Consider the following 121,350-nt stretch of genomic DNA (forward strand, 5'->3'; position numbering starts at 1 on the left):
TATGAACTTCTCCGCACTTTTGGGTGGCTCATGTGTCAAAGCCAAGTGAGTTCTCTGTCACCCATACCACAATGACAGGAGGCACACACTGTCAGATTGCATTTGCGTGACACTAGTCAAGGCCTGTGCAAAATGGGTTACTGCAGCAGTGCATGGAACCAGAGGTGAAGCTGAGGGGATCTAAAGCAGCCCATACAGACAGAGATAATTATAGAGCTCTCCTCATAGGATTGCTGGTCCTTAGCAAATGATCATTTACATGGTGGTGACTCTGACCCTGATGTCTTCCCTGCCTAGAGGGCATCTCAGAGACCTATCATGTCCAAAATAGAGCGCTGATTTCCTGCCCCTCCCCCAAACCAATTCTCCCTCCAGTCTTCTCCACTGGTTTTGAACAGCCTGGATTCATCTCTCTCCCCCACTCTTCACATCCAGTCCATTATCAGACTCAAAATACAACCCAGTCTGACCTCATTAACTTCCATCACAAAGCAGCCAGCCCGGGCCAAGTCACATCCCCCTTCCCTGGCCCACTACAGAAGCCCCACAACTGTCTCCAGCCTCTGCTCTTGCCTCCCTACAGTTTATTCTCCCACAGCAGTCTGAGTAATAATGTTACTCCCCTGATTAAAGCAGCTTCTTGTTATCACTTTTTAATAACAGCTTTATTGAGATATTGTTCACATAGCATGTAATTCACTCATTCAAAGTGTACAATTCAATGGATTTTTTGTATATTCACAGGATTATATGACCATTACCATGATCAATTTTGGAACATTTTCATCACCCCTATTGGTATTCATTGTCCATGTCCTCTCAAACCTCCCAGCCCTGGGCTAACCTACTTGAGAGATGAATCTACTTTCTGTCTTTATGGATTTGCCTATTTGAGACATTCACATAAATAGAATCATGCGATAGGTGTCTTTGTGACCAGTTTCTTTTTCCTGTTATTCTTAAAATGAGAACCGAACTCCTTGCTATGGTCCGGAGCCCACCTGAGGTTCCCCAGCTTGCTGCCTGCCTCTCCCAGTCTATCTCCTTTGTCCTGCTTTGAGCAGGTCCCACTCCTTCACTCTCCTGCAATCCTTGCCTGTCCCTCTGCCTGGGACTCCCTTTCTCAGATCCGTGTACGGGCCACTCCTCAGGATTTAGGTGTCTGCTCAAATATTACCTTCTCAGAGAGGACTTCTCTTTTTTCTACACCCCCCTCAATCCCTACCCTTTCCCCTTACTATCTGAAAGATTTATGTGTTTGTTTATTTATTTGCGTACTAGCTCTCTCCCCCTTTAGGCCTTCATAGAGTGGGGATTTTGTGCCGTTCACACTTGTATTCTCAGCACTTGGAACGGGGCTGGACATCAGCGGGGTTGATGTTTGGCATTTGCTGCACAAATGCGTGGGTAAAGCTTCTGGAAATCCCACTAGGGAGTTTCCATGATTCCTTCCACCCCCCTATAAAACAGCGTGAGACACCTTCAAATTTACAAGTTCCTCCCTAGGTTTACTGAAATCTCACTATGTTACAATCATTTTCTTTTCCTGCTAGGTATTATGGTCCTTACTCGTATATAACTCCCACCTCCATGCACCACCTAAGCTCTCTTCTCTCAGGCTCTCCTCCTGGGGTCTCTTCCTGGGGTCCCTTGCTCCCCCATTTAACAGTTGTGAGGGTTAATGTTCCAACACAAATAAAACACCATGGCCTGAAGACACCCAGTCCTCAGTTATCTGTGCACCATCATCTGTCAGGTTCTAGGCTTCTGCTCTGTACTTGGCCTTCTTCTTATCTTGCCTCTTTGGAACCTTGATATTGCCTAGTGGGAAAACAGGCCTTTTCATACATCGTTGATGGGAATGAAAATGGGACAACCTCTATGGTAGACAGTGCAATATCTCTCTAAATTACAAACACGTGAACCCTTGAACTCTGCATACATCTGAAAGGACACATCTGGCACTGTTCAACAAAGGATTGGAGACTGACCATCTACTGCCATCAGTAGAGAACTGGTTTAGAATAGGGAACATTTTGCAGCTATGAGAAGAAATAGAGAACCCTCTACGTGCAGATATAGAAAAATCCCCAGGACATACTGTCAAGAAAAACCATGATCATAGTAAACTACCTATTGAATAACAAAGATGAAAACTAAGAAGATATATTTACATAAAGAAATACTGGAAGGGTATGAAAATTTTTATATATCAGGGGATGGGAACTGTTAGGGGAAAATTAGGAGGAAATCTCGTTGAGATTTTATGTCATTTTTGTATTTGAATCATGTGACTGTATAACATACTTAAAAATAAAATAAATAAGTAAAAACATATTTAAGAAAAATCACGGTTCTAGTTGAGGGGGTGCTCATCATCTTAGGGGTCTAATATCTTTCAAGAAATTGGAAGTGCTCAGTAGTCATGGTTGTGTGCAGATAGTAACCACTATGATGTCTGTGATGTCTGGGGTGTGGCCTGTCAGCTCACCAAGGATGGGCCTTGTTTTATTCAACAATGTGTTCCCAACACCAGCACAATGGACGACACACAGTAGGCACTCACTAAATATTTGTTGAATAAAATACGAAATAAACACATGAATAGAAAGATTCCTAACTCAGTAATGGAACTTTTGTCTTGACAAAAAGTCCATACTGATATAAAATTGTCAAAATGAATGGATCTGAGCAAGGAGGAAAATAGCAATGCTGTTTAAGTCAGAAATCAGAAGGTGGCACTCTAGATGTGTGCTGTAGCTCTCCCAACAATGGATTTCCTGGAATTTTCTTGACACATGGGGTCTGGATAACCATAATGAGCAAATGCTGAATATAGTGTTAAAACAGCAATAAAGCAAAAACAAAAACAAGAACAGAAACCCTAGGCAGGATCACCTTGTCACGGGCCTCTTTGTGTAGTCCCATTTTCAGGAGCTTAGAGTTCTTGCATAAGGCTTTGTCTCCATGTACCTGAAGGGAAACCGTAATCAGCAGGCGATTCCCAGCCGCACTCTGTGCTTGCAGCCACGTGGTGCTGCTGAGAACGGGCCAAGCACAAGTCTGGAGTCCACAGTGGACTCCTGGCACTGGTGGGGTGGGGTGGGGTAGGGTGGGGTGGGGTTGGCATCAGTTATACCACTTTAGGAATGTCAGGTTACACGAGAGCCAAAATCGAAGCTTGTCCATTGCCCACCCAGCACACGCCTTCACCTCCTCCAGGCCTGGCTGCCACCTTGCAGCTGGCCTCTGCCTGAGACAAGTGAGTGAGGACCAAATTGTGGCTTCTGCTGGGCCCTCTCTCTCCCTCCTCCCCACATCTGACTCAGGGGTTTCTGCAGATGGGTAGCTCTGTTTCCTTTCAAGCCTTCTTTGCCAAATTGCCCTCCCTCTTCCTATCCTGGTGGGGGAGTTGTCTCCGACAAGGAGCTGGGCTTTTTCTGCAGACTAGAAGCCACCGAAGCCCTGAGCCGAGGCCACAGGGCCTCACAAGGAAAGTGTTGAATTGAAGCAATTTGCCTGGAGCTGGATGTGAGATAAGCCAGAGGCCTGGGCCCTGTCACCGCCTGTGCCTGTCAGATTCCTGCCTTCCTATCCCTCCATCTCCCAAGCCTTGTCTCTGGTCCCAAGTGAACACCCTTTGGCTGTGACCTGGGGCAGAGCACCCCATGTGGCATCAACCAGATGTTCCCCTGGGATCTGAGCACATGCCCAGTAGCCAAGTGTGGGGCAGGGAGTAGGCTGTTATCAAGGGGCTGAGCCTGGGGACCCCCGCTAACTCATCCTGGGGAAATGACCCAGCAGGGAAGCTCCCGCACTTTTCCTTCAGTGCCTCAGAATGAATACTGTTCAGAAGTGTCTCTTGATCACATCTGTCTGGCCTAGAGGGCAACTGGGTATCTGCCCAGGCTCTGTGGCAACCTGCCCTGTTCTAGGCTAGACAGAGTACAGAGCCTGCCAGAGTCCTAGCATCATTGGTTCAAGGTTGTCTTGACCAACAGAGAGGCCTGACCCTGCCAAATCTCACTTCCTCCTGTTTCTTCCTGTCCTTCCCACTCACCTCTCACACTCAACTCGCCCTCTCCTTCAGGAGCTCCACCTCTACCGCTCCCCCAGGGGGAATGCCAAGCCCACACTACCGAGGCCCTCCGCTTTTTCCAGAAGTAAGTTGAAGTTGAAGCAGGGGAGGGGCTGAGAGGCCTTGTGAAGAGGGTCTGTGGCACCTCCCAAACTGGAATCTCTACCTTCGGCTTTGGTGGGAAGCCCAGCAGACCCCTTCCACGACTGGTCACTCAACCAGAGCATTCCTTGTGGCAGGTTCAGGTCAAAGGACAGCAAGCTGGACCATGCTACCCCCCAGCTGGACCCAGGGTGAGGAGCCCCTCCCGGGCGCCTCAGGCCATGGGGCCTCTCAGGTTCCCTAAGAGGGAGGGGGCTGCTGCAGAGCCAGCTGCAGCTGTGGGAAACCACACACCGCAGCCTGCAGGTGCAAGGGGCCTGGGGGAAGGGGAGAGGATTAACTATTTCTTAGGAGCAATTCTTCTCTATTCCTTCTATTCCCAAACCCTGGCTTCCCCGAGATGCCAGGCACCACTCTCAGGAGTGTGAGGTGGGTACACAGCCACAGAAAAGTCAAAGAACTTGTGATCTAGGGATTGGAGAGAAAATCCCCTGCCTGAGAGGCCCTGAAACCTGCATGAAGAGGCCAAGGCACTGTCATTGATTCTGGGCCAGCTTCGGAGGCCACTGAGAAACCTTGGGTATCATGTCCCTTTTCATGTCTGGCTTCCCCTTCCCCTGAGCGATTCCATGTCATGTGACCCTGCCTGGGGGGAGGTGGAAGGGAGCCTCATCCTTAGTTGCGGCACTCACCCCTACCCCAGGACACCTCGGAGGGTTGGCATGGGAAACATTAGGCCCAACCTCAGAGGAGGGGCTGGTGGCTGAGCAGACCTGCTCCCACTCAGCCCGGGGCCTCTGAATGGTAACCATTAGTGGCAAGTAAACCACAGCTTGGACACTGCTTTGGGGTTGTCAAAGGGGCTGGAAGCCATTCAAGGGGAAAGCTTTCACACGGTTCTCTGAAAGAAGGGTTCCTTTCAACTATGCCTGTCCCCAGAGCTTACCGTGGTGCTTAATGCTGCCCATCTGCCTGCCTGCCTGGCCTGGTTGGTTTGACTTTTCACCCTGCTGGTCCATCTGCCCGCTTGGTGGAGCACCCGCCAAGAGCAGTCTCTGGCAAGAGGCCCAGAGAGAGGCCCAGGAGCTTGTGGGAAAGGCCAGACTTGCTTTTGTTTTAGCCCTGTCCCCTTCTCAGTCTTCCCGGTATGTCATCCCCTACTCTCTTGATCGTTCCTAAATATGAGAAAGGTGACATTTTCTAGGAGGAACTGAATTTACTCTGTATACATGTCTGAGCACTCACTGCTTGTCAAGCTGTGCTAAAGCTTGAGATGCAGAGAAAAGTCCTTGCCCTGGAGGAACAGTCTGGTGGGGTAGACATTCACACTCTATTCAGAAAGATAGATAGTCATACTCTATTCAAAGAGAGAGACATTCACACTTTATTCAGAGAGACAGGGCTCTGCCGGAGGGAAGGCATCAAGCTCTTCAGGGACAGAGGAGAGGCCAAAGATAACAATGAATGTCTGCAGAGAGCTCACAAATGTTATATGAAACACACAGTGCTGGTTGTTTTGAATGAAGCAGAACAGGTAAGGTAAAGCTTTGGATCAGATTGGGAAGATATAAATATGAGTCACAACACAGGGCAGTAGAGGATTGACTGACCCAAAGGGCTTTTGGAATTCAGAGCAGGGTTACTTTTCACTCGGGTAATCAGGAAAGGCTTCTAGAAGGACATGGTATTTGAACTGGAGGGAATGTCAATAGGCTGAGTTGGGGGAAGGCAGACTTAAGTACTGGGGACCTTGGTGCCAAAGCAGAGACTGAGGGAGGCCTCTTTCTTCTGGATGAAACACTTGGGAGGAAATTAAACATATAAAAAGGGTGAAAGATTCTACCAAGATACTAAAGTGAAGGAGTTGTCTCTACTGCTTTTCCTCTGGTTCCACTTTCTTAGGAAGGAGGGTGTGATTCCTTCTCCTCTTACCCATCAATTTCTGACCTTATAAATTTGCCCTATCCTACCTTTCTATCCTCAGCTTTCCCTCCTTTGCCCTACAGGAACTGTCTATTACATTACCCCATAATAATAAAAAAATATATTTGGTCTTTGCCTCCTTTCCCCAGCACAGAGCTTCAAAATCCCTTGTTATTTCCTGAATAATAGAAGTTTCTTTTGTTATTCGTAATGAGCCCATTTCCACCATACCTGAATTTATGCTAATGAGATGATTTACCTGGGCCCAAAGATAGTTTCAAGGGAGGGGCTGGCCACACCAGAAAGACTGTAGGAAAGTATGATTAGAGGGTTGGAAATTTCATCCCCACCCCACTCCCAACCTCTGGGGAGAGGAGGGGGACTGAAGACTGAGTTCAATCATGTGGCCAATGATTTAATAAACCATGCCTATGGGATGACACTCCAAACAACAATTCTGGACACTGAAACTCACAGAGCTTCCTGGTTTGTGAATATATTGATGTGCTAGGAAGATGACACACCCAATTCCATGAGGAGAGGGCACAGAAGCTCTGCACCCCCTTCCCCCAGGCCTTCCTTATATGTCTCTTCCCGCTGGCTGTTCCAGAGTTGTATTTAATAATAAAACTCTAAGTATAGCACTTTTAGTGAGTTTTGTGAGTCATTCTAGCAAATTGTGGAACCCGAAGGGAGGTAGTGGGAGCCAAGTCAGATAGAAATGTGGGTGGCCTGGGGACCCCGTTTTCATCTGGCATCTGACGTAAGGGCAGTCTTCTTGGGATCTTTGCCCTTTAACTTGTGGGATCTGACACCTAACTCTGGGTAGTTAGTGTCAGAATTGACGCTGAATTGAATCGCAATACACCTAGTTGGTGTCAGAGATATTTCAGTAAAAAAAAGCGGGCTCCTTATAATCTTCCCTATAAATTACATGCCTAACCCCTTCTCCTGCTTGAAATGTCTCCTCACCTTTCACATCCACTGTCTCAGTTTTTCCAAATCCTTTCTTCCCTTCAAAGTCTACCTTCTTCACAGCTTGGTACTAGAGGTGCTGCTCTGAAGCTCTTCCTTGTATGCATGAATTTACCCTCCTGCCAGATAGCATATGTTTTTGGAAGGGCCTGCTGGTTGGAGAGTGCCCTGGGCAGAGAAGTTGCTTATTCAACGCTCCTTAGATAATAGGAGGGGAAGGCCACACTGGAGTGAGGGAGGCCGGTGGCCTGGCTGAGCAGTTCTTGAAGATTGAATCCTCTACAGCAGGCTTCTCTACCTCTCTCCTTCCTCCATGGACTGTGAGAAGCAGTATCTCGCCATAGCAAGGGTGGGAGGTGGGCTTTTGCTCTGCATCTCCCACCACCAATGGCCTTGATGGTCAATACAGAGTTTTAGCATCTTCTCTATTGTGATTGCCAGTGCTTACTTAAGTTAACAAACACATACCCTCTTGTGCATGTACGCCTGTGTACACACACACACACACACACACACACACACACGTGGGAGCATGCCAAGCCCATGTCTGCATGCTCTGGGCTGCAGTTGAGAAGTGGTACACATAGGCTTGGTCTGGCCTGTTCCTCCTCTCTCCCTAAGCTTTTTGCCAACATTGCTCTTGGCAGTGTGCAGCCCTGCAGACTAAAAGCCAATGGAAATCGGCGTGTTTCTCTCTCCTACACCCTCTTACCCTCCCTTCCACCTCACATGCTTCACCCTGCGCTGAAGCTGCCTCAGAGAGCCAAAGGTTGTGGCTTCTTTTTAAATAGCTGAGATAGAGTCTATTCACCTGAGACACAGGTAATCAGGTGGGAGGCCCTGCCTCTTTCCCACCACACCGGAAGATGAGCAGGTACTAGAAGTGTTGGAGCTAACCTAGGCTCCCCTTCTCAGGCTGCTGGGGCCTGGAAGGCATATGTGGAAGGTTTCAGAAAGTTAACCAGAAGGCATTTAGGAGGTCCCCAGCCTTCTTCCACATTATTGCCCATGGGGAACTGGTCTGAGTTGCCAGGCCTACGTTTGGCCTAAGAAAAAGTCTGGCTTCTATGATGTTCAGAACTCCACCTTCTCTCTGTCTTCCAGTCCCATCACTCTTAAAGCCTCTCCCAGCATACCCTGGGTCCTAGAAAGGTAGAGTCTTAGCCATTTAGACCATCCCGGGAATATACATGATTGTGTCCAGTTTTAGCTATAACTGAGGTATGAAAGGCTTGGTCTCCAGCTGAAGGAATGTTAAGGAGCAGCTTAAGTGACAGAGAGCTGGGACCTTTCCTGCCTGGCATTACCACACCCTGTTCTCTGCTCTCAAGTGTATCCATTTTCCCAGCTCATTCCAAACTGAGGGTGAGGGGCTATAACTGAGGAATGACCTTAAAATATCTGGAAGGATTTTAGCTCTTCGCCTAGTGTTGGGGAATCTTATTCCTTAAAATTAGCTCTTTTTGAGGTATTCTCAGCTCAACAGACCCACATCTCTTTATCATGGGGATCTGGGGAGACAAAACCCATCTCAGGTCCTAAATTGAATCCATTTCCAGTTTATCTAGCCCTCAATCAGATTCTCCTTCTAATTTTCCTCCCAGCTACCTCAGCTCCAGACAATCACTACAGCAACCCCAAAGCTACCTCAGAGCATCAAAGTCTCACATTTTTAAACTGGAAGGTACCCTCCGGCTCATCAATTCCAGTTCCCCATATTTGAGGGGAGGAAACTGAAGTCCACTGATGTGAAGTGACTTCTCCAACATCACACAGCTTTTTAGAGGCAGAACTAAGATTAGAACTTAGGGCTTTGACTTCCAGTCCAGTGCCATTTCTTCAAAGCCACACCACTTAGCATTCCCACTCAGTTCACTTTTTATGAAGAGTGAGTTCATAAAATTCCCCTCCCCCGCCTCTTGTTTTGTGTTTCATTGCCTCAGTAAACTGCAGCAGGGCTCTGGGGTGGGAGGAGGCAGTAGGTGAGGGGGGCTGCTGAGCCGTGTCATGGCTCTCCTGGGCTCCTTGCCTGGGCCGATGGGAGCTTGTCCAAACCGACCTGGGGAGCAGGTGTGGGCCCTCTGTCCCCAGAGCTTCTCTAAGAACAGTTTGTTCTGCAGGGGCTGAAGCTTGGGTGGAAGGAGAGTGACAGATACCAGCACAGCCCTGGAGTCTGCTGCAGCTGCTTCCTGTTGTCAGAGGGTTCCTCCACGGAGGGGCTAAGCTCCCTGGCACCCCCCAACCCCTGCCTAACTCTCCACATGGTCACCTGCTCAGGAGGCCAGCAACTCCTTATGGACACAGAGGAAGACTGTTAAGGAGCGAGAGCTGAGGAAGGTCGTGTCAGCCAGGCACATTCCCAGCCTCGTTGCTGTGCAAACAGGGTCCTGTCCTCTGAATGTGCTTGTTTATTCCTGCTTCGTCTTCCCTTCCCTGTCTGGAAGACCTTCCCCACCATCTCTGAAGAGCCGAATTCTCCCCAGTCTCAGGGCCTCCTCAGCCTTGTCCAAAGTAACTCCCTTAGCCCACATGGGACTGTCCAGCGTGAGAATGAGGGCCCCAATGTCATACTGCCTTATTTTGTGGTTTGACATTTCACCTGAGTTTGTTTTGTCTCCTCTTGAAGACTTAAAGACAGGAAAATTTGGGTCCCTAACCACTGCCTCCTACTTCAAACAAGATCTCCGACAGAGCTGAGCTCAGAGCTGACCCTATTGTAAGGGCACAATAAATCCTCACTGAATATTCCAATGTCTCTATCTTGGTTCCTGACTGAATTTCAGTCATGCTAGGCTAGGGCATGTTGGGAGGAGAAGGACAACTTGCCCCTCCCTTGCCTGGTAGTCATGTTGCCACATTTCAGGAAGCTGATCAATCCCTCGTCCCTCTCCAAGCTTGCTCCCAGGCTTCCTCTGTCTGACTAATAATGAGAGTGTTATGGGGCTGGCCTGAATGTACCCCCTCCTGCCCTGCAAAGGAATGCTTGCAGGTGGATGACAAAGGAAAAGGAAGAGTGGTGGGCACTTGCAAGGCTGCCCTCATGCCCACCTCTAGGGCATCACTCATAGAACACTCACAATGGGGGCTCTCCAATCTTGCTCTTCCTTCTATACCCCAAATGTCAGGTAGGGCCCAGCTCATTCCCTCCAGGGGGTCTGAGGGGCTGGGGTAGGGTGGCGTGAGCAGTAACCCAGGACTCTCGGCCCAACGCTCTTCCCCCCATTGTGAAATGGCCTTGGATAAGGGCCAAGCAGGAAGCAGCCTCCTAGAGCCTCTAATCTGAGTCCTGGCGCCTGGGGTGTGAGGATGGGTCCTGGGTTCTCCCCTTCCCAGGGAGGGCTGAGGTTAGCATGGAAGCCCACCTGCTAGGAGACTGCCTTAGCTACCCTTGGCTAATTATGAGGGGCTTATGCTTTTTCCCCTGTTGCCCTCTGCCCTCGTCCCATGGAGCTTTCAGAGGGGTGTGAAGGGCAGTGGAAAGTGCATGGGCCTATGGCTCGGGTCTTCCAGCTTCTACTCTGCCATTACCAAGCTTCGTGACCTTGGGCAAGTCACTCTCTCTCTTAGGCCTCACTCAGTTTTCTTTCTTGTCAGCAACCAGGTGATAAAGGGTTGGTCTAGAAAGATCTCAGAGGCTCTTGCAGTTTGATATTGTAACTCACTGAAGTCAGTGATTCATGAATGTTATTACCAGGACTTGGCTCTGATATAATGGGGAGCCTATTCATTGCATCCATCTAGGTTCCCTACATAACTCTGCATCTGCTGGTCTCTAAGAGGTGTGGGTGTGGAGTGGGCTTCCCTGGATAACTGAGGATGAATGATGACAGAGGCCAAGAGATGAACAGCATCTGTTACTTTTGGGAGTTAGGACACCTGGATAATTTGTGCAGAAATTCTGGCTATCTAATTTCCTGTCTTTGACTTCCAGCCAGGAAATTGAAATTTTTGGGACCCCTAATCATCATGAATAAAGGGGCCCCTTCTCCAGCTCATTACACCCATGGAAGTGGGGGCAGGAGGAGGAAGACAAGAAGAGAGAGCTCTTTATGCCCCAGACCTCCAACTTGGCAGGGACTGTTTGAGCAACAAAACACACCTACTTTTCTTAGTCTCAGTTTCCCCTCATACAGAATGGGTGGGGTGTGGCGATCCTCCCCTTCCTGAGGTTTAGCAAGGAAAGAAATCATCTAAGGAGAGAACCTGTTAAAGCTCACACATGCTACATGAGTGCCACCACCTGATTCTGTAAATGGTTGACCTTCCAGACATGTGGGGCCAGGGCTGTCCATGGGGTGCAGTCTGTGGGGTACATGGAATTCCTTTGTATCTCCCAAAACACCTGAAATCCCACCTTGAGAGTCTTTTCTTTGTTTCATATTGCCTAAGTTGCCTCTAAAAATGGAGTGTGTGTGACATATGTAACCATTTGTGATGAACATGTGAGCATGGTTTAGCTCTCAGATGGGTTGGTTGCCATTGAGCAGCTAGTTGAGGTTTGCAAGAGACTGGGGTTTTGGTGGGGATAGAGGGGAGAGGTTTTGGAGGACGGAATCTTTGTATGCAGGGCACTGCTTGAGTAGGAGGGGAAAATAACATTGAAACCTGGCCTTCCTGCCATGCTTCCTCACTTATAACTCTACCACAGCAGTGTGAGGAAGATACTCCCGTTTTACAGCTAAATAAATGAAGGCTCATTGAGATTAAAGAAGTGACCTTCCTTCAGAGACACAGCCAGAAAGTGCTGAGTTGGGCCTAGAACCTAAGGATTGAGGACCTAGAGTAAGGATTTTGCCTGTGTGGTGGTGGCGGTGCGGCCAGGATGGCAGTGGACAGAGGCTTGGGATGTGGATCCATATGGAGAGGGAGGGAGGGAAAATGAAGGGTGGAGAGTAGACTCCCAGGTTTTTCTACTCTGCCCAGATCTGTACTCTTTTTCCGATTTCCCTCCCTTCCTACCATCGCCTCCCCGCCTTCCCACCTCCTCTTTGGACATCTGAAAGGGCCTGTCTCCAGCCTGGGTTTCCCTCAGGCTGTGTTCATTTGCTCTTCCTCTCCTGCACAGAGACAGTGCAGTATGGTGGTTGGCATTGGACCCCGGCTCAAATCTCTACTCCACCTCTTACTAGTTGTGTGACCTGAGGCGCGTTTTCATTTCACCTCTGGTGCCTCAGTGTCTGTGGCCAAAAAATGGACCTAAAACAACTCTCATCTCACTTAGAAGTGAGCTTGGCATTTAGTAAATTCTCAATAAATATAAGCGAGCTATCACTGCCAGAGGGAAAAATGAGTCCCTCCTCTAATGCAGAACTCGATCAGCTTCTCATGACCCCAGCACCTAGAGCAGTGCCCGGCACGAGTGGGCGCTCATTCAGTTCTCGTTCAATGATGAATAAATGGTAATATCCGTTACACAGAAGCCTCTAGCTTCAGCAGAAATGACTTTGAAAAATAATGACCACAATCTTGGCTATTATTATAGTCTAAGGTGGTGGGACAAGAAGATTTGGGAAGGCTGCGGCTACTGTGGCTGTGCTTTTGCGGTGAGGTCAGGGCGTCCCCTGCCGGCCCCAAAGGAGTGCTGCAGGCAAAGCCCCTCGGGGCGCTTCGGCCCCTGAGATGCTGGCTTAGAGGGAGGAAGGGCATGGTGGCATTGCCTACTTCCCCTACCTTGCCATGAGCAAAGGGAAGATCATTGCTAACCACTGACACTCATGTGCTCCTGAAACTTCCCGAGGGCCCCCAGGAGGGGCCGGGGAAGAGAAGCAGTAGCTCTGAGAATTTTGGAAGTGGAAGTAATCTTAGCAATCCAGTCGAAGCCCTTAATATAATGGTGAAAAAGGAAAAAAAAAAAATCTATTTTGTGCTTACTTTGAGCCCTTTACATTATCTCACTGAAATCTGAAAAAAAAAAAAACCCTTTGGGGTAGGTCCTATGAAGAGGAAACTGCAAATAAGTATCGAGGTCAAGGTCCCACACAAAGTAAGGGATCAGGGACAAAACCAGGCCCCCTGACTCCCAGTTCAGTGCTCTTATGCTGTCTCTCCAGGGCACTGTGGCTGGGATATAATTCTAGGAGTTCATCCCTGGCTGAGGGGCAAGGGAAGTTCCTGGAGCCCTGAATCTTCCAAAAAGACACAGTGAACACTTGTTGATTGACTGACTGAAAGAAAGAATAAAGGAATTAGTGACTCCAAGTCTCTGGGTGGGTTCAGTTTAAGGAGTGTGTTGTCATGGCTACAGGGAGGCTGTTCTCTCACTCTAGGACAGAGACATCTAGGACAAGCCCTTGGTTTCCTATGGCCACCCCTCTGGCCTTCTCCAGGATGCCTCTACTAGAGCTAACTACTTCCCAAAGGCTCGGGATATCTCCAGGCCTTGGAACCTCACTCCTGTAACCCCGAACCCAAACCTGCTAATGCCATTTCCTGCTTACATTCTGGTGACACTCTGTTTCCTTCATACTGAGCTGACCCTAAAGTCAGCATACTGGGGCTACAGTGAGGCAGTTCAAAACCTGTGGTGCTCCTCAGAGTAAAATTGGAAACCAGCACAGGATCTGACAAGGTGAGCACTAACCCGTGCTTAGTGTCATTGTGAACTGCTTCTGTTGAACGAGTCCACCTTGACAAATAGCAAAGGGGAATAGCCAACTCCAATCTAAGGGCCGAGGTGTAACAATGCATATCTTAGTTCATTTACCCCTCCCCACGACACAGTGAGGTGGGCTCTTGAGAGACAGAAAAATTTAAGTAAATTTGGAATAAGCAAAAAGATTAGCAGGTGTTTCCAATAGAAAATAATGCACTGTTTATAACACACGCTTCTGTGCCATCTGATTAGAGCCTTTCATTGCCTTTGAGCTAGTTTGCAACCCTGTAGATTGCAGAGAACTGATGGCAATGCAAACGAGATCCTTGTCTATGGATATGCAAATGAGTTCTGTTCATCCCTCCTCTCTTGTTGAAATTTCAATTTTGCTTCCGTTTACAAAGTCACTTCTATATTCCTAATCTATAAATGGTCTGTTCTTTGCATTCACCTTGAATAGGTTGTAACATCTCCTTAGTTCCCTCATTAATAATAAGGTAAATAGATCTTGAATATGTGTGTGAGTGAGTCATTTCACCTTTTTAAGAAAATGACCTTTTAATAAGGGTCAGGTGATTTACCTCTAGACAAGGAGAGGTAGAGCTGGGATTCACCCAGGAAGCCAGGGTGCAGTATCTGTGTTTACAACCATCACTCTGCCAAGCTTAATTGCATTTGAGTAACTGCAGTTGTAAATTAATCAATCTTAACCTAAACAAGACCCTTGAACCTAATTAAAACCTAATAAATTCAATTGTTCTGTTTGAGGAAAGAACACATATGACCACAGCATTCGGGAGAGATAATCCTAGGTGGTACAAGCAGGACATTCCTCCAGGCCCATAGGCCCCAGGCCACTAAGGAACATGAGTGTTCTCTTCCAGGTCTTCCTACAGCAGCCCTGCACTTGGGGAAGGTAAGGCTAGTCGAGCAGATGCTGGTGTTCTGGTTTGAGGGGCTCCATATTGCTCCTGGTGCTGCCTAGGCCTTTACCGAAGGCCCCAGGACGTGGGAGCCATTTTCATTACCCAGTTCTCCTAGGGTGAATGAGGGAGAAGGAGTGAGGAGGGGGAAGGTGTCTAGCCAGCATGACTTGGAGATGATGACCCAGCTTCCTGTCTCATATATTCCTCTGCTCCAAGAGCTAAAAGCCACCAATCTAATTGCAAGGTAGGATTTTGGGGTTTTGGCAATATTAAAATTTAACCATGTTTCATTGACAGACACTCAATTTCATTGTTCACTGAGCTGTCATCATTCCTGACTGATCAACAATTTCATTTTTTTCTCAAGGGGAATTTATTTTCAGGTATTTATTTTTCTAAATTGATTTGCTTCATTATTGCATTATTTATTGTTTTGAATTTTTTAAATATAAAAAAATTTAATTTAACTACATTGTTTTGTTTTGTAGTACTTTTTTATGATTTATTTTTGGCAAATGATACTGGTTTTTCATTTATGATGATTATATTAAAGAAACTTGTTTAAGTGTAAATGAGTCAACATAAAAGAAAGAATTAACTAAGAGTACAAATGGTATTATGATAATGGCAAAAATCAAGATGGTGGTGTCCAAATGACAGAAGGTGGTTGGTCCATAAATAATAACACCGTTTATTACTGTTTATTGAGCATTAATTATGTGCCAGCCCTAGTGCTATCCACAGCAGTGTCCAACAGAATCTGTGATGACAGAAATGCTCTATCTCTGCACTGTCCAAGACACATGTGATTATTGAATCCTTGAAATGTGTTCAGTGTAACTAAATAATTGAATTTTTCTTTTATTTAATTTAAATTATTTACACTTAAGTATCCATACTTACCATAATAGAGCAATCATAATGGTCTTAAAATATAGTATATTATAAAATCTTTATGACATCTACGAAGTAGTATTATTATAATTTTTATGATAGAGCTTTTGACCTTTAGAGGTTGCCTGAGGTCACATAATAAGTAGCAGAAGTACAATTTGAACCCATATCATTTGACTTCAGAACAGATACTTTTAATCACTTCCCACAGAAAGAGCCTGAAGAAGACTCTCTCTGTAGTTGAATTGTACTGGGCCAAGAGTGATGCTAAAACTGGCAGACTTGGATATTTCTATTACTAGAGTGGTTTATTCTGTCATGGATGGCCTTGAGAGTTAACCAGGGGCCAACATGACTGTTGACTCTTGAGTGGAATTGAGGTATGACTGAGCCCAGGGGAAGCAGTGAGGTGTGTCCCATTGAGGGCTAATCCCAGTGAAGGCCCAGATGAATCATGGGTTCCAGGCTCTGTTCTCTTCTAGGGCAGGGCCACTTCCTTCACCTTGCTGTCCCCAGCACCAACCCCATGACTCCAAAGAACATTCAGGATCTGAACCTTTTTGTAATCTCCCATTGTGTGGGTCTTGGTGAAATGCAAAGGAAATAAAAAGGTCAGAGGGTAACCCTCTCACCCATCCCTAGGACTTAGGCTCAAGCATATGACCTAGGATTGGCCAACCTGGAGCTCTCAAGCTCTCTGATTTGGAGGCTACTGATACCGAGGCCCAGGCTCTTTAGAGGCTTTTCATAGTGGTGGTCATCACAGAGTGAGCCTGTGCTGGCAGCCCCATAGGAGGGGTCTCACTGTGCTAGTCCATAGGCATTTGCAGATGACTCTCCAATTTTTATTTATAATGTTGACCTTGCCACTGAGGAACAAACTTCTATATTCAACTGCTTTCTTGATAGTACCTGGAGGTGTAATAGGCATCTCAGATATCATATGACCAAAACAAACCTTTTCATCTTTTTAGAAAACTTTTTACATCTCAAGTCTTTCCTATCTTAGTAACTGGCACCAGCATCCACCTAGTTGCTCAAATCAAAAAACTTAGTCATCCCTGATTTCTCTTTTTCTCTTAATGTTCACGTCCAATTGAAAATGAGTCCTATTGACTCTACCTTCAAAGTTCAGTGAGACCTGACTTAACATTGTCTATAGGATCTGTGACTTTAAGCAAAATGATGTATAACAAAATCAACTTTACCATAGGGTAATTGATATAAACAACGTTATAATGAAAATCTTTATGACATCTATGAATGTTATAATGAAACGACATTGAACGAAATGACATTAATTGAAGACCTGGTGTATACCCTAATCTGATTGTAGATGTGCTAGCACCTGGACTTCTGCAATAACTTCTGTGGTAGAGCCCCTCAAAGATGTCTGTGTCCTAATACCCGGAACCTGTGAATAAGTTACTTTACATGTTTAAAGCAGGGATCCCCAATCCCCGGGCCATGGACTGGTACCAGTCCGTGGCCTGTTAGGAACTAGGTCACACAGCAGGAAGGGAACGGCGGGGGAGCAAGCAAAGCATTTATCTGCATTTCCAGCCGCTCCCCAGCGCTAGCATCACTGCTTCAGCTCCACCTCAGATCATCAGGCATTAGATTCTAATAGGAGTGCCAGTCCTTGGTGCCAAAAAGGTTGGGGACCACTGGTTTAAAGGACTTTGCAGATGTGATTAAATTAAGGATTTTTAGATGGGGAGGTTATTTTGGATTATCCAGGTGGGCCCAATATAACCATAAAGTCCTTATAAGAGAGAGGCAGGAGGATCAGAGTCAGCAGCGGATGTGACAATGGAACCAAGAGGTTGTAATGATGTGAGGAAGGAGTCACAAGCTAAGGAAGGCAGGTGGCTTCTAGAAGGGCAAGTAAACAGATTTTCCTATGAAGTTTCCAGATGGAATGCAGCCCTGCAGACACAGTGATTTTAGATATCTGGCTTCCAGCTCTGTTAAAGAGTAAATTCATGCTGTTTTAAGTAACTAAGTTTGTGATAATTTGTTTTGACAGCAATAAGAATCTATAGTCCTCTAATTGGTCTCCCCATCTCCTACCTTGTCTCTCTACAGTGCATTCTCCATACCACAGACAGGGAGATCTTTCAAAAATGAAAATTAGATAGTCACTGTCCTGTTTAAAGAAGAAGTTTCCCTTTTCATCTGGAACAAAATCCAAGTTTACCAGGCCATAGGCCCTAAATGAGCTGATTACCAACTACCTCTCCAAGCTCCCCTATTCCTTCACTCCTCCTTCCACATGCCTTCTCCACTCCCCCACCACCTCCAGCCTTGTTGAAACAGGACAACTTGTTTTTCTTTTGGGGCCTTTTTTTTCTAGCCATTCTTTGTTGTCTGAAAGAGTTTTGTCCCCAGATCTCTGAATGGCTGGCTATTCCCATTAGCTTTCAGCTCTGTCCTTCTCCTCAGAGATTTCTCTGACCTCAACCTAAAGTAGTTCCCTTGTTGCTCATTTGTATCGTTCTGTTTAGTTGTCCTCACAGCACTCATTGTCTGAAGCTACACTTCTTACTAGTTTTATTGTTTATTCCCTCCCTACTCCTTTAAGGCAAGTTCTAGGAAACCAGGAACATGTCTTGTCTTGTCTTGTCTTGTCTTGTGCTGATCTCCAACTTCCACTACAGCAGTGCCTGGCACAGGCTAAGACCCTCTCAGTAAAAAGCCATTGCATGACGAATGCTTGATTTTACAGACGGCCTAGGGTTCAAGTTGGCTACTGGCATAGCATGGCCTCCAACACAGATATGACTGAATCCAGAGGTAAAACTAAGACCGGGTTCCTGTCCCTCTTGCTAGAGGCCCTTAAGGGTCACCCAGCTTGGTCAGAGAAGAGGGAGAGTTCAGAAGACTGTCATAGGAATTTATAGTAATAATGACAATAATAATGAAAACAACAGCTAATGCTTATCGATAACTTTCTATGTGCCAGGCACTGTTCTTGGTATTTAAGAGAAATTCATTTACTCTTCACAACCACATTGTGAAGTGGATACCATTATGCTCCTCACTTTAATGATGAGGAAACTGAGGTACCTTACTGTTAGATAACTTGCCCAACATACAGCTGAATATACACAACTCTAGGTATTTATCAAATCTTTCTTTCGCGCTCCCTCGTCCCCTCACTGGGGGGACAGGATTTCTCCTCGGTGAAATCTCTGACAGCCCCAAAATCCACGGGGTCGTTCCTCCCCCGGGACAGGAGGGGGCGTCCCAGAGACGGGGCGGAGAGAGGGTAGAGGCAGGGATTGGTGGAATAGAGTTGAAACCTGATAGCGGAAGTCCCGCCCAGCTTGGGCGGAACTTCCGGCTCCAATTGCTTGGATCTTATGCTGACCGAGCGGATCGAGCGGATCGAGCGGATCGAGCGGATCCAGCGGAACCGGGATGGTGCTGCTCGAGAGCGAGCAGGTATAGTCAGAGTTGGTCGGCCAAGGGACAGATGCGGTTTGGGGTTTAGCTCGGGACCTCTCTGTCCTTCTGCGGGCGGAACTGGGACTTGACGCGGCGCGGCCTTGGGGCTGCTTAATGGGGCTGGATTTTTTTGTGTGTTCCAGTTCCTGACGGAGCTGACTAGGCTCTTTCAGAAGTGCCGGTTGTCGGGCAGCGTCTTCATCACCTTGAAGAAGTGTAAGCAGCTGTCTATACGGCAAGGCCGGAAGGAAGCTGGGAGACTGAGCTATACCCCGGCCTGGGTGTCCAGTGTCTAGGAGCCATGAACCGAGTCTGCGGCGCATCCTCGCCCTTCCTTACTTTACTCCACCTTTGTACTAGGCACATTCAGGGCTGAGAGACTGGAGGATATTAGAGGTTGTTGCTGGTGCAGCTCCCAACACTTAGCTACTTAAGCCGTTTCCATTTACAGTGGGTCCCAGCATGTCAGGGCTGTCTCTCCCTTTTTTTTTTTGGTCACGGATCTCACATCCCACTATTAGTGGGATTTAATCTGTTCAGATATTACAGTATTCTCGTCGTGGAAGTAGCAGGTAGTTTCCCAAGGTTTGGCCAAACCGTCGATTATGGCAGAGGCAGTTAACGGAAGTAGAGCAGTGCTAGTGGAGTAGAGCTTCATAGCCCTTCCCTACTTAACTTTTTAACTTATAACTGCTTGTTAACGTCTGTGGCTGTGTTCACCAAGATGTATTTTTCATGCAGATGATGGTAGAACTAAACCTGTCCCTAGGAAAGGTTCCGTGGAGGGCTTTGAGCCCTCAGACAACAAGTGTCTGTTAAGAGCTACTGATGGGAAAAAGAAGATCAGCACTGTGGTGAGTTGAATTCCTAGCACTACAATTTTGGAGTTTAAAGACTTAAAACATAACTGAGGATGGGGCATATTTGAACCAGGTTTTAAGTAAAGGCTAGTAATTTTGTAGCTCCCTAGTTGTTTTGGGATCAGGGCCTTCTATTATCACCTTAGTAGTAGAAAACTCAGGGGCACAATTGAAATGAAAGTAGAAGTCAAACATTTGTTCTGAGATTTTTGTGGAAATGAGCAAATTGGTCCTTACTCATAATAACCCTGTAAGGAGCAGTTGGCATAAGTATGTGATTACTTAATCCTTTTACTTACTGCGCTGTACCTTCAGTGAACAGTTTCTGGTCCCAGATGATGCTTTTAAGGTGATTATTCCTTTATCTTTGAGGTTCATGTAGCAAGAATGTTGCTATGTTATGCCTGGTACTAGAGAGAGTATAAATTTAGTCAGAAGCCTTAGTGTTCCCTCTCAAGGTGGAGAGTGGCAAAACAAGAAGACTCCCTGGATTCCAAATGAATACAGGCATACCTTGTTTTATTGAGCTTTACTTTATTGCAGATGTTGTTTTTTACAAATTGAAGGCAAGACCCTCCACCAGCAAAAAGATTATGACTTGTTTTATACTCATTTTACTGCGGTGGTCCTAAACAGTACCTGCAGTATCTCTGAGGTATGCCTGTACTTTATTCTGCTGGGGCAGGACCAGATTGTCCCCCAGTATCAGCTTAGGATATTCACCAGAGTATAGATACTAATGAGTTGATGTCTCCCATTACCAGTTATCTTGAGAGTACTTTAACAGTAATGTTTATGTGGTTTTAAAAAATAAAATTGGGTATCATGAAATACAAAAACCTAAGGAATTTTCAGAGGTGGAATTTCTCGTTGTGGTAGCTTGCATCTTGCTTAAATAGACCTGAATTGATGGAAGGTAGGTTTAAAAAGTAAGATGAGGAGGAAATCGTTTAAATGTATCTTGCACAAAAAATTAATACTTAGTCCTTTGACATCTCTCAGAACTAATGGGGGAAAAGTCAGTGCCATTCGTGTAAGAGATTTCAACAGAGGTGAGAAGCATAGTTTCTTTAGGAGGTCACCTCTGCCTCTTTCCCATCTTGGTACAGTGGAAAAAAGTCCAGAGCTACTTTGCTTGTTCCTCAGGCAGAGGAGGGTGAAGTAGAAAAATAGCCTTTAGTGTATCATGACCCGGAAGTTGGAAAGAAATATTTTAAAAATTAGGATGTTGTCTTCTGAAGGCTTTTATCATCTGGGGTGAGGCAGGGGATTCCTATATGGATAATAGGGGTGACCTTTTTTCTTTTCTAGGTGAGCTCCAAAGAAGTGAATAAGTTTCAGATGGTGAGTTTTTACTGTTCTCTATATTCCCTTTCAGAACAAGAGTCAGCATAATGTTGAACACTGGGTTAACATTGAAATTTAGATTCACTTCTCTCCTGTTTTACCAATGGTTTATGAGTAAAAACTACCAGGCTATACGTTTTATTTTCAACACTGATACTGCATTCCTTTTTAGTTTTTTTTAAAGCTAGATTTTGTCTTAGGTCTCAGATATGCTCTACTTATAGTATAGTTGAGCAAGAAGTTGCCTGCAGTTTTCCCTTTTTGCTTAAAATAAAGTGCAGTTTACTGTGGATGTTGCAGAAGCTGTTAGAATATGAGAGTGTTTTCCTCTCACACCATTTCCTTAAAATACAAGTATCCCACTGTATTATATGCTTTATCAGATAGGCTTTCTGATTTTGGCTACATTAAATCCATTATGGAAATGGGGCAGCTGCTCCACCAATTCACATCCCTTCCCTCTAAGGTCATGCTCTGTCTTTTAGGCTTATTCAAACCTATTGAGAGCCAACATGGATGGACTGAAGAAGAGGGACAAAAAGAGCAAGAGTAAGAAGACCAAAGCAGCACAGTGAAGGGCACCAGATTCCTTGCTTTCAGCAACTAACTACTAATTGCTGTTTTTCCTTTCGATCACAGAGCTAGGTTTCTTGTTCCCCTACAATAGCTGTTTCCTGTGAGATTAGGGTCATTTTGGATGGAAGAAGTGCTGTGATGTTTACAGGGTAGTTGTAAGAAGCCATTTTATCTTAGATCTGGCTAATTGGTCTGTGTTGCATAGTTGTATATTCCTGGATTCTAGTTTGTCTCTGTAGTCATATGTTGTTAAAGAGCAATGTATCATTAAACCTGTCTATTTATCAGCACTGGCCATCTCTTATTTATTCCTTTTCCTACCCTATAGTAATAGTTTCTGGCAATAACTACTAATTCTAGAATGATGTGATTGTGAATAGGTTTTAGTCTTGTTTTCTAGGTTACTGGAGTTGAAACTTGACAATTTTATAAAAAGTTGTGTTAGTTCATGGGTATTCTTCTCAACTGGCTATATAATTTTGTCATCATAGTTCCTTTAGCAAACTTGAATGAGTACTGTTTGCTTAAATACCTTAGAATGAGCATATTACAAATTCAAGAATAAAGATTACAAGTTAATGATATTTGATTTCTTTATGCCCTTCAATTTGGACATTTTCATGTGTTTAGTCATTAGGGCTGAGGGGAGGAACAAGGCTTTTTCTTGTTCTAGCTCCACAAAACCTTTAATGTTACTAAATTTGCAATTAAAAAGCAGCAGATATCTGAAAGCATTTATTCAAAAAGATAAATTTATAATATATTACATATAAAAACAGCTCAACTTTTAGGACAGCTACTTAGAATGTAATTTAAAATTATAATGACTGTACAATATTTTATAGTATACATTCCTGTCTGAACAGTGTAATGACTGTTCTTTAGGATTAAAATAATATTCTGTAGTAATCATCTCTGTAGCTATATAGGAATAGCACGGACACCCTACAAAAGAAAGGAAAAGGCAAGGTCAATCCAATGGGTAAAGAACAGGTAAATAAATTATTTTTAGAACACAACTGTAGTTTTGTTTAATCAAAAATAAGATGGAAGGCTGGGCCCTAAAACATTATACAAATTTTATAGAAGCTGTGAGTGGCAAGGGGCTACAGTATAAGGTTGTACACAAGGAGACCACCATTTGCTTCACAGGCTTTATCGTTGCCTTTTAAGTGGAAGGTAACATGAACAACTGGCATGAGGACATAAAGCAAAGTCACAGCTATCATTTAAACATTTCTAGGGGTTAACTGGATGATTAAAATTATAGCTGGGATAGCTACTTCTGGGACCTCTGTGTTGTGTTATTGACAACATTGTGACTGATTCACAGTCCTGAGCAAGATTTACTGGTTACCAGTTGCAGTTGTAATAGCTTATCAACCATCAAACCTCAACAAGACAAAACATGTCACTTTAAAACACCTCCTTGAATTTTAACCCATGCTGAAATTTGTGATGCTAACAGGATAACTTACTTTTTTTCTACTTTGATGTTATAAATTTCATCGCAGACTAATTTGAGGTATCTTTGCTTTGGCAGGCGTGACAGCAGCTGCTTCACTGTTGTGTTAAATGCCTGTTCATCAGCATCCCACTAGGAAAAAAATAGATAAGACTTCATAACAGGTACTAGGGTTTATTAACTGGCTTTTTCTGGGTCACTAATGAAATGCCAGTGCAATGCCTCCCTTAGGTATACTGAAGAAACCATTATAGGGAGATAGAACTGGTGGGGAAACTGCCAAGCATGCTCCTTTGAAGCATCAATTTTCTTTACAACAGACACCTTACTAGATCCTGATAACGATGCTGCAGCCCGTGTGCCAATGTGACGTTAGACGAGTTATTTCTGCCTACTGTTAACTTTGTGTCGGAGATAACCACCTCTGATGTGCATCCATTTAAATGGATCATAAGGCAATACATTGCTGGTATAGTGGTACATGCTTATTTACAAGACCACAAAAAATGTAGTATGAAATGTTAGTTCTGGGGCAAAGTTCATTTTTCATCTAATCTGTGACCAATCTGTGTTTAGTTACAAAGTATTTGATATGACATGTTGCAAAAATCACCTAGAGCCATGATTATAATTGAGCAGTCTTAATAGCAAAGGTTTAATGCTTAAATTTTAAAAAGTTCTTATAAGGACCTAAATTTTTACAAAAAGATCTTTCATATAGTTCTGCTTCTAAAAATTAGCTTCCTTAGTTGGAATGAAGGTTTGTTCAAGGCAGAAGAGTATGTATAGTGGTTAAGAACATACATTCCATTAGTCTGCCTAGGTTTAAATCCCAGCTCTGCTACTTACTAGTTAGGTGACCTCAAGTAAAATATTTAATCTCTCTACTTCTGTTCTCCATAAAATGCTTCTGTTTATCTGTAAAATGGGGATACTAATGATACCTCTCTCTCAGGGTTATTAAATGAGTTAATATTTGTAAAATGCTTAGAACAAGGCCTGCCAGAGCCTGACACTCAGTAAAAGCACTAGGTATTTGTTAATCTGAAATTTAAAAGAACGTCACTAGAAAAGTATGATTCTTTCAAAATCTGATTTACTAATTAATATATGTCACATAAAAGGAACAATGCTACCAAATTCCTGGAACTGCCAGAAAAAACATTTGATATGATTAAGAAAATAATGCCATTTTCAATTTTCTTTTGGCAAATTAACAGCAAAGCTTTGGGATTTTGAAAACAATGCAGAAGAGTTATCTTGCTTACCTCTAATGATAAAAACTGTAAGATTGTTTCTTTGGGTAAATCCACCTGTCAGTATACAGAAATGTACGTCATTATCAGAGAACCCCAGGTAGCACATATTGACTTGTGACGATGGTGTCACTGTGGCTGGAGCAACATGAATAGTGCTAGCAGAGTCTGGGATGCTACGGTGCTATAAAGTCGACTTAATGAACCATGCAGCAATAAGATCTAAGCACTGGTGAACTAATACCCGGTCCTCACAAGTTACACGCCAGAGGTTGGACACTGCCACCTGTACTCAGTATAGGCTTAGTGAGGCAAAGGCCTGAAATATTTAGAAAAACGATTTTCATTTTTACTCCCTCATCTTTCAAGGAAGAAAGGAGAAACAAGCAAAACCTTCAATTCTCCCCAGTTTTTCACAGATTTAGATTACATGTGGTTCACATCAGTGATAATAGGCTTGAAGCCCAATATGGCTGATGTTGAGCACCCTGACCTCTGAAGAAACTACTTTGACAGCATAGACAGAAGCAATCCTCAAAACGTTTCAAAAGAAAGCGACTTACAGCCAAAATTTCAATTTCACTGCTTTTCTGATGTAAGTTGGCAAGGGAGGTCTGAAGTCGAGTTTGTACCTAAAAAAGAAAACATGTCAGAATTCAGAACCTGTCAAACCAAGCCATCTTTCTTGCCATTGTATGTCCTATTCCAGGAAACAATCGGGTGACAAACCGAGGCCTACGAGGGATCTCAAATATTATCCTAGAACTTGCTCTTAATCCACCTTGGAAAGATGAGTATGTAGTCTATTATGATTTCAGGAGAAGTGAGATTTTACAGCCTATTTTTATAATTTGTTTCATAATCCAACTGGTTGCTTATTTCTTTATAATTTTGAAATGATATCTAGTGAAAAACTCAGTGCAGTGAAACAGTGCATGTAGAAGCAGAAAGATTATATTAAGCTCAATTTGGCAAAAGGGGAAGGTGACAGCAATGAGAACATGGAACTGAAATATGGTAGGTGTTGAAAGCAGTATAAAGATGTGGAAAATGAATTACCACCCAACATCCTAAGAAACAGCCAGGAGGTCTTACAAAAATGAGGTAACCTGATTTTTCATCCTTCAGTCTATTTACATTTCTAAAAAATGATTGCTCCCTAACACCCTCTTCCCAAGTGAGGCCAGTGTACAGACTGTGCTCGTTAGCACTGTCCATATCGCCGTTCCTACTGTCCCTCCCATTTGGAATACCCTAACCTCTTCTTCCCTGCCGATTTCAGTCCTTCAGGGATCACCTCCATGAAGCAAACACTGACCTCTGTCTCTCCCATATGTCTGTAATATACTCTAACACACATTAAATATATTTAATTTAGCATTCCGTGACTTATTTTCACTGACTGTCCTCCAACTATAAAATGCATATGCTTCTAAGGTTATTAATTTTTTGAGGATTGGGGCCATGTCTTATGTCTTTTATATTTCACATGGCAGCACAGAATCAGGCATATAGCAGATACCAAAAACATGTATGCAATGAGAAACCTGCCTCAAGTCTTGGGATGGATCTCTTCTGCTTTGTTATTTATGACAAAGACAAACCCCACCTGCCATTAGAGCCAGGTCAGAATTTTTTTTTGTTTAGATCCAGTAATTCTGACAACAGCTGCTTCTAGGTGCCCACAGTCCACACTGACCCTTCTTTGGAGGACAGCTGGGGCAGAATCCTGGCACCAGAGAGATGTTTTGTGTTGATGGAACTTCAAAAGCTGTCAAGCTAGGGAAGTGGCAAGAAAATATTTCCAGGAAACTTTATTTTTGTCTCCTGCTTTCTTCCTTCTTTGTAGCTCCCATCAGAAAGCCATGGAAACTCTAACTTGTACCTGAGTTTCATACCGCCGCCTTGTGCTGGCTGACAGCTTCTCCGGGGCTATCACACTCACAGTGGGAACAACTGCTGCTCCATGGATTTCAAACAGACCTGAAACAAAGAGTTTCAGAATTCATGGCCTTATCTGGTCCTATGTTCTGTAATAGACCACCGAGGTGGGGGGGAATTATTAATAGAACCCCCCCTGGTGTGATTCTATGGGCTAGACTGTGTCTGGGCCTTGTTTTCTCTTCTCTCTCTGCAACTGCCTGTGCATGCCCCAGGAAGAGCCTAGAACTCCAATACCAGGCAGTTTTGATGCTTCTGTCAAGACCACCCCACCAGCCTTCTTTCTTCAGGTGGGAGTGGGAGGTAACAAGACAGAAGGAGGCAATATGAGTCACCAAAACCTCATGAACCTAAGAAAATCAGTATCTCTCAAACTTACTTCCTTAAATTCCTCCAAATATTTGAAATCTGATGGTGGCAGTCAATGCTAACAGAAATAAACCCAAAAGACCCAATTCTCTTAAAAGCCAAAGATGTCTTTTTGTGTACTTAATTGGGACATTTCTTTTTCCGTAAGATAAATGTGATAAAACTATAACTATCACTGCTGTTCTCGCCTGGATTTCATGAAAACAGAATGTATAGAGTGTCTCCAAGGGACTTCAAATACTTTTTTTCCATCTTCTGTATAGGGAAAATTTCCAGGAAAATTATCTACATCTAAACTATACAATAAACTAAGTCAAAGTAAGATTAAAGCACTTGTAAAAATAAGACAGTAAGACAGAGACATACCAGGATCAGAAGAGTCACCAAATGCCTAGTTGATTTATTATATTCTAGGATGTGGGTTTCAAAATATAGGGATAAATTCCATTTGGATACAATTAGTTGTATATATGCTACCTTAAAAATATATTTTTTTGATGTAGCAAAGAGTTAGCCACAGTCATAAGTGATTAGAGCAAACACAAACACATAAAAGCATTATGTTTCTATTATAATTAGTAATTATACCTGAAGCATTAGAAAATGACCCCTTCAGATTCTGTACTGCAAGATTATCGGAAGCTTCTCTAAAAACAAGCAAAGACAATTAGAAAACAGTCAATAAGGCAAAAGCAAGTTACTTACAGTGAGCTATACTTAGAGTGAACCATTTTTTAAATATAAAAATATTTAACAAATACTGGTTATTAGAGAAGGAAAACAAAAACAAAAAATTTGTACTTAATTATGCTTTTAGTCAAGAGCAAGTAAAAATTATAAAGGATGTCATTTCAAATTAACAAATGCCTAAGACAACATTCTGATTTATTCAGCTGGGTTTGAATTCCTGGCTAACATAAGAAGCCAGCTTCGATGAAATATAATGGGTGTTCTTTCCGGTACCCTCACAATACAAGGAAACAGCAATGGCAGGTCCCACCTTCATTATGGCAGCAACCCTGGCGATTACCCACAGGAGAACATTTAGTAAAAAAGGAGATTCTTTCAAAAACTGAATTAATTTATATACTTTAAGAGACAGCAGCACTCTATCCTTGGAAAATGGAAATAATCATTTATATAGAGGAAAGATTTTGAACCTTTTGCTGCTAAAAGTAGAGCCCATCTGGCCTTTTAAGTGTCTTGATAATATTCACCTGAACTCTCTATTAGTTGATTTCTTGTGTTTTCTTTTAAACCTCTTTGATTGGGATCTGTAATCCTAATAACTGGTGACTTCGAAAACATACTCCCTCAGAAAAAGCCTGATGGTGAATTATGCAAGCTGGGTCCAGAGGGGAAGGAATGGAGCAGGGAGGGGGAAGAAAGCAAAAATGTTATTTTTATATATGCCAGGATTTGTCAGTCTTGGCATTACTGACATTTTGGATCAGACAGTTCTTTGTTGGGGGGAGGGAAGGAGTCAGTCTTGTGCACTGTAGGATGTTTAGCGGGATCCCTGGTCTTTACTAGATACCAGTAGCACCTCCACTAGTTAACAACCAAAAATGTCTGCGAACATTGGCAAATGTCCCTTGGAGGGCAAAAATGATGCTTGTTGAGAACACTGATATAGGCCAAAAAAAGTTGAGTATTGTATTTTCTGTTTATGAGCATATATATGAGTTACAAAAACAGAGAACAGCTTAAAGAAAATTAAGACCCCTTGTAATCCCACTAACCAGAAATAACTACAATTAAAAATGTGGTACATTACTTCAGACATTTTTTTGTGTATGAGCTCTGTATTTTGGTTGAGAAAATTGGGATCATATCATACATCCTATTTGTGGTCATCCTTCCATGTCAATAAACTCAGCTTTACTAGAATCATTTTTAAAGGCTGCAGAGTATTTCACTGTATTTACCATAATTCAAACTACCAATGAATATTGTGATGTTATAATAAAGTAAGAGATTCTCAAATTGTGGTCCAGGGACCTCTGGAGATCCCTGAGATCCTTTCCCAGGGGATCTTCAAGCTCACAATTATTTTCACAATAATTCTAAGATGTTAATTATCTTTTTTATTCTCATCTTCTCACAAATGTGTAATGGAATTTTCTAAAGATTACATGATGTGTGAAAGCACAATGGACTGAATACAGAGCAGATATGACAATCTAGTTTCTTCTGTTAAGGCATTAAGAAGATTAAAAAGATAGAAAACAATGCATTAACAGTATCTGGAAAATGTGAAACAATGCTGCTCTTATTAAATTTGTTTTGGAAAATAGTTATTTCCAATTAAGAATATTTAGGTTATTTTAAAATAAATGATTATTTAAAAATGTTTACATTTTAATTTCTAGCAGGAATTAATAGATATAACCTACATAAACAAACTCTTAAGGATCCTCAAATAATTTTTAAGGGTGTAAAGGGATTCTGAGACCAAAAAGTTTCAGAACTGCCAGTACAAACAACGCCTTGATAGATATCTTTGTATATATCCTGCAGGAATAATTTTTACTATAAATTCCTGAAATTGCTGGGTCAATTTTTTTCTTACTTTTAGTTTTAAGGCTTTTACTTACTGTATTAAATTCCCATCCAGAGAGCTGAACCAATTATATTCCCATTATAAGTATATGAGATCCTTTCCCAGAAGATAGATCTTTCAAATACATTGACAAAACACCACTGACCAACAAAGATATTGGCAGGTAGATTTTGGCTCCTTAGGCTTTTCAAATTGATAAAATATTCTTTGACATGTTATAAAGAACGAACTAGTCTTACACAGGAGGTCATACAATTAAACTGCTGAGTTCTTCAGAAGCAATAAAAAGGTTCATTAAAAGTTATCCTGACCTATCTTTATTTCCCCAAATAATCAAACTGACTAAAAATAAATGTAAGTTCTATATAGGTAGTTGTGGCTGGTTTTCTGGGCTTTTGCGTACTCGTTACCTGATAGTCCTTTCATCGCTGACTTTAGTCCGCAGTTTCTGCACAACATGGTCCACAAGATCAGACTCCAGCACACGTTTCTCTGTTTGCCTTTCCTTCTCGAAAGATTTAACCTTAAGAATGAAACAGATCCATCATTTCTGAAGCCAACAGGCTAAATCAGGATACCACAGTAAGACTACTCAACAGTGTAGGTTGGTGGTTCTTAACCAGGGGTGATTTTGCTCCCCACAGGACATTTGGTCATGTTTGGAGATATTTTTGGTTGTCACAGCTGTAGAGGGTATTACTGGTTTGTAGTGGGTAAAGGCTAGGGATGCTGCTAAACATCCTACAATGCACAAGACAGTAGCCCCCACAAAGAATTATCTGGCCCAAAATGTCAAAATATGGTTGTTGAAAAACCCTGGCCCAGAACAGCTTATCACAGATGACAGAACTAAATAAAAAGTCATGACAAACCACCTCTTATTTCATTTGTTTCTTTCACATATTCTTCCCATTAAACATCCTTTAGTCAGTCACCAAAGTTTCTACAACCCCTCCCTCTCCCTTCCAAACAGAACTACTGTCATCTCACTTTTATGGTTCCTGCCCTCTCATCTTCGCTCTTATGGCCAGCACCCAACATTGGCTTGGGATAGCCTGAATTTCTTCCCACTGCTATTCCTTCCTGCAATTCTCCCTCACTCCATTCCATGCTACACACCCCTGTAGGTTAATTTTTCTCATATACAACTCTGATGTCCCCTTCTGTACAAAACATACTCTGGCTTCTCAACAGCTGCTAAATAAAGTCCAAGTTCCTTGGGCATTTTGGCTCTCCATGATCTAGCTAGAACTATTCTCTCTTGCTGAAGTACCTTTCTTTACAATCCTGCTCCATCCAAAATAGACCATTGAGGATAATACCAGAATAGTTCTCTGCTAGCCAGCCTTTATCTTTGGGACAATCTATTGAAAGAACTGCCAGTACCTTTGCTATTTGATCTGCTTAAAAGGCCCTTCAGCACCTACCTATATCCTGCCCATCCATAAGGATCCAACATAAATCCTACCTCTACCCCGAAGACTTCCTTGCTACCTCTGAAATAATCTCCCAGGCTGATGAACCCTCAGAGAACTTTCTCTGTAGGACTTTCATGACATTTAGTATTGTTCTAGGTCATAATCATGCAAAAATGTCTTATGTTCCCTACCAGATTATAGGATCCTTGACAGCAAGGCCTGTGGCTTAAATGTTCCTGTGTCCTTCATGGCCCTAAATTTAACCCCTCCCACACTATGAATGCTTAAAATGCATTTGCTGAATGGATGAATGAAATGATGTCTTGCCCTTCGAATATGAAGATAACCTATCATTAACAGGCAGAAGCAAGATTCAAAAGAGCTAGACAGGCTGGAATAATGTTGAACAAGATCACATTTAATGGAGATAAATATGAAGCCCTATAATTAAGCCATCATTGTAGAAGGCCAGCCAGACATGGTGATAACTGAAAAGTCCAGTGGGTTTTAGCTGATAAATTTAGTATGAGCCAAGAGTCACTTATAGGCTGTATTAGGAGAAATACGGTATCTGGATTGAGGAAGGTCAGAGACCCTTCCCATTTAGTCAGAACATGCTTACAGCACTCTGTAGAATTCTAGTATCACATTTAAAGGCAGACATTGACAGAGTTAAGTGTGTCTAGAGGAGGTTAACTAGGAGAGTCAAGGATGTGGAAACCATGTTATGAGGAATGGCTTAAGTAACTAGAATGTTGAAACCAGAAAAAGAGGACAAAGTGGCATGGCAGCTATCTCCTAAAATTTATTTGAAAGTAGTTGGGAGGAGGAGGATGAATTAGATTTGTTACCTTGACTATTCCAGGGTGTAGAACTAGGACCAGTGAAATTTTGAGAAGCAGATTCTGATTCAAGTTTTTAAAATTGGCTAACCATGATAGCAGTGCATTATGAATTGTCCAGCAGATGCAAAAAGTCAGTCATCTCTTGGCCATATCACAGGAGCAATCGCTGCTCTGGAAGAGGCCTGGTTGATGACCTTAGGGTCATTTATGGTTTTGTGACTAACAAGCATTTGGGGACTTCCACATCTGCCCATGAAGGAGTAACTACTACAAGAATTGTCCTCCTGCCTTAAACTAGAAACCAGATGAAACATAAACAGCAGTTTTAAGACATGGGACAACCAGCAGTGGACTGTCGCCTCTGAGAGAAGAAAAACAAAGTGAGCCTAAGGGTGTCCCAGGTTACTGTGTTGAGGAAGTTTGCAGACTGCAGTGCCAGGAGTGGGGAACTTAAGCGGAGGCCAGGTATCGTGCTGAGTAGAGGAGACAAACTGGAGTTTAGGTAGGCCAAGTGGGCTAGAAATTATGGGCAGAGGACCGAGGAGGAGAGAGCTAAAAGTTCACAGAGAAAGATTTCTGAAGCCCTGCAGAGGAGTCTACTCACATTTTTGGCAGAGAATTGAATGTACATGGGTGAGAGGAAACTATCCAAGGCTGAGGAAACAGCCACCAGATAGGAGTAAGCATAATAATTTCTGGAACTCACGGGGCTGTGAATACCAGATTAGAGTGATCTCATAACATACAGGACATGAGGCAGAATCTTCCAAAGGGTATTGACTTAGTAGTGGAGCTACATTAGGCTGAGGCTAAAGGCTGTCCTGGATGTGCCCTAACAAAGCTTAAAATCAAGCCTGGAAAGGATCAAATAGAATACAAGAATCCTAACTATATCACAGAACAAAGCTCAGAACAAAGATATTTATATAAACATAAGAAAACCTGGCATCTAAAAATATAAAATTCGTAATGTCCAACAACCAATCAAAAATTACGAAGCACACAAAGTGGTAAGAAAATATAATCAAGTGAAACATTAATAGATAGAAACAGACCCAGAAATGTTGGAGATAATGGAATTAGTAGACAAATATCTTAAAACAACTATTATAAAGCTTATAAAGAATGGAAGGAAAACAAGAACTATGAGGAGAGAAATGGAAGACAAAGATGTAACTTGTACAGATGAAAATATTACAATATCTGAAATAAATGCACTGGATGGGATTAATAGATTAGAGACTGCAGAAAAGATCAGGGACTGATTCAGAAGAAAGCAGAGACAGGAGAGAAAACAACAAAACAAAGAGTCTCAATGAGCTGTGGGGCAACGTCAAATGATTAACATACTGTAATAGAGTTCCAGAGGGAAAGAGGGAAAAGGCCAAAAAAATTTGAAGGAATAATGTCTGAAAATTTTCCAAATTTGATGAGTACTACACATCTATACGTCAGAGAAGCATCATGAATACCAAGTATTAGAGACGAAGAACACCACACTGAGACACATTATATTTAAATTGCAGAAAACCAGTGACAAAAAAAATCTTAAAAGCTGCCAGAAATGAAAAAAGATACATTACATACAAAGGATCAAAGCAGACTTTTTAAAAATCAGGTCAGAAGATTTTAAATACATCTTCAAAGTGCTAAAAGAAAAAAATTGTAAATCATGAATTCTATATGTAGCAAAAAAAACCTTTTAAAAATAAATATGAAATGAAGACTTTTGCCAGACAAATAACAGCTGAGAGAATTCATTACTAGCAGACCTGCATTAAACAGAAGTATTAAAGGAAGCTTGCCAGGTAGATGGAAAATTAAATCAGAATGATTATCTGGCTCAATACGAAGGAATAAACAGTTCCACAAATGGTATATATAAAGAACATTTTCCCACTTATTTACAAACCTCTTTAAAAGATAATTAACAAAACCAAAATATTAACAATGTATTGTGGAATTTATAACATATATAGAAAAAAAAATATTTGCCAACCATAGCACAAAGGATGAAAGAGGGAAAATGGAAGTATTCTGTTGTAATAGCAGTCTGTTATAATATATATGAAGGTGTATAATATTTTTTGAAGGCAGAAATGTGATAGCTTAGAGATGTATACTATAAACCCTAGAGAAGTCACTAAAAAAATCCTACCAAAAACAGTTATAGTCAGTAAACCAACTGTAGAGATAAAATGGAAGAATAAATTTAATGAAGCCGTGAAAAGAGAAAAACTGAAAAAAGAATAGACAGTAAAATGATAGATTTAAACTTAACCATTTCAATAACTGCATTACATATAAATGGTCTAACTGCTTTAATTACAAGGTTAGTTGTCAGAATGCATAAAAAAGCAAAACACAACTAGTGATTGTCTCTAAGGAACCCACTTTAAATATAAAGAAACAAGACAAAAAAGGATAAGCCATTAAACACTAACCAAAAGACTTCAGAAAAAGAAATATTATCTGGGATAAAGCATATTTCATAATGATAAAGAGATCAATTCATCAAGAAGATATAAAATCCGAAATGTGTATTCACCAAACAACAGTTTCAAAATACACAAAGCAAAAACTGATAGAACTAAAAGGAGAAATAGATAAATCTGCAATTATAGCTGGAGATCAACACTCCTTTCTCAGTAATTGATAGGACAAGTAGACAAACAGTTTAATAAAGACATAGAAGTCTACATAATGTTATCAACTAACATGAGCTAACTGATGTTTATCAAACACTCCTCCTAACAATGCAGAATACATATTTTCAAGCGTACATGAAACATTTACAATAACAGACCATATTTTGGACTTTAAAACCTGTCTCAGTAAAATTTAAAGGATTGAAATCATACAGAGTATTATCTCTGGCCACAAAAGAAATAAACTAGATATCACTGAAGAATAATTTCTGGATAATACCCTATTTGGAAATTAAACAACACATTTCTAAATAACCTATGGATCAAAGAAGAAATCATCAAGGAAATTAGAAAACATTCTAAGTGGAGTAAAAACAAAAGCACTAAATGTAAAAATGTGTGGCATGCAACCAATGCAGTACTTAGAGTGAAATTTATAGCATTAAATAATTATATTTAGAAAAGAAGAAAATCTGAAATCCCTGATCTAAGCCAGGTGGCCGGCAACTTCTCTTCTGTCAAGGGCCGACTAGGCTTTACAGGTCACACAATGTCTCTGACACACACTCTTCTACTTATTCTTTTTAAATCAGAACATAAAAACGATTTGTAGCTCACAGGCCATCCAGAAATAAGCTGTGGGCTGGATTTGGTTTGCAGGTTGTAGTTTGTCAACCTCTATCTAAAGTTCTGTCTGTTGATCTACCATATAATCCAGCAATCCCTCTACTGGGTATTTACCCCAAAGACTTAAAAAATCATATCCATAAAGATATTTGCACACCAATGTTCATAGCAGCATTATTCACAGTGGCCAGGACATGGAAGCAACCGAAATGTCCTATGATAGATGACTGGCTGAAGAAGCTGTGGTACATATATACAATGGAATATTACTCAGCCATAAGAAGAGATGAAATACTGCCATTTGCGACCACATGGTTGGAACTTGAGATTAATCATGCTAAGCGAAATACGCCAGACAGAAAAAGTTGAAAATCACATGGTATCACTTATATGTGGGATATAAACCTAAAAGCAACAAAGGAACAGGACAAACAGAGACTCATGGACATGGACTATGGACTAGTGGTTACCAAAGGGGTAGGGGGTGGAGGAGGTGGGGGAAGGTAGTTGGCATAAAGGGGGTGAAATACAGGAGGATGGGGGAGGGTGAAATGGGTAAAGGGGATCAAATATATGGTAGCTGAAGGAAACTGGACTTTGGGTGGTAAACACACAATAGAACATACAGATGTTAAATTATAATGTACACCTGAAAATTATAACTGTATTAACCAATGTTACCCCAATAAACAATTTAAAAAAATTAAAAAATTAAAAAATAAAATAAAGTTCTGTCTGAAGAAACCAGAAAAAGAAAAAACTAAATCCCAAATTAGCAGAATAAAGACAATAATAAAGAATGGAAATCAATAAAGTAAAAAACAAACAAAAACCAAAAATCATTGATGCCAAAAGCTGGTTCTCTGAAAAGACAAAATTGATAAACCTCTAGGCAGGCCGATCAGGGAAAAAAAGGATGACATAAATTACTAATATCAAGAATGAAAGAGGGGTATTTCTACATATCCTACAGATAGTAAAACAAGGAAATATTTGAAAACCTAGATGAAATGGAACCATTCCAGGAAAGATATAAACTACCAAAACTCACTCAAGAAGAGGCAACCTGAATACCTCTGAGTCTAGGCTTTACTGGTGAATTCTACCAAATATATGAGGATGCGATAATACCAATTATACACAAAATCTTCTAGAAAACAGAAAAGGAGAGAACACTGTCCAGTTCATTTTATGAAGCCAGCATTACCCTGCTATCAAACCAGGCAGATATTTTAAAAGAGGGAAAATGTTGATTTTTTTTCCTTTAAAAACAGAAATAAAGGTTATGAGGTGGTTTAATTATGTGCATTTTTAGTTAACTGCAATGTAGTAAAACTTGTTAGTAAGCAGCCAGAGGTTATGCCAGTCAACAAACAGTATCAGCTCTAATTATTCTTATTTTCATAGACAGAAAGAGAAAACAAGGGAGAAAAGTATGAAAAAACTATAGCCACAGTGTTTTTATTTTTTTAAGCTCTAAGGAAGCGTTTGGATTCAAATTCTCTCTTCTTCATTTTATACACTCTTTCCAATAACAAGCCCAGCAATGCAGGGAGAGTGAAGTAATGAATTTCCATCCACACCCAAGGCCAGGGCCTCAGTGAGAACCTGTGTGCTCCACAGTTAACACAGAGTTTTAGAAATCTGTTGAACTGTGAAAGATTTCCTCCAGGCTTTACCTTGACATAGCTTCCTTCTTTATCTGAGACGAGGGCCACATATGTGATTTCATGATGTCTGCAGTACTCCTGTAATTCTTCTTGGGACTGAAATAAATAAGCACAGTGTATGACATAAATACAGAGCACCTGGAGCAGCTTCAAGTAATTAAGGAGAATGAAAACACTGTTCAATTGTATTCTCAAAGTGAACATGCTGACATCAGGGGTTATAAATATTAAGCAAGGAAAGTACAGATTTCAAAGGAGAAATAAGACCTTTTGCTTTCATTACTTTCGCTATTGTAATAAGGGGCCATTGGTGATCAATGTGGTGAGGATACAGTAAGAGGTTTTCAAAGGATTCAAATTCTGATGGAAAGTATAAAAATTACACCCCCTATCCTTTCCCCCTCCACGATCTCTGAGGAAAGCAAAGGCGACACAAGAAATAGTGGTAGGTGAAAAGCAGAACTGAAGCATAAAGCAAAGAACATCAGAGCAGAGAAGCCTGTAGAGAATAACACTGTGCTGGACTTAAGTCACTGTTACAGGGCTTATATTTTACTGAAAGAGCACTTCTCTAACAATTTATGAAATAAGAAAACGAGTGGAAAAGGATATTGCTCTGTCAAATGAATAAAAATTATCGCTCAGCCTACTTCTGACATGAATTTTTATATAACACCCACAAAAATGAACAGCAGCAGCTTCAGAAAAACCACCTGGCAGGTGATGTGAAAGGAGGAGGAGGGAGGGTGGGGGTTGTTTCCCCAGGCATCTCTTCATGCTCTGGGGCACCTTGAGCGTGGGTGAACGTGTGTACAACTTGGATGATCACCTATCAGTGAGCCACGCAGTGATCAGAAGTTAGTAATCTAAAGGCCTTACATTCTAAAGGGCAGGCAGATGTGGGAGGTCTGAGGCTACAAGACACTAAACACAGAATACTTTGGGGAACTGTGATAGGCTGGTTGTGGCCTGCAAAGGTGTCCACATCCTAATCCCTAGAGCCTGTGAATCCCTAGAGCCTAATCCCTAGAGCCTTTTACCTTGCATGGTAAAAGGAGCTGTACAGATGTGATAAAGTTATGAATCCTGAGATAGGGAGATTTTCCTGGATTATCTGGGTGGGCCCAGTGTAAGAACAAAGGTCCCTGTAAGGAGACAGGAGGTTGAGAGTTAGAAATGTTAGGATAGAAGCATAGATCAGGAAAAAAGATGCTACACTGCTGAGTTTGAAGAGAGGATGGGGCCATAAACCAAAGAATGCAGGAGGCCTCTAGGAGCTGGGAAAGATGATGAAATGGACTCTCCCCACAAAGCCACCAGAAGGAATCACCCTATCGACACATGGTACTGATTTGAGCCCAGTGGTACTGATTTCAGACTTCTGAATTCTAGAAATGTAAGCTCATAAACTTGTGTTATTTTAAACCACTAAGTTTGTGGTAATTTGCTACTGCAGGAATCAGAAACTACAGCAGGAAGAACTCTAACCACAGAGATAAATAAGAGTTTGAGAACCTAAAGCCACTGAAGGTGACTTGCCATGGAAACCACTCACTCATAGGTGCTTTTTGTCTCATTACCTGTGACCAGTCATACATGATTTCTGCTGTGATTCCCGCCATCCAGAGTTTCTGGGTTATGTTGATGGCCCTGGACATGGACATCTGGCCAACACTTACAACCAGGAGGTCACAGGAGCTTATTGTAACCTGGATCAGAAACAGTGATGATATTTAGAAGAGCGAGACTGCAGACGTGTAGGTGGGATCAGCGCTGAGCGGGAGGCAGCACTCATGTGAAGACGGGCATTTTGAAATCTTATATAGCAACATATGTGCAGAAGTCTTTGCTTCAAAATGATATAGTAAAATGAGTAACAGTAAAAAAACTTTAATATTAGTCTTTTAAGATAGAAATGATTTCAACTACCCTGAGCCATCAGGAAGATATGGTTTTCCTCTGGGAAAACTAATCTTGCTTGAAACACAAAGGAAAAAGAATCACTTTTAGCTTTGCAGAGTACAGCAGGATTTCTGAACAAGGGGCTTTGATATAAGTCTGTTAACAACTGTAACATCCCACATTTACATAGCTCATTACGGATGAGGAGAGTGAGTCTAGGAAAGAATGGATGGATTGTCTGAAGTCCCCAGCTAGAGACTAAGTACTGAAATGTAAGAACTCATGCCAAGTCTTAGGCTTATCCATCACGGTGAAGACAATCTCTCAAACCCTAGTCTAATGCTGCCACATCCAGGGCTCCATGTAAACGACTACAAAGTGAAAGACGAGACTCAAGGCACACTGGAAAGCAAAGCCAGAACTTACAGGTTCTTCCATGCTGAGGACAGCAGCAGATATCTTGTCTATAGCTATGCTGACCCCAATGGCGGTGGGAACTGGCCCCAGAGCTTGCGGCCCTCTAAACTGCGGAATCTGCGGAGAAAAACACACAGTTCTGGTCATGAAATAGAGAAGAAACTGCAATTACGGGCAAAGCAATGATAAAAGGGCATGCTCTCTGTCAGCAATTTATCATCAAAAGGTTCAACAAAAAGAAGTATCTGAGTAGCAAGGGAGACAGAGAGCGAAAAGCAAGCACACATGCCAATTTAGGAAAATGCTACTGTAGAACTGCATTATTCAAGATGGCAGCTGCTAGCCACATGTGGCTTGAGCATTTGAAAAATGGCTAATCCTAATTGATATGTGCTATAAGTATAAAATACACACTGGTTGCAAAGATTCAGAATTAAAAAAAGAATGTAAAGTAGCTCATTAATTATTTTTAGATGTTTGATTACATGATGAAATAGTATATTGGGTTAAGTAAATGCTGATTGCAAATATTTAGAAAAAGTATATAAAATAAAGTATGTAAAAAAAAGTACGTAAAAAAAGAATGAAAAGTAGCTCCTTAATAATTTTAAAATTTTGATTATATGTTGAAACAATATTTTGGGCATACTGCATTAAATAAAATACATTATTAAAGTTAATTCCACCTGTTTCTTTTTACATAATATTACTAGGCAATTAAACATGTAACATATGTATGTTCTGGTTCTGGATCCAAGATGGATAGGTATACTTCTCCCTATTCTTCCTGCTAAGTACAGCTAAAAATCCTGGACATTACATATAAAACAAACATAAGAAGACTCTGAAGTGGAGAGAAAGTAGAAGACTAGTCAGGATCCACATGACACGTGGCTAGTCCCCCAGGTTTGCTCTTTGCCTCATATATCCTGGATTGGGTGCTGGAGAAACCGGCGACATAGACATGCCGAGAAGAACCAGTAAAAAAGACCTGGTGAAAACCTGCTCTCTCTGGCCAAAAGACCACAAAAGGGGCAACCCAGCAGGACAGAAAACTTTTAGACAGTACCTGCCCTGCTCTAGGCAAACACCATAGGAAAAAACACAGGCCGACTCCCACCAGGAAAGGATGAGTGGGGGCCTACACATTCACCTAGATTAAGAAGCCCCTCCCTAACAAAAGTCCCAGTAGGGTGGCATCAGAGAAGATGAAATAGAAGCCAGGACTTAACATGTATCTGCCTGGGGGTAAAGCCCCCAGCCCCAACAGTGTCTATGGAGGCCAGCAACCCCAGGATCCTGGAGTTCCACTCCTACCTAAGTAGTAACAAGGCCAACCTCCCCACTGGGGTGGTGCCAGAGGAGGCTGAGTAGGAAGCTAGATTTTCCTCCCCTTGCCCCCTCAACATAGTATTAGTGGAGACAATGTGGGAAGCAGTAACGGGGCACCCCCTCCCACCCTGGGGATGTCTAAGAAGGCCAGATGAGGACCTTGGGTCTTTATCCCCAACTGGCAGTAGCAAGGTGACACCCATCTGCCCCACAGGTGCAATATCAGAGGAGGCCTGCTAAGCCAGAAGATCTAGATAAGCTCCAGAGTCTCAAAATACTCAAAATATCCAGGATACAACTGAAAATCACACATCTGACAAGGATTTTAAAGCAATCATAATAAAAATGCTTCAGCTGGCATTACGAACAGGCTTGAAACAAATTAAAAAAATGGAACATTTTAGCAAAGAAGATAAAAAAACTTAGTGGATAGATCACTGGCAGAATGAAGACAACAGCGGAAACATTCAGTGAAACTGAAGATGAAAACAGAAATTATTCAATCTGAACAAGAGAGAAAACAGACTCCAAGGCAAAATGTCCCAGGACTTCAGGGATATAATAAAAGATCTAACAGTTATGTCTTCAGAGTCCTAGAAGAAGAGGAAAAAAAGTGAGACAAAAAATATTAGAATAATGCCTGAAACATGGTTCTGCTGATACCATGGTAAGAGGGCTGGGAGCTGGGAGAGTGAGCAGGAGACCTTGTTACTGATGGAAAGTGGTGAAAGTTCCAACTTCCCACTCAGCCTTCTCCGGCACCACCCCAGTGGGGAGGGTGGCCTTGTTACTGCTTGGGTTGGGGTGGAAGTCCAGGATCTTCCACTGACACTACTGGTGGGGGACATTACCCCCAGGTAGACATGAATGTCCTGGCTCCCAGTTCATCTTTTCTGATGCTACCCTGCTGTGGCTTGGTTACGGGCCCACATAGGCAAAAAACATAAACCCATAGGTTCAAGAAGCTGAGAAAATCCCAAATAAGATAAATCCAAAGAAAGTCATGCCAAGACACATTATTATTAAATTTTAAAGACAAAGAAAAAAAAATCTTTAAAACCTTTCCTATAGGGGAAAAATAATCCAAATAACAGCACATTTCTCATCAGAAACCAGAAATGTTAGGGAAATACAATAGATTTCTTCTCTTGAGTTTCTCAGAGTTTGACAGTCGAAGTAATAAGCGTAACACTGACTGATGGGGATCTCAATGTGTGTAGAGGAAGTCATTTAAGACAATTACATTATAAAAGGAGGGATGCGGTAAAGGGACTTAAAGGCAGGTAAGGTTTCTACACTTCATTTGAACTGATACATGTCCACAGCAGCAGACTTTGTAGTGATGGAACAGCTCTGCATTTCAATTGCAGTGGTGGTTACAGGAAGCTCCACTTGTGATAAAATGGCCACAGAACTGTGCACATACTGTAGACCAATGTCCATTTCCTGGTATTGATATTTTATTAGAGTCATGCCAGGTTTAACCATAGGAAGAAAGTGTGTAAAACATACAAGGCCTCTCTGTACTATCTTTGCAACTAAATCTATAATTATTTAAAAATAAAAGTTTAAAAACACTACAAATGTAGTTCACAAGACATTTCTATTCCTAGATGAAAGATATACAGCTATTCAATTGTACTACTGGTTCAATTTTTCTGTAGGTTTGAAAAATCTCAAAATAACAAGTTGAGGAAGAAATGAAATTAAGTCAGAACAGATCAACAAATAATGGGCAAGCCCTTACCAGCAGGTCATATCTGCCACCAGCTGCAAGGATTTCGGATATAGCCCTTTGTCTCCGTCTGATGAATGCCACAAACTGGAAGATGATCCCACTATGCTGCTGTACTTTGTAAACCAAGCCCAAATTGATCAAGACCTGTTAAATGAAACGCCACACAAACGAGTCAAGGGCACTGTTTTCCATCAATGGCGTCAGAACAATCTGTACAGCGTAAACCAATATTCAGTAAGATCTGGCACAAAGTCTGTTTAACTACAGATTGCCAAGTAAGAGAAACTCTGCTCTCTTCAAGAATAACCACTTGTCTAGGCTAACAGACATAATAAGAATTGCTGTACGAGAGGAATTGTGATGCTCGCAAAGAAATTCCGATTTAAGCTAAATTTATTACTAGATATCAAATGTTCCAAAATATAGAAAGCAGAGTTCCTCAGGAAAAATAAAACACTTATTAGCATTAATAAAATAAAACCCATTTCCCTCTTGTGCTGTTATTAATGCTGCAAATCTGTACTGCCAGAATCAAACGATTGCCAAACCTGTAACTTTATGCCAAGTTTCTTCAACAGTCCAACAACCTCCTCGAGATCTTTTAAGCCATACTTCACCAATTGGGCAACACCTGTTTTCTGTTTTATTAATGAATTTATTGTTGGCGTGAGATCTTGCAAATCTCCCTTCTGCTCAATAAATTTGTATAGTCGACACAGCTGGAAAGCAAAGAGGCACAGTTAGCTTGCAGTCCCCAGCAGGGAAGGCTCACTTTGCAGTGTTTCATATACAGGGGAACCCAGCAAAACTTTAGCACTCTAAGAAGGGAATTTTGTAGTTGAAGGTTATTTTAGCCTTTACCACAATCCCAAGGATTATTATCCTTTTCCAACAACTCTAAGGCACCTCGCAGAAGTGCTTCAGGCACCTACTTACAGTTCATTTTCAGTCACACACACTCACTTGTAGTTAATACTGACCCCAGCAGAGCAGACCTTGGCACTAGCAGAGCCTCCATTATATATTTTCAAGCCTGTATTGTTCCCCTTTCCGTTCTCATGGATTACCATTACTACAGGCACACAAACAGAAGGAGCGAGAAGTGGGAAGGAGGGGCCGGAGGGCAAAGTCTGACTCGTCCTAATATTACACCAAATCAGCCAGAAATTCCCTCTCCTTCCTTTGCTTGAATGATTCCTATTTGTAGCCATGGATGCAACTCAGATGTCATCTCCTGCAGGTAGCCTCCTGATCTTTCCTTCTCTCCTACTCAGACCTTGATCCCAGCTCTTACCACCTGTACACACTGTCATCCCCAGGAGAAGGTGGTGGCTGACGATGATCTATCTATGGGCCAGGCACAGGCTCTGGCACAGAGGAGGTGAAAGAGGAAATAACTGGGATCGTAAGACCAGAGAGAAAACTCCCAGGAGCTAAAGTGGAAATTAACAAAAATTATAGCTATTTTAAGGCTGCAGGCAAGCAGAACCTGGTTCAACTATAAATTGGCACCTGGAAACTAAGAGATGAATGAAGACTTGGTTTCGTGTAGTTTAATATAATAATTATAAATCACTTGTATCTTCTAAAAAATCCAAAAATGTCAAAATCTCCTCTAATCTCCTTACTAAAGATTAAATATTCTCATTTAAATTTTTCTTAATAAAATAAATTATTTCTTCTCAAATTTTAACATTAAATTACCCCATTAATAAAATTCCAGAAGCACTAAAGTCAACATCCCCAGGTTTGGGTCCTCATCCTATCATCAACTAACTCCATGTCACTTTGGACAAGTCAGTATATCTCTTTGGGCTTTAGTTCCTCATCTGTAAAAGAAGAAGACTGGGCCGCGTATCTGAAACTCTTTTACAATATTTCTACTTCCTTTTCTAATATTCTTAGAGTTCCATTTTTAAATAATGAGAGTACCAATCACCTTTATTAGCTACTAATTTTTCCATTTTAAACTAATCAAACACACAACTTTGAATTAATGCTTATCATCATCAAATGACAAGTGGGTAGAGATTTAGCAAAAAAGCTGACATTTTAGCAACCAATGCAGCTTTCATGTGCAAGTGTGAAATATTTTTGAAATGTGACATTAGTTCAATGAGTCTTTTCGACTTAAACTTTTGGGTAAGACATTACTGAAATAGTTTCTTGAGTTATTTATCACGGGACTATTTGTGCACATAGGTATGTGCTAAGTACACGTCTAGGGTATTATCTAAGTACTATTCTTTATATTAGAAGATTATTCCACTGGGTCACTTTGTATATCATTAATACCTCCTCTAATATTTAACACTTAAAATTTAACCTGGCTGAATTTCTAGAATTCTTATTGCTATGTATCTGGGTTTACTTTCTCTGCCTGCAAACTATATGGCTGATTTCTTTAAACTGTGGTCTACATGTGCCCTGTGAAAGTCATTTTAAAGAGCTGAGGGTAGACACATGCTGCATGTATCCATCCCTTCATGGCTTTTTAAAGGCCAATTCAAATTAAGAAGTTGAAAGAAGTTTGTAGGCTTCTCAACTTACTTCTCGTCATATCCCTAGCATTCTGCCTGCCACACTGTAAAAGTGTGATTCTGTCCAAAAGATTGAGTGATTCTGCCTGACCTGTGTACAATCATATTTTAATCTATCCCATATGATCATCACAGGATCAATAACTGAGTGTCAGACCAAGAGCTAGAAAGGTTCTGGAAAAAAAATTAAAAAAAAATCTTCTTATATAAATATTCAGGAAAATGTAAGAAATCTCTGTTGTCTTCTGCTTTTCAGTGACTCAATTAAATGTGGGTTCCTATGCCAAAGATCTGGGCCCAATCTGCTGCCTGTAAAAGAACACAACAAGCCTGGTTACCCTGTAAGATGTTCCTCATGGACAACAGGATCAAGTACAAGATTTTAGGAGGAGGAAATGTACCAGAAAAGCAAGAGCTTTAAGTCAATGCTGAGGTGTTAGAAGACTAGGGTGGGGTGCGGGATGGGTAGATACTCAAATGACTCTGCAGAGCTTTGTGCCTCATTCTAGTAGCACGGGCTCTATTTTAGAAGAGGACAGCTAGTCCTAGGTCTGCTCGCAGCCTTTACAAGGGATGTGAAATACAAGTGTCTGGTAGTGGAGAAAGAACAGGATGATTATAGCACATTAAGCGGCAGCATGGAGAGGCATTCTTTGATCACAGCACTGGTTTCTCTCTTCCCCTAATCCCAGAGGTTGCCATGGTACCTGTTAATGCTCAAGGGAAAAACTGTCTGTGAGGCGGCAGGAAATGCTGCTGTCTTACTGCAGCAAGAATTCGGCAGCATTTTCTGGTATCACAAAATCAGAGAGAGTGAGCTGTAATAACACCATTAGAAGGTATTTACACTATACTTACACTATTAGGAGACAAAGACAGATTACAAAATTTGGCTTCCACTTCTCTCCTCGTCAGCTTTTCTGTCTAATGTAGGAAAAAAAGGTAACAATGAGAGTGACCAAACTGGCCCTGAACAAGATACAATTTCCAGGCTAATTCCGACAAGTACATCTTTCATTTTGGACAAACTGCTCCTAATCATGAAGGATAAATTCATTCTGCAATTTACAAAAATAGTTTTTCCAATTCACATTAAAATGTAACTAGTATTGTTTTAAAATCTGAAAAATCCTGACATAAAAGAATTAAAAAAGAGAAAACTGTACTTGCTGAATGGTGTGGCGACCTAGAGTTGGACCGGCTTAACCAGGGTGTTTCTGTTTGTTTGGGGAGGTAGTCAATTGATCTGTGTTCCCTTAATAAAAACCACATACTGACAGGCTCAGCATTTCATCCCACACTGGCAGTTAGGCTGTGGCTGTGGGATATGAACAAGGCTGACCTGAAGGCCCTCTGCACAATCCCTGGGATTTCTGCCAGTGTCTGAATGATAGCACATTGTATCCATCACTGCTAAATAGCAGCAGCACTTTTGGGGGAGGAGAGAACCACCACTAGAAACAAACGCTAATGTTAAGGTCCTCGAGGTGTATCTGCCAGATAAGAGAAAAGCTAGTTAAGCCTTTTGGTGTATAAAAAACAATCATGGACTTAATCATGGACTGGCACGGTTACTGAATCTCCTGGATGCCTCTTATTTATTATAAAAACAATGTGTAAGATGAAAAGAAATCAGAAAAGATAAGCATTCGCCTTCATCCAAGCCCCATAATATAACACTATTTAAAATTTTCAATGTTTCCCCTCCAAGCTCAACACACATACTATAAAGTAATTGCACACATACTAAGTAGTAACGAAATGCTACAATGTGGCTAAATAAGAAGAGTAACTGAAGGCGTTGCTTCCCCACTCCTACAGGATGGAGTGGAAATGAGGCTCCAACAGAGATTTAAACCACTCTTCCCCAATTTAACTAATCTAAATCTATAAGTGATTTTACTGATGAGCACGGGCTGGTTGGAAAAATTAAGGGCAGGGCATAAGTCTCTGATTCTCAGTATTAACACTCCCTTTTCTTGGCCTCGGTAAAGTAAGTATAATAATAGCACTTGTGAGGATGGAGTGAGTTAATCCCTGTAAAGAGCTTACAATAATGCTTGGCACATGCATAAGTGCTCAAATAAGGTCATTACTGGCAAGTATCAGGACTGACTTTTTGCCTTGAGAGCAGGTTAATGAAGAACTTTATCATACAAATTGAGTAACATAATTTGAATTTTTCAAATCAGAATTTTTTTAAAAAAAGAAAACACCCTGGAGGTCACTAGTAGTACAAGGCTCAGTCCAGAATAAAAGCTCGACCAATATTTGTTAACTATTGACATAATCAAAGAGAAGTAGTTCTTTTACCTGATAGCAATGAAGAAAAGAGATAAAACTCCCAATTCAGTGTTATGCTTACATCAGCAAGAAAATGCTCAGGAACTATTATTATCCTTCAGTATCAAGTCAAAGTAATTAAATGCTTACCACAGCATCATACAGAATAATGTAGACTTGACTGAGTTTATCTTCTGGGATCCCACAGTGTAACAGTATTGCTTTCAATAACATGGTATGGTTCAAGTAAATACTGTAATTTCTTTCCTAGGATACCAAAAAAATTATTTTCATTATAAAAGCAATTCAGGTACATGACCAAATCTAGACTCTTACCGCCAATTAAACATCCTTCATATATGGGAGGATCGAACACAAAGACTGAATTTTAGCATACTGCTTTTTAGCTTATTTTTTCATATATATTCTTTTTTCACTATTGCAGTCAAAGAGTATAATATAATTTAACGTTTTATTAACATGTTGAAAATACTTTGGACTTCGGTTATGTTAAAAAGCCTAAGCAAATTCACACAGATTTAAAGAAACAAAGGATCTGGCCCAATAGTAACTGACATATAAGCACAGGCTGGTAGAACAGTTTGTTACCTTTGTTCATACAAGCCAATTTATGAGCACTGAAAGTCATGAGCTGTGTGCTGAGCTAGGTGCAGTGGGGCATATAGAAAAGTAGACACACGGGCTCTGCCCTAAAAGAGCACACCCTCTGACTAGATATCTAACAAGAATACAACTCAAGAAAGCAAGTGATGTCTCATCTCAAGTGCTGTCTGTGAGAGTTGAAAAGAAAAGGTGGCCAGCCCATCCATGAGGGAGCAGTCAGGCTTCCAGGGGAGAAAGGACCCAAACCATGGCTGGGTAGAGAAGAGTCTTTCAAGACAAAGGAACACGTGACTGACAGCACCGTGGTGGGTGTGAACAGGGCACGTGTGTGGGGTGAAAAGAAGGCCCGAGGAAAGCAAACCTGTTGTGCTAGAAGCAGTCATGCAAACACGATGAAAAAATGAAAGTGGGAAGTTGAGAGACTGGATGTAGGAGGAACCTGCTGAGGGTTTGGAACAAGGTGTGAACCAGCTAAAAGCATCCTAGGAATCTTAGATTAAGTTCTTGTATTTTGGAAGAATGGGCAGGAAACAACACTCTTCCCCCAAAACAAGACAAAAAGACAAAACAAAACCCTTTCCTGTTGAAGCAGAGGTAAGAGTCTGAGGCAAACCTCAAAAACAACATCATTAAACTGTTTTCAGTTGCATTAGTAAAAATGTGAATTACTGCCAGGACACACTGAGGGGTAGTTCTGTAGTCCAGGGGTCCCCAACCCCCAGGCCTGGACCGGTATTGGTCCATGGCCTGTTAGAAACTGGGCCGCACATCAAGAGGTGAGCAGCTGGCCAGTGAGCGAAGCTTCATTTGTATTTGCAGCGGTTCCCCAGCATTACCATCACCACCTCAGCTCTACCTCAGATCATCAGGCATTAGATTCTTATAGGAGCACTGGTTCCTGGTGCCAAAAAGGTTGGGGACTGCTGCTGTAGTTGGTGTTTTCCCTTGACATCTGGTAAAGGACTCTAGCGGCATAACTTCGTAATGTCAGAATACAGAAAAGAACCTGAAGGGCTGGAAACTCTTGGATGATTTCATAGATTGTATAGATGACTTCGGCAGTAGGCAGAGAGCTGTTGGTGGTAGAGGTGACGATATCAAATGCACATTCGAGAAGTTCTTTGGGATGAAATCGGTCTAACTTGCGAGGTCTGAACACACGTTCGATGCAGTATCTGGAGAGAGAAACGTGGATTTCTAAGGTTAATGCTTCCAGGAATCAAATATGCATAAGAGAACGGTGAACAAGATAAAAGTAACAAATATGAAAGTTAATCAGTGGAATGACTAAGAAAGCTTAAAGACAGACTTGCCCAGAACAGTCGTACCTCATGATCTAGGTTCCAGTCCCCAGTTTTTCCACTATTAAACTATGGGGCTCATTTTTTTTTTTTTTAATGTCAGAAATGAAGATGAAATTAACACACAAAAAATTATTTTACCTTAGGTGCTTACCTTCTACATGGTGATACTCACACCTTAGGATTATGAATATTAACTGTTCACTTGCAGTTGAGAATAAAAGCATGTAAAGAGCTCCAATTTCTTTTGAGGCAAGGAGCTTCAAAGCAGGGTGCCTCACTGACAATACTGCTCCAATTTATGAAGACCTCAGTGTTAGACCCCTGTTGTATTTGCATGTATAGAAAACCTGCTAAGTGCCTGGAGCTCCTTAGTGTTTACACTCCTGCTGGTTTTACTCCACTTTCCTACACACAGTTTTTGTTCAGTTATTTGTGTAGGCAGTTTTCACGCAGAGACCACTGGCCATTTATCCTTCCAATTAAATTTTAAAAGGGGCCATCTGTGATCAATAATAGCCAGATGTTTTTTCAAGCCGCCATTTGTGAAAATAATCAGTTATGTTGCTTGGGGACATCCAGAAGTCACAGAATAGACTGCAAGAGTTTCAGGACACTTACCTAATGCTACCTTCCTTTTAGGGAGGAGGAGGACTGCCCTCATCACCTTATAGAAAGGATTACTGTGGCTGGGCTTTTGCACCGTGTTCCAAGATCAATACTTTAAACCCTACATTCTTTACTGTGTGAGTATCACAGAAGATAAAACATTCACCTGGGTTTCTTTCCTACATCCACCAAATGAAATCCCTATTGTTTCTTACCGTTTTAAATTCAATATATTATTTCTTGCCACGTATCTTGCAAAAGGAACCTGGAAAAATAAAGTTTCGAAGGTCAATGTCAATATGTGCCAACTAGCATACTCCTTTTGGTTTTTTAATAAGAGCTTTACCATAAAGTTCACCATTTTTAAGCATACAATTCAGTGGTTTTTAGTACATTCACAAAGTTGTGCACTGGTCATAATTCATATTCCTTGAACAGTTCCTGAGTGTGTCACTCAGCAGGAGACCCCACTGCCGGACATAACACCAGTCGTACTCATTGTAGTATTTCTTAGGTTTTTAAGTTTGAGAAAAATTCGCTTGTAGTTAAATATGCTTTTAGTTAAATATGCTTTTAGTTAAATATGCTTTTAGTTAAATATACTTTTATACTTTTTTGGCCAACTTTTATTGTGCCAAATCAAAATCAGTGCAAGTTATTTGGTTACTTGTGAATCTTTTAAAAAGTGTCATTTATGATAATGCAATTGAAATGGGTATTATCAGTTATGGTGAATTTCCTGGTTTTCCTATCAATCTCTTAGGAGAAATTCTTAATAACCACCCACTAATAATCACTACAACTTATAAAACCATTTTCATATTGTCCCAAGTGATCTGATAGCATTATTAACTAATAGGTCCAATTCTCAAAACATAATTATTTTTTATATTTTGGAATGGACTATCAGCTCATAGAAAGGAAGCCGATACTTAAAAATCTATACTTTAGTCTCCTAATGTCTAGAGAAGCAGCAGCCAGTTTTAAGCATAGCTATGTAAATATGTGTACTTCTACCTTTTCCTTCAACAGAACCCAAATGTCTGATATGCTATTTATTCATCTCTCACTCAAAATAATCCCTAATCACTTTATTATAAAAGAAAAACATAAGCCAAGAATATGGAAGGAATTTTTCCTTAAACCATAAAAGCAAAATATGTTTTTGCAATAAGCCATACAACATAGATATAAAAAAGAAAATGACTTGATTCCATTCCTCCTCCAGAAAAATAGTCACAGGATCGGTGTATATTTAAACTTTGACACTTCATTCTTTGGTGATAAAAAATCTAGTGTGTGTGGTCATTCACACTCATGTAGAGCATATTTATACCTTACACATACCAGGTGATGCAAACGTATAGTGCACCTTGTGCATACACTCGTTTTTGTTTTTTTTTAAACGTTTCTTTCTTTCAATAAAAATGGGATATTAGAATTCTCTTTAAACACTTTTCTTTTTCCATCTAACAATATACCATGGACCTTTCTACAGATCAAATATACATACGGATATATCTAAATATTACATATTTTGATCTCATACCTCCTTAATATTCCATAATAAATTATCCAACCATTTTCCTATAGATGAACATGCAGTTTCCAGTTCCTGACCACCACAATAATATGACGGTGAACACTGTTTTAATATGCATACATCAATATATTTTTATTTTCTTTAATAAATTCCTCAAAGTGGAATTGCTGGTTCAAAGGGTATAGTATGTATATAAAATTATTTTATTTTATTAAATACTTTCATATTACTTTTCTAAAGTTCAGCAATTTACATTACCATCAGCAACATATGAAAGTGCCTATTTCCCTACACGTTTGTCATCTCCAAATATTAATTTAAATATTTTTGCCAGTCTGATGGGTGAAGTGGAGATACCTTTGTCTTGTATTTCCTCATTATTAGTGAGGCTGAAGATCTTTTCAGAAGTTTATCAGCTCTGTGCATTTTCTCTTTTAAGAGCTGCCTGGTTATATCCTTTGCTCATCTTTCTACTTGTAAGTTCTTTCTGTACATGAGGGGTATTAAACTCTTGTCCGTCTTATGAACGTACAGTGCTACAGATGGGCTTAATAGCAGCCAACGCTATGTGAGTGAACGAATGGTAAGACTGTTGCTGAAAAAGGGAACCCTGGGGATCAGAAGCAAGCAAGCACCAGCAAAATTCAGCATACCCAATTAGCACAGACACTTGCAGTTACAAGAATTTAATTGCTCTAGACATTAAAGTGTTAGGAAATTACTGAAGATCTAGCCAGGAAGTAAAGAAAAAAACTGTCTGAGTTGTCTGGGTTAACCTGCTACAGTCACTCGGCAGAGCTCAACACAGAGGTATAGACATGGCACCTACAATGCAAGGTTCTGGTTTCTAGGGCTAAAAGTACTTGTGTTATTAGCAAAGTGGATGTACACAACATCAAACATTTACTAAATTCCAGTAAAGTTCTCATCCTGATAACTTCCTTAAGAATACATTTCATAAGGGTGACATTCAGATACATTTAGAGAAAAAAAATTGGTGTGGGTAATCTTTTAACAGATGTGCCATGGCATTGGAACTGTCAGCAGAGTATTCTCAGCCTTACCCGCAGGTCAAAAGGAAGCATCACCAGCATCCCACTGTGGTCCATGAATAAGGCCGCTTCATTGTGCTCATATATTTGCCTATTTCGGGGAAGTAGTAGTGGGGTACACAATTGGACAGCTCCTACACCAAATTAGAAAAAAATAACCGATCATCAGGTTCTCGTTCTTCCTAGAAGGCAAGTTAAAATGAACACAAACCTGACAGTGCAGTAATCTGCTACTGGGACTGTTGAAATCATCATTAGTCTATTTTTGATTCTCAGTGGAGAGGTTGCCTAAGGTTAAGTTTGTGAATCAAGTCATATTTCTGACTCTACAAACCAGCTGTACCTTAGTAGCAAGGTTGTAATACTCAAATCTGTTTCTCCTCAACGAGCTTATAAAATAAGTTATAAAAATAAGCTTAAATTTCACATGATCAGTTGCTTATAACTGTGAATTTAAAGGTAAAATATGATTGCACCCAAATCCATTAACAGTACTTTGTAATGATGAAAAAACATCCTTTGAGAATGCATATAATTTTTAAAAAAGAACATACCATGTTTTTTAAAGATGCGAATGATGGTTTCACACACATGCTGTTGTATCTTGGCTGTACGAACTGAGAAGCTGCCCTAAAATGACCAATTAAAATGTCATCAAAACCTAATCAAAGGGATCCCTTAAAATATGAATCTGTGGCTTGCAGTCAGCATTATATTGCTTATTCTCAGGATCACAAAAGAGATCTCAATAAGTCATACCCTTTTTGAATATATTCAGGGAAGAAGAAACCACATGTCTTGCAATATATCTTGCCTGAGCAGGGCCAGCTACGTTTAAGGTCCAAGATCTTAACCACATTGATACATGCCTTTCAGAGAGAGCTAGTCAAATATGCGCATTCTCCCTGAGGACGCTCAGGGATACTGTGGAATAATAAAAACCCTAAGAGCATCAGGCCCCTTCCCACATAGTTAGGTGATTCACAGTGGGCCCCTTGAAAGCCACATGGCATTTACATATTTTGTAAAGACCTTTCTTTTTCTTTTTTTTATTATAAAAGCGGTACTATTTCACTAGAGAAACTTTAGAAACAGATAAACGAAAAGACAAAAAATAAAACACCTACATTCAATCCTGTATCTAAGACTGCCAGACAGCAAAATCTGGCCCCTGAAATCTGGACTGATCTTCCACAAATCTTGCCATTACTTCCTCTACTCCTCTTTTAAAATTAGATTTTTAAACATACAGAAACATACAATATAATGTGACAAAAATCTGTTACCCACCCACCCATTATTTGCCCACCCAGCTTTTTCTAATTTTAACGTTTTGCTATATTGCTTCAGATTGTGGTTGTTGGTTTTTTTTTTTAAAGAAAACACTGAAGGCTCCCACCTGTGAGCTCTTAAAGGGATTCTTGAAGTACCTCACACCTGGAGATCCTAAGTCATTAGAATGGATGTAGGGTCTAGGCGGCTGTATTGGCAAAGGGCCTCCCAAATGATTCTGGTGTGCAGCCAACATTGGGAGCGGCTAACTACCTGATCTACATCTGAGTTGGCTAAATGTTTTCAGCTCCAGGGAGCTGGGCCAGGGCTAAGTCTCTAAAGCACCGCTTCATCATCTCGTGGGAGGAAAGATGGAGGTGAGGTGAGGGTGCGTCAGGAATTTCTTCAAGTTAAATGAATAAAAGTGGGGCTCTTCCTATCATAATAATGCACATGCATACATTTTGCACTTATAGGCCTCAGATTAAGAATTTGTGTTGGCCACATTAAAGGAATCCATGAAGAATAAAGAACTGACTTCATCCTTCTGTGAACCAGGTTAAGCTCTCATTCAAAGCTTGGCTTAGGCCCACCTTCAGTATATCGCTGTCATAGGTGTAGTCAATGGCAGGGGGGATGCGCTGGGAGAAGATATGGGCCATCATAGTGCGATAGGCCTTCCCATCCACGTTGGCCAGGGTGTGGTGCAGCACCTCGTGGAGCTCCGATTCTTCCATCTGGGGTGGGGGCAGCAGCTCACTCTTGAGCAGTTCTGTGGCTGTGGGCCGCTTTGCTGGATCGTGGTTCAATAGCCAGGAGATGACAGACTTCTGTAACAAGATCCAGGCACATCAGTAATGGGAAGTAACAGATGATGCTCAGGAATTCTCTTGATAAGTGGTGGTTGCTTCAGGTCAAAGAAAAGACACCACACTTCTTGCACTTAGGTGGTGCATTTTAATTGCTGAAATCTCTGAATTTGTTATTTTCCCCCCTGCACTTCATTATGGCCACAGAGTTGTACAACAATGTAATATGAGTATTTCTTAAAAGGCAGATGCCATTTTTATATTTTATTGTCATAAATGACTCAAAAAATCCTCAACTATTTAGAAGCAGAACTTAGGCCTTCCAAATACACAAAATACTGTATTGAAAAAGACATGAGAACATAAAACAAATACCTTTGGATGCCTAATTTCAGTAAAAATTACAATGAGTAGTAGCTGCTGGAATCCTTAAAGCAGTGTAAAACAGCTTTTTAGTTTTTTCTTCTCCATTTATGCTATCTGTATTGATATCATTATCTAGAATGACCTTGATTTATCTTACTCTTTATCATACTTTCACAGCTACTACCTCGTTAAGCAGGGAACTATTTGAAGGCAATCTAAACTTTTGAAAGGTTCCATAATGATTCCTTAATTCTCTTGTTTATAATAAGGATGTATAAGGAGTTATGGAATATCTCAATTTTAGATGAACCTTATTAAGCATTTTCTAATTATATATTTTTAACATATGATCTCCCCTCCCCCTTGACTCATACCCATCTTAGGCTGAAATAAAAATTCAGGTTAACAGTTTCCATGTAAAGAAAGGAACTGACATGATATGACTTTTATGAAAAGTTATGTTAAATTAAACTGGTTAAAACAATACCCTACTCAGCAAACAGGTTATACTGCTTAATTTCTGTGTGTAGCAAAGATTGTGTCACATGCAGTCTATGAACATTTTCTATGCTGCTTCCTTTCAGATAAAGAACAATGACTGTGATGTGGGAGGTGGTAGTGGTTACGGTTTTGTTGTGGTGGCTTTGGTGTCAATTTTATACAGTCTAAATGCAAATGCTCAAGGGTATCTAATAAGTATCTGTGACGGACAACAATCATCATTGTGAGAAATGATTTGTAAAGTTGCTCTTGTGTTTGTAGTTTAATAAAGTTGATATGCCACCACAGCTGCCAACATGTGGAAATACTGAATATGACTGACCTTGTTATAGGGAAAGGCTATGAAATGAACATTTTACTTATGACATCCAGAAACACAGGAAATGACCCAGTTCAAAAAAAATGATAATAACTAACAAAAAAAGTAGAAACAGGACTCAATATATTTTCTAATGGTTCTTTACTAATTCAATAGGTGAGGCGGAAAGGGTCCAACTAGCCATGTCATATAAAACACTACAGAGTTACAGGATGTTAGTACTGATATATAAACAAAGGGTACTTACTCCCTTTATTTTACAGATGAGGAAAATTAAAGTCTAGAAAAGTTAAGTGACTTGTCCATCCAGATACATAACCAATAAGCAAGAAATAGCAAACTAATGTAATGTTTGCTAGCTAGGTTTCTGTTCTCGACATTAATAATTTAAATAAGGGATTTTGCCTTGATTATAAGGGTTAAGAAAGTCAGTTTAAGGAATAAATTTCCATATGACAAGAGTGTTAAACACAAAACACTTCACCAAGACAAAAAATCAGCACTAAGAAGAGATGCACACCAGAAGTACAATATACAAATTCACTAATTGTTACTTTCATATTAGCTGGATGTTCTATTTTAACCCATGATGTGAGTTACTTACACACTCAGATATTTATAGCATGAAGGAGAAATTATTTTGCTTTAAAACACTGTAAAATTGGACTGTCCAGTCTTTCCCTTTACAATCTGAGCTACTTTAACCACAAAACAGAACAAAATTATAGTTTTAAATATTTTCTTAAAAGTCTCAAGCTTTCTCTAAAACAATGAGCTGTAAAAGCATTCTCTTTTTTCCAACATGCCAAGCCAAGGTTCCAAATAGCACTTCAAAAACACAATGAACTACATAAAAGAACTCTGTAGTTTGTTAATTTGCTATGCCAATCCTTGGCATTTTTATGGTGTATTTCAAGCCCAGTAACATTTTAAGTGCTTTATCTTTTGATTTTTTTCCCCCACATTGTTCCCAGGAAACAGAGAATGAGTGGCAGAAGATTACTAATTGAAAAAGAAGAAAAACAGTAATTAAAACCCAAGAGTGAAGACAGTAATTAAAGCATCAAAAAATTACCTGCTTTGTATGCTCTCCATCATCAAAGTCTTCTGGAAACTTAGGCGAAGTGGGCTAAAAGAATATTATATTCAAATCAGCAAGTGCTTGGCAGACTGCCACAGTGAATTATTCACCAGAGGTAAGAAAACTGAATACAGAAATGAAAATCTGCTAACAAGAGAAGGCTGAGGTGATACCTTCTTGAAACCCATTCCTCCATATTATTTTTAATACAAATTTTACCCAAATGACAGTCTAGGTGACAGAAAGCACCTCATCTGAGGACAAAGTATTTTAAAATCAAATTGTTTCAGAGAAAAACAAGGTAGTTTTATTAAACATACAGATGAAAAAAGGCAAAAACACCAAACCACCAACATAGAGTACGAGAAAAACATTAACACTAAAATCTTTATTTCCCCAAAATTTCTCACTTTTCTGGTAAATAGGACATCAATCATAACATTAACTTCACAGTTTAGATGTTCTTGAAATGAGGGAACAAACATGAATTTTAGACTAAAAAGACATTTCATCAAAGATATAACTAAGACCATTCAATGTCAAGGCAAGGGCACTTTATGAACACAGCTGTCCACACTGTACTGGCAGTAATATATTTTAAGTGTTTTCCAAAACACTATTTTGCTCTCCATATCTCTTGTTTGTGAATATGTAAACCTAAATCGCCCTCACCCAAACCTTACTCTCTACTTTATCTTAGTGTTGTTTCTAATGAGTATCATTGACCTCACACATTGTGAATGTTAGTCTCTTTTAGTTTGGGCAATCACAGAAGCGAAGATGAATTCCAAGAACACAAATGGAAACTTCACTGCCGAAAAAATTCAAGTGGCTGATATTTCCCCCCAACCCCTTTTAACTTCTGTTCATGATGGTTTTCTTTAGGCATTAGTACACCAGATCCATTCAGCTGGAACTTCAACTTCTAAAACTAACTATCCATTATCCTTATAACCCATTCCCACTGCTGTAACTGTATTGATAGTGTGGATTCCTCCTGTGTTTCAAAATTAAGAGTAAGTCTCTCAGAATAATTTTTCAAAATATATCCTGCATTAAAAAGATATCCTGCATTGAATTCTGATTTCCATGCATTAAAACATCTGATACATACATCTCTAAGTTGGTTGAGAACAAAGATCCTTTCTGAGGCCGTGATCATAGGGTGATAGGACATCTCAAAGAAGATAATTCCCAGGCTGAAGAGATCCACTTTCTGAGGAGGAAAAAGAACTGCATTTAGAAAGCCTTGGTATGAAAGTGTAATTTACCAGGCAATTAGAGTATAAGCACTGTTAGTTGGAACAAAGTTTGCATAAGTGAAAAATGAGCCACACCAGAAAAAATTTGATTTCTTCTAAAAATGTATAGGTATGAAGTATAGATGAAGTAAAATATTTGGCATGACTTCTCAACATTTTCCTTGAAAATTAATTGTATGTAACCAGTTTAGCTCTATACAGATATAGAAAATCACTGGCCAAACACTGGGAAGAATCACTAAAGAGAGAGGACAACTGCGATTTATCATAAGAATTTGCACTGCATCTTTACTAATCATCTCAAAAGTGAAACAAAGACCAAAATCTGTAATTAACAGCGATGATCAGTCATTGACTGCAAAGCCATACCACTGAGGATGGAAGAATGGCACAAGAGAAAGATCATGTGATGAACCCTAACAAAATATGAAAATATGAAAATGCAAGTAAAGAGGAAAAAAATAAGTCAGTGCAGAGTGTCAAGGAGGGAGCTGCCAGGGGGAAGATGACTTTCAGAAGACAATGTGCCTGAGGCAGCTGGGCACAGCCGGCTGAGGGGTAGCCAACTCATGGCAACTGCACACAGGTATAGTGGCCACTTTCAAGAATAACTCTTGTCTACGGCCAAGCTACCCTGAACAAGCCCGATCCCGTTTGATCTCAGAAGCAAAGCAGGGTTGGGCCTGGTTAGTACTTGAATGGGAGACCGCCTAGGAAGCCCAGCTGCTATAGGCTTAAAAAAGAAAATAAAAAAATAGGGGATTGTAAACTGACAAGATTTTTGCAATCTGTGAGGTCAACCAAGGGTTGCCTCACCTAAAAAAAAAAAATAAAGAATAACTCTTGAATGAACTTGGATTCGAGCATTAGTAGAAGAACCTAATTATCATCAGTGACTTAAAATTATCATCAGTGACTCCAAAGTCTTAAAAACAAACACTCATTGTGGCATTTCCTACACGTGTTGGCTATAGAAAATGTGGTACAAAAAAGCACCAATAAAATAGCAATCACCTGTAATCCCACCGCTCAAGCATAGTTACTACTGATGTCTAAAATATGCTTGTTTGTGTTTTTTTAATGTATACATACATGTACACAGTATAAAAGCAGAACCACACTATTCTTGTAACTTTTATTCCCTTAATACGGTGAGATTTTTTTCAATATTATATCATTTTTCTAAAACAATCTAATAGATGATTTTCTAAATCATCTAAAATATGATTTTATTGACATAGAATTCAATTATGTGGAAGTCCCATAATTTCACCAATACCCTACTTTTAAACTGATTCGTTTTTCACTGTTATAAATAATGCTGTGGCGAATCCCTTTCTCATTAATCTTTTTGGACCATTCCTGGCTGTCTCTTTTGGATATATTTCAAAAGGTGGAACTTCTGGACCAAAGAGTACAGCCCTTCTAAGAATTTCATTATGCTATTCCAAACCAAACTAGAAAGATGACACTGAAGGTGATTTCCCACACCCATGGTGTTTGCACATCCACCTTCCCACACACTCACAATCACTGGGTCTATCTCAGTGCTGTCACTGACCAGTGCTCCCTGTCGGAACCAAAACCCAGGCTTGTGTTTCCATTGCCTGAAAATATGCTTTAATGTGAATTGCCTGCCTAATATATTTTAAAAATTTAACTCTGCACTCTTGCCCTAAGTGATCTCACCCAGTCTCATGGCTTTAAATCCCATTTGTGTGATGATAACTTTCAAATTTATACTTCTGACTCTGACTTTTCTTCTGAACTCGAGTCTTGAGTCTTTCACAGCCTACTGGACATCTCCAACTGGCTGTCTCATGAGGCATTTCAAACTTAACACATCTCAAACGTAATTTTCCAGCTGTCTTCTCTTCCTTTTCTGCCATGTCTTTCCTTAGGTTTCCTCATCTCAGTCCACTATCCTTCCCCCCAGCTGCTCTAGGTAGAAACCTGAGCAATGTCCTGTTTTCCTTCCTTTTCCTCACCTAACATACCCCCCTCCACTATGAAAACCTGTCAATCCCCTGCCCCAAATGTATTTTATATCAGCACATTTCTGCCCATATCACTTGCTACCACTCCGGTTCCAACTTTCAGCCACTCCAAATGGACTTCTGCAAAGCCTCCATCAACAGCTAGAGAGAAGTCTTTAGCTCAAGATCCTTCAGTGGCTCCCTGTGCACATTCCCTATTGTGGCTAAGCCGGCCCTGCACGATCTGACCCCTGCCTTCCTTTCCAGCTCCACCTCATGCCTCTCTCCCCATTGCTCACCAAGCTGTAGCCACATGGACCTTCTTTTTGACTGTCTTAAATGTGCCAAGCTAGCTGTCACCATATTTCTTTTTTGCACACTTCTTTTGCTTCACCCCTTCCTCCCAGGCATGCTCCAGCCCCCCACTCTGCATGGCTTTTCCCTTCTCCTCCTTTATCCTAAAAGCCATCTTCTTGGGGAGGCCATCTCTGGTTTATCTAAAGATGATGTCTCCTATTGTTCTCTGGTCACTGGACTCCTCTTCTTAGCTCTTATCATGATTTGTAGTTATTCCTTTTATTTTTTATTTTTTTTGTTTATCATTCTGCTTCATCCACCAATGGATCAACTCCCTGAGGACTGGAATAAGACATCTTTCCTGTTATTAGACTGCCTTATTCCTTGTATTCCTGGGCCCTGGCCCGAACCTGGGTTAGTTCAAATCTTCTCTAGATGGAGGGACTATAAGAGCCTCAGCAGCAACTGTGCCAGCTTCTGTCACTGTTCCTGGCTACCACATGTCCTGTTTGGTGCAGACCCTCAATATACATCTGGATATATATCGAGTGAATAAATGTTTCTGACTATTTCAACTGGTAACTAAACCCCAAACGTAATGATCTTGATATTCCAACTATTATCTCACTCTTGAGACCTTTCCTTCTCTCCAAAAAGCTTCCGCTTTACCTGATTGTATGCAGATTTGGTGCTTCCTTGGACCTCTGGGCTCACATACAGAGCAGTGCCAACCATACCGGTCAAATGATCTGCAGAGAAGAAGGCAGAGGGAAGGCTTTCCAATAATAGGACTCAGATATAAGGCAAATTAAAAAAAAAAAGGTTTCTTAAGAGTGTGTCATGATCTATTAATTGTTCACACTATTCACAGAAAGAAGTAGTGGGCATTTCGCCAAGCAATTAACGCTAAGTCATGTATAGCCACACACTCTGTTCCACACAAGATGTCATTACTGTTGCAGAGGACAGACAGTATCAGATAGAAGTGAGATGGCCCAGGTCATGAGGTAACCTCACATTACCTTGTGGGGTCAGACAAAGTGTAACTATCTATCCAAGGGAGCCAATTACTCTAACTGAAGCTCTAATTTCTTAAGGGTTCTAAAGAATAATTAATAGTGAAAAGAAAAAAGGGATTTCCAAAATTTTGTTAATTTCATGAATAATTATAACTTGCTTTATAATAAAATCTTTATGAATGAAAAACAGGTTTCAGATTAAGAAATTTATACTGTATTGTATACTTAAAATTTTCCTAAGAGGGTAGATCTTATGTTAAATGTGTTATCACAAAATAAGTAAATAATAATAACAGTAAATAAATAAAAGAGCAGGAGAAAACTTTTTTGGAGGTAATATGTTTATGGCACAGATTACAGTGATGGTTTCACGGGTGTATATATATCTCCAAAGGCCTCAGGTCATATACATTACGTATATACAGCTTTTTATATGTAAAAATAAATAAGAGAAAAAAAGTTTGTCACCTGCTTTTTAATACATGAACTAAATATACTAGATTTACCTGAAGGGTCTGATTTAATCAAGTGATCTCCAGATGTATCATCTTGTTTTCCATCAGCCTTAAAATACAAGTAAGCCAAATATCACATTAAAATGTTGTATTATTCCATAAGAATGGCTAATCCATTTCTAAATGAAGACCGAGTTTCTAAATACAGAAACCAGAACAGTTGTAATAATTTTTTTTTTTCAGCTTAAATTTTTTGTTGTTGTCGTTTAGTCTACTAAGGGAGGGCTTACCAGAAACCCAGTGAGATCAAGAAGAAGGGCAATTCACTATAGAACTCTTTCTTCATGGCAGAACCCCCTGGAAACTTATAAAAGCAAATGCCAAAACAGAATCTATTTACTAGGAAGAGTAAGAGTATTTTAACAATAACGACCACCCCACTTCCTAACTTTCCCATTTATCTGGGTCAATTTTTACTCTTCTTTCCTAGAGGCTGGTCACCAAATCTATTCTACCATCACTGCTAACACCTGAGGTAACCTCATCTTCCTCCACCATACCTGCGACTACTATATAGTGCTGTCTCATGTATTAACCTAAATCGCTATTTTCTCCATAGGTTGCTTTTACAAGCACCACCACCAATACTAGCAGCTTTAACATTCTTTAACACTGAGGTCCTTTACCTGTATTCTTATTTTATCCTGCTGACAACTCTCTGAAGTAGGTACTAGTATTAGGTACACTTTACAGATGGGGTACTGAAAGGTTAACTGACTTGCCCACGGTCACGTTTCAAAGAAGTGGCAGAGATAGGATTCTAGCCCAGGTTGGTAGGCCTCCAGAGTCTGTGCTGTTACCTACCTCGCTATACTACAACTTTCCAAAAAGCAAGTTAAATCTTTTAGTTTGGGGATCAAGATCCCCATCACTTAGCCCTTCCTTGGTCTTAGTACTCTTCAAAATTGTTCTGGTCAAGACCACGTCTTTACTCCCGCTTCCATTTCCTCCCTCTCTGCTCCTTCTAACCTCTCCTTCTAATTTAGCCTTTAATTACCATTTAGCCAAATAAACTGCCATTAATCCAAATCCTATTTCCTTTTTCTGACCACCCTCAGAATTAACTGCATTTACTGGAGATTTTGGTGCCTAATAATTCTGGTTTACGATGTCAAGTGAAACTCTTCCTCTGGCATTCCGAGGCCTGCCACCTACAAGACTCTCAACCTTCCAGCATCCTCTCTCACTGCTCCCCTACACCTCATAGTTTCAATCAACCAGACAACATGCTGGCCTTCAAATCATCATGTCTACTTACCCCAGGGCCTTGCTTATGCTGTTCTTGCTCTCTGGAATCCCATACCATGGTGTCACCGTGTCCTGTCCTCAATCTCAGCCTGCTAGACTCCCACCCACCCTTCAGGGCACATTTGAAATACTGTTTCCTTTTTAGAGCTTTTCTTGATCCTCATAACCATATGTAAATTTTCTCCTGTCTTTTACTCTTATGTCACTATTTCTCTCACTTCGTATTATTTTAGCTTTGTATGTTAAACAACTACCGTATAATTTTGTGAAGAACCAACACCTTCTGGATTACATGTTATCTAGGACTGGTGTTTTATATTTTTTAAGCCTTATCTCCTTTAACTAAAAACCCCTCGAGTGTAAAGCATCTAGCCCAGCGCATAGCAAGGTAGACCAAAATACCAAATTATTTCATAAAGCATTATATACCTTTGACCTAAATATCATTCACAAACCAGTAATTTTATGTCCCTCAAGTGGAATGTACTCACTAAAATGTACTCACAATGTCAAAGCCTAAAAGGTCATTTCCAGCTCACTCTTCAGATCTGTATCATTTCCTGAGGATTACGCAGCAGAGTTCAGTGAACTTATCATCTATCCTGTCATGTAACACTTTTGTGATTATCAAGGAATATGGGTCCATTTTCACGCACAGCCTATTTAAAAAATACTCACAGCAAAGGCTAGATGGTCTGTGGCCAAACCAAAATCACCTATTTTCACATGGTCATCAGAATCCAAAAAAATGTTGACAGGCTTCAAATCCCGGTGAATCATTCCCTGACAGAAGAGAGCAAAGAAACAAAGTGTTTCCCAAAGCATAGTTTATAGTTATATCTGTTTCCTAATTTGAAAGGCCAACCTAGTGACAAAATTAGATGAGCCTTCTCCCACAAACCATGCTGTTCCAGGCTGTCTTACCTCTGCAATGTCTCCCACCTATCCTGCCAATGACCTTGCTGCAATCTCCCAGTCTATCTACAAGGCCCCCCTCTACCAGGTTCCCAATTTTCTCTCTCTCTGCTGCATCACAAAACTCTACTCTGGCCAGGGAGACACACACTATTTTCATTCCTTCTATTCCTTTCTTTACACTACTTCCCTTGCTTAGGAAATTCTTGCTTTTCTCTCCTCATTTGAATTGTACCAACATTTACAAGTGCCAACTTGTTCACGAAGCCTATCACAGTAATTCTAACACTTTGACTTTGCATCCCCAGCACCCACGGAAGGTGCTCAATGCCCATTTATTACATAAATATGCTTTTCCCCCCTCCTAACGGCATCCTCATGATGCTTATTGTTTCAGGTATTATAATATAGGAGACGATTATATGAAATAAAACACATTGTGTCAACTCTTTTACCTTTACATGAAAGTAAATTTTGGCTCTCTCTTAAAAAAAAAAAAAAAAAAAAAGGAAGTCCCTCTCAAATATGGAGTTTGACCCATACTAATCCCTCTGTTATTTCTAGGTGTGGCACAGTGTTAGATACCCAGCAAATGATTAGCAGACACTGAGCAAATTAGATCAAAAGAAGAGCATATAGAACACAGTTCTAGGACCCCAAGATGATATCACAGTGACAGGGTTCTAATGGCCCTCATTACAACTCATTTATATTTCCAACCTTGCAAATTCTGCTTCCACCAAATCACTGATAAAGTAGACACGTGTAAATTATGGTCCTGGCTCTTTAGTAAAAATATGGTACAGTATAAACATTTTAAAGTTAAAGAAAATTGAGGCAAAGGAAAAAACATTTATGTTGGCTAATATATTAGATAATTCCAATTTTAAAAAAGTAAGCAGTATTTCATCCTAAAGCTAAGCCATTAGCATTTACATTATAATGGCAATTTCTAGCTTTAAAATGATACTTTATACATGTGGCAAACTATGTTACTCTAAGAGTCCCATCTCTGTCCTTGCTAGATCACTTTCTGGTTTCTTCGTGTTCCTAGGAAGGGTGGTACTAAGTCAGAATCAAACAATGTGGAATGTATTAATTATACTCTCACTTTATTCTAAACCACTCAAGGAAACATCTTCGCATTCCATACATGTTCATATATTTCCTCCTAACCCAGATGTTTGCAAACTTTTTCTGTAATGAGCCAGAAAGTAAATATTTTTGGCTTTATGGGCCATATAGTCTCTGTCACAACTTAACTCTACAATTGTAGCACAAAACTGCCATAGGCAATACACACACCAGCAAGCGTGGCCCTTTTCCAATAACACTTTATTTATGAACACTGAGATCTGACGTTAACAGAATGTTCATGTCATGAAATATTATTCTTTCGATTTTTAAAAATAATCATTTAAAAATGTAAAAGCCACTCTTCACTCACAGGCTGTATAAAAGCAGGTGGTGGGTTGGATTTGACCAGTGGGCCATAGTTAGCTGATCTCAGTTCTAACCTTCAATGTTTTCTTTGAACTTTGGTACTCTGTACTAATTTATCTTTTGAATAATTTATTCCCTATAGATTATTTCAATATACCCAGAGTTTCCTCTCTATTTCTGTTTTTCTCCAATCTTATATTATTTGACTTTTTTATTTAGTCCTAAATTTTATGTATACATAAATTTTCAGATATGAAATGCTGTAAAGTTTACTTTCTCATGGATATAAGCCAATCCATCCAAAATCTCTCGAAAAAGCCTCCAGAGTCTGATGGTGTCTTGATACAGTCCCTGGTCAATGGTGTCACGTAAAGTGCTCTTTTCACAGTACTCCATCTATGGACAAGAACAAACCAGGCAGGATTTGGTTATACAGAGTTGAAATTAAAGAGGACAACTGCAATTAATGTAAACCTTCATTTTAAAACATGTACTATTTCAAATAGTTATGAGAAAGGCTTGATTTTTTTACTTGAAAAAAAAAATTCAAGGTTATTAAAAAAATTCGAGCTTCCCTTTAGTAATGCCTTATTGGAACTGGTTTGCCTGTGGCTCTTGTCCTCCAGAGGTTCTGGAACAAGCCATTCTGCCTAAAGCCATGTTGGTGTTTCTTCTGCACACACAAGGATGTGTGTGCATCATACTTTACTTGTCCAGATTCAGCTTGTTAGACAAAGTGGAGTTTCTGTACATGCACAGTCTAGTATTTATGGAACTAATTACTTCACAAATGTTATTTCATTTATTTTTCACAAATCATAGAGAGAGCTACTATTATTTAATTTATGGATGGAGAGCCTCAAACACAGAATGCTAAAGAACCTTGACTGAGCTCACACAGCTCTGACTAGTAGATCCAGGATGTGAGCTTAACACAGCCCGAGTCGGGAGCCCGTAAGCATGGCCCTACGCCATCTCCTGTTATGGTACAGGAAAGCGTGAGTGCAAGGCTGGGGGAAAGGGCCTCCATGCTGCAATCCACTCTTGCCAATTAATCTTTGGTAGTGCCAGTGAGTCCTCTCCTGCCCAGTGTCTTGCTCTTTGCTCTAGTTTCTTCTGAAACATATCCACCAGCAACTACTGGGAGTTGCTATGTCACCAAGCTGCATGCCAAGGCCTCACCTGAATATAAAGGTAGTGGACAGCCTCAGTGGTTGCTGATGGCTCACTTTCATGGCAACTGTTCTTTCCATTGCAGTCTTCATCCTAACCCAAGAGGAGCACACAAGAACTCAAAATGGGGCCATTGCCATCATCAAGTCATTTGTGCCTGCCCCCACTAAATGCATGGCCATCCTGTTGCCTCAGAGAGGTCAGTGAGCAGAACACAACCACTGTCCTTTAGCTGCATACAGTATTCCAAAGGCAATTTGCTACTACCAGAATCTGCTGTATAATTTCCAGGTCTCTCACTGTATAAAACGATGGGGAAAACAGGCAGGTATCGAAGGTGTGCAATCCATAGAAAGACTCCATGTCAAGTCAGCTCTTTCTTACCATTAACATCTTTCTGTGGATAAGAAGGGCAGAATGTATACAGGCTAATATTTTAAGGCTCCAGTTTTACCAGGGTGCCTTCCTTTGGAAACAGATTAGAAATCTGTTTTTAGTTAAAACAATTTAAATGTGATCGTATGACCAAAGAACATGCTGCCCTCTGGGCTACATTCCCGGAGAACAAGCACGCGGCGGCCACTTACAGCCACTGATCCTCTCAACTATTTTTACACATGGTTAGTATGTTTGTTCCCTACATGTTAACTCAGGTCTCTTAAATTTTTTTTCTTCTAACAGATATATTTAAATACCACTCCCCGCAAGTATGGAACAAGCATTAGGAAGCATTTGCTCATTTCCGATACACAGTTTTTGTGTGTGTTTGTGTGGAAGCATCTTTCAGCATTCTTCCTTTATCAAAGAAAAACAAAAACTCCTGCTTTAGAAAAAATCAGATTCTACTCTTGAATCATTTATATACTCTGAGGATTATCTGTAGAAGACTGTTAATCTTCTAACCAATTAGAATGTCTGTGGGATGGTGCCCTTGACAGAGCAAAATCAGAATTATAAATTTGGTGACCCCACAATAATTAAATGCGTAACTAATGCTAAAATCAAAGACCATTTGCTTTATTAGTACTTTATACTATTTATTCTAGTATTCTGGTTAAATTTATAATTTATAAATTTAGATTGAGAGGATGATTTTGAGGATGATTTTAATAAAAAGAGAATAACTTATTAATGCATTCAAACTTCCTCCAAATCAATTTAAGTGCTTATCTCACAGAATCTATATGTAGACTTTACTATGAATGCCCCTTATAACTGCTAGTGATTATATTTTTATTTCTGGTATAAAAGTCATTGCATTCAACTCTCAGGTACAGAATGCTCCTCTGAAGCAACAACTGACAGTCCTAGTAGTTACAAAGCTTCACCCTGGACTCCGTGTACCAGCATCGAGGGGCTTTGTTGGCCAGGGCAGAGAAAAATACAGAACTGAGTGGGGCTCAAGGACTGGAGCGGTGTTTTTCAAACTTTTCTGACCATGACCTACATGAAGAAATATATTTTACATCACACCCAGTACACATACTCATGAGAGATAAGTTCTACAAACAGAGTTTATCTTTACAAGTAAGACACATTTTGGTATTCTCTATTCCTCTCTACAGCAGTAAGAATAAAATAGTTGGTTGTAAACTTCAAAACAGATTTCATAATCTGTTATAGAATCATGGCTCACAGTGTTAAAACACTATTCTAGGGATGGATTATGAAAATAAGGAATCAAGATTAACTGATGTGAGAGACCTACTTAACTCCAAAATTAGGCTGTTTAGTTATTCAATTAATTTGCATTCAATCCTCATCCCAACCATATAAAGTTTCCCCAAATCCTCTAGGACAGGGGTCCCCAACCCCCAGGCTACAGGTCCATGGAACATCAGGAGGTTCCATGTTAGGAATAGCAGGAGGTGAGCGGTGGGCCAGTGAGCAAAATTTCATCTGTATTTGCAGCCGCTCTCAAGCGTTAGCACCACTGCCTCAGCTCCACCTCAGATAAGCATGCACTAGATTCACTTAGGAGCATCAGTCCATGGTGCCAAAAAGGTTGGGGACCCACTGCTCTAGGAAACAATTTTTATTTTTAAAAAATACAGGGTATCGACTTTCGAAAAGCAGGCATATTTGTTATGTAGATAAATTAATGCCTATAAACAAATATATGAGTAGAATATATTTTAAATAATTATGTTTTTAAATCAAAGGTCTATATTTGCACATCAGAATAAGGCTTTACTATTCTACCTGAGGTTTATAGTATCAAATGTTAGTTTTCTTACATACCCACCCCATGATGAATAAAATGGTATTTCTATTTATATATCTACCTGATTCTGGCTTTTACTGTTCTCATCTTCGTTGTCAAAGATGATATCACTTTCAGAATCTGAAGCAGGTCTTAAAAAGAGAAACAGAAATACTAAGGAAACCAAAACCCCTGTTATAATTTTGAAAATCAATACTTGTTAATGACTAGAAAGCAAAGAGGCTAAAGACACTATACTATGACCATGTAGGCATAAAGCTGTCTATAATACTGTGCTTATTTGTATTTTCCTAATATGTGAAACACAGAACTCTTGATTTAAATAAAAATTGGCCTGAATAATTTTCCTGAAAAAATTTAATAGGTGAGAGTTATGATAAACTGTTATCTAACTGGATACAATGAAATAATATCATGAAATTAAATGACTGGGGTGGATTCTGAGATGCAAAACTATAGTTTAAAATCATAATTATTGGTTTGGTAACCTTTTCTGAACTGCAGTTGGCACTATATCAAGACTCCAAATTTGTTCTTCAATGTTCCACAGAGTTGGAAGCCCTTATCTAAAATATGGCCTTTGAAAAATTCTATTAAATGTATTAAGATGTGGTATTGGAAAAAAAATTTTTTCTTTTCTCCAGGGCTTAAATTTTAAATTTTAGAGTTCTTTTGAAGACAGTGGGGAAAAATCCCCTTTGGATTGCATTTCGTTACGCTGTAAAATTAGGTTTCATATTTTCTTTCCTTTTTTTTTTTTTTTAAACATAGTAAACAGGGCCGGATTTCTAATCAACTCCTCTTTCCTGAGGTGGGCGTGGGGGATTAGATTAGGGGCTTGTCCCAAGCAGCCGGGCCCCACAGGCAGCAGGCTGTGAGTGCTTGTGCTCTTACAGGAAGGACTGCGAAAAGACACCGTTGTGCTCATCCTCATCATCGTCCTCATCGCTGCTCGAGCCGGGGCTGGTGGGCGGGAAGCGGGAGCTGGCAGAGCGCTCGCCGGACGTGCTCCACTCCACCGAGCTGGTGAGGATGGGCGGCGGCGCGGCGGCTTCTACGCTATCGGGACAGTTCACATCTCTTTCGTCTATCAAGGCTGGCCCATCCTGGGCCTGGGCCCCCATGTCTGCAGCCGGCCGCTCGTGCCTCTCAATCCAAGCGTTGTAGTAGCGCACGATGTTCTCATGGTGCAAGCGCGACAGCAGAGTCACCTCGCCCTTGATCCTGCGGAAGTGCCTGCTGGCCGGGTTGATGGGAATACGCTTCACCGCGTAGCAACAGCCATCCAGCTTGTTCTGCACCTGCAGTGCAGAAGGGGAAGGGACCCGGTAGAGGCTGCTCAGAACTTAGCACAGACTGTCATCTGTAGCATTATCCATCCCCTCCCAAGGGGAACCTGCAGTTCTGAGTGAAAGCCAACAACTACAGTTGAGATCCACATGTCTGGGACTCTTAAACTGAAGAAAGTTGACTGCCAAAAACTTAGAAAACATCTCACCCCAAACTAGATGCTCAGAAACCCTGGGGAAAATTATCTCCATTTTAATTATTAATTTTGTTAACAATTATATCCGATTTTCCAGTATCGAATTTGCTATTTAAATTCCTAAGTAAACCTTGTTTTCTTAACCTTGTCTTAAAAATAATTATACAGTTTAAGATGATTTTAGTTTTTTTTAACCCTTAGTCACTAAACACAAACTAAACTCCAAACATTTTAAGACCTAAATGAAAATTTTAATTCTCAACTTATAAAGCTGTGTTAACTTGGATTAATTAAATTTCCTTGAGACTCAATTTTCTCATCTATAGCACTTTTCTTAACTTGTAAAGATTAAATGAGATGAGGAGGGTAAAGCACTTGTATCAAGGCCACCCAGAGAAAGGTGCTTGGTAACAGCAATTGGTATTATACCTATTACTGCTCACTGATTTTGTTACAAACACAGATTTACCACTGATGACGTGTACTGAAACTACAACAGTATCATTAAGAGCGCAACAGAAACAAATACAATAAAACGTTTCAAAGGCGAGTCTCTATGCATTCTTATGCTGGGCAGTTTCACTATGCAACTGGGTTGACTGAAGTTAATTTTTATAAAATTTCATTCACCAGAACATTCCAACCCCACCATGCAGGTAAAGTGAGGAGATGAAAAGCAACAATCTGGTCATGGGCAGAGAGAAACCAGCTGATTACAAAAGACAAGAGGACATCATTTCTGTGTTTGGTTCATAGGTTTCAATTAGACTACTAAAAAACTTCTAGAAATGAGAAAGGAATACTATAAAATTGAGTTTCAGGTGACCTTTATGTATGTGGAAATAGCTAGAACAAACTTTCAAGTAAAACAGATGTGGGTCTGAATGCTTTCATCTCTTAGTGGATATATGTAACCTCAGGCAAATTACATAACTTCTCTGAGCCTTAGTTCCCTTATATGCAAAATGAGGATAATACCTATTTCATAAGAATGTCATGAGATTGAAAGACATGGCCTATAAGCCACCTGGCACATGACCTAAAATATGGAATGTGCTCCAAAAAAAATGATAGTTCTTTTCCTGCCACATTAGTAGAGTGGAGGACAGTGGAAAGTCTTGACACTGTCTTTCAACCTCATGTCTCAGTACACATCATATATATTATGAGTTATTGGTGGGTGGAACTTGCTACACAGGAGATTCCTAGGAATTCATTTATTGAAATGGAAACGTGCATAAACAGTAATGGGTCCAGCTCCTAACAAAATGCCAGACCATTGAGCAGAATGCTCTAACCTAACCTGGAAACAGAGGTAGGGGGTATGAGGGCTTTAGGGTTCATATAGGGATCAACAACAGGAAAAACTTGGGGGCTTAAATTACTGAGATTTTTTTTATTTTATTTTATGAGCTTATTAATAATTTTTAAGTACTTATGAAGAAATGAACTTTGATAATGTTTTGCATTCAAGAATCTAAAATATAAAGAAGTTAAAGGACTTGATCCCAATTACAGTTTGAGCTAAAGGGATAATACATGCTTTAATCATTCGCTCCTCTTAAAGGTAACTGTTGATGACCTGATCAGGCTATCTGTCCACATAAAATCTATTTAATCACCTAACTGTAATGTGTATACTTTCAAGAAGAAAGTTGAAATATTTCCCATATAACATCCTTTTGTAAAAATTTGCTGAAGATAGCCTTTCTGCCTGAAAACTAATTCAATTCTTTTTTTTTTTTGGTGTAAAAGGCCTTCCACAGTAACACTAGTAATGCTTCCTCATAATACTCAGAATCCTAAACAGACATATGCCCTATTGATGGTGGACTACTTTCTTATGTGCAAGATGTTATATATCTTTTTTTAAATTATTTATTATTATTTATGCCTACGGCACCTGGTCTTCCTAGATGGTCTCCCATCCAAGTACTAACCAGGCCTGACCCTGCTTAGCTTCCAATATCAGACATCGGGCTTGTTCAGGGTGGCATGGCCATAGACCATGGACTGTGGCTCCACTGGGGCACAAACCCAGGGCCTTCTGCGTGTAAAGCAGATGTGCTAACTGCTACACTATGGAACCACATCCAAGATGCCATATATCTTATATGGATTTAATAATATTCATCTGGGTCTCCTAAATTCAAACAAAATACTTAAATTATATGAAAACAGCTGAAACCTCTTTCTAAAGGGGGCAAATAATAATAAAAGTCACACAAATAGACCGAAATGAAGAATGGAAGACCCAAAAGCAGCACACCTTAATAATGTATCACTAATTTTCCATCTCAATAAGAACTGAAAAATAAAAGCCATCAAGACCATCTGGGGCCATCTCTCAGTTGGAATTCCATCTTAGTTCTAACCTTGAAACCCTTTTAGCTACAGCAACTCTGAAAGCAAATGAAAGAAAAAGAGAATTTTCTTTCTGCACCAAAGGAAAGTATTGACTCCACTTGAAGGGTTATTATGATCATGTGGTTTTCACATTAATGCACTGCATCAAGCAAAGGAAAAGGAATGATGTGTTCTTAATGTGCCCAGTGTAACTTTAAAGTCTTTAACTTCATAAAAGTGAAGATGATCATAGTTTCGAATGGTCGAATTCACTTCCTTTCCCACTTTCAAAATAGAAGTCCGTACATCTGCAGAAATGGAACACAGTAGCAGCTCTAAAAGGGACTGGGGACAACTATGTATCGCACCTTGATGACAGCTCCAAAAGCTCCTTTGCCAAGAAGCTGTAATTCTTCAAACTCAATGAAATATCGGGAAAACTGTCTCTGTGTCTCACTGAAGAATGCAGCACTGGGTAGCTGGTTCCTAGGAATAACGGTCTCAACATAATCTTGTCCTCCAGAATCTGAGATCAAACAAAAGGCAAGAGATAAAAGAGGCATCAGAAATATAGGAAGAGCTACAATATCCAACAACAATTCAAGGTCTCGAAGAGGTCCTAACTGGTAGTTTGAAAAAGTGCCTCTTACCTGGCAGACCCTTTAGTACTTTCCTCATCTTATCCTCCTTAAATTAGGTGGAAATACAATTAGCCCAAGTTTACAGATGGAGGTAACTTACACAGAGGGTAAGGAAATGACTGAATGATAGAGCCAGAAGCCAAATCCAGGTCTCCTGATCCATTTCAAATTCTGGTGAGGTCCCTTAACCTGCTACTTGAGGAGCAGCAGGGAAATCCAGTTACATGAGAAGGGTTACTAAACAACACTATAGATAGCTCAGCATAAAATAGAGAAGTGATCCATACAGCCCCTTCCAGTTTTAGGTTTACGTACACTTTATAAATAATTTATGTTGAGCAGGGTATCAAAAATAATGGTAAAAGACTCACCTTCAGGACTTTGTTCTAGAAAAGGCATTTTTGGCTGAGGATTTATAAAGCTGTGTTTCAATAGCTGCTGAGGACTCCATCTTTCTTTGTCATCCAGGCAAACACACCTCGGTGAGAAGGAAGAAAGAATCTCAGCAACACACAAATAAACACTAAGCCAGTTAATCTGAGGCATTTAACTATGGGTTGATTTTTTTAAAGATAACAATAGAGAATTAATGTTACTTATGGACCAAAATGCACTCATAACCGAATTTAAATTAATAAACATTCCTGTAGGATTTACATGCTGAGTAGCAGGTTGGGTACAAATGGAGAAAATTTTTAAAAAGTATACAGTAGTCCCCCCTTATCTATGGTTTCACTTTCTATGGTTTGTTATCCACGGTCGACCACGGTCCAAAAATATTAAATGAAAAATTCCAGAAATAAACAAATCTTAAGTTTTAAATTGCACACTGTCCTGAGCAGCATGATGACATCTCCCACAACTCCACTCTGCAAATCAAACCTTTGTTCAGTGTATACACACACTACTTTCCTGTTAGTCACTTAGTAGATGTCTAGGTTATCAGACCTATTGTCACAGTATCACAGTGCTTATCTTCAAGTAACTCTTATTTTATTTAATAATGGCCCTCAAGGTCAATAGTAGCTTAATGCTAAGTCACAATGCCTCCGTCATTCACCTCATCTCATCATGTAGACACTGTATTATCTCACAGAATCATAAAGAGGGAGAATATAATACAATAAAATATTTTGAGACTACATACACATAACTTTTATTACAGTATATTGTTATATTTTATTATTACTTATTGTTAATCTCTTACTGTGCCTAATTTATACATTGAACTATCATAGGTATGTATGTATGTATAGAAAAAAACATAGTATATGTAGGGTTCGGTACTACATGTGGTTTCAGGCACCCATTGGGGGTCTTGGAACGTATCACCCTCAGATAAAAGGGCACTAATGTAGTCTCCAGAAGTAGAAAGACTTACCCTCATGGAATAATTTTTAAACCATCTAAAGTAGCATAAATCTGCTATGAATTTTCACTTCCATTAAGTTTAATTACTTGCCAAGTTTAACACTAAATCAAGCCTTTCCTGGGCCAGTAATAAAACTTTCAGATAGCTGATGCTAAGTTGGGGCCCAATGTGATAAACTTTAGATAAAGCCTGCTCATCATAGTATGAAGTTGGTAACAATTAAGAACTACTTTTTAAAATAAAAGTCCCATATTTTATCACAGACTTTCTTTTAATTCTCATTCCTTGAGTCTATTAACTGTTTATTTTCATTTTTTTAAATGAAAGAAAACAAGCCATACCTCTAACCCAGTGGTTCTCAAAAGTAGGATCCCTGACCAGCAGCACCAGTATTGCCTGGGAATTTGTTAGAAATACAAATTCTTCTCCATCTTGGTCTTAGTAAATCAGCAGCTCTGGGGGTCTGGGCAATAATCTGTGCTTTAACAAGCTCTCCAGGTGGTTTCAATCCAAGATAAAGTCTGAGAACCAGTTTTAATTAATCTAAGCTGTTTGACTTTTGTAACAAACGACCTAAGTAGCACCACTTGGTAGCACTTGACCCTGATTATAAACAATGTATTTAAAAGAGTCTACCATCATTCTGAATTCTAGACTTAAAATCTATGCCTATAAAGTGGTGACAGCAACTAACATAAAATTTTAATTTTATTTTTTCATATCAGCACTAAAAAATGAAGCACTCCTAATTTTATAACTTGAAAAGGCAAGAAATGATAATAAAAGTATCTGTATAAGATTTTATATTTCCCGCTAATTTAAAATTAATTTTTAATTATGTCAGCTAAACATGAATACCTTTTCTCCTTGCAAATACTATTAACACATTACTGATAATGACAGTCTTTGACAAGCACGCAAAGAAAAGATATTTAGTTTTGTGAATATTGATTTTTTAAAGAAATGACATTATCTTGTACATATTATTCTACAACTTGTTTTTTAAATTTCACCATATAAAAAATTCTGCACCCAATTGCAGGAAGATGCAGGGGTGGGGGGTGTCTCATACCAACAAGCAATTCCCCAACACCAGGTAGGTGTCAAATTCAACTCAATTCTAACACTGTTTACATGGAGAAAGCATCAGATCCCACAGTTTGTTTCAGTCTTACAAGACCAGCCCCTCTCCCCTTCAGACACTCCAATCACAAGTCCTGGTTGTTACCTGAGCTTCTGACCTTCCGGCTATAGATCAGAGGTTCCAATGACCTCCTCTCTGGGTTTAATTAATTTGCTAGAGAGGCTCACTGTACTCAGAGAAATAGTTTACTTATTAGATTACTGGTTTATTATAAAAAGATATAACTTAGGAATAGCCAGATGGAAGAGATGCACAGGGCAAGATGTATGAGGTAGCAGAGCTTCCATGTCCTCCTCTCTGGGCATGCCAACCTCCCAGCATCTCCATTTGTTTACCAACCTGCAATCTCTTCAAACCCTCTCCTTTTGGGTTTTTACGAAGGCTTCGTTACACAGGCATGATTAATTAAATCATTGTCTATTGGTGATGGATTCAATCTCCAGCCCCTCTCCTGTCCCCAGAGATCGGGGGAGTGAAACAAAAAGTTCCAACCCTCTATCATGTGGTTGGTTTTCCTGGCAACCAGCTCCAACCCTCACCTGTTTCCAAAAGTCATCTCATTAACATAACGAGAGACACCTTTGCTGCTCTAACAGGACATTCTAGGAGCACTGTGCCGGAAATAGGGACCAAGACCAAATATATCCTTATTATATAAATCACAATATCACACAGTGTGTCTTAGAGATCCAAGAAGGTACTTAAATATCTTTTTGAATTTACCAGAATTTATTTACACATTCTTCTACTGTTGGACATTTAGTTTATTTCCAATTTTCCAACTGTACCAAAAAATGCTGCAATAAACATTCCTATATATGCCATGCTGGGTTTCTGAAGAACATTATCAACTCTACCTCAACTGTGACAGTAATGTGATTGACATCACAATAAATCTAGATCAAAAAAATCATAAAGCCTACCTAGAATGAACTGTATCTTTAAGAGATTTTATAGCTATCAAGATCTCAGTTAAAAAGATGAAATTCTCTGAGCCAATAATCTTAGCGTCATAGTAATCATAAGTGGTAGAGGCAAATGCTAGCTCTGAATCAAAAGGGATGAAATGCCTGGAGAGTCTCATATTAGGTCCATACTTCCCACAACTGAGGATGGAGATAACAAACCCTAACTTACACCAAGTCCTAGGCACTGCTGGAAGCACAAGTGTGGCTCATTTAACACTCACAATCACCTCCTGAAGTAGGCGGTGCTATTATCTCCATTTTATAGGAAGGAAACTAAGGGTAGGCAGTTTAAGTCACTCAGCTAGTAAGGCGTAGAGGTGAGAAGTGAACCTATCTTTCTGGCTCTAGAGTCTGGGCTCTTTCCTATCACAGAAATTGATTTTAAACAAAACCTTTTTCCAAAGGATGTTCACCAGTAAGCAAAAATACAGCTAAAATGAAATGTTGCTATACCTTTGTTGTTTGTGAATAATTTTTAAAAATTTTGTTAACAGAAATAGAAAGTGGTAAAGCAATTCTGTGCAACTACTTTGTAACCAAGCAGTCTATCAAAGCCCTGTAGCAAGAGAGAGGAATATTCTAAGGACAACCATGTTAACATTCAGAATAAGAAATAGTGATGAGCTCAGGTTCAAAACTGACAGAGAATAGCACTATTCTCTAAGAAGTGAACTAGGAAAGTTTCGCCTGCTGAGTCTGTCATTTTGCTATTAAATGTGAAAGATATGTTCTACTTAAACTTCCCAGTGTTGTTTTTATAAATACATAATGCTATGGTTAACCTTTACTAAATTATTCTTGACCAGTGAGAAAAGGCAGAAAGCTAAAGTTGCCATTTTGGAGAATGAAATGAGTCTTTCTATCAGTGGTTCTATCATCATATTTATTTTTGGCCAACCACACTGTCAGGGTGCATTTAAATAAATATTTTTAAAGTCCTAGTGCATTTAAGAGAAATCGTAAGAGATTTCTTTAGAAATCTTAAAATGCTTATATACTTTAAGGAGAGGACACAGCACAAAGAACCAAAGTTGATCCCTTTCCACAACTGTATCTATATCATTTCTACTTCTATTTTATAGTACGTAGAAACTACCTTATTAAAAGATAAGTACATGTACTTTCACTTTTGTAATGGGCAAGACCATGAGTAATAAGAAATAACAATATAGATTAAGTCAAATGGGAGTTGGGATAGTTGGGAATAAGGAAAAGAAATGTGAAGGGGAAAAGAAAAGAAATGTAGGCAGTAAATAAAATGAATCTCCAAATCGCTGGAAAAAGGAATAAGGTACAAAACAAGACTATTAGAAAGGGAAGACACCAGTCCATGCCAACTTCTGCTCGAAAGTTGGACCAGGGGCATATCTAGAAAAATCCAAACTGAAGGGATCTTATTTTCTATTTAACAGAGAAACAGAGAATGTAGGTCTGGCTTGGACTGAAAAGAGGCAGGGCTGAACTAGAAAATGCTGAGTTGAAGGACCTGCACAGAGACTTCAGGGCCGAGGAAAACCTTTCAGTAAGGATTCTCTCAAAGTGGGTAAAACTTGGCTCTGTAATTAAATGTGCACCTATAATTAATAGGCATAAAAAATCCTCTGGCTAGAGCATTTGCACTCTATAACTTGGCTGAATGAGACACTGCTAATGAAAAATGGTTAAGAACAAGGGGCACAATTATACTCCTAAAGTCGTTTTCTAAAGAGGAGGCCTTGTCTTTGACTCGAATGGCCAAGACAGACAGAAAGGTCTTCCACTTGGAATACCAGGGGCATTTCTCCATGTCACCATTCCTATTGACTTCCTAGAGTATACCAGGCAATCCCTAAAAAGTAGTTTGAAAATCTATTATTAAGCCCAAGTGAATTTAGGAGAATGTGGGAATTAAGGGAATGATAAACATAAGCAAGAAAACAAGACATATGTGGCTGGGAAAGAATTGAGAGAACAAAGAATTAACTCTAATCCTTTCCTCACTTTTCAGCTTATTCATTATCACTTAGATGTTTAGCATTCAAGCACAAGCAAAAGGATAGGAATAAAGTACAATTAGAATGAATCTCAATGATACTCACTTCTTTAGAAAATCTTGAAAGTCAGCTGGTAAGTCACTAGGGATAGTCACAGGGTACTCTCCACATTCTTGTCCTTGGCTGAGGGAGAGCAGCAGAAGGCCAAGATGCCAAACATCCCCTTTTTTCCCCGTTTTATAAGGTAGGGCATTGTCACTAAAACGAACTCGGGTTTGCTCAAACACATCCTCCTTGCAAATGTCTGCTAGGCGTTTAGAAATGCTGTAATCTGTAATCTTGACAGTGCCCTCTGCATCCACCAAGACATTTGATGCACTCAGAACTTTGTGCACCACAGAATTGCTGTGCAAATAATCAAGGCCCAACAAGAGTTGAGCTGTGTACCTACGAAGCTGATGCATGGGGATGGGGCCTGAGTGGCTCAGATGAGCAGCAAGGGACACCCCATTAAAGTGCTCCACTAAAATGTGCACCATGATTGAGCTGTCTTGCTCTTTGAGATTCATTGCAAAGTAGCGTACTATATTGGGATGGCTCAGTTTTACCAGTGAGTTGAATTCCGTTTCTGCCCCTTGAATCTGATAAGAAAACAACAAAACAAAACAGTAAGATAATAGTGGGTTGATCAGCATTAACTGGAGTTTCATTTCAAAAGGAAAATATTCAACAGAAAATGCACTTCTAAAGGAGAGGAGAAATGCCCTGAACTGAATCTCCTCTTAAACCATATGATCAAGCTAATAATTCATAAAGATGGAAAAAAATTAGTTGTCAACTTCTTTGATCTCAAACCTACTAGTGTACAAATACTATAAAATTAGTAAACAGCTTTTAAAATTTCTTTTGTAATAATGGCCACTAGAAAAAAGAAACATTAATTTTAAAATGACTTTTTCTGATTATAAAGATTTACTGTCAAAATTTTAACAAGTACTAATACAAAAGAAAAACCCTCACAAATTATCCATGTGGTCACCACCTGAAGATAACTTTTATGATTTTGGTGCATTTACTTACAGTTTTTCTTTATCGGAAATATACACACATTTCTAAAAACAAGGCTTTACCTACTATTTTGTAACTTTTTTATTATGCGACACTAAGACCTGCAATATTAAATATTCTCCTTAAATTCAGGATTATAAATTAACTCTAAAATATTCTCCTGTTCCCTAGGATTCAGTTTTGAAGCAATTATTTCAAATGATTGCAAAAAGCATAATTATAAAATACTATTTGGAGAGATGACTATTAATGCTATAATAAAGCTGAGAAAGGAGGTTAAGAAAGCAGCTGCAAAAGTTTGGAACATGTTATGAAAGTTCAAAAAGCAACAGCAAGGAGCTGAGGAAGCTCTGGTAAAAAAGGTGCTGGTCCCCAACCATCCCTTCTGATTAAACAGATCTCATACCATTCTGGATCACCTTTACTAGTCATCTTGGATGCCTACCTGCTTTTTGCACTTATCAATCTTCTCTTTTTCCTGACTGGTAAGGAATGGACCCATTTTTTTCTGCCACTGAAGGACCCACTCATACAAAAAGACAAAGCTGCCAGTGGCTGTCTCCAAAGCATTGTAAACTAATTTTCCAAGCTGTTCATCACTGCCTGCACATTAAAGAAAATGTAATTAAATCTCACTGGTACATTTTCTGTGGGAATGAAAAAGGGGATATACAATTATTCTTTCAACAGTGGATACCATGTGCTACTTACAAAAAACATACTTCATGGAATACATGCTCTTTTGTAACTGATTTTTAATATTTAACAATATACTCTGAGCCCTAAAATATTAATTAGTATAAAAGGACAAGAATCAACAATGAGACCTTAGTATCAAATCACTGTTTTCTTCCAGGTACCAGTATTCACAATGTTACTTTCACAGTTCAGCTCCGATAACTGTGCCTACTGGTGCAACAGTGTACCCTCACACAGCTCAATACTAGCTAACGTGACAAGAAATCAGAAATAGGAACATTCCACCAAGATTATTCCATCGATGTAGATTGGTGTGCACAGTAAAAACAGATTTTAGTAATTTGGACATTTGAAAACATCATTGGTTTTCTAAACACAAAATGTGAATATCCTTGGCAAATACAAACTGGCTAATAGTTTCAAGGAAAGGAATAAGAAATAACAGTTTAATATGAAGCTAGAAAGAGACACATTTATTTAGTGATAGGTATATGGTTTTCACTTGTTCCTGGAGAGTTAAATTTCTGTAACGCCAAAAATTTTCCTATAAAAATCTACATTTTCTTTTTAGTTTCAAGTGTACAGCATAGTGATTTGACATTTATGTACCTTACGATATGGTCACCACTTAAGTCTATTAACCATCTGCAACCATACAAAATTATGATGTTATTGGCTATCTTCCTGGTGCTGTATATAAAAACGTATATTTTCATTAAAAACTACAATAGAAAATTATCAAAATATTGGAAATGAAGAAAAATATCACCCACAGTATCACCATTTTATTTCCCTTCTAGTTCCCTTTTTTTTTTTTTTTCTAATTTACCAAATCACAGTATATGTAACAGAGTTTCTCACCCTTGACACAACGACATTTTGGACCAGAAAATCCTTTGTCGAAGGAGACTGTCTCATGCACTGCAAGATGTTTAGCAGCATTTCTGACCTCTACTCACTAGATGCCAGTAGCACTCCTACCTACCCTAGTATTAACCATTAAAAATGTCTCCATATATCATCAAATGTGGACAAAATCACCCAATGGATAGACAGTATTTTTTTCTCTTAGTATGTAAATAAGTTTTCCATGATGCTGCATTGTCTTCATTACAAAAAAAAAAAAAAACTTCAAAGAAAACTGAGGATAATTTTTTTCATTTAAAAAATAAAAAGTAAAATAACCTGTATATGTAGGACATAGTTGTCTTAGTAAATATACGTTGGAGAAATGTGGCTGAACTAGCTCACCAAGACTTTTTATCTGAGAAGTAGTTTCAATGCTGACAATTTAAGAAATTTAATTAAAATGATCTGTTATGCTAAGCATAAATAACTCCTGATGTTCTCAGCCTGAGGAAAAACCCTGATATTTGAAAATTTGTCAACCAAGAAAGAACCTGTGGAATGTGGGATCTAAGCAGTACACATTGGAGACAAAAGATATTAAATATTAATGAGATGAAGTGTGATGTTATTTACATAAAGCCTAGTTAAATTTGTGCATTAAGCAGTGCAGTGTTTTGCAATATTTCTTCCCCCAATTAGGGTTAGGTAGGTATTTCATAATTGCTGTTTTTTCATTTTGTTTTGTTTTGTATTTTAATTTTATGATTGCCATTCTCTTCCTGTCGCTTTTTCATGATGGGGATAAAAGAACATACTGGAATGAGGCTGAAAGAAAACATGTTACCCAAAGAACTCTGACTAATACTCTATAATGTGCTAACAATCATCGTTTATACACACAATCTCTATAGTGCTTTATCCATAAGAAAGGTCTAAATTCTCTCTAGTTCTAATGGCTTTAAACTGAAAAAACAAATGTTGATTAGTTGATCTATTATAAAAACATTTCATAGAAAATTAGGACGTATTTTAAAACTAGATCCGTTGTGAGAAAACAAAATAAGGAATTTACATAGTTGTTTTATAAAAAATTTCCAGATTGCAAATGTGTCTCCTGAAGAGTCTTAACTAAACTGAATCTAATGAGTATCGATGAGATTGAGACCGAGTTGAGGTGATAAGAAGTCAGATTAATTTCCCTTCCTGATCTTCCTAGATTATTAAAAGTAGTGAGTTTTATGTTGCCAATTCATGAGTCTGAAATGCCTGAGTCATCCTCATACACTGTTGGTAGGATTACAAATTGGTACAGCCACTATGGAAAACAGTCTGGTAGTTTCTCAAAAAATTAAAAATGGATATACCTTTTGACTCAGCAATTGCACTTCCAGGTATTTATCCAAAACAGTAATTCATAAAGATCTATGCACCCCTATGTTCATGGCAGCACAGTTTAGAATAGCCAAGATACAGAAGCAACCTAAATGCCCACCAACAGATGATTGGATAAAGAAATTATGGTTCATATATACAATGGAATATTACTCAGCCATTAAAAAAAAAAAAGTGAAATCCTACCATTTGCAACGACATGGATAGACCTAGAAGTAATTATGCTGAGTGAAATAAGTCAGACGTAAAAAAGATAAATACCATATGAGTTCACTTATATGAGGAATCTAAGGAACAAAAAGAAAAAACTAATCAAAAACAGATTCACAAATATAGAGGACAATCTGGTGACGGCCAGAGGGGAGAGGGATTGGGGGGCTGGGAGAATGGGGTGAAGGGTTAAAGAAGTACAAATTAGTAACTGATACTTGGTCATGAGGATGGGGAGCACAGTATAGGGAATGCAGTTAGCATTAATATAATGGCTAGGTGGAGAGCCAGAGGAGAGAAAGAGCAATTAGGGGGATTGTTTTATAAACTATATAAATGTATAACCAATGTACTATATACTTGAAAGTAATAATAAAATAAAATTAAAAAAATAAAAAGTAAAAATAAAATGCCTCTGAGTCGTGGACAGTCTCAAGACCAAAGCTAATCATCTCTACCAATCTTGAACCTGCCCAAATGGTCGCTTTGCCTGAACAGGGCAAGTCTGTGTATGTGCAGAATCTTGTATGATTCAGGCTGCTTTCAGGCAGCCCAGGTTGGGTGTCCAGTTCATAGACTATTGGGATATTTGGTCTCTTCTCCCTTCACTTGCTGCCTGCTCCCTGGCAGCTCGCCTGCTTATTCATTGCTCTTTAAAGAGGAAGGGAAAAAGACACTGAAAGAGAGCCAATTGATTTAGGTAATTTGGCTGTTAGCTCTGATAAGAATATTCAGGATTGAAAGTTAAACTTAATTGTCAAATTTATTATATGCAAGTGATTTCTACAATTAGTGACTTATCTACATGACTGATAAAAGATGACATATGTTTAGGGCAAAGGAATAGGTATCAAAACCTTGATTTTTATATAAATAACTCAAATTTCAAACTGCTGAACCACCTTCACTCCAAATATCCATCAGTAGACAAAACTTCTAAATAAGACACACAGAAAAATAAAGTGGCTTTCCTAGTCAGGTACAACATGCTAAGCAGCAAAATGCTAAGCAGATGGATATCAAATTAAGAAAATGGGACTTGGTCATTAAAATATCAGAAGCATTAGAACTCGTTTTAAGTATTTTATTGGTAATAGATACACATGATGCAAAATTCTACTGATTCATAATATTTCAATCATTTTGGTTTCAAAAGCTCGACTAATTATAATGATGACAAATTTTAAATGATCTTTCTGCTAAAAATATTTCCAAGAGCCTAAGTTCTCATTTTCATCTCACAGAAGGGAAAACCTGAGTGACTTCTCATCCTGGTCATTAGGAATGGGAGCTTAATAGTCTTTCTTGCACTGTGCTGGTCTAGATGACAAAGTGTCTATTCTACGTCATTCTTTCATGATTAACTTTTGTTGTTAGAATAATTTAGAAGAATTTAGCTAGTTTACTCACCAACACATTTTCCTTTGTGCACCATGAGCTGGTCAGGATAACCCACAGAGAAATACAGGATTTCACAAGAGCCAGGAGAATCTTCACTACTGCATACAGAATACTGACGTTCTCGCCTTAAAAATAAATTTAGACAATGATTCTCTTTTCGACTTTAAGATTAACACAGGAAAATCTTGCCTCTCCATTTTTTCCTGTGTACCAGCCCCTTTACCATCTAACATCTGTCTCTACTAGGAATTGAGTTGAAGGTGCTAATGGGAGAGTTGTTCACCTCCCACAGTGCCCACGGAAGTCTTCTCCACACGAACTCTACAGACCTCTAACTCTAGATCTGTGCTGTCCAGTATGGTAGCCTCTAGCCACACGTGGCCACCTAAACTTAAATTAATTAAATTATATTAAATTTAAAATTCAGTTTTTAAGTACTCAATAGCCACAAATGTCTAGTGGTAGCCATACTGGACAGCATTGATATGGAACATTTCCTTCATCACAGAGGTTCTATGGCAGTGATTTAGCTCAATTCCACATTGATTCCATAATTTCTTCATTCCCATGCACATGTACATCTGGAGAAAGCTGAAAAACAGGAGGGTTTGCAGCACTACAAATTCCTGGTCTCCAGTTGGGCCCCCAAACCACTGAATGCTCATTCATTTTCTTATTTGTCTTTGGTAGGTTTTCTCTGTCATTCCCCTTCATAACTTCTCCAAAACACTCAAAATTCAACTCCTCCTCCTGTCTTTCCCGTTTCTACTTTTTTTCTGACTGGGGAGCAACAGCTGGGCAGTTAGAGTATAATGCAAAAATAATGAATCGATCATGGGAGGGGGTTGAAGGGAAGAGGCCAGGGAGAGAGCTCCTGATAGTCAGGACTGAACACCTGTAAGAAATGCTTTGACGGAGCACACAGACAGATCTAAGAGTGATCTTGACGTCTACTTTCACTGAGAACATGAAGAAAGGAGCGAAGCCCACACTTTCTACTGTTTCACCTATAAAGTTACTTGGAATCTATACCATTCTTTTTGCCCCCAGACTCTGAGGAGGGTCAGCTATCTTGTCCATTCCTAACAGTCTCCTCTGAGATCTTGGTCCATTAGTCAGTCCCTCTCTCCTCTATGTCAATCCGTCCCTCTAGATCAGCTCCTTCCCCTCAGCCTATACATCTCTCTTGTCTCTACACTCCCCTCCCTCAATCTTGCACCCCCACCCCTTGTTCTTCGTTTTCAAACTTCTACACTTGCTGTCTCCACTTCTGCCCCTTCTGTTTACTCCCCATGCTACTGCGATGTCAATAGTAACTGCCTCCTCCCTCCTGCCCACTCTCTATTTGACTTTTCGCTTTGGTTCTTTATTTTGGTTCATGGCACAGTCATCCATTGCATCTCAACAGTCAAAACCAGGAGTTTCCCTGGGCTCCTAGACCTCCTGCATCTAACTATTCCCCAAGTACCATCCTCTTCTCTCCATTTTCCCTCTGTCGAGGTCATCTCCGACTTTTTCCTGGACACATGCAATATTCCATTATTAACTGGTCTTTACACCTCCACCTCCAATCCTACACATCTTCCCCTTTCCCGCCCTACTGCTGACAAGACCTATTATGATATGAGTCTCAGCGTCCACATATCCTAAACACTAGGGAATGATTAATACATTGTAGTTCTGTTTAAATTTCTACCTCTGAAGTTATTTGTGCAACCACAGGCACAAATGGGGTGAAATTTATGGAGAAAAGAATAAAGCAAGATTTAAAATGATATGTTAGACTTATTAACATAAATTGTCCACAAGTGCCTCTACATCAGCTCTGCCCCCTCCAATGGATGGTGTTAATCATCATTTTAGGCTAGGACATCTTTATGTTCTTTAGTTTAGTGTATAAATGCTTGGTTTTAAGGTGTTTTAGAATATTAATCACCCCCTCATGACTGGAAAGTACAAAAATAATGAAAATGTTAAGAGTGATAGTAAGAAAAGATATATCATTAAGATGAAAATAAAAGTGAAAGTGCCAAGAAGATGACAAATGTGGTACGTGCCACGTAGGAGAGATTGTTTGACAGCAGGAATAATTCTGAAGGATAAAAAGTAAATTACACTGAGTTTGAAAAGAAGGAATAAAGAGGCAAAATCCAATGTCACTGATATCTCCTGCTTTCACCCAAAAGATGTACATATATTTGCTTTTTTAGGAGAAGAAAAAAATAAATAAACTGAAACACTTTGCTTAGCTTTTTAGGAGAATAAAAAAATAAACTGAAACACTTTGCTTATTTCCTTTGACTTTCTACTCCATAAAAACCAATGAATAGCAAGGAAGAAAAAAAATCAAGAGTATATCATAAGGTATTTTGGTATATCAAGGACTTTTATTTCTTAACCAAGAAAGCACATGAACTACAGTTTAAGATTCATTTTTCCCTAGTCAGTAGCCAATAGAGTCCATACAGTTATGTGCAATACCTTAGCAAAAAAATAGATGAAAACTATTTCTTTTTCTGTTCCTTCTTGGATTCTCATGGAATGTTGTTTATCCAAAGCATACAAATATCACTATACACGCATTACATACAAAGTTGTTCTACCTATGTCAAAGGAAGAGTGAATTTTTTGTCCTCCCATGAATAAAATGTTCATGATCTTTGATCTCAAAAGCAAGTCTAATAGACCCTTATTTGTAGTTAGTCACAAAAATAGAAATGTTTCATTATTCATAGTACTGATTCATTTCTGATGATTCTGACAACTTCAAACTATGTTGCCTACTGGAAGCCCAGTTGCAAAAAGAATTTAAATTGGTGTAAGGAGTTATAACCTTTAAATGAAATTGTTACCTGAAATAGTATTTAAGAGAACATTTAGTTCACCGTAATGGTAGCTGGTTAAATTTAGTATTAAAATGACTTCTAAGCTGATTTTTTAAAAAAGTCAGTAATTAGAGAAAGAACTGAAATGGTTCCTTCTTACAAACTATAAACTGAAAGTTTATTTAGTTTGGTACCTGAAATATTTCTTTCCATAAAAGAAAAGTATTGGTTTTAAGTGCTGCATAGATTCTCATAAGAGATAGTTTAAACACATAAGGAAGTTGAATTATAATCCTTACACTACTTAATCACCCACTGAGTCTCATAAATAGGTCCTGTACTAAAAGTCCTTTCTGATCCACAGAGAGTCACAGCAAATATTTAGGGAAGTCTTGATTTTTTAGTAGAAAAGGATGTGGAGGAAGACACATACAGCGTGAAATTTCACTGGATGATGATTCCGATGGAAGAAAATTTTTAAATCACTTACTGAATATTCAATCATTAAAAGTCAGATCAAACTCCATTGGAGGCAAGATTATGAAGTGTCATAGGCTGTTATAAAGGGGGAATGAACTATAAAACTGGTTTAATTAAAAGATAGTATGGAGGAAAAAATGGCATAAATGATAAAGGCTCTGTTCATCCCTCTGGCAACCAAATCAAAGTTGTGACAGAAACAAGGAACAAGCAGTAAGGGAAAAATCACCTGGGATCTAGATGAACAAGCCATACAACTAGAGGGAAGTCTATGAAATCACCCTGCAATGGCAGAAGGTAGGATGGGTTGAGGACAAGAACCTGCCAGGTCTTGAGTGGCTGAGTGAGATGGAAACTGTGGCAGCAGCAGAAGCCCCTTAAAAGGGCTGCATCCGCGAGCGGATTTTCGTGGTGACAGACCTGCTCACTCTCAGCACCAGTGCTGATTTGGCTGCGTGCAGCGGGCACCAGAGACTTACAGGGAGACACTGTCAGAGTGAGGGCCTAGGTGAGATTCACTCTGTACAGGTGTCGGAGGTATCCATTGTTCCCTGTTGAGCCTTCCCCCACTACCAGTGCACCGGACACAACACTGCCATAGCCATGACGTCATCAAACTGGGTAACAGAGTCACTCTGCCCAGAGGATTCCCTGAAACCCTGCCTTCCCCAACTCACGGCCACACCCAATCCACATCTAGGTATATTCTCAGTGAGTCAGGTGCTCCTTGTTGAGCACAGCCTAGACTCACACTGGAGGCAGCTGGCCTCAGTTTCTGGAGTGGCCTTTTGCTTTCCGAATCTTAACAGGTGGCCCTAGAGGGGCAGAGACTGGGGCTAAATTTGGTTTCCAGCTGAACCCCTCTCAAGACTGTGTCACTGGTCACCTAATTCACAAATCCACACTAATAAGACTGGGAGACTTAGGAGCTTTGCTTAGTACATAGAAACAGACACGAAAAGGAAGCCAAAATGGGAAGACAAATAAACAGAAACCACATGAGAGAATAGAATAGAGATCCAGATATAATCGAGTCAAGTAATCTAACAGATGCAGAGTTCAAAACACTGGTTATAAAGATGCTCAATGAACTTTTGGGAAGTGTAGATAAATTCAGTGAGAACTTCAACAAAAAGATAAAAAACATAAAAATGGAAATTATAAAAGGGAACCAGTTTGAAATGAAGAACACATTATTTGAGATGAGAAGTATATTAAATGGAATAAACAAAGGAATAAACAAAATGAATAAAGAAAAGAATCAAATGCCCTATCTAGAGAACAGGAAAGCCAAAGAGATAATAAGATGCCAAGACTATAAAAATAATTTAAAGAGCATGTGGGACACTATTAAGGGTCCAAATGTCCATCTGATTGGCATACCTGAAGTAAATCAAGATGTTTGAACAAATAATGATGGAAAACTTCCATAACCTGGTGAAGGAAATGGACTTAAAATCCCAGGAAGCTCAGAGAATCCCCAAAACCAGAGATCTAAAGAGGCCCACACCAAGACACATCATAATTAAAATGCCAAAGGTTAAATACAAAGAAAGAATATTAAAAGCAGCAAAAGAAAAACAGATGGTTACCTATAAGGGAACACCCACCCATAAGACTGGCAGCTGATTTCTCAAAAGAAACTACGCAGGACAGAAGGGCTTGGCACAAAATATTTGATAGGATGAAGACCCAGGATCTACAACCAAGAATACTTTATCCAGCAAAGCTATCATTTAGAGTTGAAGGACAGATAAAGAGCTTCCCAGGCAAAAATAAACTAAAGGAATTTATCACCACCAAGCCAGTATTACAGGAAATGTTGGAGGGACTTCTTTAAGAAGAAAAAACATGTATCAAAACAGGAATAAAGATGGTAACAACTACATTCCTATCAATAAGTACCTTAAATGGAAAAGAATTAAGTGCCTCAACCAAAAGATAGAGAGGCTGAAAGGATAAGAAAACAAGACCCCTACATATGCTGCCTACAAGAGACTCACATGAGATTAAAAGACACACACAGACTAAAAGGAAGGGGATATAAAAAGATATTGCTTTGATGGACCTAGAAGGTATTTAAGTCAGATAGTGAAAGATAAACACTATATGATTTCACTTATATGCAGAATCTAAGGAATAAAAAGAACAAACTAATCAAAAACAGACTCACAAAAATAGTGGACAATTTGGTAATGGACAGAGGGGAGGGGGTTCGGGGGGCTGGGAGAATGGGTGAAGGGTTAAAGAAGTACAAATTACTAGCTGATGGATAGTCATGGGGATGGGGAGCACGGCATAGGGAATGCAGTTAGCATTAATACGTTGGCTAGGTGGAGGGTCAGGGGAGGGAGGAAGCAATTGGGGGGATCGTTTTACGAACTATATTGATGTCTAACCAATGTAGTGTATACTTGAAACTAATTAAAATAAATAATTTTTTTTTAAAAGATATTGTGAAATGAAGATTTGGTTTTATATTATTAACAAATATATTAAGATATATAGGTTTTGAACAAGTTATTAAAACTACCTGAAAATTCATCAGATTTCACTACAAGTTGTTTTATTCCTTCTACATTTTTCATTCTTCCAGATTAGAAATCTTAGTCACTTACCTAAACCTTCCAGAAGAGTTGGTCCGATGTTTACCATTTCCTACAAAGTCAGGAGAGCCTCCATGCAGAATGGCAGCTGTTTTGTGTCCTCCTGGGTCCTTCCTAGAGGTGTGATCTTGGTTTGACAAACAAGCAATTTCCAAACGTTCCTAGAAAAAAGAAAAATAAACCTACTTTAGATGTAAGTCATAAATGGAAGACAATTATGGTACATAATTATGAATTCAGTAAAGAGTGCACATTTTATTTAAGCTGAATGCTTTCAAGTGTAATAAAGTTGAACTCAACTTTTAAAAATTGAATGCCCAAATATGTACTGGTTCAAGACCTGAAGGCCAGGTTACAGTTTTAAGGAATGTGAATTTATAAATGAAAATGCTAGAATCTTGGCATATACAGGAAAAGTTAGAAAGAAGAGCAAAAGTGGATAAACAGAAAAAGGAGGCACTCAGAGAGCAGATTGGCTGACAGGAAGGCAGATCAGACATAAGAAAGGTGTGTTAGTGGAAACAGTAATACCATCTTACATTTGTACACAGCTTTGTACTTTCAGAGGGCAGTGCATTTATCTGTGTGAGTAATTACATGAGACATGAAGGAAGGCATCATCGGTCCTGTTTTAAGGGATGAGGAAAATGAGTCACAGAGAGTGTCACCAAAAGGTCACAGAGCTAGGTAGTAAAAAAGCCAAAACTTTAAGCCTGGTGCTGCTTACTCGTATATCAGTGCCTTCCCACTATACCTTAGAGTTTCCTTCAAGTTAAATGCCATAATTCTATAAAAGAGAATCAGTAAAATTTTCTCTGGGTTTCTCCAAACATGTATAACTGGATTTTGGATTGAGCTGGACTCAGGAAAAATATAGGAAAAAGAACTTTATTCTTTTTCACCACTGCTTTTTAAACCTCCTCTGTTGAATTTTTCTTTTCCATCACGGAATGAAATCTCAAACAGATCCATATGGTTCTGTTCACTCTTTAGTATGAAGAAGTTGCTTTATTTTCCAAGTATTAAGAATTCAAGTCTGGGCTAATGATCAAAGCTACAATCTCTTTTCTCCCTCGACTCACTTGATAAACTACTGTAGTTATATGAACCTAAGTCATCTACAGATAATATACAATTCTAAATTTTTCTTCCTGTTTAGGGATTCTTTTATTGCCTCATTTTAGGCTTTAGTACTGATAGTAACACAGGAGGGGAAAATATCGCAGGCAATAAAAAAATTTTATGTTTAACAAAATGTAAACTATTTTAGTACGGCAGAGTACCTGCTTGGCCATTTCTTTCCTTTTTTTCTCTTCTTTTATCTCTTCTTTCCTTCTCTGAATCTCATGAAGGATTTCACGTTGCTGAAAGAAATCATACCACCATCAAGTGCCAATCTCTGAAAACTCTACAACATATCAATCCTGAAATCACAAAAACTCTTGTGAATTTAGAAAGAAAATTGAAGCCCTCCTTTCCTAAGAGACCTGAATATATGGAACCTTAGTACAAACTGTAGTTACTGGGTTTTATCAGTAACTACACAATAGGCTTTCCCATTTAAATAGGTGTCAAGACTCTGTGGGGAGGGAGCAAGTACCCCGCTATTCTCCATGTTTCCACGTGGGGAGACTTTCACTATAGCAACACTTGGCCTCTCACTTTGCCCTGTCTCTCTAATGTCTGCCTGTCTGTGGAGAACATGCACTTGTGCCTGCTATCTGCCATGAGGTGTGGGGCTGACCTGGTGGAGGTGAGCTGAATTGTCCTCAGTGCCTGGACTCAGGGAGCACAAGCGCCACCCTCGCACGTGCCACAGACTGTCAGCTGCATTCTCCAGTCAGCTTTCTCAGTATTAAAAGTGGTATTTTGATCCCCATCCAATTGACTCATGTGTCTATTGCTCAATTGGGTCTGAATTTATGTGGAGAAAAAATAATGTGTTTTTATGAGTCCCTTAAATTTCCAGGTTGTAATATCAAAACCATTAAAAGACTCACCAAAAACTGGAAGAGCAATAATACAAAATGAAACAACATACCCAAAACTTATAGGTAGTTATAGCAGTACACCAAAACAATATTGTTAGCTAAATATTCACCATCTTCTAATAAAAATATGCTTCCTAAAAACAAGGATAATAAGGAACTTTAAACTCTAAATGATAACTAGGCCACACAATTAAATAGGAGATAAGCAGTAACAAAATGAATGGGATCCACAAAGAAATAGTGTTAAAATAAGCACAGGATGAACAAAATGAATCGGGAAAAGAAAAAGGAAAAGCAGGTAAAACAAAATCCTATAAGTAACTGTAAGAAAAAGTAATACCTATAAGAAGAAAACTAGAAAGCCTCACCAACATAAAAACTGAGAAGGAAATTTAGATATGTACATTAACTTTGATTAAAGGACTTTAACACAGGAGTGTATACCCTTATGCAAATAAAGAAAATATACAAATGGTTAGTGAACATAAAAAAAGTTCAGTCTTTGCCTCTTGCTACTCATTTGGGTATGAGATACTTGTCCTACAGAAGGAAGAATAGCCTCTAAAACTCAGTGAATTCTTGCACAACTTTATAAGTGCAGAAAGATCACAAGAAGCTTGGTTAAACTGACTTCTTTTTTCTGTTCTTTTATTTAAAGAGCTGCACTAAGGGTCCTACGGGCAGTACTGATGTTTGTTAGGAGGAAACTACTCGTAGAAATTCTCAGTGACTCTTAGGGCCAGTTCCCTCACACGAACCCACAGTTCTTGAATCAAATGTTCAGCAACACATAAAGTTAAGTGTGTAGGCAGAGACCATCACAACCTATAGAAGTTTGCAGTCCTTCGGGCTGGCCATCTGTGGTGACAAGGGTCTCACCTCCTGCTCCTCTTTCTGCTTGGCCTCCAACAGCCTCTGCTGCTCCTCCTGAGCCCGCCTTTCCAGCATTTCTTCATGAAAAGACTTGGGAGGGGGTTTGTTATGCTCACTGAGAAATGACTGCACGTGGTAAGCCAGTTCAAATATCATCACCTAAACATGTAGATGAGAATCAAACAAAAATAGTCACATAATGGGAAGACAGGGCCTAAAGGAGAGAATACAGAAAAACAAGCAGGCAGTAAGAAACCCACTTACAGTAGTGATATTCATCTTGATATGACACATTCTGAATTAGGTACACGATGCAATCACAGCAGGAAAAGGTTTTTATAGGACTCATCTCATCATGTTGCTATCAAGACAAATTACTAGAAAATTAAAAAGCTTCACTTGTGTGTTTTTCCTACTCAATTTATTGGCATTTTCTGAATAATAGATCTGATAAAATATTTTTTTGTACAAATAAACCTAATAAAATATTTAAGACTGCATAAAAATAAAAACTACCTTCCCAACTAGAAAACCTGTCTACATAAAGACAGTTGAGGAGAGAATGATCATTGCTAACATCGGAGTTTTTCATCTGTCCACACAGCATACTGAAAATATCCTACGTGGAGACGAAGGCAGATATTTAAAGTCCTCATTAGCCCCCTGTTAGTCATGTGCCAATAGGAGGCTGATCAATATCTGGAAAGCATTTCGTTTCCACTTAGGGAAGCATTCATAGACAGTATCAGAAGCAAAAAGGATTCCCTTTCAGACATCCTGGGTGTCAAAATCATACCAGGTAAATCAATGGAACAGGGTTTCTGGGACCCCAAAGAGTCAGGAGTGCCAAATTCCTTCTGCAGATGAGGACCGCCACACTGAGATTTCTTTTTCTTCAATTACAATGAAGCAGCTTAAAAATTCTTATTTCAATTATATGTTTAAAACAGTTTCTAAAGGGAGTAAACAGGGTGGTAAATAATAGAAGTAACTGGGCACAAGAACATAAAGTTAGTTCACTTGGTGTTTACCTTTCCTTCAGGGAGTAAATACAAAGAGATCATAGCTGTTGTTGGGGAAAATTAATGTATCTTTTATTTACATCAAAAGTTGTGGCATTCACTGGATAGACTTTAATTTACAGTTAAGAAACACCAGACTAGAGTATAGGAGGCCAGTTTTTCTAAGAAAAGCTCCCTAAGGAAAGCTAGGAAAAGTAGGCAGTTTCTGTTACTTCAAAGAGAGACCTCTTTTACACCAGAAAGGAGTTCTGAGCCAAGTGCTGGAGGGTTTTTCTTTTGCCAATCTGTTTAATTCACTAGCAGTTTCTATACAAACAAATCTGATAAAATAAATACTACTAGATGAAAATAAGAACTACTTTCAAAATTGGCAACTGCCCCACCCCATTATCTACATGGTTCATTGTCTTGCTTCCCTCAGGCTTCTGCTCAAATGTCACCTTATCTATCAGAGGCCTCTGCTAACCTCCCTATTTACAAGAGCCATTCTCTCACAATACACATCTATATTAGGCGGAGTTCTCCAGAGAAACAGAACCAATACGGGGTGTGTGTGTATGTGTGTGTGTACATCTGCAGAGAGAGAAGGGGAGGGGAGGGAAGGAGAGGGGAAAGGAAAGGAGAGAAGAGGAGAGGAGAGGAGAGGAGAGGAAGGAAGAGAGATTTATTTTAAGGAATTACATGTGATTACAGAGTTATAGAGCCTGGCAAATCCAAAATCTGCACAGCAGGCTGACAGGCTGGAGACCCAGGTAAGAGTTAGTGTTGCAGTTCAAGTCCAAAGGTCATTTCCTGTCAATTCCCTCTTCTTCTAAGGAAACCAGTCTTTTCCTATTGAAGACTTCAACTGACTGGATGGGACCCACCCATACGATGGAGGGTAATCTGCGTAATTCAAAGTCTACTGATTTAATTGTTAATCTTATCTAAAAAATACCTTCACTGAAACATCTAGAATAATGTTTGGCTAAATATCTGGGTACTGTGGCCTAGCCGATTTGACACATAAAATCAATCATCACAACATCCATCAGAACAATTAAAATTTTTAAAGTGACAACATCAAAAGCTGGCAAGGATGTGGAGAAACTGGATCACTCACATATTGCTGGTGGGAATGTGGTACAGTCAATCCAGAAAAGTTTGGCAGTTTCTTAAAAAACTGAATATGTAACTACCATACACCGACAATTGCACTCTCGTATATTATTCTAGAAAAATGAAACTTATATTCACATAAAAACCTGTATATGAATAGCAACTTTATTTTTAATAGCCGAAAAACTGGAAACAATCCCGACGTCTTTAATCTGGTGAATAGTAAACAAACAGTGGAACCATGAAACACTATACTATATCATAGAATACTATTTGGAAATAAAAACTAAGCATTATTGATATATGCAATAATCTGGATGAATCTCCAGAGAATTACACTGAGTTAAAACAAAGCCAAGCCCAAAGGTTATATACTATATGTTTCTACTTACATAATTTTCTTAAAGTGAGGAAACTATAGAAATGGAGAAAAATTAGTGGTTGCCAGGTATCTAGGAGGGGGTGCAGGTGGGTGTTAAGGGGAGTGGCTATAAAAGGGCCACATAAGGAATCCTTGTGGTGATGGAACCATTCTGTCTCTGACTATATCAGTGTCAACATCCTGGTTATCATACTGTACTATAATTTTGCAAAATGTTACCATTGAGGCAAACTGAGTAAAGTGTTCACGGGATTTCTTATTCCTTACAATTGCATGAGAATCTATAATGATCTCAAAATAAAAAGTGTAATTTAAAGTAAAAGGAACCAAGGGCAACAAAAGCAAAAATGAACAAGTAGGACTGTTAATCAAATTAAAAGGCTTCTGCACAGCAAAAGAAACTATCAACAAAAAAAAAAAGCAACCTACAGAATGGGAGAGAATATTTGCAAATCATATATCTGATAAGGGGTTAGTACCCCAAATATATAAAGAACTCATACAACTCAATAGCACAAAACCAAACAAACCAATTAAAAAAACTGGCAGAAATGCAAACATTTTTCCAAAGGTGACATACAAATAGCCAACAGGTTCATGAAAAGGTGCTCAACATCACTATGTTCAGGGAAATGCAAATCAAAACCACAAAAGGACCTCATACCTCTCGGAATGGCTATTATCAAAAAAACAAAAGATGAACACACAATGTAAATATATATGCCTTACTGTTAAAATGTACAGCTGAAACTTACTGGATTTTGTTAACCAATGTCACCATAAAAAAAATTAATTAATTAAATCCCCCTCGAAAAATAAAAAAATAAACGGCAAGACACTTGAAAAAAAAAAGACAAAAGATAACAAGAATTGGAGAGGAGATGGAGAAAAGGGAACCCTCATGCACTCACTGTTGGTAGGAATATAAATTAGTGGAGCCACCATGGAAAACAGTATGGAGGTACCTCAAAAAAATAACAATAGAACTACCATATTATCCAGCAATCTCATTTCTGAGTATATATCCAGAGGAAATGAAAACAGGATCTTGAAGAGATAGCTGCAACTCCATGTTATTGCAACATTACTTACAATAGTCAAGACATGGAAACAACCTAAGTGTCTATCAACAGATGAATGAATAAAGAAAATGTGGAATGTATATACAACGGAATATTATTTGGCCATGAGGAAGGACATCCTGCTGGACCGTGAGGGCATTACTAAGTGAAATAAGTCAGAGAAAGACAATTACTGTATGATAGCACTTACTTACACCGAGAATCTAAAAAAGCAGAACCCATAGAAACAGAATTGTGGTTACCAAGGGCAGCGAGCGGGTAGAGGGACTGGGGAGATGCTGGTCAAAGGATACAAACTTCCAGTTATAAAATAATTAAGTTCTGGTGACCTAGTGTACAATATAGTGATTATAGTTCATAATACTATATTGTAAAAAAAAAGATAAAGCAAAAAAAATTTTCAAAAAATCTCAAAAGTTGTGAATTCAAGAAACCAGATGATGCTGTAGCTAAATTTTCAATATAATTTCATATTCTTTTTTTCAGGTACACATTAGAGTCCCCTTAGACTAGAGAGAACTTCAGAATAATTCCCAATGCCCAGTTTTTGTCGGGTTGTTCTATAATCACTTTCTGTACCTTAACAATCACTGAAGTTTACAGAAACAGTAACAAAAGTGGGCAAAATTTTTATAGCCCAAAAGCACCTCACGGGTCATGCTGTTATAGAATGCAAGTGAAAAACCGTCAAGGTACTTTACCAGAGGTCCAAAACAGAAACAGAGGCCTAGGGCTTGTCTTTATTTAACTCTTGTCAGTTTTTACAGGATGAGACAGTTAAGCCTAGGCAAAATCGCTGAGTAATTTTACACAAAATTGAGGACTCTGTAAAGGGAATTGGTCTGGCCTAATGAACATACAGTAATACTCTGCCCTAAGAAGTTACCTAGGCTAGCCTTCCAGAGAGTCATGCCACCCAAGGGAGAACTCATGTAGATCCTGATCCACAGAGGATTAAGAAGAGAGCATTGGTACTAAACATAAATAAATGCTTTGGTAGAGAAAAAACACTGAAAGGTTAGAGTATGTCACTAATTACTGACAAGGAAAGCAATTAGTTCTTCTGATATGGAAAAGGGAAGTGGCAAAGTTTGGTTAGAAATCACTTGTCTGTAAAAATTTTCCAACACAGGTTCAAATCAAGATCAGGTCATGATGCCAGGTCCAAAGTACGCAAAAAGTATGGCCAGGTTCATATGGATTGTTTTCAGAAAAATTCTTTACCATCGATGATACCACCTACATACACTCTACAATTTAATTCATAAATACTAAAGAAATACGAATAACAATGTTTCCCTTTGTAGATATCAGTATGAAACAAAACACTCTGGTCAAAATTAGATTTGATGTACAATGGAAAAAGCTGTAAGCCAAAGAAAAGGCAGGAAAGCAAACACTGGTGAATGTGATGAGATTTTAACTGTCCTCTTATAATTCCAGTTAAACAAGTCTCACCTCTCCACAATGGTTTTTGGCCACTTCTTCCAGGTGGGATTTTAACAAATTAACACTTTCATTTGACAGACCCTTGGCATTCTTTAACTCTATTTCAGGGACTCTGGAAAAGAAAAAACCAAAGAAGAGTTACTCTGAAAAGAGTAGCCTGTTTGCATTAATATTTGCCAAGTTCCAAGCACTAGGACCAAAGCTTTTATACAGGCCTCATCTGTGAACCCCTCTCTCTATACTTCCAGCAACATTTCCCCTCACCTTAACAGGATTTCAACTCCCAGCAACTCTAACGACACAATGCTCATCAGGGAGCAGTGGGGAGCCTGAGGGGAGCAAGTGGGTTGGCCATCATGGGTGTGGGCCATCAGGTGCCCTGCTCCCCAAGATAACCAGACTTACTAGGGCTCTATCCCAGTATCTCACCAACTCCATTGTCTCTGATTTCAGCTTTACAATCTCATTAAAATTTTCTACATCACCTACTATTTTATCGCCTTTAGAAAAATCACTCCAGCTCTGTGTGTAATTTAATCAAGCATGCCCTTGTATGGTAATGCTTGACCCTGGCTTGCCCACATCAATTAACCCGCTCTGACAGTTCACTCACAAGAGGCCAAGTGCTTTGCTCTAGCTCATGTGCTCTAGCATATACCAGGACAAGAATAATTAGGCCACATGGAGCCACGATGATCCATCCCTCAACATGTTGTGTCTATTCACTCTGATTGTAAATGAGGTGGAAAAATGCTCACTCACTCATGTCTAAATCTAGTCCTGCACACTCTGCAAACTCTGCCTGTTCCAAAGACGCCTCACACTCCTCTTCATCCCTATAGAGCAAAACTACGACTCAAAACTGTCTAGTCAAGAAAAGTACACAACCAGCCCTCAGGTTCCCTTTTATTCTCAACCAATAAACATCCAATAACAAGTTACTGAGATTAAATAGGCTTTATTTGATTTTACTGAAGAGAAGATGATTCTCTACTTCCTACCAAGCATTTCTGAGTAATCCATGGTATTCTACCTTAGCACAGCCTTTACTATTCAGTATCTAAGAGTCCTCTCAGTGATTCAGTTATACTAGGTTGCTACAATCATTATAATAGAAATACTATATAGTTCTGAGTCTATGCATGGTCCATCTAACTCAGGATTCTCTCATAGTGGCATCAAGGACTATTCTGCAGAAAAGGAAAGTTTTCCTACACCACACCACTCAAGTCAAGCCTTACATAATTAAAAAAAAATTAAGCAGTTATTATATTAGCAGTCTTAACAGAATGGTAAAAACTTCATTTACAACATTAATTATAAATTTTAAAAATTCTCTAATGTTCTCTTTATGTTCTTGCCACATAATCTGTAATTTTATTTGGGTGATATTATGTTTACTTTTTAACTTTTTATAAGCATTTCCTTCTGGTTTTTAAAAAAATCATCCCATAATATTTTCACCAAGTGGATACATCAAGATTTACCTGAATAATTCTCTTGTGCGGTGGTTCTCAACCACGGTGACTGTGCCCACCAGTGGACATCTGTCAATGTCAAGAGGACATAGAAGCTTCCAGTATAGAAGCTCCCCTTCCTACATTCTTTGCCTATGCATCTCTTCCATGTGGCTGTTCCTAAATTGTATCCTTTATAATAAACTGGCAATAGTAAGTAAAGTGCCTTCCTGAGTTCTGTGAGCTGTTCTAGCAAATTACTAAACCTGAGGAGGGGTTTGTAGGAACCTGTGAACATAGAGCTGGTTGATTAGAAGTACCGGTACTTGCAACTGGCATTTGAAGCCCTGTGGGACTGAAACTTTAACCCATGGGATCTGCAATAACTACCAATAGTCTGTCAGAACTGAATTGTTGGACACCCAGTTGATGTCAGAAAAGATGCCATCTATTTGGTATTAGGAAAAATAAAACCTAGACAGGCACTGTCTTCTTTTTCTTTCACACATTTAATTAACTTTTAATCACTTCATTAATTAGCTTTCTGCATACCTACTATATATCTACTCTAGGCACAGTGTTGGGGACAAAAGAGGGTTACCAACTTCAAGGAACTCATCTTGACCTATCTGTATTTTCACATCCTCTATCACCTTTAAGAATAACAAACTCCATGAGGTTACCACCCACTGTAAGGCAGTGCTTCCTTTTATTTGTCACTTCCCTTCACTGGTTCCTTGAACAATAAGCTCAAACTACAAAATACTATCCAGGCCAATCTGCCTTTTTCCTTGTGAAAAGTCTATGGAAAGTTTACATGCAATATTTATGATATTTCGAAAAAAGAATACTTGAGTCCTGACTGCTATCACTTTTGCTCTATCAGTGGTTCTCAATCAGAGGTGGAATCATCTTTGGGGGAGGTTGGAAATATGTGAAGTTTTGTGGTGGTCTCACTGGCTGGAGATCACTCCTGGCATTAGTGGGTAGGGGCCAGGGATGCTACCTGCCCTGCAGAGCATGGGACAGCCCTGCACAGTGAAGATGAATTAGCAGTGTCCCGCAGAAATAGGGCAACTCTAAATCGTCCTTTACTCTAGGGAGTAAAGTCCCATGTGGCCCAGAAGGCTACTTCAAGTCCTGTCAATCATACTTTAAAACTAAGTATACAAGCTACTAAGCCTTCATCCTTTTCTTTTAGACTGTCCCACATCTCAGTTTACAAAGAATTCAACAAACAAAAGTTAATGTGTCAGAAGAAGCAAACAATTAGTCATGGAGCAAATATTAGCATCTGTAGTGACTATTTTATAACTAGAAGCAGACTAAACATGAGATAGGTTTTATGAAAATGTCTACAGCTGATACAGTTTTGATGAAATGTGGGTGACAGGAAATGAAATTTTAAATGGAACAGGAGAAGGAAGGAGAAAATATCATTAATTTCAACGCGTTTCTATGTTGTTAAAACAGAGAACTGAAATCACATTAAAGCTACTTATTTATAAATGTACTCACACATCTGGATAAGTTGGTGGGCATTTAACTCTCAAATCCACTTTCACATATACTTCTTCACCAGCCAGGCCCTGAGGGTACAGAACTAAACTGATTTCAGGGGGTCCTCTGACCTAAAAAAGAAAAAAAATTACTATTTTTTTAATCTAGAGAGCCAATCATTAATGATGATGATCAACATCTTAGCTCAAAAGTTCTACTTTTTAAATGTTACTTGTAATTATATCTGATACAGTGTTGTCATATTTTCCAAAAGTGCAGTTTAAAAAACAAAACCTGTGTCTGACAGAATGCATTTTCCTTTTCAAAGTTATCTGAGTGAACCAAAATGCTCCATATAGCTTCCATTCAAATATTACTGAGTGCCAATTATGTGTGAGTGCCATTCTAGAGGCTGGGAAAACAGGGGTAACTCTAGACAGGCAAAGATCCAACTAGCTGATAAAGACAAATGAGTACTTTCCAATACTGGTGAGTATGTACGTGCTATAAAGAAAATAGGGCAGAGTAATGGAACGCAGTAGTGAGGAGAAGAAGATATTCAGACAGGTAGGTCAGGGAAGGCCTAACCAGGGGATATTTCACTTGAGAGTTGAATACTGAGATAATAAGAAGTGAAAACCTTGACATGGAATCTGATAGCTCTTCTAAAACTGTGTATGTTTTCAACAACTGCTTCCCACAAAATAACTAAATACTCTATTGTTCTTTAATGTATTAAATATACTTTTTCCAAAAAAGCATTGAGGCAGTTTGTATTATCTATATATATATCATGAGAAAAGGGAGGCTGAGGGAGGAAACATCTACTCATACGCTCCAAGCACTTTACCAACTCTGCAAGGTAGGTGCTACCTCCATTTTACAGATGGTGCAGCTCAGGTTCAGTTTCAGTGTCTGACCCACAGATATACAGTGATAAGGCTAGAATTCAAATCCAACTTTGACTCTCAAACCTGTGTCTTTTGTATCAGCTACTTCCTATTTAGTGCCAATCCTGAGTTGCTGTGACTGAATTGTTGCCTTAACTTTGACTCAGAATGTCGAGGCAGCCAGGGCAAAAAAAAAAAAAAAAAAAAAAAAAAGTGACATTATTTAATAAAAAAGAGAAAGCATAAAAATTCTTTTAGAGCAACAAAGTTCTGAGCAACACTAAATTTTAGCAGAAATGTATAATCTGAACCTTACATATGGTACCCTGAATTATATGATAAATAAAGTTCTCATCAACTATATGTATAAAATACTAAGTGCAGTTTTTATGTGGCTTTAATAATCCTTGATAAAAGCTGTGGTAAGGCTCCAGGAAAGCAGGATTCTGGGAACATGGTCCTGGGGATGGTTAAACACCCGTGATCCATGAGGCCTTTCAGCCACTCACTTATCACGCCTCATCACCCACGCTTATTGAGCACTGACTCTGTCAGACACTATTAGCGCACAGAGGTGAGAAAACAGACCTGGTTCCAGCTGTCATGGAACTTCTGGTCTTGTGGGGAAAAACAAACAATACATATGTAAGTACCAGTTTAGAAAGTGCTACTGAAGAGATGATGTGATGCCCCTGAAGGGTGACAGAATAGGCCATCTCATAATACGCCACTTTGGTACAAGGATTATTTTGAGCTAAAGGTGCTTGAATACAGCAGGTACAAGAAAGACACTCCGACTCCCTCTTTTCTTCCTGAAAGCAGGAGAGAGAGCCTCCATGTAAAAGATGCCCTCCTACACCAGGAAGAAACATGACCAGAGACAGGGTATTCGGGCCAAGAGAATTCTGTACAAATAGACCGACCTTGTTAAAATGACTCTTATCCTCCTTTAGTCTCCCCATATATTTTAGTTACTTTTCCACAATTGCCTCTCTTTGTTCGACCTATTGTACAAACACTTTAGGCCTAGCCACTTCTTTCAATCTTCATTTTTCTTTGGAGCTTCCTATATATGTGTAAAAATTTGTATGCTTTTCTTCTATTAATCGGTTTTATGTCAATTTAATTCTCAGACCCTGCTGGAGACTCTAAGAGGACAGAGGAAAAGTTTGCCTCCTCTACATTCAGAGAATGCCTGGTGGTGGGTGGGAGGGAACACACTTGGATATGGTCATCAGGGAAGAACCATCTGTGGATGTTGTTGCACTTAAGCTGACACAAGCCAGAGACCAAGCATTCCAGACAAGGGAAGAGCACATAAAGAGACTACTCAAAGTGGGAAAGGGATTGGTGTACTCTGAAAACCAAAAGGAGGCCAGTGTGTCTGGAACACAGGAGGGATGGGGGAGGCAAGAAGCAGGTGTGGTAAGGAATAGGTGGATCACAAAGGGCCTTGTCAGCCAGGTAAAATATGTCAGGGTTTTAAGATGGGAATGATATGATCTAACACATTTTAAAAGGCCACTTTGGCAGCTGAGTAAAGAATGGGGAAGAGTAAAAGCAGAAATCAAAAGCTATTATAAGAATCCTGTGTTGGCAGCAAAGGAAACATAAGGTGGATTTTAGATAAAGCTGACAAAGAGACCATGCCTCGAGGGAGGAAAATAGAAGTGTCTTATCACAAATGCTCCTTGAAGATGAGTAAGATGAGGACAGCCTCTATTGCTGGAGTAACACAGGGATTGCAGATGATCTTGCTAAGAGCAGGTTCCATGGGCACTGAATGCAGACCCAGTGTGATGAAGGGCAAACACTAGATGAGGAAGAGGACACAAGTCTAGACAATTTCAAGGAGGTTTGGGTTTGAGCATTAAGAGGGACAGAGAATAGGGCAATAGACAGAGTGGGGGGGTGTGAAATTGAGGGAGGGATTTACTTTGTTCTGTTTTGCAGATGGGAGATACTAGAGTATGTGAAGAAGATGATGAATGTTATGGAAGAACAGGAAAGAGACAAAATCTGAAGTAGCAAAACCCTCTGGAGGGCAGAAGGTGATGGATGGGTCTTGGGCATGACACAGACAAAATGGGCTTTAGTATTTGATGGGAGATGAGGCTCTTCTAGAATGACAGAAGAACATGAGGAACAAAAGCAAGTAGAAGCTGGTGAGTTTCCTCTGAGGATCCTCAAAATGGCAAGGGTGAGACTGAACTAACAAGGCTCTGGGACTTGTTCTTCCTCCAACCAGGGTAGGCCAACTGTTATCTGCTTTACATATTAGAATTCAGCACAGGAAGCATTTAGCTGCTAAGAACAGCTAAAATACATAGTTGCTAAGAAGAAAAAGAAAGACTATTGCCCTGACCAGTCACCTTAAATAGCCTCACTTTTGGAAAAACTTTTTATTATGGAAATTTGCAAACAAAAGCCGATAGTGAGATACATGAACTCTGTGTACCTGCCAGACAGTTTCAACAATTACCAATTTATGGCCAATCTTGTGTATCTATATGTTGCCCTTATGTCCAAACATCACCTTGGATTAATCTGAAGTAAATCCTACCAACCAATCTTGTCGTGTTATGTTATTCATTATTCATTTTCTAACAACAATCCAGTGAAGCAGAGACGTTATATATTTCCATTTTAGAGATGTAAAAACTGATAGGTTAATTAGACGGAATCAAAATTTTACCCTTTACCAGATCAAATCTTTATAGGCTTTCTCATCTCACAGACCATAAATTTGGGAGAAGCATTTGATCACCAGTTTAAATTTTGTCAAGAAAATACTTTTTTGTCCCCTCTTTACTGCACATGTCATTTTATAAGATACAGAGTATTTTAGTACCAAAAGTAGAAAGTACGAAGATAAAGTAGTGCTCAGTCTTATCCTAAGGGTCAATTTATCTTATACTAATATGTCTTCCCTCATGTATCATTCTGCCTTTCAATTTCTCATTTGGCTGTTGAAACTTTATTTCAGAACGAATGAAAATATGGCTCTAAATCCATATGGACTGATAGCTCAAAAGAAGCTAAAGAAATAAGAAGGTAAGAAAATGAGGAGAAATGCCATACAGATGGTCTTTTTAAAGTGAAATATTCAAAACCTGACAAGCCCAATATGAAAGAGGTAAGTCAAGATGTTAAAATACAAGCATGCCACCTAGGAATTAATGGCAGATCTTCTGTTTTTGAAACAATAAAATTGGAGTAGCCCTTTATTTTGGAAGGAACAAGAATCATACAAATGTAAGAAGTAGAACTATAATTGTCAGCAAGCTGTATAAGTAGAAACTACAAATGCAAACCAAAGGATAGGCTTTTCTTGAGCCCAGTATGGAAACAATCTTGCAACATGTAGACAACATATACCACAGGAAGTGAGTTACCTCTGCATATGTAAGAAAACAATCTGGTTTAACACTTTCTTTTATCTTTATGTAGGAGGTGAAGAGTATATCTGAATGTAACTAACTTCCAGAAATGGTACAGAGAAACCTTTGATTTTTATTGGGGGAGTTACTGGAACAGGAATCAAGCTTCAGCAAACAGAGGCCTACTGGGGGACTATACATTTTGAAGATATTCTTTGCTTACTAAGCATAATAAATCCAGTTAAGGATTGCTGGCAAGCTTCAGCAAAGGAGGCCTCTCTCAGCCAGCCCCTGGGACCACTAGGGAGAACACTGTATATAGAGCACTGGGCCCCCCAAAAAGTAGTTAGGATCCTGCAAACATTCCTGGGTTGGACCAGCCATGTAACAACATGCAGGCCTAGTGTCCGGTTACTTCCACAGCAGAGCAACACCAGCAGGACGGCAGTGATAATGGTGATGATGCCAGATAATGCCCAAACTTTATGGAAAGAGGAATTTTGATGCAAAGTGAAGAGATTTCTGAATGCATAAAGGTTTTAGCTTTAAGAGGTACAGGAGTCCAGTGATGGTGGCTTGGATGAAGGAACAGACCCAAGGCCACCGAGGAATGACATACAACTGGATAAAACCTCACAATTTGTCCAGATCTGAGTACCAAGTAAAGCCAGTCCAAAGAGCAGGACACTTAAGGTACCAGGTGGCTGGCTACTTTGAAGGCCTTTATCTTCGATGACAGTTTTGCTGGACCAGAATGATACTCCTCTTCACAAGGCAAAGACTTTAGGGTAATTCTCAGCAGAGTCTATTAATTGTTCCACAATAGCCTTTCTCCCCTTATTTTTTAGCAATAAAACCCCTGATTTTTTTTAGCTGGATACATTTCTCAGACTCCTTTGCAGCTAAGTGTGGTCAATGGGTTCATTTCTGGCCAATAAGATAAAAGACCTAACACATGCAACTTCTTCATCCGTTTCTCCTTCCAGCTGGCTGGAATGCAGATGTGATGGTTGGAGTTCAGACAGCCATCTTGGACCAAAAGGGCCCATTAAGAATGGCGAAGCAGCAATTTAGAAAAAGCCCTAGACTTCAGACTTTACATGCAAAAAATTAAACTTTACAGATTTCTGTCATATGTTGCTAAACTTAATCCTAACCAACACAGGCTCCCAAAGGGGGAACAAAAAGTCAGGGAATAGTTATTTTACAGATAAGAGCAGAGTATTTGCCAGCTTTTTCTCAAGCAAACTGGGAGGCTCCCCAACATGCAAAGAAGCTTTTATGCAAAACATGTTTAGAATACCATACATTAACTAAATCAGGGCACTCAAGGACTCCTGGAGCTGAATATAACTTGATTAAAAATGGTTTAACAACCAAGATGTACTGGGGAGTGGTGTGGGGATAGGGCCTCCTTCATGCATTTGGAAGAGAAATGGCCACTAGAATTCAGTGTTGATAAAATCTTTGACTTAACCTGCACAAGGAAATAAAGAATTCCTAAATTATTTGCAGGCAAATAAACACAAAATAAGGAGTAACCAAAATTTTTTGAGAGCACTAAAAGAGAGGAAAACATACTGTAGAATGTATCAACTATAGAATATATGAAATCCTACATGAGAAAAAATAATTGTTCTGAAGACTGAAAATTCAAGTGACATGAAACGGCATAAAAAGCAGTAATGGAGAGGCCATATATTGCTATGAGTTAAATTTGCTTCTTAATGGGACCATGAAGCTGGTCCTCTCCCAAACCGTTATAAAAATAGCCCAACAAATCCTTAAAAGCATATAAAAAGTCAAAGAGTGATGTATCAGTCCTGATACATAACAGAGGCAATGCTCATTTGGAACTTGTTAAAAAAAAAAATTAGCTCTTTAAGAAATAAACCCAAGGATCTTAAATTACCTCCCAAAGGATTAGAAACACTGACCTTAGGGACTCTCTGCTCAGCACAGTGCACATCTCGTAGAGGAGCCAATGCTGTCACAAATCCCTGCTGCTCAAAATATGTGCTGTCCTCCAGCATTTCCTAACACTCAGGCTCATCAAATTAACTGGTTTGAGGATGTGTCTATTTGTTAAAAGTACTAGAGTGAGGAATAAGACTATTAAAAACTGATTTTATCAGCTATTCCACATAGCAGCAAACCTTTTGGTTCTAAGGCTGAAGCATAAGGGTTAATGACAACCCTTGGTTAAACTTCAATAGTTTATAAGATAAGCAGCAGAGTGAGGATGAGGTTTGAAAAATCAGTTAAAAATACCAACAAAATTTTTCATTGCATGATGCAAACGTACTTAACATTATTGAAATGTACTTAAGAATGGTTAAAGTGGTAAATTTTAATGGTATGTGCTTTTTACCACAATTATATTTTCAAAAAAATATTATATGATTCAAACCAGTTTCACATTTCTGGCCTAGAATTGTTACCTAAGATTCTACTAATCATATCTTCCTTAAATTTTGATGACAAGAGTTGGCTCGACATGGCCTCTTGTTTCTCACTTGTTTTAGATCTCATATTCTGTAACTTCTGTGGGGGAAGACACTAGTCTGTGAAAACATAACAAATCTAAAAATAAAGTAATAAGTGCAAGCTGGGAATTCTGGGCAAGACTTTGGTTTTAAGTCTGTGAAGATATCAAAAACAGAAACAATGATAGCAAAAGCTCAGAAAATGGAAATGAGATAACATTTCTCTAGATTTTATAGGATTTTAAAATTCAATTTATTTAAACTAAAATTAAAAAACCAACCTCTCTCCCCATTTCTATATTCGATAAAAATTTTAAAACCAAGTCATGAAAGAATTAAAAGAAAACCTTGAAGAATTCTTTTTTTTGGTAATATTGGAGTAGGTAAGTTTTTTCTAGGGAAAAAAACAACCAGAGACCATAAAACAAACAAAAAGATCATTTGACCAAATTAAAATTTTAAAAAATTGCATAAACTACATAAATATCATAATACACACAGTTAATTAGGGGAAAATATTTGTAATATATGACCCAAAATGCTAATTTTCTTAATTTATAAATAGCTCAGACAAATGAATAAGAAAATAGGCAATACAGTGCAAAAATGAACCAAAGTACATAAACAGTCCACAGAAAAAGAAAAATCCATGGCTTACAAACAAAAGTGGTCTATATAACTTATAACTAAAGTAATAAAACGTTTCATCTATCTACTGGCAAAGATGAAAAAGTGTGACGTCTACAATGTTGGAGAAGATATAGGAAAATATTCGCAGATACTACTGGTGGGCCCAGAGACAAGCAAGCTTTGGGGAGGGAAGTTATCAAATTCTAAATAAGCAGACCCTTTGCTGACATGGAAAATTAGCCAAGATAACTAAGCTAATAATAAATGTATAACTCTAGAACAAATTATATTTTAAATGTGTCCAATCTTTTTATGTAAGTTTTAGCATTCACTTCCAAAATGTTTTATAAATGATATACATATGCCACTAAACTGAAATCTACATTATAACACATCTCCTAAAAAGAAGTTTAAAAAACTTCATAAGTTTGAAAAAACCTGAAGTTTATTCAGGTCATTAAATTCTGACCTGAATTTACTGGCAGCAAATTTGGCCTGAACTGACACCAGCCTATCAATCTTTATTTAACAGGGTCGCACATTTAGTTGTGTTTGATTTTGGATGCTGACACCTCCCCCGAACACTTTAAGTGAGGTCTGTTAGGTAAGGTAATAGAAGGTACCTGAACACAAAGACTTCTAGATTCTGAAATCCATCAGGCCTCAAGGATTTTGGATAAAGGATAGTGGACCTGAATAACCTTTTCCTAAAGACTATAAACAGCAGGTGATAGTAAGTACTTGCAGAAAGACTACACTCTGATTCATCCTTATGACCATCAATTATTTGCCTGTGGGGCCTATAAAAGTGTTGAGGCTATTTGCCCTGAAAATCCCGGGCCACAGACAGCTATTTGAATCCTTCTGTTTGCCTTTTTCAGTTTTTGTTTGGTTTTGTTTAGTTTTCTACCTTGTTATGAAGGTCACCAGTTGTAAAATCTGAGATTAACAGCAGCCTTGGGACTAGATAATTAAGCATGTATAAAGTAAATAAACTGGCTCTGAATGAAGTCTTAGGGGCTTTGCAGTGATGTGGGCATGACACCTATTTTGGCTGCTTAATGGGCCTATTTCCTGAGTCTCAATATTTAGGAACAGAGAAGTTACAAGATTACCACAAAGTTATGATATTTTTTATTATAAGCATGTATAAGGGGAATATTTACATTTTGCTATTTCTGGTTTAAAATAACGCTTGAAATTAAGCACTAGAAAAGTCAGCTCCCTGAAGGCAGAGGCTATTTTCCCAATGCCTTAGAACCAAGATCCTATTTGTTGAGTAAATCCTGGTTGGGTAGAAAAGATGTGAAATGTCAAAATTAAAGGCAAATAACTACCTTTTAAATGATAATATTCAGAGACTTAATATTTCTGTAGATAACTCTTCAAGGATGGGGGGAAAACTCTATCAACAGCTTATAGTGTGCCTTAACTTATTTCCAAACAAAAGGAAAATAACATTTTAAACCAAATGATACTTAAGAAGGTCTAGACTCAGCACATGCCCTCTCCATTTCAGCTAAGATGAATGTATCTTAGAGGAAGGTACAGGAAAGTTCCTCCACACCGGAATGTATAGTAAGGATGCCTGGGGAGTAAAGTGGGGTTACGTGCTTTACAATCGTGAACACACGGGAGGGTGCGATTTGAAGAAAATTTTGATGGACAGCATCAGTAAGGTCTGTGCAAGCGCCCCCAAAGCGTTCCCAGAACAAAGTAGTAATGGATCCCTATGAATGAGCTGTTATATTACACGCAAGGGCTATCAGCGGGAAAGGGGCAAGACTGGAAGGAAGCAGATATGTTATGGGGTGTCAGTGGGAATAAGAAGCAGTGCCAGGTAAGAGAGTCGACTTGGAGAAATGGCTGTGAGAGAATTCGGCCCAAGTGGGGGATTCTGGAGACCCGCCGAGCGGCCGAGGGTGCAAAGACAAAAAGTGAGCGTGAGTGGAATTGGGAGGGATTAAAGGACTGCAGAATCCTAAAGAGGGTGGACGACTTGGCTCCGGCGGCCGGGCCTGGCCAGGGGAGGTCGCGCCGAGGGAGGCTGGGCCGCAGCAAACCAGCCCTGACCCGAGGAGCCACGTTCCTACCGGTCCGCACGCATCCGGCCGCAGATCCTGGAACTCGGCGCCGTAAATGGCCTCCAGGGCCTGCAGCTCGTGGGCCTGTCGCTGCGGGTAGCTCTCTGGAGGCTCGTCCCGGCCGCGCCCGGGGACCCCACGGCCCCCAGCCATCGCAACACGGTAGCCAAGGCAGAACCACCCCGCGGTGGCGGCGGAGGGCAGGCGCGGAATTCCTAGGGTAGCCTCCGCTCCCGGGACTGACCCCGGGCCGGGCTCCGTGCGGTGGGCGGAACTACACGCGGGGCGGTCCGTGGGCGGGGCGCCGTCCTGGGGGCGGGGCTACACGCAGGGGCGGTCTGCGGGGGCGAAGGGCTGGGGGCGCCGTCCCAGGGGTCGGCAGCCTAGCCCCGAGCAGCCTCTGGCGACACCAGGAGCACTGCCTAGGGTGCGAGGCCAGAAGACTGCTTTGTCCACAAAATGTGGGAGAACCAGAGCAAAGGAATCTGCAGGAACTTGGGAGAGTAAATCAATTAGAGTAGAATAATAACAGCAAATGGTATCGTTTTCACTAAATAAGTCTCTAACAGAAATGCCTGCTGGAATTCCATAATCCTGGCAGTGGTAGTGACAGGAAACTCTTGAAAGACGGAATTTGATGGGTTTTCAAGTCACCGTCTCACCTAGAACCATCCCACAAGTCTACCAGGATTAAAAGTCGTGACCACTACTCAGTTTTGTATCCCCAAACTCATCCTCTTAATCATAGATTCAATATCCAATGCATGTTCTTTGTCCTTACATTTACATCTTTAGGGATCTCCAGTACCGCCTTGTAATTTCAACTGAAAAATGTCTTTCCACACAGGCATCTTCATGAGCTACATTCCCTGAAGAGAATCACGTTCCATGCTCAGTTTATTTAATGTGAATTTAGGGATCTTTCTGTAATATTCTGCCTCCAATCATATTTTTTGAGTTGGCAATTTAACCTGTCTACCCAGACATTATCATTGCACTTCAGCCTCAGTTGCTTACAAAGGCTGCAAGTCGGGTTTAGAATAATCACCTTACCCCAAGTTAGGTTTAAGTGAAATTTCCTTTATGTTGCTTACCACTATACTGTTTGCTAAATGATTATTTAGGTACCTTGCTGTTATCTATCCACTCGGTTTGGGCCAGATAACACAAATGCACTTGTTTGACCTACAATCTCATCAAACCATCTTCTTTCCTCCATAAACCTATTCTTTTTCCAGTGATCCCTGTGTAGGTAAATGGCACCAACCTCCCAGCATTGGCCCAAGCCAACTAAGTGTGATCCTGGATTCCCTTTCTGTCAACTCTCACATCCAGATAGTCACCATTTCTTGAGTCCATCTACTTCATTCTATCCTCACTGCCTCTTAGTTCAGGCCACCATCATCTCTTCTCTGGATGACTTCTATGGCTTGAAAACCAGTCACTGTCTTCATTCTTGGCCCACTCTAAGCCATTCTTCCTATTGCAGCCAGAGTAATGTTTCTAAATCACATACATGATCATATCACTCCAATCCTAACTTTAAAGGTCATATTGTGGTCATATAGAAAAGTGTCCTTGTTATTAAGAAATTTCTACTGTACCTTTAAAGGAGTTATAAATATTACGTATGTAATTGGCTCCCCAATGAAAATAGAGATAATGATAAGTCATATGTAGAATGTCAACCATTGGAGAATTTGGGTAAAGATATATGAGAATTCTTTGGATGATTCTTGTAACTTTTCTGTAAGTTTGAAACTATTTCAAAGTCAAAATTTTACAACAAAAGAAACTGACAAACTCTTTTCCGAAGAGATTGGTTGTACCATTCCACATTCCTATCAGTTTATGAGAGTTCTAGTTACTGTACATTCTTGCCAGTTAATTTGTATTGCCAGTCTTTTAAATTTTAAACTCAGTGTTAGTTGTGTAGTAGTATCTCATTCTGTCTTAATTTACATTTTCCTATTGATTAATGATGTTGAGAATCTTTTCATGTGCTTATTGCCATTCATGTATCTTCTGTCCAAATCTGCTGCCGCTTTTAAAATTGAATTGTTTTCTTTTTGAGTTTTGAGAATTCTTTATATCTTCTGGAAGTAGGTCCTTTATCAGTTATGTGATTTGCAAATATTTTCTCCCAGTTTATGGCTTACCCTTTCATTCTCTTAATACTGTTTTACAAAGAGCATAGTTCTTACTTTTGAGGAAATTGAATTTATTGTTTTTTCTTTTATGAATCATGTTTTTTCATTAGGCAAGAAATTTTTGCTTAACCCAAGGTCACAAAGATTTTTCCTTATGTTTTCTTCTAGAAAAGTTTTATAGTTTTAGATTTTCATTTAGGTCTACCATGCAGTTTTAGTTTAAAAGTTAAACATATATCTACCATATGATACAGCTATTCCACCCTTAGGTATTTACCCAAGAAAAATGAAAGCATATGTTTATACACAGATCTGTATATGAATGTTCATAGCACCTTAATCTCCAAACTTGAAACAATCTAAATGCTCATCAATAGATGATGGACAAATTGAGTTTTAAAATAAATTGAGGTATATCAAAACAGGATACTATTCACCAATAAAAAGAAATGCACTGTCTATATAATAATAGATGAATCTCAAAATTATTACACTGAATAAAGAAGCCAGACAAAAGAGTACATATTGTATACTTTCATTTATATAGAATTCTAAGAAATGTGAACTTAGTAACAGAAGATAAGTGATTATCTGGGGTAAGAAGGACTGGAATGAGCTGGAGGGAAGGATTCCAGAGGGACAAGAGGAAACTCTTGAGGCTGATGGATATGTTCATTACCTTGATTATGTTGACGGTTTCACAGGTATATGCATGTATCAAAATTTATCAAACTGTACTATTTGAATATATCCAATTTACTGATGTCAATTATACCTTAACAAGCTATTAAAAGAAAAAGGTTGTTTTTTTTTATTTTGTTTTGTTTTGTTTCACAGTGGTTTGCTTCAGGATCCAAACAAGGTTCACATATTACATTTGGTTGCCTTATGTGAAATAAAAGGTTAAGTCAGCAGGCTTGGGTTGTACAAACTCTGTATATTTTGAAGAAAAGACTGGTCCTTAACCGGTTCCTGGGAGATAACCTCCAATTCCTTGGAATATGTGGCCCAATAAGAGAGTCATTGTATAAGTGGGGTTCACAATTTATCAGGATACCCCAAGATTTCTCTATTCTCCATGTCTACCCTAAACCCTTAGATCAGTTCTCCAAGAAAGAGTCTATACTTCTCTATGCCTGCCCTGCTCCCTCAAAGTACATCTCCTGGGCTTGCTGTTTATCCTCAACTTCCCAAGGAAAAACTCCCAGATTGGACCCCAAATTTTAAAACCACAATTCTTTTCTCCTTCATTTCTGAAGGATATTTTCACTGAATGTAGAATTCTGGGTCAACAGTTTTTCTTTCAGCCCTTAAAAAATGTGCCACTTTTTTTCCGGCCTACATGGTTTCAGTAAGAAATCTGCTGTCATTCATATTGTTTTTCCTCTGTAGGTAATGTGGCATTTCTCTTTGGCTACTTTCAAGGTTTTTTTTTTTCTCTTATTGTCCAGAAGTTTGAGGAAGTAAAAGTAAAAGTATTTACTTGTTCTTGCAGGTTTCTGTGGCCTGGCAACCAGAAGCAGGAACTGTCATGCAGCTCTTCATGCTCAGGAAAGTATAAAATAAAAATTACTTAGTAACTTTTGCATCATATTGTAAATCTTTGTGTGCATTAACGCATTTAAATACCCAAAATGAATCTTGTCCTTTAAATTCTGGACTAAACTAAGTATATACTTTTATTCCAAAGCTGTACTGTTACTTCCAAGTCAGACAATGAGTCAGTATTTTTATAGTCATATCTCATCTTTTAGCAAAGAAGATATTACTGTCTTGATCACTTAATTTACCAGAATTGGTTCCAGATAACTTTTGGCTTTTTCAAAAAAAATCAGATTTATTCTTAAAGGACATATTTGTTATAATCAGGGATACAGGGAAGAATGTGCCAGTTTCTGAAGTTAACGATAAAAGAAGAGTCTCAAAAACTGTTGAGAAATCACGATATTCTTCAACAGCTAGACAGTTTCCCAAAGTGACTCCTTTAGAGGTGTTAACACTCACGGATATTTTAGTTTGGGCATACTTGCTATTAAAAAAACTCGTCAGGTTGCTTTATGATCACTGTGTGTGTGTGTATGTGTGTGTGAGACAGCGACAGAGAGCAAGAGACAGAGAGCAAGAGTGTGCACACACTATTATTGAGGCTATCTGGGGTGCGGGAGTGTTCAGCCTTCCACATTTTAGATATTCTGATGAATTTAATAGCAATCTATAGGTGAGAGGACTATTACAAATTACATTAGGAGATATATTAATAGAGTCGTATCAGTAAGAAACCATTTCACAGTCCATATATTGAGATAATTTGGAATACATGCAGGTCTTTATTAGTGTTTTTTAAAATAGATAAGTGCTTTGATGGTAATTTAACATACCAAAAACTCTGAACCCTAAAGTAAACATATTTAGCCCAGTAATGTAAAGGCTAAATTCTAGACTCCTAACTCTTCCAGAAAAATTTATCAAAAGTCACTCTGTCCTTTTCTAATTGTAAATTAAGTAGTTCTTCCATTTTTTGAAATATGAGGCTTGTTAGGCAGTATTTTACTTAAATCTATAAAGAATTCTTTAAAATGTTGAGAGATGATACCTTTCTCTCCTCTGATATTTGTTTTAAGAGTCAATGAAAAGGAATCAATACTATATCACCTTTTATTGATTTCCTACAATGTGTCAGAACTGTTAGAGGTTTTCATTAATTTGATATTTTATTGTCCTCAAGACAGCCTTTCAAAATAGGCATTTTAATCCCTATTTGGTAGAGAGGAAACTGGACTTGGAGAGGTCGCGAAACTGCCCAGTGTCACAAATGGAAATGATGGAACAGGCATTCAAACACAGGCCCAGCTGACACCAATATTCATGCTGCTCCCCTGGCCCCCACTATACTAGACTCTTAATCTTGAGAAAGTTGGTAGGTTTGCCTATGTAAAGAGACATTCTGTGTTTCCATGAAAAAGGAAATGGGTTATTGTCTATACTAAGCATAAGTACTCTCCAAAAGAGCCATTTAAATGACATAAACTTATTAGAAACTAATATGTTTCTGGACATGAAAAAACCCAATAGCTCAGTTCAAAGATCCCCAGAGACTCTATTATCACGTACTATTTTTATCTTGCAAGGACCTAGGATATCCTTATTGCCATTAACAATATATACAGAGATTTTTTTTGAAGTCCTGACTCAATAGCTTAATAGATTACAGAAATAAAGTCTGTAATCTCTTAAATATGCAAGCTTCAGTTTTTGTAAATGTATCTGCCAGGATAGGCTGGGTTATGCTGTGATAATGAGCAGCTCCCCAAATCTTGGTTGTTTAGTACAGTAATAGTTTATTTCTTGCTCATACGAAATTTGTTATGGGTCTGGGTGTCTCTTCAGGGCATCTGCTTTTACTCACGCGCCCCCCTCCCCGCTCAATATGGTGAGTCAGAAACACAGGCTGCTTCAATATTCCACCTCTTCCAGTTCAACGGAAGACCCCTTCCACAAGTGCTATGGCTATGCAGCAGAGACACTTGAAAATCACAAACAGCTTTTCAATGCCATAGCCCAAAAATGATTTGTCACTTTTGCTCACATATCATTAGTCATAATACTCACATGACTCTGCCCACTTATAAGAGCAACTGAGAAAAGGTCTTCTGTGTGCCCGAAAGAAGAGGAGAAAGAGATATTGTTGAACACTAGTAATGTCTACATAATAACCTGCACTTCTATGTCTTTTTTAATAGGCATATAAATAGTCATTTGGAAATAGAACTGCTTATTCCAGGTAGGTAGCCAGGGACCATAAAGACCCCTCCTTTATCAGCATGCTGCTTTTGGGGCTTACCAACTCAAAATATTCCTATTTCTTCAGCTTTTTCTTCTCCCCACCTTTAGTGAGAGTCCATGAAGAGGCATGCGAGCGTGTGGAGTGGGGGTACAGGAAGGAGGAGGAAGAGATCTTCAATGAGGAAAGGGAAGAAGGAAGGGAAAATAAAGCCCATAGGCTCCTCCTCATTTCCCGCCACCACCTTGGTTTTTGCAATTACCTTAAATCCTATTTCATCTCTTCTTCTCCCTACCCAAGTCCCTTCCTGCTCTTCAATATATGCTAAGAAAGTTGGAATCTGGGAATTCTTTTGAACAGAAATGGATCCTATTACATTCTATAGATATGGGAAGACTCGTTATTAGCCCCTCTATGCAGATTTTACCTATCACTACACCATAAGAGTATAAGGGAAAAAAAGAAAAAGAAAACAGACTTTTTAAAATTACCTATTGTGCATTTGTTCTAGTCAGACCTTCAACTGACTGGATGAGGCCCACCCATTTTAAGAATGGCACTCTTCTTTGCTCATTTTACAGATTCAAATGTTAATCTCATCCAGGAATACTCTAATTAACAAACTCAGAATAACCTTTGGCTAAATATCTGCGCAACATATAGCCCAGTTAAGTTGACACATAAAATTTACCATTATACCTGTTGTCTCATGATTACAAGAAGAAAAATTCCTAAGCAAATCCAATAGGTATTTTATTAAAAAACAGGTGATTGGCGAAAGCTGTTCTACTCCACACTACTGTCATCTGCCTTCCCAGCACAAGGGCATTAACATTTATTAAATGAATGAACTACTGGTACAAAGAAAAGAGAAGTAACTCTTTTAAATGATGTGGAGACCGAAGGAAGCAGACCTTCCAGAGAGGGAAGTAGATCTACAGACTCAGTAGAACTTCCCTGAGAGTCCTTAATCCCTTGAGCCTCTCACTCCCCTTTTTTGCCCCCACTCTGCCTGAGATCCCTATCATTATTTATTATTTCTATAGGGAAATGGATCCTGAGGCTAAACAACTAACTTAAAAACTTTGGGAACACAAGGTGTTTTTTAACTTGGGAGAATGCTCTCTTATACTATTCATTATGGGAGAGGAATGTTACATATAACAACATTGTCTAAGAGCCAGAGGCCGCTTATTTTTTACCCCATTTCCCATTATCTGCTTTTAGTGTAGTTCCAGAAAGGTTTGTTAAAAATGCTCGCACATAAATGGTTTGGCTGGCTGTCCTAATCACTTGCCTTAAGCTTTGGCTGTACCAGACTGCTGCTAGATATTACTGTTGGCCAGCTCATATACATGTAACACCTGTACATAAGTAATTAAAGTAGACTGTAGTCTATTTTTGCAGTTTTTACCTCCAAAAGAAATATACCTGAAATGAGAACTTTCGAAGGATTTTTTTTTTTTTGACAAAAGGAAAATAGGTATTATGGCAGATTACGTTTTCCTTAAATGACTGCAATAATCTCTCTCATTCCATATGCTCTTCTTCCAATATGACTGACACTCCTCTCCTTGGGAGGTGTGGTCTATGTCCTCTCTCCTTAAATATGTGTGTGTGTGTGTGTGTGTGTGTGTGTGTGTTTACTGCTTTGACAAATAGAATAAAGTGGAAGCGATGTTATGTGACTTTTGAGATTAGGTCATAAAAGTCAATGCAGCTTCTACCTTATCTTCTTGTGATTCTCTCGTAGAATACTCACTTTGAATCATAGCTGCCAGGCAGTGAGAAAGCCAAGTGGCCACATGGAAAAGACCACATATTCCAGCTGACCTCTCAGCTGATGTCCCAGCAATAGCCAGCATCAACTGCCAGATATACGAGCAAACGAGCTTTCAGATTCCAGACTCTGGCTTCAACCTTAAGCTGCCCCAGCTGATGTCATGTGGTACAGAGACAAGCTGTCCCAACAAACCTTGCCCGAATCACTTATTTGTGAGCAAAATAAAGGATTCCTGCTTTTTAGGCCACTAAGTTTGTGATGACCTGACAAGTATAAATAACACTACTATAGACACTTAACATATATTAAATCATGTCCAATCTCGTTGATCTATCTTAAATTCTCTTGCAGCCAGTGAAAATTTCATATAGCACACAGCCATAGGAATCATGCCACTCTATTCCTGTCCCTGGTCCTATAGTTTCACAAAGCAATCCTTCTGCAAGTCTGAGAATCGTGGTGACCTCAGCTGATCAGGTTATTGATTCAACTAACTCTATACCCTAATACAAATTTAGGAACTGCGGAAAATTTACTGATATCTTTTCAGAATTAAAAAAATGAGATTTCTTGCATTATTAAACACTCTTTACATCTGCAAAATTGACTCTTTCCCACATCTTTATCCCAATCATTCTGAGCAGTTTTGAATACAAGGAGGCAGGTGAAGGTGGGTAAAGGGATATTTTTACAACTGTAACTAAACAACACATTTATACACATTCTTCTCCAACCCTTCCTAAACGAGAGTGCTGGATGTTGGTGAATTATTATCTGTTTTGTTTTGTAATGATTAGAGTGTAAGGGTTTTCATCTTGGAAAGTATGTTTGGGCTCCAAGAACAAATTTTAACTTTTTTTTTTGAAATTACAATTATTAATTTTCCTTGTCCTCTTTTTTGGCCTCCAAAATGTTTAAAATAACTGCTTATAGGAAGATTATTATGTGCAGGTATTGTGAGAATGCAAAAATGTATAAGACATGGGGATCAAAAAAAAAATGGCGTAAATGATAGAGGCTTTGTTCATTCCTCTGGCAGCCAAATCAAAGTTGTGACAGAAACACGGAGCAAATAGCAAGCAGAGCTGCCTGGGATCTAGACGAATGGAAGTACTACAACTAGGGAGAGAAACAAGAAATCATCCTGCAATGGTACAAGGTAGGAGCGGGTGAAGAAGCGAGGCTGCCTGGTCCAGAGAGGGTGAGTAGAACAGAGGCTGCTGTAGCTGCAGATGCCTCTTAAAGGGGCCATTTCTGTGACCGGATTATTATGGCGACGGACTTGCTCACTCTGAGCACCAGCTCTGCTGGGTCGGCTGCTCAAGGGGCACCAGGGACTTACAAGGGGACACTGAATTGTAGAAGTGAGGGCCGGAGATGAGGCTTCCTCCCAGGCAAAAGTGCTGGTAGTATCCATTATTCCACTGTTGAGCCCTCCCCACTCCTGGTGTGTGGACGCAACGCTGCCATAGCTGAGACGTCATCAAATTAGATAACAGAGGTTGCTCTGCCCAGAGGATTCCCTGAAACTCCACCTCTGCAACTTGGCCTCCTCACCCCCCAAGGCACATTCAGTTGTGTTCTTGTTGAGTCCTGTACGACTTGCTGAGCAGCACAAACACTCACACTGGTGGCAGCTGGCCTCGGTTTCTGGTGTGGCCTCTTGAGGCAACTATAAGCACAGCATTTGTGGATTGCTTGTTGAATCTTAACGAGTGGCACCAGAGAGGCAGAGGCTGGGGCTAACTTTAGCCTGCAGCTGAATCCCTCTCAGGACTGTGCCACTGGACACCTACCACAATAAGCCAAGCTAATAAGATCAGGAGACTTGAGCGCTTTGCTTAGTACATAGAAACAGAAACAGAAAGGCAGCCAAATGGGAAGACAAAGAAGCAGAAACCACATGAGAGAATAGAACAGAGATCCAGGAATAATGGAGTTAAGCAATTTAACAGATGCAGAGTTCAAAACACGGGTTACAAAGATGCTCAATGAACTCAGGGGAAATGTAGATGAACTCAGTGAGAACTTTAACAAGGAGATAAAAAAACATAAAATTGGAAATGGAAATTATAAAAGGGATAAAGATGAAGAGTATGTTAGAGGGAATCAACAGAATAGATAAAGAAGAGGGTCGAAGTACAGATGTAGAGGATGGGGAAGCCAAGGACACTTAATCACGAAGCCTAGACTATAATAATAATTTAATAATAATAATTTAAGGAGCCTATGGGACAAAATTAAATGTAAAAATATCCGTGTCATAGGGGTACCCAAAGAAGGAGAACAAGAAGTTGAAAATATATTTGAAGAAATATATTGATTTCTTAACCTGGTGAAGGAACTAGACATATAACCCCAGGAAGCTCAGAGTCCCAAAAAAGATGAACCAAGAAGGCCCACACCAAGACACATTATAATTAAAATGCCAAAGGTTAAATACAAAGAGAGAATCTCAAAAGCAGCAAGAGAAAAGCCGTTAGTGCTAAGCCCTTCTGTTCTGCATAGAAAAGCCGTTAGTGCTAAGCCCTTCTGTTCTGCATAGTTTCTTTTGAGAAATCAGCTACCAGTTTTATGAGTGCTACAAAGGAGCACTCATAAAACTGGTAGCTGATTTCTCAAAAGAAACTATGCAGAACAGAAGGGCTTAGCACAAAATATTTGACATTATGAAAACTTAAGATCTACAACCAAGAATATTTTATCCAGCAAAGCTGTCATTTAGAGTCAAAGGATAGATAAAGAATTTCCCAGACAAAAATAAGTTAAAGGAATTTATCAACACAATGCCAGTACTTACAGGAAATGTTGGAGCAACTTCTTTAAGAAGAAAAAACATGTATCAAAAACTGGAATAAAGAATGGTAACAACTACATTCCTATCAAATAAGTACCTTAAATGGAAGAGAATTAAGCGCTCCAACCAAAAGATAGGGTGGCTGAATGGATAAAAAGACCCTTATATACGCTGCCTACAAGAGACTCACTTCAAATTAAAAGACACACATAAACTAAAAAGAAGAGGATGGAAAAAAATACTGCCTTAATGGACCTAGAGGGTATTGTGTTAAATGAAGTAAGTCAGATAAACACAATCACATGATTTCACATACATGGGGAATCTAAAGGACAAAATAAATTACAAAAACGAAAACAAATTCGTAGATAGAATATTTTGAGGGCTACTAGAGGGGAGAGGCGTTGGAGGAATGGTAAAAAAGGGCAAAGGGAGTAAGAAGTACAAATGGACAGTTACAAAATAGACATGGAGATATTAAGAGCAGCATAAGGAAAATAGTTAACGATGTTGTAATGTTGTGGCCGCCAGCCACAATAGACACACGGACCACCAGAAACCAGTGAGTTATAGGAAGCACACTCTTTATTCAGCCAGCTGGGTCTGCCAGGGGTACGCAGACCCCCAAATTAAGCAGCCCCGAAATGTAGAGGTACAGAGTTTTTAAGTCCTAAATCCCATTCTTCATGCTGTCTTAAACACGAAGGTCTATTTTTCTTCTATTTACTAACTGCCAACCCACAGGTCGATTATGCAAGCGGGGGTACAG

At 39.3% G+C, this 121,350-nt stretch overlaps 2 protein-coding genes and 2 pseudogenes across 2 annotated transcripts; 2 read left to right on the plus strand and 2 right to left on the minus strand.

Moving 5' to 3' along the window:
* The first annotated feature begins 18,821 nt into the window (after positions 1-18,821).
* SRP14 (signal recognition particle 14) lies at positions 18,822-22,013 on the plus strand. The gene is made up of 5 exons (XM_039843919.1): positions 18,822-18,937; positions 19,084-19,156; positions 19,682-19,794; positions 21,112-21,144; positions 21,633-22,013. Exons 1-5 carry the CDS (start codon positions 18,914-18,916, stop codon positions 21,720-21,722), a joined length of 333 nt encoding a protein of 110 aa, XP_039699853.1. The 5' UTR covers positions 18,822-18,913; the 3' UTR covers positions 21,723-22,013.
* A 432-nt stretch (positions 22,014-22,445) lies between these two features.
* Positions 22,446-110,266, minus strand: EIF2AK4 (eukaryotic translation initiation factor 2 alpha kinase 4). The gene is made up of 39 exons (XM_039843918.1): positions 110,080-110,266; positions 100,619-100,731; positions 97,653-97,755; positions 92,617-92,769; positions 91,030-91,110; positions 89,759-89,907; positions 83,845-83,960; positions 79,730-79,887; positions 78,322-78,857; positions 73,131-73,237; positions 72,487-72,644; positions 69,181-69,587; positions 68,348-68,417; positions 66,072-66,155; positions 65,163-65,285; positions 63,210-63,314; positions 61,275-61,332; positions 60,419-60,498; positions 57,329-57,430; positions 56,209-56,262; positions 53,732-53,968; positions 52,421-52,496; positions 51,879-52,000; positions 49,487-49,536; positions 48,368-48,536; positions 46,888-47,004; positions 45,313-45,378; positions 42,463-42,633; positions 41,924-42,058; positions 38,854-38,961; positions 38,106-38,234; positions 36,535-36,621; positions 29,728-29,840; positions 27,343-27,401; positions 26,330-26,427; positions 25,008-25,076; positions 24,457-24,501; positions 23,202-23,320; positions 22,446-22,668 (listed from the first exon to the last, which is right to left on the minus strand). Exons 1-39 carry the CDS (start codon positions 110,221-110,223, stop codon positions 22,611-22,613), a joined length of 4,929 nt encoding a protein of 1,642 aa, XP_039699852.1. The 5' UTR covers positions 110,224-110,266; the 3' UTR covers positions 22,446-22,610.
* On the plus strand, positions 58,093-58,211 carry LOC120587296 (uncharacterized; annotated as a pseudogene).
* LOC120587305 (uncharacterized) lies at positions 71,664-71,779 on the minus strand (annotated as a pseudogene).
* Positions 110,267-121,350: the final 11,084 nt, after the last annotated feature.

This window comes from Pteropus medius, unplaced genomic scaffold (genome assembly GCF_902729225.1).
Source record: "Pteropus medius unplaced genomic scaffold, Ma_sr-lr_union100, whole genome shotgun sequence".
Lineage (NCBI taxonomy): Eukaryota > Metazoa > Chordata > Mammalia > Chiroptera > Pteropodidae > Pteropus > Pteropus medius.

What these genes read in the sequence shown, in the direction of transcription:
- EIF2AK4 (XM_039843918.1), bottom strand. Translation starts at nt 110,223, where the DNA reads ATGGCTGGGGGCCGTGGGGTCCCCGGGCGCGGCCGGGACGAGCCTCCA. An exon ending in TCCTCAGCATGGAAGAACCT is followed by an intron (nt 38,235 to 38,853) that starts GTAAGTTCTGGC and finishes TTTCTGATCCAG; the next exon opens with GTTACAATAAGCTCCTGTGA. An exon ending in TCATGTATGACTGGTCACAG is followed by an intron (nt 36,622 to 38,105) that starts GTAATGAGACAA and finishes TATTTATTTCAG; the next exon opens with TCCCAAGAAGAATTACAGGA.
- SRP14 (XM_039843919.1), top strand. Translation starts at nt 18,914, where the DNA reads ATGGTGCTGCTCGAGAGCGAGCAG. An exon ending in TGCTGCTCGAGAGCGAGCAG is followed by an intron (nt 18,938 to 19,083) that starts GTATAGTCAGAG and finishes TGTGTGTTCCAG; the next exon opens with TTCCTGACGGAGCTGACTAG. An exon ending in AAGTGAATAAGTTTCAGATG is followed by an intron (nt 21,145 to 21,632) that starts GTGAGTTTTTAC and finishes TCTGTCTTTTAG; the next exon opens with GCTTATTCAAACCTATTGAG.